The sequence below is a fragment of the Chlorocebus sabaeus genome, chromosome 8 (assembly GCF_047675955.1).
Source record: "Chlorocebus sabaeus isolate Y175 chromosome 8, mChlSab1.0.hap1, whole genome shotgun sequence".
Lineage (NCBI taxonomy): Eukaryota > Metazoa > Chordata > Mammalia > Primates > Cercopithecidae > Chlorocebus > Chlorocebus sabaeus.
This window is the reverse complement of record NC_132911.1, coordinates 61699659-61843837: the sequence shown is the minus strand read 5'-3', so window position 1 is coordinate 61843837 and position 144179 is coordinate 61699659. Positions and strand designations below refer to the sequence as shown.

Genomic DNA, 144179 nt, shown 5'->3' with positions numbered 1-144179 from the left:
TAAAAGTTCCCAGACATTTCTTACAAATAGCCATTTGTTTTCAAAACATTTCTATTTTGTTTTTCTTTCCCAAAATTTCTTTTTAAAAGGTATGTTGTTTTCTGTTCATTTTTTCTTTTAAAAATTTAAATTATTCGCCAGGCGCGGTGGCTCATGCCTGCAGTCCCAGCACTTTGGGAGGCCAAGGCGGGCAGAACACGAGGTCAGGAGATCGAGACCATCCTGGCTGACATGGTGAAACCCCGTCTCTACTAAAAATACAAAAAAATTAGCTGGGCGTGGTGGCGGGCACCTGTAGTCCCAGCTATTCGGGAGGTTGAGGCAGAAGAATGGCATGAACCCTGGAGAGGGAGCTTGCAGGGAGCAGAGTTTGGGCCACTGCACTCCAGCCTAGGCGATAGAGCAAGACTTTGTCTCAAAAAATAAAAAAATAAAAATAATAAAATAAAAATAAACAAATTATTCAATTTATTATTTAAATAAAGAATTAATGCTGCAATATCCAAAAATATTAGAAGAAACAAAATTCACACCCAACATATGAATTTGATCAAAATAGTTTTTTAGGTTTTTTTGTTCTTTTTCTGATTGATGGATTTATTCAACGAATATATTTTTCAGCACTGATTTTTGTGTCAGTCTGTATGCAAGGTCTTAAAATAACAAGATTAATGAAACGCAGTAGCTAATATCACTATGTTCATAGTCTACTAGGGGAAAGCAGCACATTTTAAGATTATTATGATACAGCATGATCTACATAATAAAAAATATGCAAAAGTCAGGCTTTCCTAAATAGTGGTTGACAATTTCCTTAAGGTTTATGAAGTATTTATGGGAGTTAGGGCTATCATGATATTTCTATTTTTGAGAAAGCAAGCAATATAAATATTTGCTTATATTTCTATTTTTGAGAAAGCAAGCAATAAAAATAATATATATAAAAAAATAAATATTTTTAACTTTGAAAAGGTGTTGTTCAACAGTGTCTATGAGGATACAGTCAACTTGGGCAGATATTCATAAAAGTCAACTTGGACAGATATTCATAAAAGGTACATGATGTGCTCTTAATTCAGTCATTCGGTGTTTTTTTTTAAACACTCTGTTTAAGGTAGGTTTTGACCATCATATAATCTTAAGCTGTGTTTCTTCATTGTTAGATGTATTTTAAATGAATATTGAGGTATTACTTAGGTAGAATAAAAGGCATCCATTTTAAATGTATGGTTCATTAAAATTTAACAAACATATGCACTGGCTTCTTTTCTCATAACCACCAAAATAATGGTTATGATAATCTCCTATGTTATTGTATGTATCAGTAATTGCTTTTAATTATTGTGTAGAATTTCATTGTATGACTATAACCTTCATTTCTCATATTTCAAAGGGATGGATCTTATGAAATTGTCAGATGTTACATTTTATAAATGCCAATGAGATCAATCTGTTTTGATAGTGCTGTTCAGGTTCTCCAGATCTTTATTTTTCTTCTATAAATTATTGAGAGAGCGATTTTGAAATATTTATCACTGTTTGTAGATTTCACTGTTTCTCTCATTACATTAGTCAGTTTTGCTTTAGGAATTTTAGATCTTTGTTATTAGTAGCATATATAGATGATTGTTTTATCTTCTTGAAGAATGATCTTCTTATTATTTTGAAATATCTTTCTTTATTCATGGCAGTTCTTTTTTCTCAAAAGACTGTAAAAAATGTTCAATTTTTACATATTTCTTTATCCTTTGTGCTATTGTTCTCATTTTTCTTTAACTTTTACATGCATTGTAACCCCTCTTTAAATGATACTCTCTTTGTTTTAAATGACAATGATACTATAATGAAATTACAAAGAAAAAGTTAACTTTTAATATACCCATTTTTTTTCCATTTCCAGTGCTCTTTGTGAAATCTTGTATATTTAAGTTTTCATCAGTTCTGATTTCCCTTAAGTCTAATCTTTTACATATTGTGTAGTATAGATCATTGTAAGAGATCAAATTCTCTTAGCTTTTGTTCATCTGAAGTTTTAAAAATTTTATCCACATTTTGTAGGATATTTTTATTGGATATAGAATTCTAGACTGACCTTTTTTTTTTTTCTTTCAATACTTTCTACATATTGTTCCATGATTTTCTGGCTCCCATGGTTTCTCATTAGAAATAATTTATAATTTTATTTTTGTTTTTCTGTATGTAATGCATCATCACCTTCATCATCTGACTACTTTCAAGTAATCTTATTTTTTTCTTTTTTCAGTTGTTTGATTATTATGTGCCTAAGTGTAAAATTTTTGATCCCATTTTGGACTAACTAAACTACTTGAATCTATAAGTTGACAATTTTCATCAACTTTGAGAACATTTTGGTAATTATATGCCAAATATATTTTCTGTCTACTTCTCACTCTCTTTTTTGGGGACTCTAGTTATACTTGTGCTAGGTCATTTAATACTGGCATTTATTTCCATGAGGATCTATTCTTTTCCTTTTTTCAGTCTTTTCTTCTCCCTGTTCAGACTTCCTCATTTATATTGATCTTTCTACAGCAAGCTTGTGCTACTTCCAATCTGTCCTGAAGATCGAGAAAATTTTTTGTTTACTGCCACTGTAATTTTAGTCCTAGAGTATATTTATTTCCTTTCTTAGAGTTTCAGTTTCTCTGCTAAATTCTCTATCTATTCACTTGTTAAAACTATAATTTTTGAGGACATTTAAAAATCGTTTGAACACATAATAAGTGCTTAAGACATTATTCTGCCAAATATAGCATTGGTAGAATCTCAGGTTAATTTTCTACTGATTGCTTTTTTCTTGAGTATAGGCCAAGTTTTTCTGTTTCTTTGTATGTCTATTAATTTATTATTGTTTTGAAAACATGATGGGGATGTATTTCAGATATTTTAGTTTCCGTAATTCTTTCCTAAGGAGAGCCAATAATTGTAGTAGTACACAGTTTAATTATTGGCTAATTTCACTGATTTCCTTTAAATTGTTTAATCTTAATTTTATATGTTTTTAGTTTGGTTCTGTGGGAAACCCTAAGAAAGCCTTAAGAAGGCTCAGCTTGCATATATCAAGTCCAGCTCTTGGTCAAGGACTCATGAGAACCCCCTTTAGATGTGCGGAGTTCCTCCTAAATAAGTACCTCTCTGTTTTCCAGTGCCTTCCTCTGCAGATTCAAGGAATGTCAGCTGTCCTGGACTCTGATCTCTGTCTCCTCAGCTCAGTCTACCTTTAGGTTAAGAACAAATTAGTAAAGGCATACTTATTTGAGAGGAACTTTGTCCTGATTCCATAGCTATCCCTGTCCCCCCAGTACATAAACACATAAACACATCTATTTACCCAGAGAACAGTGAAACCAAGAGAAGTAAAGAAAAGGGAAGAATCCATAAATCTTTTAAAATGTATTTTAGACAGGGAGAGTGGAGATGATATGGCACATGGAGAGGAAACCTAGGAACTCAATGGCAGATAATCTGAGAATGGAGATGTCTCTCATGGAATTTCAAGGTGGAAGCCTCTGTGAAGACTAGGATGGCATATTAGAGGCTTGCATCCCTTTGATTTGACACAGGCACTCAACCAAGTGTAAGATAGGGAGCCATTCGTTAATTTGTCTGAGTCTCCTCGCCCACCATTTTTGTATACTAGTCCTCCTATATAGAAAGATGTTTTACATTTTTGCTAAAATTCTTCTTTGTCATCTTATTTGACATTTTATACAGTTAAACGTAAACTATGTCTATGTACTAGGTTCCTGTTGCTGCTGTAACAAATTACCACACACTTAGCAGCTTCTGACAACACAAATATTTTGCAGTTCTGAAAGTCATCAATCCTAATACTAAGGTGTCAGAAAGACTGCATTTCTTCTGGAGTCTTTACAGGAGAATCTGTTTCCTTGCCTTTTCCAGATCCCAGAGGCCACCTGCATTCTTTGGCTCATGGCCCCTTCACATCACTCCTGCCTCTGCTTTCCTCATTGCATCTCTTTGTCTGATTCTGGCCCTCCTGTGATTACTTTGGACTCATCTAGGTAATCCAGGATCACTCCCCATGCCCAGATCCTTAACTTAATCACATCAGCAAAATCTCTTTTACTCTAGCACAAGTTCCAGATATTAAGAAGGACAAGGACATCTCTGGGGATCATTTTTCCACCTACCACAGTATAACTGTGTTATCATTCTCATATACAACACTCAACAAACATAAACAAAATTTCCCATCACTTCTGACCTACAGTTGAAGTAACTAGGAATTGGTAAATTTAGAGAATCAGAGGTTTCAGAACTTTGAGAATTTTCCTTTTAAATGCCCCTTTTACACAATGATATTGATGTATAACATTTAGTGAGGGAGAAAAATATAAAAGGAGATTTGAAAATGTAATTCAAGTTGATATTCACTAGAGTTTTAAGCATCTGTCTTGTCAAATTTTTTTCTGTAGCACATAAAAATGTTTTCATAATTTTTAGCAAGTTAACATTGTAAAACTATACCAAACTAGACTTTTTATCTGTTTTGAATAAGAACTATTCACATTTTCAGTGCCCTATTAAAAGAGAACTGTTTCAAAAAGTATCCTGAAAAAGTCTCTTTGAGATTTTCATTTAGAAACAAATCACAAAAGTTATTTTTAGAACAAAATAAAAATTTCAGCATCAGGGTTTGAATACAGTTAAAATTTTTTACACTAAAATATATATTTCACTTTTAAACCACACACAATATTATATATTTAGATTAGTGACTAAGCATGATTTTTATTCACTAACTTGAAATATATTTTAAAAACTGATAATTTATTAAAAGGGAAAAGTCAATATTTGTGGCCATGTAGTATACATTAAAGATTTTATTCAATGAACTTTGTAATAAATTATTTAAGATCATACTGATCCAAAATAAAAGAAACCTTTTAACATAAAACCCCTTCTTTATCACACACCATATGTTTTCTAAGAGGGAACATAAGATTATGTTATTATCATGCACCAAGCAACATTGGGAATGCTTATGTGGACTTAAGAGAACTCAAAAGTGAGTCCTTAGTTCAACCAGGAAGGACTGGGGTTAAGGAAAGCTTCCTAGAGGAGGTAAGTACTAAGCTAATTGTGGAAGCATAAATAGAATTTAGCCAACACAGGATAAGCAGAAGGGAAGGGGGAGGAGGTCATTTCAAGCAGATAGTATAGCATGAGAGAAATCGACATTGAGGTGATATCCCTGGATCATTAAAAAATTGACAGTGAGTTTAAAAGATGAGACTAGAGAGGTCAATAGGGAAAGATCACGGAGGATGTTATGTGCCACATAAAGAACTTGATCTTGATACCACAGTGAAAGGAGAGGGAAGAGTACCAATTGAGAAAGTGATAGAGGAGCTCTGTGGTTTCGATGGACCATGCAAAAAAAGACAAACATGACCCCTGGCTTCATAAAACTTATGTTTTAGCAGCTGTAACCTGACAATTTGTAATTATCTCATTTATTTGTTTACTGCTTACTGCTCTGGAGGAAATAAATCATTCCATGCTATAGAGAATTATGAGGGCCAGTTGTTTTTCAACATTGTCAAGGAAGGGGACATCTAACCTAAGATCTTAGTGATTAAGAGGAGATTGCCCGTTGAAGAGGTAGCGGGGAAATCTTCCAAAGTGAGTAAAGGCAATGTTCCAAAGTCCTAGACAAGTTTAGCACTTTTAAGAAATAGTAAAAATGCTAGAGTTGATGGATCAGAATGTGACAACAAAAAAGAAAAATACAAGGAGATTGGAAAGCCACATAAGACAGATCATGTCTCATTGCACAATAGGAATGTGCATCTTATTCTAATTGCAACTGGTGGTAATTAAAATGTTTTAGCAGGGGAGTGATATAATTTGGTTTGAACTTTTTAAATATTATTTTGGCTGCTGTATGTGAACTTAATTGAAAGATAAGAGTGAAAATGAGGAGATCAGGTAGCAGAGATTTGACATAATTTGGACCACATGTGGCAATAAAGATGGGGGAAAAATGTATTTGAAGAAGCAAAAGCTAAGATAATAAAGTGGAAAAATATTATGGTAGAAACAAAAGCAAGTGTAGAAATTATTGTGCCAAATATGCATAATATTTATGGACTGAATTATTCTTTCAAAATTAAACAATCTCATATTTGGTTTGGAAGCAAAGTGCAGCTCTATGATGTTCATGAGACACATATAACATAAAGTAAGAAGCACTGGAAATGAAGCGGTGGTCAGAGCAACCAGGGCAATGAAGACCATAAGTGATCTTATGAAATGGTGATGGCAACATCATATAAATGCAATGCAAAGCCAAAGCTGTTAAAGGTGACAGCGAATGGCATAAAACAACAGATGTTATCATCCCCAAAGAAAAGAGAGTTGTCATAATCAGCAACAAAATATTCACCATGCAGACAGCTTTGGAAATACAAGGGAACCCGATAAATGCACAATCCCATTACAAGAGTAATGGGAAATTTTTTCATGTATATTTTCAGAAGTTGACAGATTTTGAAGACAAAAATACATAAGAGCATACAAAATTAGAATCAATAGTTCAATTTTGTTGCCTCAAACTCTGCATCTCTGTATGAAAAGCCCAAAACACAGAGATATAAATCCATGCCAACTGTGTAACAAGGACACAGAGACTATCTCATATGTCAGTTTACATGGAAGTGGGGAAGTGAACAGCCAAGAGCAGTCCAGCTGGCTCAAGAGCCTGTGAAAAGCAGAAAATTGGTGGAGACTTTACAGAGCAGAGCAGAACAGACAGAGGTAGGAGTCCTGGCAAACCAAGTAGAAATTACTCATAGAAAAGACAGGTCTCCCTGCTCCCCATCTCCAGAGGGAAGTAGTGACTACAGTGTGAGACCTGGGGAAGAGAGAATTGCCACTTGGATGGTAGAAAGGAGGAGGCTTGGAGGTGTGCAGACCAGAAGGGCATTATTGGAAAGATGTCCCATAAGAGTAAGATGACCCTCAGACTCATTCATGCAGGGAAAGAAGGAGCAGTCAATGGAAATGAAGAATCCTACTGAAGTTAAAGCATTATCACAGCAAGAAACAACAACAAAAGCTATCTGTCTAAAAAGACTATATATTAAAGAAACGAAGCTCTCCAACAATAAAAACTGGTACTTTTAAATTAAGAAACCTCATAAGTCACCCTAATTCACACTCCCTAAGGAAAAGGACCTTGACGGGTAGGATAATACGCCACTCCAAAATATGCCACTTTGACATAAGAATTATTTTTAGCTGAAGCCAATGAAGAAGAAGAAGATACAATAAAAACTTTCCACCCTCCCCCTATTTGCCTAAAAACAAGACATAACTTTGTAAAGATGTCCTCCTTCCCCTCTGGACTAGGAAGACAGAAATTAATTATTGAAGACAACTATAGACACTTACCAACCTGGAGACAGTACCTGAGGAATCTATACAACAAACCTACTAACTAGCCCTGTCTTCTAGTAGTTTCTCCCCTGTGTTTACATTCTCATAGCTTGTCATTCTTAAAACTCAGTTATTTTTAGAGATAGGTCTTGCTCTGCTTTTCAGACTGGAGTGCTGTGGTATGCTTGTAGCTCACTGCAACCTCTTGAGGCAAACTCTTGGCCTCAAGCAATTCTCCTACCTCTGTCTCCCAAGTAGCTAGGATTACAGGTGTGCACCACCACAACTAGATATTTTTTTATTTTTATTTTGATGTTTTTTAGAGATGAGGTTTTGCTGTAATGCCCAAGTGGGTCTTGAACTTCTGGCCTTAAGTGATCCTTCCACCTTGGCCTCCAAAAGTGTTATTAACAGAATTACAGGCATGAGCCACCTAGCCCAGCCGAATGCGTTGTTCTTTTGTGAAGAAGCTATATAAACCCATGGTCTAACCACCCTTTGAGGCACACGTGTCTCTGAAGGCTCTCAGGCACATGTACCAGGCACATGTTAATGTACCTCTGCTTCTTTTTCTCTTGTTCATCTGTCTTTGGTCAGTCTAACTGGCAGGGCTCCAGCCTGAGAACCCATGAGGAAGGGAAAGAGAAAAATATCTTTTTCCTCTTCTACAACTTAATGCTCTGGCAAAAGCACAAAACTTTTACAAAGGACCAAAATTCAGATATAAAGCATAGGAAAACTGTAACATAACACTCTACCATGAGTTAAGTATCATCAAAAGCAGTATATAAAAAAAGATGATAGTTAAGCCTGGAAAATGTTGAGGAAAAGAACAAAATGTATCAGAAATGAACACTCATTATAAATAACTAAGGAGGAATAGAATCAACTGAAAATGTACTGAGAGACATTGAACAGAGGTATAAAAACAAAAACATGCAAGAAAAGTTCAGATAAAATGATACAGAAATAAATACAGAAAAAGGTCTAACACAGTAATGTCTCTGAAGAAGAAAAACCAAGCAATAGATTGAACTGATGCTTAACATTATTTAAAAAAAAAAAAAAAAAATTCTGGGCCAGAATATTGAATTGTAAAGACTTAAATGTAAATGTTAAAAGACCCACAGTGAATGTGGAGAGAATAAACCCAAAACAATACATTCTGATACACATCCTAAAAACAACTACTAAACTTCAAAGACAGACAAAATTACCCTCTAAATCTTTGGGTAAAATGATGAGGTCACTTTTTGGTAAATTTAAAAATAATCTAAAAAATACACTTCAAAGAGTTTCAGAATCTCCCGCCATACCCTTCAACCCAAATTAAAGAAGTGAGACAAGCATTTGCAAGAACTGTATTTAGTGTTCAATCGAAAATTGAATCAACCCTGAAACCTGAAAAGAAAATCGATTTCAATGCTGATTTTATGCTGAAAGTAAGTCAGCATTGGTCTTGGAGTTTCTAGATCTTTGCTGGAATCCTATCTTACGCAAGTTACATAACCTCTCTGAAGCTGAGCGTCAGTTTTCATATCTTTAAAATAGGAGTGATGAAACTTCAAAAGATAAATGTGAAAATTAAATTAAATTATACATTGAAAATGTCTGGCACGTTACAAATATTCACAAAAAATGAATTTTTAAAAATGTTAATAAATTTTTATAGAGTTTCTTAGGGCTCTTATTTAGAAAAAATATAGTTCTTTAAAAAACATAGCCATAACATGTTTTACCATAAAATGATTTGCTGTAGTTCTTTTAAAATTATTTGTAATACAATGAAGATGGCATCTCCCATTGTTGTCCAGGCTGGTCTCAAACTCCTGGGCACAAGCAATCTCCTTGCTTCAGCCTCCCAAAGTGCTGGGGTTACAGGTGTGAGCCACCATGCCGGCCTGCTGTAGCTCTTAATATTATAAAACAACAAGAAAATGGAAGCTTTTATCATGTTTCTTTTATTTATTTTGTTAATTATCATGAAGATTTCTGCAGTAAAAAATGTTGTCATGAAAGTGTTTATTTTTTATTCTAATATTTCTTTTTATCAGTAAGTCATTTCCTTGCTTTTATTAACTTCTACTGCAGCCTTGTTGCAAGTTAGAAATGTAAATTTACTTGACCATGGTTTTCTTCTTTTTCCTTGAGAACTTTAATGGATTCCCAATATATCACAATATCTAACATGAGCTCAATATCTTACAAATCAAATGTTCAGAATGATTAGATTTTATGGCCTAGCTTTATAATACCACTTGAAATTTATATTTGACAAGAATGTTGCTTTTGATGCTGTGGCTTTACCTGAAGATTTTCAACGGCTTTCTGCTAAAGTGGGGTCATCCATTGTGTCTCAGAAAAAAAATATAGAATGAGTTTCCTTTCATTAGCTTAGTTTCTTTTCTCAATAGCATTTTGTATCTGTATCTTTTCATACATAATTTATAGTTTGAAAATTTTCTTTGAAACAGGCTTTTTGAAGCACCCAGAAATGATCTTAACCTTTCTGACATTTATGCCTTCTGCAAATAGGAGAAGGGATATAAATTCAGGCATTTTTCTCTTGGCAAGTAAACATAGAATGACTATTTGTTTTGAAAAGATAAGTTAAACAGGCCCCAGGAGAACTAGCAGTGTAGTTTAATTTCTTCCACCAAACATCTGTGTGTTTATTTCCAGAAAAATAGAGAGAAGGAGTATATTTTGACTGTTAAGTAAAATACCATGCAACCTGCAGTGGAGCATCACTGTAGAAATCTCAGTCCAGCTCCTCTATGGCCACTATGCTCATGACTATGGTCAGAGGTAAATGAGAAAATAAAAAGCATATAGTACTTTTATGTTCAACATGCATATTTCAGTCTGTGTCCTTGGGAAGGGGACTAGACAGGAGATTATTGTATAGGATGCTCATCAGAAGGTGCTCACGGGATGAACACAGGTGGAACGAAAAGGAAAGAAGCAGGATCAGGCAGAGGCAGGGCTCAAGTAGTGACACCGTCACCTCTGCAAGCCTGAGAGAAGCTTTGAAGATGGATGACCTTATGGAGCTTCCCCAAGGAGGGGTAAGGCCTTTATGGATCTTTGCCAGTGGGTGTAGCCTCGGGTGAGGAAGCTCCCAGCTGTTGAGCTAATCCCTGAAGGGGCTAACAGTTGAGGACTGACTTCTAGCAACTAGGGTGGGAAACCTTGTTTTCCTGAGGAAGATCTAGGTATTACATCATAGTACTAGAAAAGAAGGGAATTTCATTTTGAGAAATACAGACTCATGAGAAATCATCAGAATGGTTTTCTATTTAATTCAACACAATTCAATTTTAATGACTGTGTCCTGTGCATTATGCTGGGAGAGCCCGATTATTCTGAAGTGACTATCTCTTCTCCCTGTCTTTATATAACCAACAACTTGTTGGGGGTTGAGTAAGGAATCAATAACTGCACTGTAAAGCAGACTATGCTACATGGCATAAAGAGGTAGATGTGATCTCAGAAGGTTACAGAGTAGGGGCCCTTAGGGAAGGCTTTAGGATGTGGGAGGCATTTGCAATGGACCTTAAGGAGTTAAATACAATAAAACAAAGACAGAGATAAAGGACTTCCAGGCAGAGGGGACATAGCTGGGTTTCTGGTAGGATCTTAGTAACTGTTCATTGATGAAGACTTAAGAAATCCTTTAAAAAAGTAGACAATGAATGATTTCATTATAGAATCTATGGTCATAGCCATGGAGTTGGAGAGGAATTTTTCTGTTCTTAGAAATATATCATTAGCAAAGTTTGAAAGAAGCACCTGTCCCCACACCACAAATTATTTATCAAGAGTCCATCTCTTCATCTTTCAGAACAGATGAAACACTATCCTAAATGTTCAAAACAGCAGGAGTTTCTGTACAGTATAGATTTACTACAATATGAGTAAATAAACATAGAGTGTATATGTAAACTTGTATCTCCATATGGAGGCAACTGCACCAATATGTATTAGAACCCAAAGAAGAAAAGAATCTATTTTCTCCTGTGGATCTGTTTCTCCCATTCCTAACAGAGCCACAGGCATCAAGGTAGATATCTTTAATAACCCACTTGCTGTGCTCAGAACAGCAAATTTACAGTTGCCTCCAGCTCTCCTCCCTCTGCCTACCCTTGCCTCTGTGGTGCAAGGAAATCACACCTATGACCACATTTATCTGCAGGACAATTGCTCTCAGACAGTATCCTTCAAATAGTTGGCTCTATATGACTATAAGTCACATAGTTGGCTCTATGGGACTGTAAGTCCCTCCCTGGCAATTTCTTATTATGTTTACTGTGCTATTTATTCTCCAATTATTTCTTTTGCACAGTATTGCCTCCTGGCCAGATTATAAATTCCTTTATAGACAAAATATCGCTTTGAATCTCCCACAGCACCATCATAGTGCCATGCCTCAACAGGTTTGGAAAAAATAGCTGATGATTCTGATTGACTGGGCACCGACTACCAAGCTAATGGAACATTGCTAGAAATTGCCATAAGTAGGCATACTACAATGACAAATTTAAGCTGTCAGGATGCAATTCATATTAGGACTCATGTTGCTACACCCTACACCCTTGGTGGTCACTACCATGTTTTAGATGACATGCTGTCCTCGGAGTTTAGGTCTACCCTGAAAATGATTGGGAAAGTCTAGAGCCATTTAGGCTGCTGATGTTGTCCTGGGGGTGAGGATGCTTGAGGTGGCAAGAGTATGTTCTAAGAAGACTTTCTTAAGTTGTGTTTATTGTTACAATGGAACCTTTCTCACTTTCCCCAGATAAATCTTTAGTACAATCTAAACTAATGGTAAGTTAACTGTTGAGTTTGACTGACTTTGGGGGTGAGAAGTGTTAAGTCCTTCAGTGTGAGCACAGGAGAGAATCACTGACTAGGCCGGTGTGATATTTTTCAGAAGAGTTACTTTGTCTCTACACCTGGTAATAAACCATGAAGTTGTTTCTGTCCATATTCTTTAGTCTTATTCCCTGTGAAACCACAAAGATGTATCCTATTCTACCTTGAGGGAGAGAACTAGACTTCAATGTACATACTCTGTACCAACCTCACACTTGGCTTCCTTTCATTTTATTGATCTTTATTTTCATATCTCCAGTTTCCTCAACTTATTTAAAAATGTCTTCTTATATCAGTTGGCTCAGAACCATTTCTAATGAAGTTAAATAGAAAAATTAGAGGAGAAGGAAAGGATGGCAGAATAAAAGATGGCTCTCGAAATAGAGTAAAAAAAGCTGTTAGGTTTACCCTGAAATTGACCAACGACTTTAGATTGTTACATGTTCCTCTTTCAAAATAAACATCACTTCCAAAAGTATCAAAGGTTTAAGTTGTAGAGAAATGGCAGAGCTTTTTCTTGCAGTCATTGCCTTTTTTCCATATTTAATCAGAAAATAAGCAACAAATTTGTTAAGTGCCTGTTTTATAGCTGTCTGTATAAAGAAGAAGGAAGAGGGGAAGAAAAGGGGAAAGGAAAGAAAGAAGAAAAGAAGAAAGGAAGGAAGAAAAGAGGAGAGTAGAGCAGAGGGAAAAAGGGAGGGAAAGGAAGAAAGAAAGAAAACGCAAGAATGACGTCTGTGGGCCCAGTAGATTTCTCCTGATTTAATTTCCACAACTCCTCTGCACATTAAAGATTTAATCAGTGATTCATTAACAGGGAAGATATCAGCATTAGAAGGGTGTGTGTGTGTGTGCGCGCGCGCGCGCGCGCGCACGCGCGCGCGTGTGTTTCAAATTCTTCATTACACCATCCATTCAAGAATGCGTTGTGACTTTATGATATTAAGATTTACCATCTTAGTAGAATTTGCTGAAAGAATCCTGTTGCTTCCCACAAGAGTATTGGGACTTAAAAGTTGAGCACCTTTGGTGCCCATGAAGTCAAATCACTCAATAATAACTTAGAGTAAATGATGTTATTTTTTATGTGTGAAAATCTTATATACTTTGGGTTGCAATTGTTGCTGGAATTGATTTCAGGGATGCCTGTCAGAAGTAAATGCAAAACGTCTTTTTCTAAGGAAATCCCTGAAATCTTACCAGCCAGTGAGAATTTGTGTTCTCAGTTATAGGATTCTTGGACCATAAAGATAAAGTGAAACCCCAGTCAAAATAAAGATAAGCCCATAGATATAAATTATTGCCCAGATTTTCTCTGTTCCCAGGCATATTTGTTCCCAAGACATATAAGCCTTAGTAGGGGTAAAGATGGGAACAGTTCTAACTCCCACCTCCTTCAGGCTGAGGCCTCGCTGTTCATCCTCTTGGTGCCCTTAGACCTAAACCCCTTTGGTTCCCAGGACTGTAGCACCTCAGAAAGTCAGCTTCCATCATTCCCCTGATTTTCACTTTCCTTTTCTTTTCCTTTTGCTTTTCCATTTGACCTATGAGAATTCCTTTTACTTTTCTTAATGATGACTTAGGATTTTAAAGTCTCTTTTATCCCGCAGGATTTCTAAGTGCTGAAGGAGTAGAAGGATTTTTAAATAATCAAAAACATCGTATGTCTGGAAATCTCCCAGTGACACTGTTAAATTATTTCTTTCTGTATCGGTAGGTCAGCAAAATGTGACTGTAGAGCTGGGACTGCCTCTATGCACAGAGCATCTTGGAGCAGCTTTTGCTTCTTAATCAGAAATGAGCCATTCCAGGGATTGTAACTCTGCCTTTCCTCCCGATGACTGTGTCTATATACTGACCTTGTAGTATTAAAGAAAGGTGTGTTGGCTTCTCTTCAATACTTCTAGAAAATACCGTGATGTAAGCATCAGTGATCATTTTACCAAGTCACTATAAATTAGACTGAACCTATCTTTTGCATGTATTATCCAAATGCATGCATTTGGAATTTAAAAAAATTAAAAATATTTGCTTGACTTTTAACCATCCACTTACTAGTTATCTAAATTTAGTTTTAATATAGCAAAATGTATACTGCTAAAAAAAATGGAGATTATGTGATGAAATGTGAGATAAAGTTGCCTCTATTCGATGACAGGTAGAATGAGACTGAAATGTCTGGAGAATTCTAAATACCTGAATGTTGATGGAAAAGCTAATCAGAGCCTCCTGAAAATAATAGACCAAGTCAACAGCTTTAGAAACCATTGCTTTATTTAAAAAAGAAATCAATAATTTGAAAAGTACACAAATAAAAGTGGTATTTCTTTAAATTTGCACTAAATTTCCATTAGTCTTTCTTGCTTACTTTAGTTTGATCAAGAGCGAGAGCCAGTCAAACCTAATGAAAAACCATCTCTTCATTTAAGATGTTAAATATTTGAATATTAGCACCTAGAATAAAATGGCATGAGCAGCAATTTAAACCACTATATAAACTGAATTTCCAGGTGGTTAGAAGAGCTGTCTGCTCGTGTCTTGGCTGAAGAAATGGTATATCCTCTCAAAAGTCTCACGCTGACTCAGGGACAGGTCTAATGAGAGCCAGGCTTATGAAATCCTTCACCACTTGTCTTGATTTTCTGTTTTTCTTTTTTATCAGCAAGTAATATTCTTTCTCCAACTTTCAATCATTACACTCTGTTATTAGAGGCTATTTAAATTTGTTGCCCTGATGTATGCATCCCAACAGAGTGATATTCTTGCATAAATTGGCTGTTGTGATGAATACTGGATAACAGAACATAAAATGATGTCATTAAAACATAACATATTGATGCTTTGTCAGCAAGGTTTACCCGGTCATACTTGAATGAACCATCTTCTGAATTATTTTTAAAGGTGTGAACACATAGCTTAAACTTTTTGATGACTTCACAGAACCATTCAACATATAGAAATCAATATAGTTAGTATATTCCCAGAACATTCATAACTACAGCCAATAACCTTTTCCTTAGACAGCCTGCACATTTTAGCATAACATCACAAACCATTAAAGCATTTAACACTAAGCTGCCACTAAGTGTCTACTATGGATTAGGCTTTACCTAAAATCCTTATAAAATCCTCAAGATTCTTATTATTACCCACAATTTACAGGTGAGAAAATGGAGGTCAGATTGTTCAAGCAATTCACCCAATAAAGTACAGCGATTAAGTGTCAGAGCCATGACTTTCTCCACGGCTGTTTAATTCCAAGAAGTTTTTCATGCTGTTATCCTGCTTGCACGTGACCCTGGGATGAACTAAGGCAGTAACTAAATGATACTCACACTTGGTTTATAGATAAGGAATTTCAGTTGTATCCCCAATAATGCATCAAAACTAGTGTGATCCTAATTTCCTGATTAAAATCTAATTTTCTCTAATGGAGATCCTGGGGAAGGAGCATTGGAAGAAGCAGGAATTATTTGGCTTCATGCTCAGGGAATCTCTCCTGTTTCTCACAGTAGTGTGGATTTGGCTTATCCTAGCTCCCCCTCTCCCCGGCAGAGAGGCAGTTTAGCTCAACAAACTCTGAGTGAATAGGAACTTCCCAAGTAACCTACACCAGTGTTAGGTCTGGAAACAAAAACAAATAAGGCTCATTTTCTGACCCTGAGGAATGGCCAATTTAATCTCTTCTACTTTTATTGTCTTTCCCACTCCAACCAAATGAAGTTGGGAGACACATTACTTACACACACTTCTACTGGAATCTGAGAATTGCAGGTTGCATGTTCCAGGCCCTCCCTGTCAAGAATGGGCTACTGGTCTGGTTCACAGTCTCTAGGTGAGATGGCAATAGGGTAAGTACTTCTCACGCTGTGCAAATATTTTCCACCATTGTTGTGTTAATCAGGAGAATCAGGGCTGTCCTTTGCTGCCAGAAGCACAGGGCTTGTTCCTTGTTCTTGAATGTCTCCTTTGTCTAAGTTACTTTAGTTTCTACTACACTTAGATTTTTAATTTGTTGGTTATCCATTTTAATAAACTGCCTACTTATTACTGGCAATGACAATTTGGGGTTAAATATAAATAATAATAATAATTATTATTATTATTATTTTAGACGGAATCTAACTCTGTCGCCCAGGCTGAAGTGCCGTGAGGCGATCTCGGTTCACTGCAAGCTCCGCCTCCCGGGTTCACGCCATTCTCCTGCCTCAGCCTCCCGAGTAGCTGGGACTACAGGTGCCTGACACCATGCCCAGCTAATTTTTTGTATTTTTAGCGGAGACGGATGTTAGCTAGGATGGTTTCGATATCCTGACCTCGTGATCTGCCCGCCTCGGCCTCCCAAAGTGCTGGGATTACAGGCGTGAGCTACTGTGCCCGGCCCAAATAATTTTTTTTAATATCCTTATTTCAGGCTATACGGGAGCAATAGCACTCATATAGCACCTTTCCAAGGTTTTCTTTCTCTGTTGATGGTGATGTTCTCTTTGTCAAAAGAACAAAAATCATGATTTCCATCATTATTTGTTTTTATTATTCTTGTTTTGGAAATAACTGTTTACAAAAAGTGGAATCACAATGAGAAATTTTATCTTGTTTCCTAAGTAACATGGAAATGAAAAGTGCGAAAACCAGTTGACACTGTAGAAACTCGAATTTGCCGACTCTGATAGGAAACTCTGAGCAGCTCCATTTCTTTTGAATACCTACCCTAAATGGACGACATGTGGGTCCTGAACATTGGACATACATCACCTAGGGTCGTCCTCACCTCATCATTGCTTGAATGAGAGGAAGGATAAGAGGTTAGCTGACATGTCCACTATCACACAGCTTTGTAGGTGACAGAGCTGGAATGTGAACCCAGGGCTCTGACATCAGGGTGCCCCCCTTGTAGCACTGTGATACATCCACTCTTCCAACACCTGACATGAATAATTCTAACTACTGTCCAAACACTCTATGAAGCAACTGAAACCCAAAGAAAAGGATCGCATGCCTATATTCTAAGTCAGTGGTCTTCAAAATTGTGTATTCTATACTCCCTAAAATAAGTTTGAAAAATTATATCTTATTGCATATTTTTAGGTTGGCATCTAAAATTCTTCATCTTAAATTTAAATATCTATGATTGTGCAGTTTCTTGAGTATTATAAATATTGATGATTTTAAATGAAATTTTCACATTACCACTTAAATGTATGCACTGGATTTAATTACCATGGTAATTGGATATCCATCATCATCCATTTAAAATATATGTGACTAAGTTCTTTAGTGTTTGGAAGTTTTACACTGTAACTTTTTCTCTTTGACTTTATATTACCTTTCTATGTATCCCACAGAATTCTACCCTTATAAGATAGTAATCTGCTTGAAGGTCTTTTCCTTAAGTTTTTAATTCTTATGGGCACATAATAAAGGTATATATTTATGGGGCATATGAGGTATTTTGCTTCAGGCATACATAATGTAATAATAACATCAGGGTCAATGGGGTACCCATCACCTTCTTTGTGTTATAAGCATTCCAGTTACACCTTTTTAGTTATTTTTAAATGTACAATACATTTTTTTTTTTTTTACTGTAGTCACCCCATTGTGCTCTCAAGTATAAATGAATGAGAACATGTGAAGTTTGTCTTTTTGTGCCTGATTTATTTAACTTAACATAATGACCAGTTCCATTCATGTTCTTGCAAATGACAGAATCTCATTTTTTTTTTTATGGCTACGTAGAACTCCATTGTGTATCAATACCAAATTTTCTTTATCTGTTCATCTGTTGATGGACACTCAGGTTGCTTCCAAATCTTGGCTATTGTGAATAGTGCTGTAATAAACATGGGAGTGAAGAAATCTCTTCAATATACTGATTTCCTTTCTTTTGGGTATATATCTAGCAGAGAATTGCTGGATCTTATAGTAGTTCTACTTTTAGCTTTTTTAGAAACCTCCAAACTCTTCTTTATAGCCATTGTACTAATTTACATTGCCACCTACAGTGTATGAGAGTTCCTTTTCCTCCCACATCTTCAGCAATGTTTGTTATTGCCCGTCTTCTGGATAAAAGTCATTTTAACTGGAGTAATACAATATCTCCTTGTAGTTTCGATTTGCATTTCCCAAATAATCAGTGATGTTGAGCACCAAACATATGTCTGTTTGCCATTTTTATTTCTGCTTTTGAGAAGGGTCTATTCAGATCTTTTACCTATTTTCTAATCAGATTATTACATTTTTTCTTATTGAGTTGATTGAGCTCCTCATATATTCTAGTTATTAATCTCTTCTCAGATGAATAGTTTGAAAAAAATTTCTCCCATTTTGTAGGTTGTCCCTTTACCTTGTTGATTGCTTCCTTTACTGTGCAGAATCTTTTAAACTTAATGTGATCGCATTTGTCCAGTTTTGCTTTGGTTGCCTGTGTCTGTAGGGTTATTACTCAAGAAATCTTTGCCCAGACCAATGTCCTGGAGAATTTTCTCAACGTTTTCTTTTATGTAATAATAGTTTCATAGTTTGAAAACTTGGATTTCAGTCCTTAATCCATTTTTATTTAATTTTTCTATGGTGAGAGATAGAGGTCTAGTTTCACTCTTCTGTCTCAGGATATTCAGTTTATCTAGCATCATTTATTGAGGAGACTGTTCTTCCCTCAATGTATGTTATTTGTGCCTTTGTCAGAAATGAGTTTATCATAGATGTATGGATTTATTTCTGAGTTATCTATTCTGTTCCATTGGTCTATGTGTCTGTTTTCATTCAAGTACCATGCTGTTTTGCTTACTATAGCTCTGTAGCATAATTTGAAGTCAGGTAATACGATTCTTACAGTTTTTTTCTCAGGATAGCTTTAGCTATTCTGGGTCTTTTGTGGTTCTATATACATTTTAAGATTTTTGTTTCTATTTCTGTGAAGGATATCATTGGTATTTTGATAGGGATTTCACTGAATCTGTAGATTGCACTGAGTAGTATGGACATTTTAACAATATTGATTCTTCCAATTTGTGAACATGGAATACTTTTCCATTTTTGTGTCCTCTTCCATTTCTTCCATCAGTGTTTTATAGTTTTCATTGTAGAGACCTTTCACTTCTTTGGTTAATCTTATTCCTAGGTGTATTATTTTACTTGTAGCTATTGTGAATGTATTACTTTCTTGACTTCTTTTTCAGATTTTTTATTGTTGCCACATGGAAATGCTACTGATTTTTGTATATTGATTCTGTATCCTGGATCTTTACTAAATTGATCAGTTCTAATTTTTTTTGATGAAGTCTTTAAATTTTTCCAATTATAAGATCATATCATCTGCAAATAAGAATAATTTTACTTCTTTCTTTCCAATTTAGATACACTTAATTTCTTTTTCTTAAATGACTGCTGTATCTAGAACTTCTAGTACTATACTGAATAACAGTAATTAAGGTGGACATCCTTGTCTTGTTTCAGACGTTAGAGGAAAGGCTTTCAGTTTTCCCCATTCAGTATACTAGCTGTGTGTCTGTTGTATATGGCTTTTATTGTATTGAGATATGTTCCTTCTATACCCAACTGAGATATGTTTTTTCTATGCCCAGTTTTTTGAGGATTTCTGTCATAAAGGGATGTTGAGTTTCATCAAATGCATTTTAAGCATCAATTGAAGTGATTACATAGTTTTTGTCTTTCATTTTGTTGATTTGATGTATCAAATTGATTGATCTGCATATGTTGAGTCGACATTGCGTCCCTGGGATAAATTCCGCTTGGTGATAATGAATGATCTTTTTAATGTCTTCCTGAATTCAGTTTGCTAGTATTTTGCTGAGGATTTTTGCCTCAGGGATATTGGCCTGTCGTTTTATTTTTTTGATGTGTCTTTGTCTGGTTTTGGTATGAGGGTGATACCAGCCTCATAAAATGAGTTTAGAAGTATTCCCTCCTCCTCCATTTTTGGAATCGTTTGAATAGAACAAATATTAGTTCTCTTTTAAATGTTTGGTAAAATTCAGCAAGGAAACCATCAGGTAGTGGGCTTTTCTTTGCTGGGAGATTTTTATTACGGTTTTGATCTCATTACTCTATATTGTTCTGTTCAGGTTTCAGGTTCCTTCGTGGTTCAATCTTGGTAGGTTGTATGTGTCTAAAATTTATCTATTTCTTTTAGATTTTCCAATTTATTGACATATACATGCTCACAGTAGCCACTAATAATCCTCTGAATTTCTGAGATATCAATTGTAATGTCCCTTTTTTGTCTCTGATTTTTTTGACTTGGGTCTTCTCTCTTTTTTTCTTAGTAAGGAATAAGGTTTGTTGATTTTATTTATCTTTTAAAAAACAACTTTTGTTTCATTGATATTTTGTATCATTTTCTTAATTTCAATTTCATTTATTTCTGCTCTGATCTTTATTATTTCTTCTACTAATTTTGGGTTTGGTTTGCTTTTGCTTTTCTAGTTCTTTAAGATGCATCATTAGGTTTTTTACCTGAAGTTTTTCTGCTTTTTTGATGTCGGTGCTTATTGCTATAAACTTTCCTTTGAATAATGTCTTCACTGTGTCCCACAGGTTTTAATATGTTGTGTTTTAATTTTCATTTGTTCCAAAAAATTTTTAAACTTTCTTCTTAATTTCTTCACTAACCCATTTGTCATTTAGGAGAATACTGTTTAATTTCATATGTTTGTATAGTTTTCAAAATTCCTCTTGTCATTGTTTTCTAGCTTATTCCATTATGGTCAGAGAAGATACTTAACATGATTTCATTTTCTTGAAATTTGTTTGTTTGTTTGAGAGGGAGTCTCGCTTTGTTGCCCAGGCTGGAGTGCAGGGGCGCCATCTCCCCTCACTGCAAGCTCCACCTCCCGGGTTCCCGCCTTTCTCCTACCTCAGCCTCCAGAGTAGCTGGAACTACAGGCGCCCGACACCACGCCGGGATAGTTTTTTTTCATAGTTTTAGTAGAGATGGGGTGTCACCCTGTTAGCCAGGATGGTCTCAATCTCCTAATCTTGTGATCCGCCCACCTCAGTCTCCCAAAGTGTTGGGATTACAGGCGTGAGCCACCGCACGTGGCCTCTTGATTTTTTTTAAGACTGTTTTTGTGGCCAAACATATGGTCTATCCTTGAGAATAATCTATGAGCTGAGGAGAGGAATGCACATTCTGCAGCCATCAGAAAAAAAATGTCCTGTAAATATTTAGTAGGTTCATTTGTTCTATAGTGCAGATTAAATCAAAGTTTCTTTGCTGATTTTCTGTCTTGATGATTTGTCCAGTGCTGAAAGTGGGATGTTGAAGTCTCCAGCTTTTGTCATATTGAGTTCTATCTTTCTCTCGGGCTTTAATAATATTTGCTTTATATAATCTTAGTGCTTCAGTGTCAGGTACACATATATTTAAAATTGTTATATCCTCCTGCTAAATTGGCTCCTTCATCATTATACAGTGACCTTCTTTGTCTTTTTTATAGTTTTTAACTTGAAATCTATTTTGTCTGATATATATTTATAGCCACTCCTGCTCTTTTTTTGGTTTACATTTGCATTGAATATCTGTTTCCATCCTTTTATTTTCAGTCTCTGTGTGTCTTTGTAAGTCAAGTGTGTTTCTTGTAGGGAAAAGAACACTGGGCCTTGTTTTTTTCTCCATTCGGCCACTCTATATCTTTTGATTGGACAGCTTAGTCCATTTACAGTCAATGTTATTATTGATAAGTAAGGAGTTACTCCTACCATTTGTTATTTGTTTTCTGGTTGTTTTGTGTTCTTCTTTTCCTTCCTTCTTTCCTTCTTGTCTTCCTGTCTGTGAAGGTAATTTTCTCTGGTTGCATTTTAATTTCTTTCTTCTTGTATTTTGTGTATCTGTTGTAGGTGTTTTTATTTGAAGTTACCATGAGACTTGCAAATAACATCTTAGAATTATTTTAAACTTGTAACAACTTAATACTGATTGCAAAAGCAAACAAGCAAAGAGAGAACTAATAAAAGCTTTAACTTTACCCCTAACTTTTTAACTTTTTATTGTTTCTCTTTATAGCTGATGATAGTATGTATCGAGAAGTGTTGTAGCTATTATTTTTGATAGGTTCATCATTTTGTCTTTCTACTCAAGATATGAGTAGTTTACATACCACAAATACAGTATTACAATACTCTGTGACTTAAGTGTGTTTGTCTGTGTATTTACTATTACAAGTGAATTTTGTACCTTCAGATGATTTCTTATTGCTTGTTAATGTCCTTTTTTTCCAGAATGAAGATATTCCTTTAGTATTTCTTCTTGTAGGATGGTTCTGGTACTGAGGAAATCCCTCAGCTTTTATTTGTCTGAGAAAGTCTTTATTTCTCCATCATGTTTTAAGGATATTTTTGCTGAATATGCTGTTCTAGGGTAAAAGTGGGTTCTTTTGTGTTTTTTGTTTGTTTGTTTGTTTGTTTTTTATTTCCCTCAGCTCTTTGAATATGTAAGATTTCTGGCCTGTAAGATTTCCACTGAAAATTCTGCTGCCAGATGTATTGGAGTTCTTTTGTATGTTGTTTTGTTTCTTTTGTCTTGCTGCTTTTAGGATCCTTTCTTTATCCTGACCTTTGGGAGTTTGATTATTAAATGCCTTAAGGCAGGTTAAATCTGCTCGGTATTCTATAATCTTCTTATTCTTGAACATTGCTATCTTTCTCTAAGTCTGGGAAGTTCTCTGTTATTAACCCTTTGAATAAACTTTCTACCCTGAGCATTGTCTCAATCTCCGTTTTAAGGCCAGTAACTCTTAGATTTGTCTTTTTGAAGCTATTTTCAAGATTTTATACATGTGTTTCATTTTGTTTTATTCTTTTTTATTTTGTCTTCTCTGACGTGTATTTTCAAATAGCAGCTCACAATTCATTCTTCTGCTTGATCTATTCTGTTGTTTAGAGGCTCTGATGCATTCTTCAGTATGTCAATTGAATTTTTCAGCTCCAGAATTTCTGATGAAATTTCAAAAATTATTTTAATAACTTTGTTAAATTTATCTGATAGGATTCTGAATTCCTTCTCTGTATTGTCTTGTATTTTGCTTAACTTCCACAAAACAGCTATTTTGAATTCTCTTTCTTAAAGGTCACCTATCTCTGTCACTCTGGGATTGCTCACTGCTGCCTTATTTAATTTGTTTGATGAGGTCATGTTTTTCTGGATAGTCTTGATTCTTATGGATGTAAGTGAATGTCTGGGCATGGAATAATTAGGTATAGTGTAGTCTTTGCAGTCTGGGCTTTTTTTGTAACTGCCCTTTTTGGTAAGGCTTTCCAAGTATCTGAAGAAAATTAAGTGCTGTGATCTAAAGCTTTGGCCATTGCAGCTGTATCTGCATTAGAGAGCACTACAAGCCCAGTAACACTATGGCTCTTACAGACTCACAGAGGTACCAGCTTGGTGGTCTTGGATAAGATCTGGAAGAATTCTCTGGATTACCAGGCAGAGATTCTTGTTCTCTTCTCTTACTTCTTTCACCGCCCACCCCTGTACCCCCTCTCCCGCAAAACAAAACAAAAGTCTGTTTCTCCATACTGAACTACCTGGAGCAGGGGGATGGGTGACATAAGCACCCCTGTGTCCTCCACCACTGGGACTATCCTGGGCCAGACCCAAAGCCAGCACAGTACTGGGTCTTGCCCAAGGCCTGTGATGACTACCCCCTGGCTACCACCAATGTTTACTCAAGGCCCAAGAGCTCAGCAGGTGGTGAATCCAGCCAGGCTTGTGTTCTTCCCTTCATAGTAGCAAGCTCCCTACCTGGCCCAGGGTGGGCCCAGAGATGCTGTCCAGGAGCCACAGCCTGGGGACACAGAACTTGGGTATCTACTTAGTACTCTATTCTACTGTGGCTGACCTGGCACCCAAGACACAAGACAAAGTCTTTCTCACTCCTCTTTCTTCTTTCCTCAAACATAAGGAGTCTCTCCCAGTGGCCATCACCATGCCAGGCTGGTGAGTACTGCCTGGACACCACCAATGTTCATGCAAGGGCTATGGACTCTTCAGTCAGTTGGCAGTGAATGCTACCAGGCTAGGACTCTCCTTTCAGGGCAGTAGGCTCTCCTATGCCCCAGGGCAGGTATAATATTTTTATCCAAGAACCAAGGCCTGGAATCGGGGACCCCAGGAGCCTGCTTAGTGCTTTACTCCACTGTGGCTGAGCTAGTACCCAAGCTGCAAGACGAAGTCCCCTTTACTCTTCCCTGTCTTTTTCCTCGAGTATAGGGAGTCTCTCCCATGGCTATCACAGCTGGGAATGTGCTGGTTCGCACTTGAAGCCGGCATGGCCCTGGGTCTCACTTAAGGCCCATAGTGAGTACTGCCTGGTACTGATTATATTTATTCAAGACCCAAGGGCACTTTAGTCAGCAGGTAATGAATCTTTACCAGGACTGGGTCTTTCCCTTCAAAGTAGTGAGTTCCCTCTGACCCAAGGTGTGTCTAGAAATGTAGCCCAGGAGATAGGGCCTGGAATGAGGGTCTCAGGACTCGTCCTGGTGCCCTAAACTACTGTGACTCAGCTGCTTTCCAATTTTCAAGACAGAGTCCTCTTTACTCTCCCTTCTCCTCTCCCCAGAGCAGAAGGAAGGAGTCTTTCCCAAAGCTGTGTGCTGTGTCGGCTGGGGTTGGGAGAAGGGTGATATAAGCATTCCCTTGGCTGCCCCAGCTGGTGTCTCACTAGACTGTATGTCCCCCATATCCACTGGCTCCACCCTGGCACAGTACCAGGACTTCCCCCAGGAATTGCAGTCCTTGTGCCCTAGACTGCCTTTCAAGTCTGTTCAGAACCCCAGTGCACTGTAGCCCATGGTGGTAGGGCTTGCTGGAACTTAGGTTATGACTGCTGGGATAGTCAATTCTCCTCTAGCTAGAGCTGGTCTAAATGCTCCCTCCATGGGTGCTGGCTGAATTCTGTCCCATGTTGCTTTCTGGTCTCACAGGGAAGCATTGAGTTCCAATGCAGAGTCCCCCAGTCGCTGCACTCTGTCTCCCCCAAGCACACAGATTCCCTCTGATTGCCATGGGGTCACTGCCAGAGGTGGGAGGGAGGTATCACTGGCAATGCAAGACTGACTTTCCTACCCTTTTCAGTGTTTCTTTCACTGATATGAAGCTAAAACCAGGTACTCTGATTATTCACCTAGTTTTTGGTTCTCATAAAGGTGTTTTCTTGCATGGATAATTGTTCAATTTGGTGTTCTTACAGGGGAAATAATTGCTGAAGGGTTCTATTTGGCCATTTTGCTCTGCCTCCTCTGCAGTCTTTTTTGGTTACCCTGTCATTCTTATCTGTTTATATATATAAAAACAGATATACATATATAAAATTTCATTTTCTTTTTCCGGTGACCATACATAATGAAAAATTAAATTTACTCCATATTAACATTACCATTATTTTATTATTAATATTAGTGATAATAGTAGAGTGAGTTTAGTATATAACAGTAGCAATTGGTGCTTTTTAAAACTAGCTTATATATCTGTGGATAAAAATTATTTATTGGTGTACCAAGACATGCTTCAGAATCAATTCTAGAAACTGTTTGGAAAAAAAAACAAAAAAACAAAAAACTTCTACACTGGTCCCAAGCTATTTTTCTTGCATGAATACATATGTGGAGAAGTGCACAGAATGTTATTATTACAGTGTCACTCAGTTTGTGAGCTCCTGGGTTATATGCCAAATAAATCCTATGGTGATTACCAATTATTTTAAAATAGTTGTCTCATTTGATGAGTCAATTAGATTTTCCTTTTATTTTCTGAAGGGAAAGAAATGGAATCCATGTCACACAGAAAGCATTTGTTACTAGTCATTAGTAATTCACTCCCTGAGCCTTGCCTCTATACCAAAAGGGTTATACCAAGTCCTGTCAAATCATCACTAATTATGCCTCTTTTTGACTTAGAGGCACGTGTTTAAACTGACTTTTTCCAAAAATAGCTGGAAAATAAACAATATTAACCCCTGTCTTAGTCTGCTCAAGCTGTTAGAAATTATCATAGACTGTGTGACTTAAAAAAAGGACATTTATTTTTCACAATACTAGAGGCTGGAAGCCCAGGATCAAGGGGCTGAAGATTTGGTTCTTGGCAAGGTCTCTCTTCGTTGCTTGCAGACAGCTCTTTTTATGTGTCCGCATATGGTGGAAAAAGAGAGAAAGCTCTCTCTCTTCCTCTTCTTATAAGCCACTCATCTTGGATCTCATCTAATCCTTATTATCTCCCTAGGACTCACCCGTCTCCAAACACCATCACATTGGTGGGCAGGGCTTCAATATATGAATTTGGAGAAAGCCACAAATCTCCAGTCCATAATTACCTCAGTATATAATATATATTTTTATTTACTTTAAAGATACAGAAACATTGTGGCTCCAGTTTATTCAGTTAAAAAAGGTCCACCTGTCCAGAAAATCTGATTTGTCAAACAAATCAAATGAATCCTACCTACTTTCTCTCGAAAAGCCTAACTCATTTTAATTTAAATAAATATGTTGATATGTATTCTTGTGACAATTAAATCACTTCAAAATTTGAATTCCAAGATAAACAGATGATCAGTGGATATAAAGATAGCTGGATCCCAGAGCTTTGCAAGGAGTTTGCCTCCTAGACCTGAGAGCTGGTGGAACCTTCGGTACTGCCCTTCAGTACTGCTAATGCACAGTCTCTTTGCTTGCCCTCACAGCCTCTACATTACAGCCATGTGATCTCTATCAAAGAAGTAATGTTATTAAATAAGACTCTCATCTCTCATTCTTTAATATACACTTATCTGAAATGAAAACATTCCAAAAAGAGTTAAAATGACGCATTTTATAAGTTAAGCTTTCCTTTCCATCAGAAATATGTATCTTAGAAAAAGTCATCAGAGTTAAGGTACTTAACTAAAGTTTCTATGGAGCTAATATTCTGGGTTGTTCCTTGGTATCCAGAGGATTTTATGGCCTGGGGACAGTATACCATGTTAAGTCCAGGGTGACAAATGTGACTCTTTTGTAAGAAAGAAAGGGGGAACTGTGCAAGAGAAGGTGGAAAAGGTGAGTGGCCTCTTACGTTAACTATAGGCAGATGCAATTTAGGAAAGAATACCTATTCAAATTGAAGATATGAAAATTGGTTCTTTGCCCACAAAATTTGTAAAAAGTGTATGTGTACCTCCAAGGGCAAATGTAAACCAGTTGATAATTGTTGTTCAAGGCAAATTCTTGTACAAGGTAAAAAAAAAATAATAATAAGTGCAATTTATCAGAGGAGAACATTTGTAGAATATTGAGATGAATTTAAAAACTTTTGAAATTGACAAAAGGTCTTGCAATTTCACGACATCCTGGAATGGCTTATATTAGATTGTGAAAGATTTCCCACAATAGGCCTACATGCATGAGTGCCTGCGCTTACTAGAAACTAAGATGCAGACATCACGAGCTATAATGCTCTAAGATACGCCCTTCCGTAGACTTGTTTTAAATTCATTTAAACATCCTGAAAACAACAGAAATTTGTTAAAATCAATCACATAACTGTGCAGCTTTCTTTTTGAGGATACTGTAGTGAGAAACAAATTGTTACTGATCTGTAAATAATTCGACCTATCCCTGTTTCTTTGTGCAAATTTATTTATCAAATTCCACTCTGATAAATATAGCTGGAGGTCTGGAAATCCTCATCAGCATAAAGTAATGAGAAAAAAAAGTTGAGTTATTAAACTGTTCTCAATTCCCTAACATGTCTTGTCTAACCTATGAGGGTGGATTTCAAAATATGCTTTGTGGAGATTTATACGAATAAAGTCACATTTGCATAGTATTACTGGCCTCTTCTATCTCTCCATTATCATAAGGAATGCTTTAAAAATTCATTTCTTCCCAATGGACATATTCATACCAATAGGTGCCAAAGTGCTTTCTTTACTAAATTAACATTAAACATGCTTGGGGAAAGAGTTACACACCAAAATATAATTTTGTTCACTAGAGTCAAATTGCATTAAAATTATGCACAAGCACTTCAAATAGAATGTGGAACACAGTATACTATTTCAAGGACACAGAATTTTGATAGCTCAAGTCATTTAACAACTATTTATTGTGCATTTGTACTAAGACACTGCTTTGTACGTGCCGCATGTGTTCTAATTCAGAAGGACTTTTGAGACAATAATCTTCTCCCAAAGACAAGATTCCTCCTAATATACCTAAGAGACAAATACATCATCTTCATTTAGATACTGTGGATGTGGAGCATGCTCTGCCTCACAAAGCAGTCTGCTCAGGTGTAGAATCTCTGAATGATTTCTAATCTATAATTTTCGCTTGCAACAATGTGTTTAGAATTGATGATTTCTTCCACATGTGATCCCACCAGTGAAAAATATGGTAACGTAATTAGTACATCAGAAAATCTAAAATGACATTTATTTCCTCTCTCTCTGTATCTCCTATTTCCCAACCTATGTAATTTATCTTGTGTTCCTATAACTTGGTTGAAATTGTAAGAAAGTCAACAGCGATTTCCTGACTACCACACATTTGATGTCATATTTCTGACAACTCTGTACCAGTACCTTTCCTTAAATTCCAACTGTCTTCATATGAGTCCACACACTACCTATTTTAATCCAATAAGCTATCATCACTATACAAATAAGGGCCAGAAGTTAAAAAAAATTAAGTCTATAACTCCATCATAATAAATAACCCAATTTAAAAATGGGTAAACAATCTGAATAGACATTTCTCCGAAAAAGGTATACAAATTGTCAATAAACACATGAAAAAATGTTTACCTCATTAGTTATCAGGGAAATGCAAATCAAAACTACAATATAATACCACTCCCTAGTCCCCACTAGGGTGGCATAACAAGGATTTTCAAGGATGTGGAGAAATTTATTTATTGTTGGTAGAAATATAAATAAGTAAATTAATTAAATAAATAAGCATTTATTTAATGTTGGGGAAATAAATGGAATCTTCATTTATCGTTGGTGGGAATGTGAAGTGGTTCAGTCACTTTGGAAACAGTTTAGCAATTTTTCAGAAGTTTAAACATTGAGTTACCATATGACACAGCAATTTCACTCCTATGTACATACTTGAGAGAAATGAAGGCATTTGTCCACACTAAAACCTGCGCAGGCATTTTTATAGCAGCATTATTCATAATAGCCAAAAAGTGGCAACAACTCAAATAAAAGTCTATGGATTGTTGAATAGATAGATAAAATGTAATATGTGCACTCATTGGAATATTATTCTGCAATAAAAAGGAATGAAATATTGATACAGGCTTCAATATGGATAACCATGAAACATTATGCTAATTGAAAGGAGCCAGTCACTAAAGATCACATTGTATGATTCTATTTATGTGAAAATTCTAGACTAGGCAAATTTATACAGATAGAAAGTAGATTAGTATTTACCTAGGTCTAGGCTGAGAGTGGCCAGTGACTGCTAATGGCTATATATGGTTTTATTTTGGGATGATAAAAAGGTTTTAAAACTGCGTGGAGCAATTCAATTAATATACTACAAGCCACTGAATTGTATACTTTACATGGGTGAATGATGTGGTATGTGAGTTACATTCCAGTAAAGCCCTAAAAGTTTCTGAATTGTAAAACATATTCAGAAAATACAATTCCATTCTTTCCTAGTACGTGTATTATCTCAAAAACAGTTGGAAAAAGTTGCTTTAAAATATATGAAATTCATTTATAATCAATATACTTATTGAATGTAAATTATTCTGCTGAAAATCTATAAATAATATTTTCCTAAAACAAATAAAAAAACCTTTTAGTCAACCTCCTCCCCATTGCTCCTGTACTTTCCACAGCCATACTTCTTAGATTTTCTTTTCATCCATATAAATTACTTCCAAAACTTACTTGCTTAGTCCAGTTGTGGTGGGTCTGTAGTACCAGCTACTCAGAAGGCTGAGGTGGGAGGGTCCCCTGGGTCCAGAGGTTGAAGGTTACAGCAAGCTGTAATCATACCACTGCAGTCCAACCTGGGCTGCTGTAAAATGAGACCCTGCCTCTAAAAAAAAAAAAAAGAAAGAAAGAAAACAAACAAAAAACCCTTAGTCCCTTGAAACAGTAAACATTAATTGCCTTATCATGTCTGTGTGTCAGGAATTAAAGAGCTGCTACACTGGATGATTCTAGTTCAAGATCTCTCCCAAATGTGTAGTCAAGCCAGGGATGAAATAATCTGAAGACCTGACCGGGACTGGCAGATTCAAGTCCAAGATAACTCACCTACATTCCTAGCAAATTGGTGGTAGTTGTGTGTTGGCTTCACTATGGGGATGCTTGAGTGTCCTCGTGACATGGCAGTTGGCTTCCCTCAGGGCATGAGATTCATGAGAATGATGTCTTTTGTGAGTTCAAGGCCTTTTTATGAGCTTCTTTACATCTTTATATCTTTTTTTTTTTTTTTTTTTTTTTTTTGAGACATAGTCTTACTTGTTGCCCAGGTTGGAGTGCTGTGGCACGATCTTGGCTCACTACAACCTCCACCTCCCAAGTTCAAGCGATTCTCCTGCCTCAGCCTCCCGAGTAGCTAGGACTACAAATGTACACAACCACACCTGTCTAATTTTTTTGTAGTTTTAGTAGAGATGGTGTTTCACCATATTGGTCAGGCTGGTCTCTAACTCCTGACATCAACTGATCTGCCCACCTCGGCCTCCCAAAGTGCTGGGATTACAGGCATGAGCCACCGCGCCCAGCTCCACATCTTTATATCTTATTGTTGGTCATGGCCTCACACAATTTATAGTTTCAAAGATTGAAGCATTTTAATTTGAAACAAAGGAGAAATCTCCACACAACATTTAATGCACCTAGCTTAACATAACTAAGGTGAAAATCCCGTGGGTACAACAGAACTTCCTGAACATTCTTTTGGTCACATAAAGCCTTCGTACCTTGTCCTCTCCCTCTCCTCTCCCTTCACAGTAATATTTCTAAACTGGTTTCTAGATCATCCTGTTTTGTGCAGTTTAATTTTTGGAAATATGTTCAGTCTTACAAATAACTTGTTTAAATTTAGATTATTGGTTGGAGCTTAATCCTGCAATTTTTCAAAAATCATGTGGAATCCGGATTTTTGCCTATAGTGAGGGAAATGTGTTGTCCGTTATTGACCTTATGACCTTATATATGCAGAATAAATATGTGCCTGCCTACATGGTATAACTTCAGAGAAGTCCAGTCTAAAGGATAATCCTAAAATCCTCGTAAAGTGAAACTCCTTTAGAGGCCCTGTCCCTGAAATTCCCATCCTGCTTTTCGGCTCTGAACTTTCTCTGTTAATAGTTGAAGTTGCCTGAAAAGTTACACACAAAGCTTTTCATTTCACCTCTAGTTGACCCCCTGGGTTAGTTGTCACGAATCAACATGCGAAGCTTTTGTTCCACATTAAATGAATAGACAATCATGTTTTGATTAGAGCTGAGGACACTTAAAAAGGCATGGGACTTAAAATGATGCTGAGGCCAAGGTAAACCACTAAACATAAGGCATGAAGAGTCAGGGGATGAAAGAGCATTTTGGCAAGAAGAATGGAGGACCAAGGGAGGGCTGCTGGGGTGCAGAGGGTCCTGGGAACTGTAGGTCACTGACCTTACAAGCACATAAGCAGATGGCCTTCCATTATGGTTTGAGCCCTCCTGGCTCCCCTGATTTTACACTATTGGGGTGGCTTTGCATTGACATCACATCATCACCCACCTCCTTTCAACAACAAGGCTAGTGAACAGTCTGGCTTGTGACTCTGGCTACTGTAGAACAGACCAACTCCAACTAACTCGTATAGCCTCAGAATCCATTCTTAGACCTTGTAATCAAGTAGCTACTCAGCCAACTGACCACATCAGAGCCCTTATATGGCTGGTACAAGGCCAAAAAGCACTCAAGATGAGTTGAACGAGAAACCAGGATGTTGGCCCACACATAACTCTTAATGGTTTGCTTCTGTGCTCTTTTAGATTTTTATGAGATTGTTGTGGAACTGCAGTGATGGGAAATTCAGAATGTATTTGTTCTAGGCAATTGCTTATCATTTTGTATACTGTAATTTAGAAACAGAAGGAGTTGCCATTTTTCAGGAAGAAGGAAATTAAGTGTCAAAAGTTGGTGGTTTTCTCCATATGCAGTAATGCTTTCTTTTCCCTGTCTTTGTTCAGGAAATATAACCTATTATGATTTGAGCACACTATAATTCATATTGGTTTCCATTCTCACAACAGACTCCAAGAAAATACCTTCAATTATTTCTGGAAAACATTGAGCTTTGAAAAGAGGTGATGATAATCTATTCTTCCTGCAGCAGCTAGTAGCTCTTGAATGGCCTCCATCACCAACAGATATGGCAGGTTTAAATCAGCAGCATAAGCCTGTCTCATCCGAAGTACTGTCGAATATAAAATCTATGGCAGAGGGGAACCATGGCAGTCCCAGAAGGATGTTTATTCCAGGGCCACAGGCTGATAATAAATAAACTGTCAAAAAGTCTATTCACATTATATCCACAGGCATTCTACCATTTTGAGCACCCTCAGATACACCCGGGAAGATTTCTTTTTAATACACATTCCAGGGTTCTATCTTAGCAGAATTTTATTATTTTTATTTTTAGTTGACATGTAATAATCATACATATTTCCGGGACCCAGAGTGATATTTTGATATGTGTATATAATGTGTAATGACCAAATCAGGGTAATTAGCATATCTATCACCTCAAACATTTGTCATTTCTTTATGTTGTGAACATTCAAAATCCTCCCTTCTAGCTTTTTGAATATATACAACAAATTATAGTCAACCATATTTACCCTACATTGCTGCAGGCTGCAGAAAACCAAGACTCATTCTTGCTATCTATTAATAGCTATAATTCTGTGTCCATTAACCAATCACTCTTCATCCTTGCCCTGCTCCCAGGCTCTATCTACTAACTACAATTCTACTCTCTACTTCCATGAGCTCTAACATTTTTTAGCTCCTACATATGAATGAGAACATGCAGTATTTGTCTTTCTGTACCTGACCTATTTTACTTTTTCATGTGGCCATAAATGACAGATTTTTTTTTTTACATAACTAAATAGCATTCCCTGGTGTATATATATATACACACACATTTTCTTTATCCACTAGTGTGTTAATGGACATTTAGGTTGATTCCATATTTTAGAAATTTGTGAAAAATCATAGCAGAATTTCTAAAATAAAAAATAATAAATAAAAATTTCTCAGTGGCATAACTAGCTTTCCAAGTCGGTGGAGTCACTGGAGAGTAGTCTATGAAGGTGGTGGAATTTGAGCTAAATTTTAAGCAATGGGAAGGATTTTGGTATGGAAATGAAAGATGAACATGTTGTGGGTAGAAAGGATGATAAGACCCAAACCACAGAGATGGATAAATGTAGAACATGGAGAGATAGCAATATCGCTGCCTGCTAGATAGGAGGGTGGCCAGGTCAAAAATAAGGTTGATGTTGGAAATCTGCCTGAGGAAGAACTTTAGTGAGAGACTAAGGAGTTGGGGTTAGGCTACTGTAAAGTATTATGTGTTTTAGAGCAGTAAAAGACTTAGAGAATTTCATCTGTCGCCCTAAAATGATTGTATTGAAGTGAGAGCCCTTATGTAGGAGACTATTGTGATAAGCCTGGAGCAAGAGTGTCAGTTGGAAGACCATGGTCTAAGGTCATGGTTGTGGGGAGGGTGAGCAAGGGTTTACTACTAACAGATATATTCTAGTCTCTTTACTGCAAAGTTCAAGTCATTAATTTATCTGTGGAAAAGTAATTGGATGTAGCTGTATGGATGGTACAAGGAACTGGAGACTCCATCTGGGCCGGTGCTGCCCCAGGAAAGCCCATCCTCCTGACCTCCTTAGCTCAAAGGTCACCTCCCCAGAGAAACACAGCCCCTTAATCCAAAGAACTAGGGATTTCCACCTCCCTCCAATTCACAACCATGTGGTTTTATCTTAGCGCTAATCTCCATGCTGGTACTTTCAGGTTGTAGGGTTTATTTGCTTAATGCTATTTCTCTCTGATAGAACATAAGATCGAAAGTAATTGGACGTCTTTATTGTCTTGTCCAAGATTTCATTTCAGTGCCTACATCACAGCCTGGCACATAATACATGTTCAATAAATGTTGGTTAAATAAATGGATAAAAGTTTTATAATCTATTTTTCCACAACTTTTAAGCATTTCTTATCTTTGTATACTTCTCGCCCATACAGTGCTAAGAGACTAAGTAATGAATACATGAGTGGAAGGTTAAGTTTTAGAGATTATCTTTCTCTCGTGCTGAATACAATGGCCTGTGCTTTATAGACCGAGCAGAGGGATTAAAATCCTGCCTCAGATTCCACAAAGAAATTAAAATTCCTACCCCCAATAATACTTGTCAAAAATTATCCTTCTCACTAACTATTCAAAAAACTGGTTATACGATCTTGGATAAGCCATTTCTTCTCTTTAAGTTCTGGCTACTTTAATGACAGAAATGCAGTTTTTGTCCTGGATCTTGAATTTTCCTCCTGAGTTTAGTCTCTCTCACTCTATCACAAGCCTTTGGTCATTTCCTGTTGGACAGGATAAGCTCTCTGCAGGGCTGGAAAGGGCAGAGAGCCAAGGTGCGGTGAGAGGCAAGGTGGACACGTGAGTCCCAGCACAGCTGTTCCCAGTCACAGCCTCCTGGTGGACACCTAAGAAAACTTCCACTTTGCATGTTTTGAGGAGTTTAGTTTGGAGGCTTTGAATGAAACCTAGTCATTCCCCAAACAGAATTCTAGCCTATTTTGTTTGAGCTCTTCTTTGTTTGTTTGTTTTTTACCTCTCTGCCGTTCATTTATATAGTACTGGATATTCGTGGGATTCTTTTTCCCACTTTAAAATTGTAATAATATTGTGTCCCCTCCTAGTAGACTCCAAAGGATGGTTTCTTTAAAATATGTTAAAGAATTGCCCTGTGAGCTACATTCCTTCAACGTTTTTTGAAAGCAACAAATTTTGTTTCAGTTGGCAGAAAGAATTCTTAGAACATTCAAGGAATTTATAAAAACTAGCTATTCTATTCAAAAGGCCTGTTAGCAACTTACACATGACCTGTTGTGTCTCTTATCAATGTGTTTTTTAGTCAACACAGAGCTCAATAATAGAGATAAAGCAATCAGTCACCAGAACATATCACAGAGAAAGCAAAGTTGTGAAGACATCACAGTAAGATTCTAGAGCTTCTTCTGAAAGTGTGACATAGTCACCTCCTATATAGTTTTTGAAAAAAAATTCTCTAATCTCTATATTATTTCAAATTTTAAGCTACTGGAGGTCAGGGGCTGTATATTTAAGGAAACAGAGAAGGGAAATGTGACTAATGATGTTTATTTTCAATTATCATGGTATATACTCTGTGACTAAATGAGCTTTGATTTATTTTTGCTTTGTGACAGTTAGGAGATGCTCATATATCCTCTCTTTTCACAGGAAAAAAATGGTTTTCCAAGGTCATTACTTACACAATGTACTGAGAGGGTGTTTAGGAAAAAATAATAGGAAGAAATGCTGGAACATTCCTCTAGATATTGCTACACTAAATTCCTAAGCAGAAATTTATATTCTTTTTTTGCGAACTATGAAACTCTCCAAAATCTATGGAAAGCAATCTCAGAACACAACAGGAGATCTAAATAAATTAGTTTTTTTATTATAGATAGTAGAAATTCTCTCTCCTCTCATGTGCAGATGGTAACTAATAGGTTTGGTTTATTAAGCTCTATCATAGTTTTTCAGTGGGATGTAAAGTCAGGGTTCATAAGATATCTCCTCTGGCAAATCTCATTTCCAGACTTTCCTAATTTTCTCTTAAATTAAGAAAAAAGGAAGTTTTGCCTCTGATATGTTTTCACAACTTTAAATAGCTTCTTTCAGGGCTGTTTACCAAGTAAGGACTGCACAAGGTTAGACTGAAGTTTCAAAGTGCTTGACAAAAACTGTCTTTGTTCCCTTTCAAGAAACAACTCTAAGGAGGCAACACTCACAACTGGGGTATTCTAATACCTAGGCATAAAAACTACCAAAGCCCCAAAGTTACTCTAAAATGCTTATACTAACCAGATAATGGCAAAGAACAGCAATTCCAACTGAAGCAAGTGTTTAGTAATTCTGCAGCTGCAAATGCATGACACATTCATGCATTTGCAGCTGTAGAAAAGGAGGTTTCTTTTAAAATTCTTGATAAAGCCCTCCAAAGCTGCATCTTACACTGAGAATGCACTAAGAAGCAACTTCACCTCAGTTTTAAATCCTACATATCTCCTTATATTTATAGGAATGATAATTTGTATATACCCCATAATGATCTCTTGCTGAGAAAGTAATTACCCTCATTTAAGAGTATGTATCAATGAATAATGATGAGATTGCTTTCAATTAAATGAATGCTGATACAGTAACGCTCCCATATGCACATATATATTTGGTAAGATGATGTTTTTTGACAATCAATAGTTTCAAAGGCAATAATTTGTCTGCTCATGGTAACTCTCAATGTAGGCAGCTCAGTACTAATAGCCTTTTTGTCCTAATTGGTTTTTTAAATGTAATAGGATAACAGATATCTCACATGTAAAAGCATAGTAACCTTTTCCCTATGTTACTGGCAAGTACCCTTATGTCTGCTTTTTCCATAAGTGGCTTTTGCACTACCTCCCAGCCTACCACAGGATTAAAATGAGACTCAATTGCCCAGCAAGTCAACAATTGCTAAATTGCCTTAGCATTGATGTTTCAGCAGGTAAAATTCTGTAGGTGTGCTGTTATTTTTTGGAAACCTGTATCTCTCAAGATGGGAAAGTTTCAATATGATTTTAGAGGCTTTGACTCAGAGAACAGGCAGGGAGAGACAAAAAAAGAAAATGTTTTCATGTAAAACAATTACCAAGCAATAACAAAAAAATGAAATCCTGTGCCACAGACAAACCTCTGTAAGAAACTGGTATCTCTTACACTTGACTTTACACCTAACTTGGAAAGTATTATAAGGAATTGTCAGAGGAGCATCAATGTGGGAATGGGGCAGAATGATTTGAGCCTAAAGGGTTGCAAAGCAGGCAATAGTGAGAAAATTTGGAGCAGACTTCTGCAGACATGTGACTCTAATATAGAAAGAGTACTGTGCCAGGAAGGAAAAGGCCCCTCACCACGGTTTAGTTACTTTGCATAAATAAGTAATGTACTGTTATGCAGCCTCTCCGAACCTCTGGTTTATCTTTATTAGTTGGATTGTGTGTGTGTGCATGTTTCTATGTCCACCACGCTCTGAGATGGAAGGAGTAAGGGAAGTGTATTGAATAGAGTAAGAAACACAGACTAAACCGAAAAGACAATGGTTTAATGGCCAGTGAGATGCCTCAGGATGTTTGCTGGGATGATTTTAGACTCTTGACTTTCTGGAAAAGGAAAAGGCTTTAGAAAAGGCTGAATGATGTTCATGATGTGGGCCACGAGGCGTCAGCCAGGTAACCGTCAGGGCCCTGACCCTTGGTGCTTGATTTGGGGAGGAATATGGACGTGGTCATACTGGGATGATGCTTTTGGGGTGAAGTTATGAGGAAAAAGGTGAGAGGCTGCTTAGTGAAGTCACACTGGCTCCAACCTCTACACACATTGCCCTGTCCTGTGTTCATGATTGCTATGGGATGGAAAATTAGGCACTAAATTAAGATTCCCTTGGTGACAATTCGGGAGCTGTTTTGGAATGACAATTAGCAGGATGGTGCCATGCCATGAAGTGGAGAGACAGGTGAGAGGCCTCACCGGGAGATCATCTGTGGGTAGGGATGTTACCACATGGCATTTGGTAATTTAATGCAGCCAGTCAGAGAGAGGCAGATATCCAGGGTAAGTGGAAAGAGGGTGAAGACTTGAAAGCCTCAGAAGACCCCAAGCAAAAGGTATTGTGCTGAGTGCTATCCACTCAAGATAATGCAAGAGTTTGGAATCATGATAAACTCTCAGAGTAACAGTTGAAGACCACGGATTGCATGAAAATGCTGAAACTAGCTCTCTTTTCTGTCATTTGTCTGAAAACTGCTCGAGATGACTCATGGTGTCGTATTCCTCTTTATGATCGCTATCTTGTCCAGTGGCCTGGCAGAGTCAGTCTTCAGCACATATGTGAGGCTCAGAGAATGAGAGGGGAGCTGGTGGTGGTTTCCTGGGAATGATCACCACTGGCGAAGGCAGGCAGAGAAGCTGTGTAAAAGGAGCTCACAGGCTGCAGACTAGTGGCGGGATAGGCACAAAAAAAGAAAAGAGGGCACCTGGAAGGAAAAGAGGCTCCCAGGGGCACATGCTGAGAGGATGGGAAAAGATGCAAAGATGCTAGTTGTAAAGCAACTATGAGTTTGGATATCTGGACCCTCCCTGGTGAGAGCAATATAGGTAGGATGTGGAATCATACTGAGAGTCATGTGGAAATGGAGGAGAAAACCAGGGTGCAAACCCAATGGGAAGGCTGAGTTTCAGGGACTTGCCTGGGAGAATTTGTCCACATCAGTAAACTCCAGTGGAAAAGTCAAAGGAGAGAAGAGAGAAACTTGTGATCTCCAGGGATAGTAGCTGCAGTCAGCTGAAAGGCCTCTCCTCACAAAGGAATCTATTTATTCATAGAGGTCACAAAATAAGAATAAACACAATGTGTCACATCACAGAAATAGAGTAATGCTAATCTACATATAATGCACTTAAATACTATTATTATATGACTATTTCGCAATAAAAATGTTGTTTTGTACAAACTATGGTACATCCAGACAAAGGAATATTATGTAGCTACAAAAGAAAATGTGCTATCAAGCCATGAAAATATATAGAGCACTTTTAAGTGCATTTTGCCAAGTGAAAAAAAATCTGAAAAAGCAGCATGCTGTGTCACTCCAACTTTAAGATATTCTTTAAAACGTAAAGCTACAGCAACAGTAAAAAGGTCAGTGTTGCCAGCGGTTCATGGCACTGGTGGGCTCAGGGGAGGGATAAATAGGTGGAGCCCAGGGGATTTTTAGGGCAGGGAAACTGTTCTGTGTGGGACTGTTGTGGTGGATACATGGCATTGCAACGTTTGTCAAAACCTACACAATGCGCAACACGGAGAGTGAACCACCACATGAACTGTGGTATGGACTCCATTAATAATCATGTATTGATATTGGTTCATCAATTGCAACAAATGTACTACACTAGTGCAAGATGTTAATAATAGGGAAACCCTGTGTGTGGGTGGGGAGAGTATATAGGAATTCTCTATACTTTCTGCATCATTGTTCTGTAAATCTAAAACTTCTCCAAAATATAAACTCTATTAAGATTTTTTTAAAACAGCTATTTTGTATAAATATAGACTTAAACAGCCATTTTGAAAACAATATAAAAGTAAGAGTTGAATAGCACTTAGGATCTTTTAAAGCAATGTTTAGTTGAGATTTTGTGTATGCTAATGTATTAATAAAGGGAAAATTAAAAATGGCATGCTTTTAAATTCCATTGCTTTTTAAAAATTACATAATTTACTCCAATAAAAACTTTACTCCAATAAAAATCTTTAGTTTTTTGAGTTTTATAATGTATATTTGTTTATTTTCGTGTTATTAATATTTTAATCATTTCCTTCTGAAGAAGAGTAATAAAATCTTGCTTTGCCTATGAAAAAACATATTAGTTCACAGATTTAGGAGCTGACACTAGCTATTTCACCCTTGGCTCATGAGAAGAGATTTCATTTTAATCCTCTTAAGTAAATGAGCTCTGATAAACAGATATGCTTTGTAAGATGTGTGCAGAACCCTTAAATTGAATGATCACTTTACATGAAAATTCATAAAGTGCTACAAACTGGAACCAGTATTTCGTCTAATTCAATGCCATCATCAAAGTGTCTGCCAATGAATAAACACTTATATAAAGGATGTGTTTGTATGGCCAACTTTTATCTCTGATAAGAGGGAGAGTTAAACTCAGCATCCACTCAAAAACCATGTTGTACATCTCTGTCATTCTTTGGTGACAACTAGTAAAAGAAAGGAATGACCAGTCCAGGCAAATAACCCAAAATATGTGTTATATTCCAGTGGAGAGAAACTTATTCTAAAATTCAGGGATTCTCACGGTGCTGTACTTTGTAAATAGTGAGGAAAAAGACAGTACATCATGATTAATCCAATGCAGAACAGTAAGGAGTGTTTATGAATCAACACGCCAATCACTGCCCAGAAATTACATGATGGTGGGAGAAAACAGTGAAATTCAATCATGATATCACAGCAGTGTCAGTGCGTGGGACAGCCTCATCAGCTCCTTCTGGCGTTTCACCATCTTCAACTCGGGAAAGGCCACTGTCTCCCATGAGAGATCAGGCCAAGGGCCCCTTTCTGTCATCTGCTGTTCATTTGGCAGCTGCTGGGTGTGCCTTCTGAGGATCCATCACGCGGTCTCTGATTTTATGAGGTGTGCTTACATTTGGCTCTGAAGCTTGCTGCTGCACAAGCTGATTTAATTCCTTCAGTTTCTTTCTCTGGCACAGAAAGAATTAAAAAAGACATAATTATATTCATTTAAGAAACTCCTTTTCTTATTTTAAATGTGGGCACAACACTAGTGGTTACTTCTCAGAGAAGTGGAGAAATAGAAATAGAAATGACCTATTTGTGTTTGTTTGTAAATCGCCCAATTTTAATGAAAACATATGCAATAAAGCTGCTTGTGTCATCAGTGCGTGCTTTGTGGCTGGAAGTGGAAACCTCCTGGGCTCTGTCTTGGATACCTTCAGCATCTCACTCTAACTGGAGAAAACCCACCCACGTGATTCCTATAAAGCATGCTCTGAATGGAACTTCCCTCTGGGGTTTCTTAAACTAGCTCAGCCCACGACTTGCCAGACTCTCCCCTTTAAATCTTCCAACTTGAGCTGCGGCTGATTTGGGGTGGAACTACAGACGAAAACAGATATATACTTGGGGTGACCTTTTGTCAAGATCTCAAGGCAAGCTGAGTTCAGAAACTCACACACCCTTTTCACATTAAGAAAATTAACTTGGCAGAGGTATATGAAGCATCTCACAAATCCAGGAAGACAGAATTGGCATTTTTAATGAATCACAGTCTGTGAATCAGCAGTCGACTGTAGCTACTTGTGAGCTCCAAATAACAGAATTCTAATTTTGTAGCAGCTGGAGACGCAATTTCAAAGTTTTCTTCTAATTACAGAATGCCCAGAGCTCTCAGGACGGAGTCACCTTTGGTGTCACACACTTACGATATTTGTAGTTCAAGTTAAAACAGGGCCAGTGGTCAACAGCCCTTCAGATCCCTCAAAGCAAAGCAAACAATGCTGTGCTGCATTTATGCAGCTATAGATGAAGACACGCACTGCATAAACCAGAAATTGCTAGACTGCGGTGTAAATACACTAAAATATATGTTGGTCCTGATCAAAGCCACTGTTGATTAATTGGATATACCAATGTTTCCCAGTCTACAAAACCAGTGGCAATCTTGCTTTGCCTGGTGGAGATGATGGGGAGAAGTGGACACTGTATCATAGCAGAAAGAACACCTCCTTGACTTAATTAACCATGGCACAGCTTTTGCCGTGTGCTCTATACTATGGCTCTCGGGGTAGTGTAATTGTTTTCTGTCCTTTACTTCTATCACACTTTGGGTACCTCAAGAGGGGTTACTGACCTAGTAACTGTTATAAATAGTATTTATTGAGTGCAAGTATTTAACAAATGTATCTCATTTGACCCTCAATGTGTTACCCTATTTGCAATTGAAGCAATGGAGACTTAAAGAGGTTAAGTGACTTGCTCAAAGTAACATGGATCAGGTTATTAAACTTTAGCTTGCATCAGAGACCCCAGAATGGCTTATTAAAATTCAGATTTCTGGGCCCCACCTCCAGAGTTTAATTCAGAGATCTGGGCTGGGGCCAGAGAATTTGCATTTTTAACAAGTTCCCCATAAGGCTGATTCTGGACCAGGATCACAGTTTGAGAACCCCTGGCCTAGATGAGTAGGGGCAGACATGGCCCTCTATCCTGCATCTGGGTGACTCTGAGGCCCATGCTTGTTCCAGAGCCCCAAACTCACCCACGGTCTCCATCTCTCTTCCGCAGCCTGAGCGCCCATTACATGAGAGGCTTTCAAGAAATGTGAATTGACCTTCTGTCCCCACCTGTCTCCCCACCTGCAACATCCCCTGTTCTTTTTCGCATTTACTCCTTCAAGTGTCAAGTTTCAAATGTCACTTCCTCAGAAAGGCCTTTAATAAAATAATGTATAAGCGAGCATTCACTCAAGTTTATCTGTTAAATGTAAGTCTTCCTCCTCAAGCCCCAATGCCCACGAGTCTCTCGTCTTCCCTGTTCTTCTCTGAACAGAATCATGTCCCTGTATGTAGCACAGTACTTGGCACTTAGGAGGTACTCAGAAAATTAATCCATGAGTTGAATGACAGAAACTGAGAGATCTGGTCCTAGTTTTGATATCTATGAGTTGTGTGGAATTGAGTCAATGCCTTAATGTTCCCAAATCCTAAATCTCTCACTTAAAACATAGATAACATTGTATGAGGATGATTTTTAACAAGCTCATGAAGTGAAAGTGATGCTTTAGAAATGATCTCAGCTCCCAAACTGATGGGAGCTTACAGTTGACACTCAGTAGTTGCTGGTTAAATTGAATTCGATTTGGCTCATTTAGATAGAGTGATTTTACTCTATCCAAGAAACTGAACTTTAACAGTTATTCATTTGGGGACATCAGACATCTCTGTTGTTGGTTATGTCTTAGGGGGCTTAGAAGTGGTTCCACCACTTTCTGATATCCTTTTCATTGCAAAGAGTAAAACAATGCCAGTCACCTTTAAAGGTGTTAGAGCTACATGTCACGTGCCTTAAAGAATGATGTGATAGGACTTTATTTGCCAACTGAATTCCTTCTCATAAAGCTCTGTTGTGGGTTGAAATGTGACATTAGAGTGTCTTTCTAAGGCTTCCCACACCTATTAGCAATATGTGTAAGCAAGTAACCTATTTATAAAAATCATCTTCTGAAAAATCCACGCAAATACAGCAGAAGCAGATAGAGAACAGAAAGATTAATTAAAATACAGTGGAGCTCTCTTTTTAACAGGAAATGAACCATTTCCTATTTTTAGTTTACAAACACCCACTCTAAATAGCTAGCATATGTCAAATTACATACGTGTCAATGTACACAATTACCAACAATTCATTTTAAGTTCCTCCATATTTATAACCTATGCCATTGCTCATGTTATATTTTACCTACACAGAATGACACAGTTGAAAGCGGAGAAATTTGTGATTCTCCCTTGGCAGAGTTTAAGCCACCCTCAATCTTAATGTTCTCCACTAAACAACTAGCTCAAATGGTGGAAACTCCATTTCTGTAAACATTTTTCCTAATGGGGTGATGGTGTTTACACAACTCAGGGCAGAATCTTTCAACTTTGTCTTTTCAGGACAAACCCATGCTTGGACAACAGCAGGTGGGCTCTGGATAGCACACACCTCAATGCTGCCAAAGGGGAAAGAAGGTTTGTGTTTCCTATTTGAGAATGTGGCCTTAGAGATGATACTGGTGGAAAAGTCCTTTTTCTGGCTTTTCTTTTCTCTTAGAAGCCAAACCTCACAGGTGTGATCACAGGGCAAGGAAATAAATAGGCTCAGGCTAATGTGAATCCAGGCACCTGTTCAATACTTTGGCCCTGGAGAAAGAGAAATATTGAGAGATATATTCACAGACTACGCATGGTATGCTCTTCTCAAGTTTCTGATTTACAAAGTTAGCTGTCAGGAGATTGAGCAGAGAGTGACTGATTGCAAGCTGTGATGACTGCCATATCTCTATGTATTAGAACATGGGTAACTCCTCAACAATAAGTTGTTGTTGTTGGTTCTCAATCAAAGAAGAAATGTAGCTAATATATTTGAAGAAAGATCATCTTGAAAGAGCAGTTTTCAAAAATCCATTTCAATCCATAAAGATAACAAAGTATTGAATTTCTGAATCACCCATGGCTGAGTAGCTTTAACTAACTTTGCAGATGTTGTGAACGAGCTCTCCAAGCATCTGGGAACTGAGATGTACCTTCCATTTTCTGGAGGAATAGGGAAACCAGGCAGGTTAATGCCTTTCCTGACGTCCCAGAGGAGGTCAGTGCCTGAGCCATGATTTACAGCTTGACTTCCTAATTTAGGGGAAATTCTTACAAAATCAGGCCATTCTTATGATATGGAAACCTTGAAGAACGTCAGGAACAGGTGTCCTGCAAGGCAATGAAGAGAACTTGAAGTTAATTCCAGGCTCATTAGTGATATTCTCAGTAAAGAAGGACGCTGAACTTAGCTTTTCCCTGTTGCTGATGCAGAAAAGGAGTGGAAATGCAAACAGTGCCTGCCAACTGTTTCTTGCTGACTCAGGAAGTTCTTAGTGCAACTACTTTCAGTTGCCTTCCTTCAGATCCTCTGTGTTTTGAAACAAGACCTTCAGTGACACTGCTTATACCCAGGAGCAATTTGAGTGCTATCAAATATTCCATTTACAGAGAATGAAGGATGGGGCATCCACACTTGCCCTTCAGTCCCTTTGTCAATATTAGTGCCTCCCCCTGCAGAAGACTGCAATTCCATAGAAGGGGGCCATGGAATCTATTGGCAAGCACACGTTGGCCAGAGAGTGCCAGTGCACGGGCCCCATTTGGAGCTGGTGTAGGGAGCAACATGCTGCCGTGGAGAGTCACAGACCAAGGAGGGGAGCCAGGCCTCAGGCTCCTGCCAGATGGCCATGCACAGAGAGGCCTCTCGTTGGTGTCTGAGTTCCTAGTTCAGTGTGCCCTCCTTTCTGTTGTCCTTGCTAACCTCTTCTCTCCTATTTTCTCCTCCTCATACTCCTTCCTCTCTTCACATTCCCTTTCTACGTCCCCTTCCACTCTGCCTTTAAGGCCACATTTCCCTGGTGCCCCTTTTCCAAGCTAACCTCATCCTGGCTCCCATATGAGCATGCCGCTGGGTGCTTCAGGGTATCCACATGTACTTTTCTCCAACATAGTGCTCTCAAACAGAAACTTGCCTGTAAGATTGAAAATAAATATGAACACACATGCTATGGAGAGAAAAAAGCTTTGAATATGTTTTTTAAGAAATCTTAGTCAAATACAATTTATCAGATTTTATTTAGCAAGGAACAATTCACAAATCAGACAGAACGCAGAACTAGGAGAGGTTCCGAGAGCTCTGCCCAGCAGCATAAGCAGTGACTTTTTATAGGCTGCACACAGAAACAAAGCAGAGAAATCACCTGGTTGGCTATAGCTAGATATTTGCCTTTTTTGTGAATGGTGGGATGAATTTGCTGCCTGTGACTGGCTGAAATCTGGCTATTTGTTCCAAAAAATACACCACTAAGTTAGATTTCTGTTAGCTTATGTCCTAAGTTAGGTCGTAGTTTGTTAAGTAGGAACTCAAAGTATGAAGATAGTCTCAGGCTAATGGCCTCCTGCTTGTTTTTCTTTTAAAAAAATGTATAACATATATCTACGTGTTATCAGTGTTCATCTCTGGATATTTATTCTCCCTTTTATATAATTTTCTATTACATTCAATTAAAAATTTTAAAAAAGCAATGTACTCAGCCATTTCCTTGAAAAATCACAAGGTCAGGAAATCGAGACCACCCTGGCTAACATGGTGAAACCTCGTCTCTACTAAAAATACAAACAAATTAGCCGGGCATGGTAGTGGGCACCTGTAGTCCCAGCTACTTGGGAGTCTGAGGCAGGAGAATGGTGTGAACCTGAGAGGCGGAACTTGCAGTGAGCCGAGATCGCACCACTGCACTCCAGCCTGGGCAACAGACTGAGACTCTGTCTCAAAAAACAAACAAACAAAAAATTACAGAAAGTAAACACCTAACTCTTTCTGAAATTATTTTTACCAAAGTTTTTTGTTTCTTCAGCAAAAAAAGTAACATTTTATTTGAAGGCTATTTTCCATGTAAAGATTTTTGCTAAAATGCAGTCTCCATCATTCCAATTATTGCTTGGTAAACACTAAAAAGAAATATGTATATTGGGTAAATTTCAATTAAACATAGTATTTAGTTTAGTAAATACTAAGTGTGCCTGAGACATACCTGTTTTATTAAAACAGAGATACTGCACACTGTATTATGTAGAGATTTGAGATGAATAGTCATTGAGTTATTTTCCCCTGCCTTTTACTTTGCAAATTTGAAAATACAGAAAAAAAAAAAAAATAGAAGTCTATGAAAATGACCGTATACCAGCTACCCAGAAAACTCTTACATTTTTCTTTATGACATATCTGTAAATTTATATATACCTCTATTTATCCATCAGTCCATCCTTTTTTAAAAAAAATAGTACTATTTTTGAGCTTTTACAACCCTTTCAGAGAGAAGTGAAACCTTAAGTAGCTAGCAAAATGCTTTGGCCAATATGCATACCAAGCAGGATAAGTTGTCTAGAAAATACTACTTGAACCTTTATTTATTTTATTTTATTTTTTTTGAAATGGAGTCTTGCTCTGTCACCCAGGCTAGAGTGCAGTGGCATGATCTCAGCTCACTGCAACTTTTGCCTCCTGGGTTCAAGTGATTTTCCTGCCACAGCCTCCTGAGTAGCTGAGATTACAGGTGCCCGCCACCACACTTGGCTAATTTTTGTGTTTTTAGTAGAGACAGGGTTTCACCATGTTAGCCAGGATGGTCTTGATCTCCTGACCTTGGGATCCGCCCACCTCGGCCTCCCAAAGTGCTGGGATTACAGGTGTGAGCCCGGTCTACTTGAACATCTTAATTCTATCTTTCCACTGTTGAATTTGATTTTAACTGCCCAGTTTTTAATATCTCTTTTTCTATTGGCTCTAATGTGTTTTGTTTGTCCTATTCATCTTGTAATAAACACTCTCCTTTCTTTGAACAAAAAGAAATGATTTATGAAAATATATAATTTGTATAAATTATATTTTCACTTTGGTTTCTCTGATTAAAAATAAGTGGTTTCTGACAAAATAGAGTTTTAATTAATATTAGTAGATAATATTTTATATGTAATTTAAGAAAAAAATATCTTTTTATTAAAACATAGTCATTGCTATCTCCTTAGTACACATCAAGCATTTGCAATCTTTTTATGTATACCAGTACCCTTTATAAAATTATATGCTTGAATTCTACGTAAGAACATGACAATTTTACGCCCAGCTTTTCCTCTTGTCTCTAACCCATTCTCCATTCATTCACTCTTCTTCTTCTTCTTTATATGAGATGGAGTTTTACCCTTATTGCCCAGGCTGGAGTGCAGTGGTGTGATCTCAGCTCACTGCAACCTCCACCTATAGGGTTCAAGTGATTCTCCTGCCTCAGCCTCCCAAGTAGCGGGGATTACAGGCATGTGCCACCACACCTGGCTAATTTTTCTATTTTCAGTAGAGACAGGGTTTCACCATGTTGGTCAGGCTGGTCTCGAACTCCTGACCTCAGGTGATCCACCCACCTCGGCCTCCCAAAGTGCTAGGATTACAGGCATGAGCCACCAGCATTCTTCTTAAAAGTGGTTTGTATTACACCATTTTCAGCTTCAAACTCTCATCAGCATCCTCTCATAGCAATTAGAATAAAATCCTAATCCTTTATCATATCCATAGGTCCTCTGAGATCAGACCATGTTCTCTGCAGCCCAGCCTGGGTACTAGTCCTTTGCTCACTACACTTCACCTCACACTCTCCCTGGGTTTCAACAAACCAAATTTCAAAGACTCAAGTTTCAAAACTCAAATCTTGGTCCAGTCACAGGATTTTGCACACACTGTTTGCACTGTCTGAATAATTATGTGCTTGACTTCTTCACGTCATTTACTTAAATATTAACTCTTAGGTGAGAATTTTTCTCATCATCTCACCCAAAGCACTTCTCTATGCCTTTTGTTACCTTCATAATATAGCCTTTGTGATAACTTGCATCTATTTTAATTATCTCTTCACTTATTTTTGTACGTTTCCCCTGTGAAAAGGCAAAGCTTTTATTTGTTTTGTTTATTACAGTAATCCCCACCTTTAGAAGGATGTTTGGCACATACTGGCACACAGGGAATATTTGTTGGATAAATAAGTTGCAATAGTCATTCACTTTTAGATTTGAGTTGTGCAGCTACTTTAAAACACTTGGTATATGTGTGTTGTTTTCCCAGATATCTCCAAATGCTAGTTTTCATTCAAGTGGTTTGTTTTATAAAGTTCACATAGATAATCCTTGAAAATGCAGATTCCTTGAAATTTTGAAATAGCAGTCTTAAGGAGAGATTCTTGAGTCTGAATTTTTAACAGACTTCCCAAGTAATTCACATAAGAATTAATGTGCAGGCAGTTTGTTGACTACAACCTCTTACAAATTCTTACTATGCGATTTTGAAAAATAAATAATAAGTGATCAATTGCTAGCACCATTTCTGGAAGAAAAGTCAGCACTTTGGACACATTGAGATCTAACTGTGCCTAGCAAGTAATTTTTGCCCTGAATGTAGAAAATGGAAGGAGCTACACAGAAAGTGTGCTTTCATGTTATCTACCTTGCCCATGATGACTCAACTCACTCCAAGTCCTCAGTGAAGTTAAGATGAGTTGGAATCTTTATATTTTAATCCCTTTCAATTCAGAAATAATGCTGCTGGTGAAAAGAGAAAAACTCGCTCCTGCAAGAACTAGTGTTATGTAATAAGTGTAGTCGGTTGTATTATGTAAGAGCTAATTTTTTTTATTTTCCACATAGTCAAAAGGATGTCATGATCCTCATTCTCCAAAAACTGTTCTCATGCATTAGAAATAATTTAAAGGTTAGAGTATTTGCATTCTGAATACAATTGCTTGATTTTGTATGCAGATGAGTTTAACATAATAATAGCACACAACAAAATGTAGTATATATTTTATACACAATGCATATTAAATGTATGTTGGGTTGTACTAAAATCTGTTTCTACCCACAGAATACTTCTGATACCAAATGAGTGGGAATTTTGGGGTTTGGAGTGCAGTGGCATAATCTTGGCTCACTAAAATCTCCGTCTCCTGGGTACAAGCCATTCTTGTGCCTCAATCTTCTGAGTAGCTGGGATTACAGGCACCCACCACCATGCCCAGCTAGTTTTTCTACTTTTTTTAGAGGCAGGGTTTCGCCATATTGGCCAGGCTGGTCTTGAACTCCTGGCCTCAAGTGATCCACCTGCTTTGGCCTTTCAAAGTGCTGGAATTACTGGTGTGAGCCACTGCACCCAGCACAGTGGGTTTCCCCCCTCATCCCACTCACACCAACAACCAATTCACAAACTGTCTGGACACCAACTGGTGTTCTATAATTTAATTCAATTCTGACACCACCTGGAGTTAGCACCAGAACCCAGAAAGCCAGAGCTGAGTCCTACAAGGCTGCCCCCACTTCAGATGCCTGTTGCAAGTCCCAGACCAAGATCAGATCAGCTGGACTGATCAACCAGCTGTAAACTCAGGCGGTTCCCACAATTCCTTCCTCAGTTTTAATAATTAGCCTTGATAGCTCACAGAACTCAGGAAAACACTTTCCGTATATTGGCATATTGGAAAGGATGTTATGAAAGATACTGCTGAATAGTTGGATGAAGAGTTTCATACAGTGAGTTCTGGAGTGTCTGTCTTGTGGTTAAGGTACATCACCCTCTCGGCATGGTGGCAGCATTAACTTGCCCAGTAGCTCTCTGTCATCATTAAGGGGCTTTTATGGAGATTTCATCACCTATGTATGGTTTATTATTAACTAAATCTCCATCCTCTCTCCCCTACCCAGAGTTTGGGGAGAGTGGGGCTGGAAGTTCTAGGTTTCTAACCAAGGTTTGGTCTTTCTAGTAACCAGCTTTCATTCTAAAGCTATCCGGAAGCCCACCAAGAGTCACCTCATTAAAACAAAGGATGCTCCTATCACCCAGGAAATTCCAAGGGGTTTAGGAGCTCTGTGTAGGATTCCCCTGTCACTCCCATTGCTTAGGAGATTACAGGGTCTCTTTGTCAGGAAATGGGGACAAAGATTAAATAAATATTTATTATTATGCCACAGGTTGCCAGAAGACCACTCTAGATCCCAAAGGGAAGTAATACTGGATTAAAAATTAACAATCAGGCCGGGGCAGTGGCTCACGCCTGTAATCCCAGCACTTTGGGAGGCCAAGGCGGGCGGATCACGAGGTGAGGAGTTTGAGACCAGTCTAGCCAACATAGTGAAACCCCGTCTCTACTAAAAATACAAAATAGCTGGGTATGATGTTGTGCTCCTGTAATCCCAGCTACTCGGAAGGCTGAGAATCATGTGAACCCGGGAGGTGGAGGTTGCAGGGAGCCAAGATGGCGCCATTGCACCCCAGTTGGGGCAACAGTGTGAAACTCTGTGTCAAAAAATAAATAAATAAATAACAAAAAACCATTAACTCTAGACGAATCCTTAGGGCTAATTCTTGTCAATCTAATTCTCTCATTTTACAGACGAGGAACTGAGACTAAGGATCATGTCGTGATTTTCCAAGGAAATGCCACAGAGAATTGGCCACATGCCTGTAAGGAGGGAAGCACAGGCTTCAATACCCAAGCCAGGTGCAGTCCATGCGCGCTGATACGGAGGCTTCAGGGTTTAAAGGGAGACTTCACATTTTAATTTGTCTAGCTGAGCTCCGGGCTGGCAAGTTGGCATTTCAGTTTAACCCAAGGCCTTCTTGTTTCTGAAGCCGTAATATTGCTAGACTATTTTTCTGAATGCTGTATAAATTGTTTTCTTTGGCTCTATCTCAAACCCAGTAGTTGGAAAAAAATGTTTTCCCACTCATTTAATTAGAAAGGTCCAGAACATGTACCCAAAGAGATTGGATTTCATCCTAGGTTAAAATCTCACTGAATGCTGCTTGCCTTTTTGAACACGTGAGTAACTTAGCTCTTTATTAAACAGAAACAATTATATCAACTCCTTTCTTCTACTTCCCCATCCCACTCCCTTTCACCTGAGCTTAAAACCATTTTATGTATAATAGCCCAAAAAGATCTGTGTTTAAAGGAAAGCAACAAAACAAAACTTCACAAACAGTGTGATAGTGGTAAGAATGTAAAATAATTGCAGCAATATTATGGTTATTATCATTCTGACTTACTAAGTACCCAAGTGCTTACTCGGTGTGCTGGGAACATCCACCATGTCCCCCACACATGAGATCGTCAATGACAGTTTGAGTCATAAAGTGTGGTTTTATTTTCCAGCCTGTTTGAGGATGTGAATATATAATTCCAGTGCAAACATTCTCAACCTCATACCTGTTTATTTTAGGAAATAGCATGACAGGCTACAACTCAGAGTTAATTGCAACAAACAAATGACAGATTGTTCAAAAGTAGGATACATGCCAGAAATACAGATGACTAGGTCTTATATGTCTCTATGTTAGATTTTCTGTAGCCTTTGATTTTGCCTTCACCCTTTAATGATTTCTTTCACAGATCACCAGATGCTGCTCTTACAGATTCTAGTGAGAAGACAAAGTATATCTCAGCAGTGGAGGCTGTGAAGTTAGACACATCTGGGCTTCGATCTCAGCTTCATCAAGCCTTGGTTTTCACCCCAAGCAAATTATTTAATTTATCTAAATCTCAATTTTCTAATCCGTAAAACAATATTATGCATCTTGTAAATTGCTATTAGGATTAACTAAAATAAAGTATGGAAAGGACTTATCTTTGAACTTTGCAAGGAATAAGCCTCAATAAAATTATAATATTTCGAAAGTCTCTGAGGCAGTGACTTTTCTTGTTGTAACAACATCTGATGTCAAAGAACAAGTGGGTTTGTAATTATATCAGATTATCCTGGTCAAAGTACTCAGTCATCAAAGCATTTATATTTCCATTAGGTGAAATCCACTGAGAAATGACTTTACAAGTCAGATTATCACCAACTATAGAAATTTCTAAAATAATAAGCAAAATTTTCTTGTGGCTTCAAAGAACTTATTTGACAAATAGCTAAGTTTTATCCTTTCATTGAAAACAGGCTTACCAAGCATTTTGGTGTTACAGAACATTTTATGGTTTCAAAATAGGCATTGTATTTGGGCATTTTGCTAGGTCATTGAGCAGTAAACATTATCCATAATTTTCTGAAGACAATAGTCAAAATTTGGCTCACTCTGGGTTCTCTTTTCCAGACATCTTGGCAAACCTAAACTTTCTCTAGAGATCCTGGTTGGAGGGAAACATGAAAATGGCATTACTTCTATTGTAAAGGGCAATTGCTCTCCAGGCTTTTTTGTGTGTGTAATGGAGACACAGTCAATATGAATAAGGGAAAATTGGTAAGGCAAACTTGGTGGTTAATTGCCAGTAGTATTCCAGAATGATGGTCTTAGGTTTGAATTTGTTTGTGAAAGTAGAGGGAGAGCATGTTGTTGAAGAAAGAAGGTGGGAGATACTTGGTTCAGAAAGCAAAACCTTAGTCTTAGGTGGCTTGCAGGTGGCCTGGGCTAGAAATGTGTGTAAACAACTCAAAGAGGTTCCAGGATGCCTGCCACAGTAGTTCCAGGACGCCTGTCCCAGCGGCTGGCCCTGCTTCACTCCCACCTGCTCTTCTTCTCTCAGGTCAGATACCATCCCTTGGAGGCTTTTCCAGAATACCCGCCCCACTCCTCATAGCTGTGTGTTTGGTTGCTCTCAAAACTTGTTATTAACACTCCATTACTGTTGCACTTAATTGCGTTTACTGTAGTAACTTGTTGACCTGTTGGCCTCTCTGCCCAGACTGTAAGGCAATGAAGAGTAAGAGCATGTACTTGGCATATTTTATGTTCATTAGAGGTAGAAGGGAGCGAGCTGAGGGCAATGACAGGAGACAGGGAAGGAATAGAGGAAAATAAGAAAACAGGGAGGTCTCAGGTAAGTGATGACTGATTTCCATGAAAGGCCAAACCTCCTGGTTTCCATTATGCAAGTCTCTATATGAGTGAGACAGACGCAGGAATGTGGAAAAAGAAGTGTCACACTTTCAGGTCACCTCTAATTGATCAGATGATTTCTTTCCCGCTAGTGTCAAAATAAGAAATTTTTTTTCAAATCAAGATAATTTTTTCAAAGAAAGCATGTATAATTTCACATTTTAAAAAAGTGTTACTATATCTATTCATTGCTAACACATAGAAGTCTGTCTGTATTTAATGAATCTTCTATTTTCCCCTGCCTCATTCAATGTGTAGCTGTCCTGGTTTGTTTTTTATTTGCTATGCTCATTTAAGGAGATTAAAATACTTCTGTATAAATACCCACTGGCTGTAAATATCTTGAAGCTTCTGTACTTGACTCAGGGAATGTCTGAAATTTATTTGTAAATGGGAGCTATGGAAGATCATATCAAGGGGCCTCCAAGCTACCAGAAAGGCTGCCTTCCCTCTGAAATGAGAGCTGGAGGTCCAGTCACCAGGATAGAAACCACCGCAAGGTCCTGGGAGTGGGGTGGCACTTCTAGAAAATTTGACAAGTTTCATCACATGGGGCCATTAGGATTTTCCCATTTTATTGCTCTTGACATATGTCACTCACAGGTGTCCCCTCCCCCAACTGCAGGACAATTGACCTGGCTCCACCTGCTTCCCATCTTACTGGCCCATATCTCACTACAGATCTCCATGCAAATGGGATACTTTCTGCCTTTGAAATTCTTGTCTGTTATTTAGAGAGACTGCACTTTTCACGTTGAACTTCTAATGCCTCCTGACATTCTGTTATTCCTTCAAGGTACAGATCAAATGCCCTTTCATGGAGCCTTCTGACCCCCCAGTCTGGAATTTGGCCCCATTTTCTGCAGAATGGTTGTTACTCCCATTGGTTGTGTTGGCTCACAGGCCAGACTTCTCATGAGGGAGAGCAGGTGTACCCCAAGCTGGGTTTATCCAATCTCTGCACAGGTCTAGATTGTTTGAAAAGTCCCACAACTTGCTTGTGCTTGCTCATCACACTTACCTGACTTAAATGAAAATAATGAATTTTCTTTTGTGCCCCAATAAAATATGTTTGTATCTTCAGGGAAAGCAGCAATTTTTTTCCATTTATTGATATTCATTGTAAAAGTACAATTGCCATGACAATATTACATAAAATTTAGAAAATAAGGAATAGAGAAATTACCCATAATACCTTCACCCAAACATAATACTTGCTGTCTTTTTTCTTGCAGTCATTCTCTAAATGTTCTTTTCCATAGTTATGTACATAGTGCACACACCATGCTGGGGTCTGCATTTCTTTCCTTTTTTGTTTTTCAACACAGTATAATATGCAGTAGTTAATCATTTTTGAAATAATGAAACATGTTTTTAAAATAAGGCTTTTTTATATGATATATTTTTACTGGTTCCTTAAAGTTGAGTGGAGTAGTATAACAATAAGATGTTTCTCCCATTGTATCCTGGCCAATGGAAATAAATCTGGCATGTCAGGCCATCGTAGGGTTTAGGAGGAGCAGGTGCAGTGGGCCAGCTGCTGGCCAATGCTTGCCTGGCTGCCCTACTTCTGGTTCTGAAAGGGCCACTAGTGCTTTCTAGGTCCCTAATCGATCTCTCCCACGGAGTCTTCTCAATTTTTCTTTTTCAACACTAGCATCAGGAAGATCACATTTGGATAGCTTTTTTTCCTCCTATATCTTACTCTGAAGCTTTCAAAAATACATATTAATGTCAAAAGATTTTACAGTGAGTGCCATCACCTGATTCCTTCACTAACATCTCACTTCACCGGGTTTATCATACCTCTCTTCGTGCTTGCGAGCCTGTGATGGTATTTCTCGTGAAGGTGAATTTCCCCAGGATCTCAGACTTGGTTTTCTGCCTGGATCCTTCCAGGATCCATTGCAGCATGACTTGGGCCCTCAGGCTAGGCCATGAGGACAGTGTTGGAACGTAAAACACTTCTACTTCCTTTGATATATATTGCCAAATTAGTTCTTCCAAAAAAGTATGCATCATTTGTAATGCCACCAACAACATATGAGTGCTATATTAATTCCACTGAGTGTTATCTTTAAGTTTGGAGGAGGAATTTAAATTCACAGCATTCTTAGAGCCCTTACTGCACTCTGACTTGTTATATAGCTCTTTGTGCACATATTTCATTTTTCTTTAAACCCTTGCATTCCTTGAGGCAGAAGCACATTAGCTGATAATCATTGTTTTCAACAGCCCCCAGCACAGAGCTTTGCACATACAAGGTGCTTCATAAATGTGTGCTGGAAAATAAAATAATAATCTGTATATATAACTTTTGATAGGTAAGTAAATTAGCAAGGAAACAACTACTTTCAAGCTATTTAGAAGAATTAAAGCAAGGGGAAGGACCTTATGTTGCATAGTTAACTAAATTATATTGCCTGTGGTTTTGATTTCTTCTGCATTGAAAGGCCTACTGACTGTTCAGGTTTGCTTTATGTGCATGACAAGACTAAATAGGCACATTAACAATGAACTTCACAAGTAAGTCTGGGATTCTGTATATTCATGTTTATCTTGGGGGTATCAAGAAGATGATTCTGTACCTATCACAATGACTAGAACCTCTTTACAGACACACTGTCACCTTGACAAAAGTGCTTTTAACAAAAATCTGGAATGAACATTTAAAAATACAGTTGTCCGAACTGGGCATGGTGGCTCACGCCTGTAATTCCAGCACTTTGAGAGGCTGAGGCGGATGGATCCCTTGAGGTCAGGAGTTCAAGACCAGTCTGGCCAACATGGTGAAACCCCATCTTTACTGAAAATACAAAAACTAACCGGGCATGGTGGCATGCACTTTTAATCCCAGCTACTTGGGAGGCTGAGGCAGGAGAATCGCTAGAACCTGGGAGGCAGAGGTTACAGTGTGCTGAGACTGAACCACTGCACTCCAGCTTGGGAGACAGAGTGAGACTCTGTCTCAAAATAAAATAAAATAAAATAAAAATACAGCTGTCAGGACAAAATCTTCAGGCAACTTGATTCTGGTTAGCAAGAGCACCACACAAGGGCCATCTAGAAAAGTTGTGTACATTCTGTGGGGTAGCCTTTGCAGTGAGATATTTGACCATTTTTCTGGTAATAAGTTCAGTGTTTAGAAAACCTGTCCAAAGTCATTTCACATCTGCAGCTCAAGCGTGTTGCTTTCTCACGATGCCCCCTACTCATCCTTTGCCATGGTCACTGCCTGCGTCTTCTTTCACCAAATTGCTCCATCTCTGTTATTTTACATTGTATATACCAGTCACTGAATATGATTATCTAGAATCTTCTAGATCCCTGGCTTCCTTTGTCCACAGTAGCAGATGCTAGGCTAGACTTTGGGGACACAGCGGCAGGGTTCTGCCCTCACTGCCTACCAGCCCGCAAGAGGTTTGCCTGCCACACTGGGCTAATGGTGCCACCTTATGGCCGACATGGGCCAGGCCTTGTGCTTTTGCATTACTGCTCAATTTTGCCTTCCACCCTGGCTTCCTTTTACCTGCTTTTCTTCCCTTACCACCTCAATACATTGTATCTTCCTGATTTCCTTTCCTCTTCTATCCAGCCTCTTCCCAAACACCAAGCTGCTTTCATTATCGATATTCTTACTTCCTTGTCTGTCCACCACATCTTCCCTGAAACTCCCCAATCTTGGATTTACCTAATCATTGATTTTCTCCACCATTACCACCCTGGGCTTCTGAATGCTGCTGGAGGAGCACACGATGGCCATGACTGTAGGAACTCACCAGGGCTCCTGGCTGAGCTCCACATTCTTTGCATGAGCTTCCCTGTGTCTCCACCAGCCAAGTCCTCTGCAATTGCTACTGTCTCACTACTTTCAGAAGATTACCTTGTCCTTATTCACAGAGAAACATGAAGCCATTAGGCATGAATTCCTGTTTCTCAATCTCCTGTCCTTCATATGGACAAAACCAGCTATATTTGCATCTTTCTTTATCTTTTTCTTGATTCAGATTTGACTCATCTATTGTTTCTAACCTTGATGAAGTCCCTTCTAACATCTTTTATTTTCTGTATCCTCTGCATGTATCCTATAATGTGGTCATTTCTTTCATCATAAAGAGAGTTCCTTGCCTCAACCTGGACATCTCTCTGGCTACCCCTCTTTCTCTTACCTGTCACTTTTTTTTTTAAATTAAATTCATTTTTAATGCTTTAAAATTTTTTCATAAAACATTTCACACACGCTACAAGGTTTAAGAATAATGTAATAAGCAGCCATATTCTCAGAACTAGCCTAGAGGAACAGAAGAACACAGTGCACCTGAAGCTGTGTATTCTCCAGCCATGTCTTTCCCTGTCCCCATCTGAGAATCAACACCATCCTGAGTTTTGTGCTTAAAATTTCCCTTTAGTATAAGAAGATCATGTTCATGGCCTAGGGTTTCATTTCAATCTCTCAGTCTCTGTTGTGTAGGCCAATGAGTTTTGGTCCATCTGGACACCCTAAAGACGATCATACTCATCCATTGTATCTTTGACTTTATGCTTATTGGACTAGGGGAGTAGGTAGCAGCAAGGTTTATGGAGGTCTTAGTCAGAAACATGTAGGATATAAAGCCTACAATGACTTAGGGCTGGCTACATTACAATATTTTGGACATTTAGTGGTTCATGTTTAAAAGAACACCTCTACCCAAGTAAAAAGAAATACTATGTCTCACACCTCCAGCTTCAAAGAAGGAAGCACAACTCCTAATAGGCTCCATTGGCATACATGCCATACCTAGGACTATTTCTCCAGACCATGCATCAAGTGCTATGAAAGGCTGCCAGATTTACATGGGACCCACTATAGGAGAGCTCTCTATAATGCACCTAGGCTATGCAAGAGGCCCTGCTGCTTGGGCTGTAGGACCTGGAAAACTGAGATGCTAGAGGTATAGATGATAGGAAAAGATGGTTGTGGGGTTTATGGCAGACCCCAAAAGGAAAATAAAGACATAAACTTCCTTGGACTCGGTAACAAAGCCATGTCATTTGCATCTGCAATTCAACAGCTTTTGAAACACAACTACAGGCATGCCACTGGGCTCTGGTGATCATGGATTATCAAGTGACCATACAACCGGAAATGTCCATCATGAGCTTGATCTGACACTAGTCAGAAAGTCAGGTGAACCACCTGCACTCTGTCATAAGGACAGAGTGCACAAGGCCCCAGTGTGGTGCCATCCCACAAAGAGATGAAAAGCTATTTGGTAGCAAATAGACTACAGTGAACCCCACTCGCTCTTCTTGTGAAAGGTACTCAAATGTGTCATTTTTAATAAGTTTCTCCATACATGCATTTATTTGTTGCTGAAAATTAAAATAGCACATAATAATTTTCTTTTATTGTAAGTCAAATTTTTGAAAACCATAAAATTTAGTTATCAAATTTTTATGCTTTAGTCAAACTACCCAATGTTTCCTTTATAATCTTTCCCCTACAAGTTACCTTGCCTCAAATTCTTTATATTGGGTATAAAGAGCTCAGCATTCCTTGCACGAGCTTCCCTGTGTCCCCACCAGCCATGTCCTCTACAATTACTACTGTCTCAATGCTCTTTATGTTCCGTATATTTCATCTCAGTGACTTCAGGTTTCTAAAACACATGGAAATACTTAACATCTACTGGTGCTTCTTTGGGTCAAATAAAAAAGTAGAACTAAAGTATATTAGAGTCATTCAAATACATTCAAACTACACAGATTCCTTTAAAATTACTGGTATCAAAGGAAGCTTCCTTACTTACAAAGAAGGAAAGAAGAAGACAAGAAAAACAAAACACAAAGCAGAACTCATCATGGGTTATCAAAATTATTGGTATACAGTTTATTCTAGCATGGAGTAGCTTTCTCAACCTGCTGCATAAAATCACCAGTAAAAGAGAAAAGTACAAGAATAAGGTTTATAGCTGAATCAGCTCTGTGTCATAATTCCCCATTCTAGCATTCCCAGAAGGATCCTGTCTACAATAAACGCAATAACTACAGCCACATTTGAATGGTTCATTTCTTGATTCATTCTGAACTCCTTTGAGCCCAGTGTCTCTTAATTCTCTTTCAAGCCAAAAAAAAAAAAAAAAAAAAAAAATTGAGTAAAAGGTATCTCAGTTTTACCATCCTTTAGTTCCTCACAAATAAAATGTCCTTACTCCTCCCCTCTTGTAAGGCAAGCCACCTCTGATCTCCTGAAGATCTTTGGTCTTCGGTCCTGTTGCTGGGGTAGACCTTCTGGTAATGGGGAAAAGAACTTGATACTAGGGTTGAGAATCAGTTTACTAAGATTCTTTATTAATGTTTCTGAGCAGATGGGATGAGAGGCCTCTAGATTTCCTGGGACTTTTCTTCAGTGGGCATCGGAGAAACCTCTGGGATCAAGGTTGAGTTAAGCTTTTACAATGGCTCCGTTGACGGTCTGGTCAAAGCTCTAAGTTCCTCCAGGATATTTGGGTCCTGGAAGAAAGATTTGCTGGACTCTCACATGGCAACAAGGTAGCCTGAAAACAACTCTATATCCCAGAACAAGCCTGAAAACCCAAACTCCAACAAATGGTGGTGAAAGAGCCAGCTCTACACCCATTATTGAATGGGCAACAATTCATTTTTGACAAGAATAGGTACCTATTTTGGCTATGTGTTTTCATTTCTTGTCCACAGGACCTCAGCCAGTCCCACTATCTGAGTGTCAAGTACTAAAACAGATGCTGGGAATACTAAAACTAACAGATAGGATAGAGTTCTTTCTCCTGGATAGTTATGGCAGACACTGGCTTGCTGCTTACTTAATACTTCCATTTCCTTTTCCTAGGCAGAAAGGAGGACCCCCTTTCCAGCTTTCCACGATGTCTGGCTAGCACCTGTTAAGAGATTTGGTCAATGAAATCTGGACAGAAGGATGTCAAGGCTTGTCCACAGGCACAGCTGTGAGGCCCTCGTAGCCTCTCTTTCCTCTCTGTGGAAGTCAGGCAGCCCATATATCTAAAATGGCAGCATCATGAAGCAGAGGGAAGCTGAGTTTTTAAATCACCACTTGGACTCAAGCTGTTGTGGAGAACCACAGACCTTCATTGTGTCAAACCATTAAAATTTGGAAGTTACCTATTGTAGCCACCATCAATTATGCAAATAGTATGATGCTCGGTCTGGTAAGGGAAAGCAGATATGCAGGGAACAGTGTACTGTCGTGTAACAGGTGCTGTGACAGAAATATGCACAGGGATATGGAAGCCAAAAGGTAGGACACGTGGGTTACTCTGCGAGTAGGAAGAGAAACATAGGAATATCTTTGCTGAGGAGGCAGTGTTGATTTGAGACTTAAAAGATGAGAAGGCGGGTGTTTTCCAGGTGGACAGCAGCAATGGGGATGACACGCTGGCTGAGGACAGGGTGCATGTGAAGTCTGCAGGCCTCACTGCTGGTGTGTAAATGAAACTGAGCAGTCTGGAAACTGCAGCTAAGTGGTAAGTGAGACTGGGTTGGGAGATGACGGAGACAAGGACCTGACCGTCAGATCATCTATGCCTAAAAATCTGGTAACAGTCAATGGCAAAACGGTGAAGAGTTTGAAGACATGTATGATAACATTTGAATTTTAGAAAAATCACTCATTGTTGAAGTGTAAGGTAGAGTGAAATTACTTCGGATCTAGGGAGACCAATGTGAAAGAATGTGGAATTGTCCAGTCAGCAGATGTTCAGAGCATGAATGAAGTCAGTGGCAGTGGGGTGGAGAGGAGAGGAGGGAGCAGAGTCTGCAGAACATGAGGACTGGGTAAACAGGAAAGAGTTTAGAATTATTCTTGGGCCCCAGGCTTGGGTGAGTAGGTATGTGGAGATTCAAATTAGAAATGTATAATGGAAAAAAAAAAAAAAAAAAAAGACCAATTCATAATAGCCCCAAGGAATTAAAGTACACTTAGAAATAAATATACAGAACCCAAAAAAAGAAAACAAATTACAAAGAGCCAAAAGAAGACTTGAACCAATAAACAGATTATACTGCTGAGTGGAAACCAACTTTATCATAAGGATAGTACTCTCTCTAAATCAATTTACAAGATTATTGCAGATCTAACAGAAATACAGCAGGACAAGAAATTTTAAAACTATCCTAAATTTAATTTGTAACACAAATTAGGAAAATGTCAAAAAATAAAAAAGAGGATTTACACTCCTATATATTAAAAGCCATCATAATATTATTTTAATTGAAATTCCATCATGCTGGTAAAATAGTTGGCACCAAGATTAATGCAATAGGATAAAATATACCAAAATACACTCTAGTATTTAGAAGAATTGAGTGTGTAATTAAGATGGTGTTTCACACAAAATAGTTCTTAAACAAATAGCTATTTGAAAACTAAATACATATAATTAATTCCTAATTTAATTTTAAATTTCAGGTGGAGTAAAAATTTTTTAAAAATTAACATAGCCTTGAAGACACAGTTAAGAAAGTTCTTTTGTTGAATAAGGAAAAATGCAAAATTGTAAAATGTTATTTACTGGAAACTTTAAAACCAGTTTTTTAAATTAAAATAAAAGCCCATCAATTATATGTAAAGGAAACAACAAACAAAAGGAGCATTAACCACAAACATCAAGGAAATTTTAGTCTCAATATGTATAAAATCTCCCATCAATCAATAGGAAAAAATGAACACTACCAATAAGAACAATTATTTTTTAAAAAAAGAGAAAATTCACCAAAGAAGAAATTAAATAGCTGATAAGCATGAAAAAATTAATCATTGATGGAGAACACAAATTAAACAAAAAAATAAATGATGATGGATTCAGGAGGTGGTGAACATGTGGAGAAGTAGTCACTCTCTCTTTTTTTTTTTTTTTTTTTGAGACAGAGTCTCGCTCTGTCACCCAGGCTGGAGTGCAGTGGCCGGATCTCAGCTCACTGCAAGCTCCGCCTCCCGGGTTCATGCCATTCTCCTGCCTCAGCCTCCCGAGTAGCTGGGACCACAGGCGCCCGCCACCTCGCCCGGCTAGTTTTTTGTATTTTTTAGTAGAGACGGGGTTTCACCGTTTTAGCCAGGATGGTCTCGATCTCCTGACCTCGTGATCCGCCCGTCTCGGTCACTCTCATAGACTTGGGTAGAATGTAAGCTTTCTATGGGACAATTCAGCAATTGTCCTTTTCGTGGGACAATTTCCTCCCTAGATGTGCCGGTCTTTCAGGCTCTGCCTTAGAGTGCGTTTCTCAGCCTGTGGGATTGCCGCCTTGCAGGCTGTAACCCTTTATAAGAAATAAAGTCTCCTTTCTAAATGTATAGATCTCATGATTTTCCAGTTGACACAGAAAGTCTGTATGAAAGCCTGAAATATTTAGTATCTGGCCCTTTATAGAAAAAGTATGTCGATCCCTGCCCTATGCAGACACAAATACAGAAAGCCTACAAATAATATCTAAAATACAAGGAATTATCTCTGGTATAGAAAATTTAAAATGATTTTTGTTTTTCTTTATTATAGTTCTCATATTCTGCAAGGGAATATTTTCAAATTAATGAATTTTTAAATTAACAAATAAAAATCATACATATTTATTGTGTACAACTTCATGTTAAAAATATGTATATGTACATGTGGAATAGCTAAATTGAGCTAATTAACATGCATTACCTCACATATTTATCCTTTTTTACACTATATCAGCATTAGCAATTTATTGTATGTTTGTAAAAAGGACAGACATACTTTAAAATATAAGTAATCATTTTCACTGGAGAGAGAAAATTATGGTTAGTCTGCATGGTTTTTTTTAACTTTTTTCTGTATAGTTTTTGTATCTTTAATATGATGACTATGTTACTTACATGATCAGAAAATACTTTTACATGTATCTCAATCAGAGTCCTGAAATTTCTAATTTTTATTTTTTTAATTTCTTGGGGTCTTTGTATTACATTTAGCATCATTTTACTTTTTCCAAATATAGGACCAAACTTGCTGAGAGACTTTGACAATCAGAGTTTTTAATGTTACCTACTTTGAAGTTTAAGTCAATTCACAAATTATAGCAGCCATCTGGTCTTAGTTATCTGTAGTTAAATCATGATATTTCAAAAGAAATAAATCCAGATATGCAAAATATACAAAAAGAAAGACCAGTGGTCACTTTCCTTGTTTGCTGTGTTTTGCTTTTTTGGATCTGGATAAATTTACTCAAGTACTTTCAAACTCTCTGGAAAATGCCTGTTCCTGTGTAACATACTCCTATTTTACAGATTATCAAATTTTAGAATTAGTTGAAAAGTATCCTGTGTGATCTCAAAAAGCTTTCCAATCATGATTTCACAATTTAGCAAAAAGTAGCTCAAAACCAAAAATGCCAGCCCATCTTGAACATAGATGTGAAAGATAGCCTTTCATGAATGACTAGATAATTGATTTCATCAATACTTTAAAAGTTAGATAGTTTCAGAGAGAGAGAACCAAACAAAACCCAAGGAACCACAGGAAGATGGAACGTCCACACCAAGGACATCTGTCCTCTCTCCAGTCACCGTCTCTGGTGCAGAGCTCGCTGTGTGGCTCTGTCTCTCAAAAGGGCTGTGAGCCACAGCCCGGGCCATCCCCCTCCCCTGGTTACACCCAGCTCCGCCAAATGCACTGCCATGCCCAGCCCTGGACACCTCTTTCTGAGGCCTTCCCCAGACTTCAGAATTTGCATGGGTGGGTTTCATGGATGAATGACTAGCTTGCATTCCTGTTGTCTCTGCAACAGGCTTCTCCTATACTAAAGGTCAAATGTCCCTTCCAGCTCATGTTTTCCCAGACAGAAACCAGCATGAATGCTTGCTCGGGAGGCAGGCTCACCTGCACCACCAGAAGGCCATCATGACAGGCACATTTTTATCTACCTTTGCCTTGTTCCCTTGTAGTTCTTTGGTGGGGATATACTATAAGACCTTAATTTCTAAACTATATTGATTTAGACCCTACTTTTCAGGAAAAAAAAGTAAGAAACATATGGACAGCTAATGTTTATATCAACTGAAATGTATTTCTTGGAGATCAAGGAGATCAGGTGAATGTGATTTTGGCATCAAATTTCCTCCAGTTTAAATCAGAGAGAGGTACCAGTAGATGTTGGGCATGGATTTCAGCCACCATCAAGCAGTTTCTTCAGCACATCTGGCCTGGCATTTCTAATGCCACTGACATTTCTATCTCATCACTGCTATTTTCTTCTATGACCTAGTAATAGGCCAAGGACCAAGGATTCTTGGGGTCTAATTGGTCTTTAAATTGCTAGTCATTCTCTCTGGGACAGCAGGAAGAGCGTGTCCAGCTGGCAATCTTTAAGGAATCCTGGGAGTGAGGAGGCCAGTTTTCATTCTCCAGGACTGGCATCCTGCCTTGCCAGGCCTCCTCCTGCTTCTTAGTCCCAGAGCGCTGCACTCCAAAGGCCTCCCTGCTGGTTCTTGAACAAACTCTGAGGGCCTCTCAGCCGACAGATGAGGCCAGAGGGAGCAGGCTGAGAAGAAAGAAACCCAGGCTCAGGCCATTCCCCCAACCCCACATCTGAAAGTGGAGAATACATCACGAGAACCTTCCCATTCCAAGCCTCTGGGCCAGTGAGAAAGTCCTGGCCTTGCTCAGTGCCCAGTTACTTTCTGCCTTCTTAAATCTTGGAGGGGCAGAGCTGTTCTCAACTCTCTGTGGCAATCTGGACTTCATCTGTTTGTCTGGAAGACTGGAGTGCTCTACATTGACAATTCTGAAGGAGACTATTTCAAAGGCAAAAGAAATGCAAAATACAAAGGGCTTAATTCCTGGCATACATACATTCCCTCACTTATAAATCATCTTATGAATGCATTGAAAGCGTGAGTCATAAAGGGAGAGATGCATGATCAAAGAGTTCATCCCTGCATTTCAAAATGAGGTCACCTCGAATTCTGTGTGAAGGTGAACGGGGGTACTGGCAAGCTCAGTTAATAATTATTCAGATTCTAGTCGTTAATCCTGTATGTCTTTGTCTTGCTGGATAGAGATAAACAAAAGAGCAAGAATTTCCAGATCAAAAGAGCGTTCTCAGCGGGACTATTAATACTTTTCATTATACAAGCCATTCATTTAATGAAACTATTTTCAATTTCTTAAACTGAAATACATACAATGCAATCTGAAGTATGACTTGTTTTTTACCTTCTGATGTAGGATGAGTTTGCAAAGCAAAATGTAGCAATTTGTTTTATGAAATCAGAGATCAAACAGGCTTCTAAGGTTGCAGGATGATAGAGGAGTTTGTCAACAATTTTATTTTTCTAACTCTTTCCTAGGTGTTTTGATATCCTTTTTGTCACCAGTCTGCTCTTATTTCTCAAACTTGCTTGAAATATTTGATTTTCACATCCCACTGCAGTAGCCTTCACTGGGAGAAAAAGAGAGAGAGGGAGAGAAGAGAAAAAGAGGATGAGAAGGAGGAGGAGGTGAGGAGGAAAGGATGGGAGGGATGCCTGAAATATTTTTAAAGAGAATGACTATTCTTTTCAATGCTACCCCTACCCTGTTAAGTGCAGGGTAATGTCCAAAAATAATAGGAATAGAAAAGACATTCTGCATTCGATCTATAAACAGATCTAACACAGTCTCAGCTACCTCTAACTTACAGGTGATCTAAAACCAATATTTTAAATTGGCACCTTAGAAATACTGTGAAAAATAAAAATTTCTTTATCTTTGGGAGTGGATGAAATCTTGGCCTGCCTGCCTGCCCTCTCTTCCCTCCCTTCCTCCCTTCCTCCCTCCCTTCCTTCCTTTTTTCCTTCCTTCCTCCATGTTCTCTACCCTTTATTTTCTGATGATAGTGCAATGTATTAGAGAAAATCCTCACCTCTCTAAATATCCACTCTTCTATCAGTGAAATTGGACTGAAACCTGATTCCCCAGAACTGGGGTGGACCTGGGGTGTACTCAGACATTACTACAGGACCATGATGATTGCTTTTCCTTGCTATATCAAATATTTTTTCCATCACCTATAATCTTGCCTGTATTCAATACTTTGGCCAGTCGTGGTGGCTCACATCTATAGTCCTAGCACTTTGGGAGGCCGAGGTAGGTAGATCACCTGAGATCAGGAGCTTGAGAACACCCTGGCAAACATGGTGAGACCTCGCCTCTACTAAAAATACAAAAATTAGCCAGATATGGTGGCACATGCCTGTAATCCCACCTACTCGGGAGACTGAGGTACAGGAATCGCTTGAACCCAGGAGGCGGAGGTTGCAGTGAGCCAAAATCGTGCCACTGAACTCCAACCTGGGTCTCAGAGAGAGACTCTGTTTCAAAAAAATGAATCTATATAAATAAACTATTCATTGAACTGAATCCCTGCACAAATAAGTAAATTAGAAATTATTAGTTCCTAAAATTTGATTGTCAATATTCAAGGCACCTGCTTAAAAAAAATTCTCTATAGATCCAAATAAAAATTAAACAGTTATTTCTGGTCACTCTTTCTTTTTTTTTTCCATTATTGTTTATATGACCTTATAATGTTACAAAGAATCATTATTATTTGTAAGTATGTTCTTTACTATCAGATCTAGTGGAAATAAGAAAAACTCTATATATTAAACTCCTACAATTTTCTCTGAAATCTGTGAAGAACATAAAAGAAATATGATTAATATCTAATGCCTCATAGTCTAAATATCTTAGAAGTTAGAAATGCTCTATTATGAGACGGCAACTAGAAAAAAAATTACCTCTGATGTCTCTTATCAAAGTAAAATCCTTTTCAGTATAGGTTTTTTGAGAATTGATGTGTTTTAACTATTTTGAGATGCTTATTTTGTTGTTTAAAGCATATTAGTTCTTTCAAAATAGAAATGAAATATAGGAAGTGTTTACCAAACCTTTCAATTAAATATAAAGGAGCTCTCCTTTTGAAAACATTTCTTGTCAAGTTATATATTTTTATAACTAATGAATTCTTAGACTAAGATTTTCAAAAACAAATAGTTATGCATCTTTTGATGAGTTTAATACCATCATGGAGAAAAGTCTTTCTTACTATTTGGAAAAAAAAAAAAAAAATTCTAAGATGGTAAAATAGCATGTTTTAATTTTTTTTCTTTAACAAAGGCCACAAAATTGTAGATTATTGTTAACATTTTATTTCTAAAAGATATAGTATGTACAGTCATATTACATATGTTTAGACTTTTAATTTAAAGAAGAGTTATTGAGGGGCTTCTTTTTTTTAATAACAAATCTACTGTGAGTTCATACAACGTTTTCTTGCTGTTTTCATTTAATCACAGATGCAGTGCACATTAACAGTTCCCAGTAACTACTGACTTAGTAGAGTTCCTCCCAGATACAGGTGTGTAGTCAATTTTGTGGAAGAAAGCCTCTGCTAACTCAAAGAGCCAAGTAAGAGCACCTTTCAACCAAGGCGAGGGGCTTTTAATGAATTCATTCCTAGAATTGCTGTCTCTGCTGCCCTGTACTGCCTGGGGGATCCCTGACCTGTTGGAATCAATTGAGTTGTCACACCTCAGAGGGGAACCTATATGGCCTAAAGGGCATCTTGGTCAGAGCTCCACCTGTCAGCCTAAAATGAGACTTCTAGAGAAAACAGCTTTTAACCATTCAAAAGTATATATTTAGAACGACTTTAGGGCACAGAGATGTTAAAGGTTTAGATGGGTCGTGTGTACACTTTTGAAGCCCCTCCCCAATTGCACCACAGGCAGGATTAAAAATACCCTGAGCTCCTATTGTGTTTCTGGGCGCTGTGCTGGGAGACTGTGCTGCTCAAGGAAATTAAATTTTGAAAGTTTGACAGCTATAAGGCTAGCTGGAAAAATTTCAGACTGTGCTTTAATAAAACAACAATGGGAATCTATGGGACCACAGAGAAAGTCATCCTGACTACAGGAAAACTGGGGATGTGCTGAGGGCCCTGGGCCTGGCCTGGGGCTGGTTCTGGAGGAGGGTGTGATGGATGAGCACCTCCAGGAACTGGCAGAGCCCCACAGACGGCACAGCATGGGGCCTGTTCAGACACTGGAGTGTTTACCCTGCAAGTCAGGGTAAGACAGAGATAAGAGAGAGAAGGATGGATTGGAGCCACATTGCATTTTGTCATTCTGAGCCTAACTTAGTGAAAAATGATAGGACACCTAGTTTGCTCTGCAGAAAAGACAGAATAAAATAAGATAGAATGGAGTAAATAAACTAATGCCTGAACCCCTTCGATGGGTCAGACACTATGCAAGGCATCTCACATACAGCATTTATTTTATCCTCACAAAAATCCAGTGACATAGGAACATATTTTATTAACAAGAATTCTGAGGCTCAGACTCAATATCATATCTGGGACAGAGACTGCTAACTACCTGTTCCCATATTTATCCCCAGCCTCTTCTCCCTGGTCACCTCTATGGCAGAGCCTTCAGAATCTAAAAATTCTCTGCCTCAGCCTCCCTTGCAGGGTAGAAGTGTCCCAGTGACATAATTCTAGCTGGTGAACTATCAGTCTGTTGGGAAGCTTTTTGTAAAGTTTAGAATGCTTATTAAAAGACAATGAAGCCCGGGTCCCCGGCACTGCCTGCACTCTGTGTTCCTACCGGCAGCGTGGAGGTAGTGATACCAGCTGGGAAAACCTTGGCATGCCACAGTAGCCCCTGACTGCACTGCCAGAAAGGTTGTCCCTGAGGTCATGGAGCAGAAAGAGTCACACACCAAACTAAGATGTTGAACTTCAGAGACTTGAGTCCATCTAAAGCCTTTAGTGAGAAGCAAGGAGAAAGAGAAGGGAGGAGGAAGAAAGACTCGCTGAGTCCTGTTATGACACTTGCTCACCCAGCCCCCTCTTCACCACAGCAGGCTTCTTGCTGAACCAGTGTGTCAAGCGCCAGAGCTGATGATGAGCCAGGGGTGTCCACAGGCAGACAGTGCCTGAAGCCAACACGTGCTGTTCTGTTGCAGTCATGCTGTGGTCCCCCTCACCACAACATCACTCCCTAGCCACCTGAAGAGCAGGCAGGCCTCTCATATGCATACCTTTGGCAGACAACATGTGGGGCCATATGGGTGTCACCCGGAGAGGCTGATGTAGAAGGGCATAGCTTTCAAATCACAGGTGACATCATCTGAACCTTGTGCATATTTAAGGTCTATGTGGCTTTTCTATCACTATCTGTAGATAATAGTCTTCTTTATTCTGTCTCAACACATAAATATCCCCTTTGTCCTATATCTGATGTGTCTTTATGGGTTACTAATTTATAATCTATACATCTTACGATCTTCCTATGATTCACAAGCCATTTGCTTAAAATCTATACTTAATACAACTTATGAGTTACATCATCCATTTTCCTTTCTTGTTCTGTATCAAAAAATTGAATATACTCAAATAACACAGCACACATGCTTTATAGATACCACCAAAGAAGACATATTTCCATTAACCACGTAGCTAGAAGCCTAAAGAGCAAATAAAAACCTGTAAGGATGGGGTGGCACGACAGAGACTGTGTCTTCATGGAAGCACCGCAGTTGAGCCAGAGCCAGGAACCGCCCTCCCCATCACTTCTTGCAATGTGCAGAGCTGAAGCACCTATTGAGTAAACCATTATTCATGGAAATTTCTTTCATGTGCACCCACATGCCTCCTGACTAGATTCCTTGTCACCATTCATTCAACAATAATTTCTTGAGGACCAGTTGTATACCATACGCTTACTTTAGGAACTAGAGGTATAAGAGTAAAAGTAATCTCTGTTGCTGTGAGACTTACTTTCTAGTGAAAAGAGAAAGAATATTTCTTAAAATATTAACTTTTGAATTTCTGCATGTAGCCATGATGAGGTAACTGGTACTAAATTTGCCCTGCTCCTGTAGTCAACAAGAAAACTCAAGATTCTTGCTGCAGGCAGGCAAGGTGATAAGATATGGAGGGTGGGGAACGAAGAATTTGATTTTATATTGAGGTCGGGGAGTTTTCTAAACTGACTCAGCAGGATTCTTGCTAAAACCTGGCCAAGTAGGCCACGAACAGAGTCCAAGGTCAGAGTTTTGAGGACTTAAAGAAATTTCACTAAAGCTAGGTCAAGGAGAACATCTTTGTCAACTCCCAGGGAAAGAATAACTACAGGATGACATAAGTTGAAAAATCACCAGAGCCTGCACAGGGCTGGAAGGTGCAGTTCCAGGTAACAAGAGAGGACTCCGTTGAATAGCCAGAGCATTCAACAGAGACCCCAGGAGGGTCTTAGCAGTAAGCATCAACCAGCGCTAGACGAATCTGTTCCAAACTCACCCAAACAAAGTTAAAATCAATTTTTAAAAATGTCAATCTATTTGGCATGTAAATAACTGCCTATGAGAACAAATTGCAACACTCATTAAAGGAAAACAGTATAATCTTGACACTTAACAATTTAATATTTACAATATTCAGCAACCAATCAAATATTAGTATATATGCAAAGATGCAGAAAAATGTGACCCATTATTATCAACTGAAAAAAATGTGAATAGACATTGTTTAGAAATGTCTAGAAATTATAGAAATGATGAAATTTGCAGATAGTTTAAAACAGTCATTATAAATTGTTCAAGCACTTAAATGAAACGCAAGCACAATGAAAAGAGAAATACAAAATATAAAAAGAATCAGATGGAACTTTTAAAGCTAAAAATTGTAATGTCTGAATGTAAAAATTTATTAAATAGGTTGAACAAGATATTTGATACAATGTTTGGTAAATTTATAGGCAATGAAACATTTTTTTTAGTGAAAACATTCTTTATTAGTAAGCAGACATTTCAAACTTTTTGATTACATACATTATGCAAAATGACTGACCTCACACATGGTTATCTAACTGTTCATTGTGACATCTGTTTTGAGATGATTATAAATTTAAGAAGAATGACTGCAGTAGTAAAAATAATTCTTGAAAATGACTCTCGATGAAGCAAAACACTACATAGCACACATGAAATACTGTTCATCCCTCCTGGATGTTTAATTCTCTCCTAATGTAAATCTATATACAAAAATGGCAGTTGTTTTTGTATGTGCATCTATAGGCACTCAACTGATAAAAACAAGAAAATTTCAAATAATTTTACAAGGTTTGGTTATTTTTCCTGTTTTGTTAATCCAAAACAGGACAATGCCCTTTGATTTAAAATGTTCGTTTCTTTTAAGAAATCATTTTCTTCAGAAGATGATTTTGACCGATGAAAAGGTTGTTTTATCCCTGGTAATCTTTTTGAAATGGGGCTGGCTGTTATACATTATCCAAGTTGTTTTCAATGAGTGAAAACGAGTAGAGCTTATTTTGAGAAGAATTCCTCTCAATTATGGCTCTGAGAAAACTTCTCTGCAGTGGTGGGCTCACCGCTTTCATCCTGTGGTAGTTCTGGTAGCACTCCCAGTATGAAAACCCTAGCACAGGTAAATTCACCTCTTTAAAATTAGTAATGACCCTGGAGAAAGGTGAATTCCAAATCTAGTAGCATATTCAAGTCATCTGGCAGAGAAGCAGGCATAAAAGACTTCTCTAGGTACTTGGGGTGCTGCTGTAACAAATACCTAAAAATGGAAAAGTGGTTCTGGAATTGGGCAGTAGGTAGAGGCTGGAAGAATTCTGAGGAGCATGCCAGAAAGAAGTAAAATTTAGGCAATGAAACATTTTGATCTGAAGAACAAAGAGAAAAAATCTGAACAAAGTTATACGTATCTCAATGATACGTGGACAATATCAATACATAAAATGTGCATACAATAGACTTCCAGAAATGGAAGGGAGCAAAAAAAATATTAAAAGAAATGTTGGAGGATGATTTTCCACATTTGGCTTAAAAAGCAATCCACAAAAATAATAAACAATATTATACAGAACAATTTAATAGAAAATAGAAAATTAAAGCATACCAAGGCACATCATAATCAATTTGCTTAAAATTAATGATAAAAAAAATCTTTAAAAAGCCAGAAAAAAGGACAATTTTGTATAGATATACAAAAATTAAAATTATTACTGACTTTTCAGCAAAAGCAGTCCAATTCAGAATGTGATTAAACAACTTTGAAACACTGAAAGATGGAGGGGTGGCGGTGGGGGGACATCCCTGTTATCCCAGGATTCTACATGCACAGAAAACACTCTTCAAAAATATAGGTGAAGTAAATATAGTTTTGACAAATAGAAACTGAAATAATTTATTGCTAGCATACTTGTTCTACAAAAAATGTCAAAGGAAGCTCTTTCGTTGAAGAAAAATGACACTAGATGGAAACTTAAATCTATACAAAGGAATGGACATACAAGTGGTAAATGTGTGAGTAATTTTTTTTCTCTTCCTAAAGTTTCTTCAAAAGATGGTTGACTATTTAAAGTCAAATAACAATATATTTTAAGGTCTATAATCTATGTATAAGTAGAATGTATGACAATTAAAATACAGAGGTTGCAATGTTCTGTTTTACATGCAGTGGTAGAATACTAATTGATAGTATACCATGGTAAGTCAAAGATACAGAGAGCAACCATAAAAAGAAAGTAAAACCAAAAGATACAAGAAATGTTCAATTAATCCAAAAAGAAGGTGGTATACACAACAAAGCTAGGAATTAACTCTTAATCAGTAAATTATTCGTTGCAGTAAGATATTTATGTATTTATTTAGTATCACCAGAAATACTGCTATAAATATTCTCAAAGAGCAGAAATACAGTGTAAGATACTTAAATTGATTCACCATGTTATCTTCCATAGACAGGTATTTCCCAGATTAAATAGTTAAGTACTTTTTAACATAGGGGCATGGAAATACGTTCACTCCAAGTATTGTTTCACACGCAGGGACAAGGAATTATACTGCTTTTATTTTTTCCTGATTCAGATCCAACTCTCTGACAATTATACATCCCAAACTTCCTACTACGTCATGTTGTCATTTGATGGTGTTGTCATAGATTGGGTTTTTATTTTGGAATAAATTGCCTGAGAGAGAGTTTATTGACAGTAAGAAGTTTATATCTGCTATTTTCACTTTCAAATTACATGGATTTAGAAGCCAACCTTTATGCCCAGCTTAACTGTTTCTTTGGTGTTCTGGAGAAGTGTGAGATTCACAGGTGATTAAGGTGACCCACATGCTAAAATCACATTTATCACTTATTTCACTTCTGGGACCACACTATTGTGATCATGCAAAGGCAATGATGCGCACAGAATCTTAGACTCAGTCTTGAGGATTTCTGATACTATACAACTTATCTTTGTGTTCCCTGTTTATAATTATCAGAGAGGAAGAATTATATTTTATTCATCTCTGTATTCATTGCATTTAGCACATATTTTTCCCCTTTGGGAGAGCTCAATAACTTCCACTTTAAATTTAATGTATAAGGAGGGATTAATTGGAATATTGGAATTGAAATTAAGTGAACATTTCATCATCACTCAATGGCAACATTTTCCAGTGCAGCAAAAATTTCTAGTGCCAGAACTTTCCGTTAAGTGCTAATACAAAGTGGCTGTTCTGACACTTAGAACCGATAGAAGGCCTGTGTTCATTAGGGATATTCACTTGACTACATACTCACTGTAACTGTCAGGAGGTGATAATCCACCTCATCATAAAAATGACCATATTATTTATATCATCCATACAAATTCATAACGTGCCATTTGCCTAGCAGTCTAGCTGTCTGGCTGGTCAATAACTTACAAGTGTAATAATTGGGGAGAGGATGGGGCAGCAGGAAGAAACATGGAGCAAAGGTACCTGATTCCTGTGCTAACTTTTGTGTTTTAACCTGTTTTCCCTTGTGTTAAACAGTATTTTTCACTGGTATCAAATCCAATTCAAAGGATACTTTCCAGCCCTCCAAATTATGATATTCACCTCTTTTCCCCTCAAGTGACTGCTAATTCCGAGAAAATTATTTGTCTCAAATTACGTCAGGTCATGTTTCCTCATTGCAGTATTTCGAGTCAGAAATTTGTTGGGTTCCAATTTACCATGCAAAAAGCATCTGAATATGCTTCACTGGTGCAAATTAGCTATTAGAACAGCTTTCTCTCTTCATTACCTGTTAACTGGATTAAAAAGAACAAAATGCCATATACTGGCATAATTCCTTAAACCAACTTTGGTATTTTTGCTTCTGAATTAGAAGCCCCTAACTCAGCAGCAGACTTATACTCAAATGGCCAGAAAAAGCAATGGAAACTTCTGAAAAAAATTTTAATCATTAGTAAATAAACACGGTCTCCGAAAAATGATGTTCTATGGATTCCATTAATATTGATCTTCTAAGGGAAGACTTCTCTGTCAGAAAGATCTGTGAAATTGAAGATTGATATGATGTCTTTACCAATGCCCACACATGTAAAACAAAAATAGAAAACTATTTTCAGAATAAGGTTTAAGCTTAAGCATTTTGTTTTTAGCAAAGACACTTTCTTACCAGAAAAAAAAAATTCTATTCAGATAAAAAGAAAAATAGACTTCAAGATGAAACTTTTCAGTTGTTAATTGAGAACAGTACAGTCTAGATGAATTATGCGTCCTCTGCACTTCAATACATAATGAGTGTTCTGTTGTTTATTCCAGAGCAAGTGTTTATACTACAAGAAGTATATCTCTAGAGTTGATGTAAAAGGTTCAGTAATGTCTCTTTCATTCTTAGAATATGATTAGAGTGCTGATTTTTAACAGGAAATACTGAATTTAATTTGAACATACTATTCTTTTTAAGAGTGTTTCCCTGCCTTAGGAGAAAACATGTCAGGAAAACAGGATCCTGTTTTCTATTTACTGTACCTTGTCTTCTTTCATTTGAAATAACCAGAAGGAGGAGAATGGAAAGACGCAGAGACCACAGAGTGCAAATTTTTGAAAATAGCTCTGACATGGTGTGGCTTATTTCAGAGCCTTCATTTCACCTGGAAAGCCTTCTTAGTGTACTATAAAAATATCAGTTCTGGAAAAATCTCTAAACTTCAGCTAAACATTTTTCCAAACTTCAGATTCACTCTGTTAATTCCCTTTTTCTTTAACCTTTACCTATCCTTATAATTTCTTTAAAAGGTGAACCAATAGAAAGACAGAAGTACTATTTCAGCATGGAAGCAGGCAGAAAATCAACAGCTAGAGTAGCTGAGTGTCCAGGGATTGCTGTCTTTCAGAAAGACTTCTATTATGGCATTTCTAGTTGTAGGGGAAAAGAAAAAGGTAACTATGAAGGAAAGGAGTTTCAGCCTCGTAATTCTGGGATTGGGAAACTGTTTTTCTTTCACAGTTGAAATCCCCTAGTCAGCAAGAAAGTCCTGTGGGAGGAAAGTTTAATTCTTTAAGCCATTTGCTCCTACAGTTCTCAATTTTAGCAGCAAAAACAATATAATGGAGTTTTAAAATCCAGTTAGTAGATTTAAAATCAAAAATTAAGAAATGAATGATTTTTTTGCCTTTGATATAATCCTAAAATCACTAAAAGAAAAAAAAACCTTTTTTTTTTAAACTTTTATTTATAAATTTTTCCAAAAATGCAGTTTAAAAGTCAATAAACTCAGCTACTCAGGAAGCTGAGGCAGGAGGATAACTTAAGTCCAGAAGTTCAAGCCCAACTTTGCAACACAGCGATATCCAGTCTCTATTTAAAAATAAAAATAAAAAACAAATTTTAAGTTCATAAATCCATAAAATTAAATCCATCATTTTATAAAAAAAAAAAAGAGTTCCAGGTATTTTGGTGTGTAAATATATAATTATTTATATAAATAAAAATAACTTTTCAATTTGTGCTTTTTCAAACTGAAATTGAAAGAAAACTTTTACACAAGGTAGCTCAGAAATAATTAGGAAAAGATATTTTAATCTATGAAAGGAAATAGGAAGTGTTTTCTGTGACTTTGACACTTTAGCTATGTCCCTAAACCAAGATGGGTGAAAGGGATTTCTTCCAGTGCCCTGGCTTTATGATTCATGGCACTGAGTTCATTAAGTATTAGTTGAGTACAGACTAAATGTCTTGTCATCGGGCTGGGTGCTGAATGGTTGCTGGCTTCAACTGTGGCTACACCATTTCCTAAACAGGTAACCGTAGGGAAGTCCATTAACTTTCTCAAGCCCTAATATCCTCCTCTGTAAAAAATAGGTTTGTTAAAATGAGTGTCTCCCTGATAAGGTTGTCACTATAATGATATACTCACATCATGAAATAATGCACATTCTCAGGGACATAAGAAGTGCTCACTAAATACTATCCACTAGTATGGATTCACAAGTGTATACATACAAGTGTACTTGTAGGTGTTGCTTGTTAATGAATTAATGGATAGAACAAAGAAGTGGAAAAAAGGAGGAAAAAATATTAGCCAACTTTCTGTGAGCCTATGGAAGATTCCTTCCCACGTTGACCACAGTTTATCTCAAGGCCTGGACAGAGAATAGAAGCTATCTGGTGTCAGATGCAGACAAAAGTAAACACCTTTAAATGTTCACCACAATCATAGAAACTACGAACAGCCCTTCCTTTCCAACTTTTGCAAATCTCCTCCTCTTCTGTTAGTTTTTGCTTATGCCACAGAAAACATATAAAAGAACTCATAACTCATTAACTAGCAACACCTACAAGTACACTTGTGTGTATACACTTGTGAATCCATACATGTCCTCAAGATATGATTATCCGAGGTACTGACAGCCTCGTTCAGTTATGAGGATGCAGCTCAGGGTCACAGCAATGCAGGTCACGTCCACACATTCTAGGGAGGCCCTGACCCTGCTCTGCACTGCTGCTGAAGAACCCACTGTTCTATTCAACCAAGTTCCTGTGAGCCATTTCACCGGTCTTCAAATATCTTCTTATTCATTGCAGTAAGTTCCCTTACATATAAGAATCAAAGAAAAATGTCGCTGCCTAACCAAAAATGGAATAATCATTTGAGAAGTTCTGTCCAAATGTGTGCAGATTTGTATATGCATTTAAACTGACAACTACTAAGTACCCAGGATCTACCTGGAATTCTGGATTTGAACACAAAAGAAAACTTCGAAAATGCCATACTGCGCCACCCTATAAGGGTCCGAGCCTGTCGGCAGTTGAATGATACCTGAGATCTTTAAAGAATCCATTATCAAGAAAACAATAGCATATTTCAATTCACTTTGATGACCTGCTGCTGTTTAGGTTCTATAATGTGTGTATCCAAGTGAGGGTGAGTCAGCAGCAGGAAGAAAGCTCATTAAACACTTTTCAGATTACATTATCGAAAATGAGGCTATCTGGTTGATTGTCACAGTGGGCATTACAGAGTGCTAAAGCTTCTCTGAAAACATAGGGCTGCCAGTGAGAAAAACATAGGATTAAAAATGCCACAGTTGACATCCAAACACCAGTTTTTCCATGTGACATCTGAGAAGAACGTTTCTCACTTGACCTTAACATCATTTTAAAAAGAATAACCCATCGTTTTGAAAAATCTGTCATGAAAAACCAAGGTCAAGTTTGAAAACAATGAGACATTTTCACATAATGTCTTTTTCACATAAGACATTGTTCGTTGAAAGAGACTTGAGCAGAACCTTCAAAACAGCAGAACGTTCCTTTTCCATGTGGATCCTGAGGTTAAAAATATTCTATGAACTCAAATTTTCAAGTTTACCCATGTCTTAGTCAAGGTCCTTAGTTGTAAGCAATAGAAATTGACTGACAAATTAAGCAGAAGAAAAATACCCAGGAGTTTATTAAAATACATTGAATAGTGTACAGAATGGTTGGAAAGGCTGGAGAACATCTCTGAGGCTAAGCTGGCAAGAATATGTTTAAATCCTTCAGTGCAGAACCGGCTTGTGAGGAAACTTTGCCTGCTGCAGTTGCCACAATCCCATGATGTCACTTTGCACCCCTGCCCTTGGAAAGCCAGTTCTCTGGCTGCAAAAGGATTCCTCAGGGCGTCACTTTCATCCCATTGTTTACTTTAAAACAGCAGTCTCTGGAAAGAACTGTGATTGACCAAACCCAGCTTACCATCTGCACAGGAGATGGTAATTATACATTTTTGGATTATACCTGGGAGGTGTGGTAAGTCTCTTTCCTCCAGAATTTTTCTACAAATAGCCCAAAATATCCTCCTGACAGAAAATATAATCCTGTATTTTGAGCGATCGTCTAATTTATCCAGCAGATCAGAACACTTTTGAGAGTGAAAAACAACATGCTATCAAATAATTACTCCAGGAAAAGGGGTATAAACTACATCACTTCAAGTAGAAATTATCACCTGGTTACAGTGACAAAGTTTTCATGCCTGGGACACATTCTCAGTGCTGCCACAAGTTTTTTACTGTCTACCAGCTTGGTTGCACTGCTCCCAGGTACAGGGCTGTAGCTCTACAAGTATCTGCTAGAAGCTGGGCAAAAACACCAGGTACAGGACCAGAAGGGGTCATACTGCCCTAGGGCCCTTCTGACATGATCCAGGCTCTCACTGGAGGAGAGTTGGTCCTATGTTACTCACCACGATTTTCAGCTGAGCTCTCCAAATTATGCACAGCAAAAGCGTACTAACTTCACACCAGTATATTTCAAGTGATCTTGCAAAGACATTGAAAACACTTCCACAGATGCCCAGATAAGGCTATTTTTTTCTGTTTAAACTGGAAGGTTAATCCAATGGGGAACTCATGTGAAGGTGGAGGTAGAAATGGGTTTCTTTTAACCCTTCCCATTTCTATATTAATTGGTTAGTTTCTATCGACATAAGTAAAGTGGCTACAAATGGAACTGATTTGGGAATAACTGGTCAGTAGCTGACACATTGCTGAGACCAGGAACAGCAGGACTGGATGGGTGAGCGAGCAAGGTCACCACAAGAAGTGGTCAGAAAAGGCTGCAAAGTTCTCGGGTTAATGTGGATGATTTAAATGCTTAGTACAAAATCTATCTTTAAAAATTGATTTCCTGAACTTTACATAAACTGATCTTATTTTCTTAGTTATTCTGCTTCAAAAATTACTATGAAGACTTCCACAGAATCTTATTTTTTTCTGTCAAATTTTACTACAGTCACGTGTTGCTTAATGACAAGGATATATTCTGAGAAATGCGTCATTAGGCAATTTCCTTATTGTGCCGACATCATAGAGTATGCTTACATACACCTAAATGATCACAACCTATATAAACTACTGCCTACCTAGGTTATGTGGCTCCTGGGCTGCAAACTTGTACAGCATGTTACTTTACTGAATACTGAGGCAATTGTAATACAATTGTAAGTATTTGTGTATCTAAACATAGAAAAGGCAATGCTTTGCATTACTACATTATGATGGCTAAAATGTTGCTAGGCAATAGGAACTTTTCAGCTCTATAATAATTTTATGGGAACATGGTCGCATATGCAGTCCATTGTTGACTGAAATGTCTTTAGTGGCGCATGACTATTCCATTTTTATATTAAGAAACATTTATTGGTTACCTGCTCTTTCCGACAGTCATGGAGGTTAAAGTAATGAATATTACAGTGTCCTTGCTCCTGAGATGTTCTCTGTCTAATGGGACAATGGATATGTCAACAAGTGTGCATCATGACGTTATAGGTGACTTGACTTTGAGCTGAGTATTATTCAACACACTCAAAACAACAGACTATTAGAGAAAAATCACATATACGTTGAACTATATAGACAAAGGATGGAAAATACTGATACATTCAATCCTAATACCTGCAAGTAAGAACTTAAAATAAAGAAATATAGAGAAATGATTATAATTTTGGGTTAGTTTTTAAAACAAAATAACTAAAAAACTCCCACTGCTTTTCTAAAACACAGATGTGGCCATTCCTGCAATAGATTTATGGTCCTTTTACAACCCATTAAAGTCACTGTATATGACTATTCACAGACCCAGAAACCCAGGCAATGAGGGCCAAGAATTAGTCCTCCCCAGGGTCCGTTATTCTGCTTAACTGAACTGCTGTGAAAACAAGTTGCATTATCAGGGTTTTTTTCAGCTGATTCTAAAAATAGTTTGAAGGCAGAAAGAAAAAGAAAGATATTGAATGGTTAGATTTGAAGGCTTGACTGATAAAATGAAATTTTTTTCTAAAAATCTTAAAAGTAAGTATTACTGTAGTTTCTCTTCAACTGAAGTAGCTGACACTGCCCTACGTGCTCACTTTTATGAAGAATAACTTTGTCCATTGACAGATGAGAAAACGAAGATCCAAAAGCGTTCAGGGCTTTACCTAAGGTCACAGAATTTAGTAAAATAACTGGGCAACAGAATAGAGACAACCAATCCTCAGATAACCCAGAGTACCTTTGAACTAAACAAAAATCGATCTTAAAAACTTTAAATAAGCACAATAAATGGCCAGTGGCCTCTAACTTGCCTTTATGGAATAGGAGCGCCCATCCTGATGTTTTTTTGTTTTGTCTTGTTTTTGTTTTTATTTGAATATGGTGCTCTCAAATTTGGTTCTACACCTTGCCATACAATGATATTTAGACTTCAAAGAGGATCCTCTAAAGAATAGCGATTTGTCCTAGAATATTCAAATCTTAGACAAGGTCACACAGAATCAGGCATAGCCCAGCCATCCCACCCACTCATCCATTCAATAATGTTTACTTAGAATTTGTGTGTCAGGTGCTGTGCCTGATAAAGGGAATGCATGACAATGTGAGTGATTTATAAAGTGTGTTTTGTGACAATTCACAGATAGAAATTAACACTTAAGGAAATCATGAAACTAAACACTGATCCTCTTCTCTTAGGACCATAGAGATATTTAGCAAGGTGTGGCAATATGCCTGCTTCTTATTTTAGGTATTGATTCACATATTCATCTAACAAATATTTACTCAACACCCGAACCAGGCCATGCATTGGCTAAACCAAGCATGCTGAGAAGTTGAAGGGCCTAACAAATGAGATGTGCAGTTCAGCTCTCACTCTTTATTTAAAGAACAAACCTTACTCTTTCGTCAAATGCAAAATTAACTTTAAGATAACCATTCAAGGGTTACTTTGTGAGAATAAGAGGCAAAACAACTAGGGTGTCTACTTGCACGGTGGAGTGGTAGAGTCGGTTACTGAGGTGAGCTCAAGGAATGCACTGACTATGGACATTGCAATTGTTGTTTTGCTTTGCTTGTGAAAGAAGAGGTTGAGAACTACCTTGAGATTACCTACTAATCTTTCATCAGAAATGGTCACCATGGTATTGGTATAGCAATAAAGTCAGCATCAACTACTTAAGGTATAAGAGGCCTGGGTCTCTTTTTGGGGTTCAAAAGGCTGAATAGCAGCTTATCTCTGCTGTTGAAGGTCAACACAAACATGACTATGAAAGCCCTTAAACTTTCCCAAAAAGTAGAAATATATTACATTTACCAAAGTGTTTAAAGCAAAGAAAAATGAGATCCTTTCCAGTCTGTTGCATACCTCTTCAAGAATAAAGGATTCTTGATGGCTTCGTTGCTATTGGACATGTGCCTCCCCTCTCGCAGCAGCTCCATCTTCAGGTCCATTTTGCTCATGCAAATGGGATGTGCAAATGTGGACTAGCACCTCCTCTTTGCTGTGTAGTTTCAAGTCAATCCTCTCAGGCAGACCCTCTCACAAAATTGAGATGTGCTGACATTTAAAATGCCAGGTTGTGTTTATTGAGCAAGAGGGTTCATAAAAGTTTATTTTGTCATCACCATTTAAGAGCCCAAACATCCCTTTGGAAGCATTGCTTGGATGTCTAAAGAGCCTCACATAGAGTGTGAACTGATGAAAATTCCTGACAAAATGTTTATGGAAGCAGCAGGGCTGGTAAGGAGGCAAGTGCTCTAATCAAAATGACCACCCTGCCTGTGAAACATTCTACATTCAAGTTCCTTTCATAGGGCCAGGGCATAAAACCTGATCATAAGGTGCATAGCTAATGAAAGAAACATGACTTTTAATAGGCACAGTTGACCCAGCAAACTGCATGGGGTTGGTTCATAATCTTTCACACCCATTACATCTTGCATTCATTTCCTCTCCGTGGCTCTCATTGCTGCATGTTCTATGCCTTCATGATCCTGCTCAAATTCCTCTGTGAGTGGGTTCTATCCCCCCATAGAACTCACCTCCCTGTGAGCTTTTGGAACAGAGTATTTGCCCTGTGGCATCATGGACTACTGTTTTTATTGTGGTGTTCTCTACCTTCAAGTAGCCTTCACACTTCCTAAAAGTAGAAATTGTGGCTTAGAAAACTGTGAATTATCTACTCTTATGTTCAGTTCATATTAATTTACTGAATACAAGTAAATCATTTCTATGGGAATTGTTAAAAAATCATTAACAAATAAAATCATGAGGTGCCACCAATCCACACCCCATGCTCGTGGAACACGGCATGATCTGGGCAGGTAGGAATAAGGGTGGTGCAGGTCATGGTGACATGAAATGGGAAAAAAATGTAAGAAAGCATGGGTGGAAAACCCCAGATTCTTGGAAAACTATGGCCATTCTTGTCATTGAAAGACTTGAACACAAATAATAAATACTTGAATGTAGCAGAGATGGGGCTGTTCACTTTGTGTGAGACAAGAGGACAGAGATCATTGGCTAAGCAATGGCTCTGGAGTGACTGCATTAGAAAAAGACGGAGTGTGAAAAGTTGGCACCTCACCAACATAGGACCACTGGTGTCCTCAGTGACAAAGGATGCTGGTCAAGACATAGTTCTGCCCGATGAGCTCTAAAGCCAATCTTGATCTGCTACCAAGAGACAGAATGGCCTTTTCTCTCCCATCATAAGCAAAGACAGACATTTTTCTGTACATTCTATGTGCAGACATCTCCTAGAATATGAGAGGCACAGAGAGTGAATAAGTCCAGGTTTTTCAAGTGGACTTCTGCAGGTGGTTTTTGTTTTTGTTTTTGTTTTTTTTTCAAATGCATTGTATATTTGCAGTGAATTTTCCCCAGAATTCAACCTGGCTGGGCTTTTCCTGGCCTTCTTTGGAACATGTTTGCCTCACAAACGCTGCAAGTAGAGAGAAAACAATGCAGAAATAAGTTAACTATGGTAATTTAAGGTGCATATTGAATACAAGAAATGGATATGAACATTTACTATTCCAACTGATGTTTTCTGTGAACCAGTCAGGGAATGACAACGTGTGTTTGCATAAAATTTTGCAATTTAATCAAGTGCCTTCTTTACTCAACCAATCATAAAACATTTATTGGTAGTGCCTTGTCCCTGCTTTATTTTGTGACTTTCAAGCTGTATTTCTAAGCTGTCTTCTTCCCTCCATCTGCACTGCCTCCATCTTTCATTTGGTCACAGTTTTGTGATGTCCTATGTTTCTTCTTGGCCCCCACAATTCTGTTCTCCACACAGCACCCAGAGTACACTTTTTAAACATACATTAAATCATGTCACTCTTTGCTAAAATCATTTCATGAATTTCTGTTGCATTTTTTAAAAATTCAAAGTTCATAGGATGGTGTACCATGTCATGTTAGTAAAATAAAACAGTAAATATTATTATTTAAGAAATGTAGTTATTGTGGCAATTATGAGGATGGGTTGAGGAAGGAGGGGACCAGAGCAGGTTTTGAAATGAACTGATGAGCCCTGAGGAGGATGTGAACTGGAGCTAAATGTATGCTGGAAAAAAAAAAAAAAAAAAAAAAGATAGGTTGCATTAGGAGTCAGAATTGGTAGACCAAGTGGGCAATGAAAATAATAAAATGGGAAAATTAGAGAATGACTTTTAGGGTTTTGATTTTAAATAATTCATCAATTGCAAAATGCAAGAGAAGGAACACATGGCACATAGCACAGAGGAAGAAAGGAGAGAAAAAGGAGAGTGAGAAGGGTTGCAGGGACGTGGAAGTTATTTATTAACAAACATTCAGGGAGCACTTACTGTGTGCCAGGCCCTTCTCCAAGGATTAACAAATGTTAACTCATTAAAGCTCCTAACAGCCTTCCAAGGCAGTTGCTATTACTACTAGCCTATTTACAGATGAGCGAAATGAAGCATAGAGATGATACCTAATTTCTCCAAGATCCTACAGCTTGTAACTGCTGGAGCGGAGATTGAAACCCAGCTGGGCTGGCTCCAGAGTTTATGCTGGAATCACTCTGTGGCATGATCTCTCTGAGAGGTCCCCAGGTGGGAGAGGCTCAGGTTGTGCTCAAGGATAAGCAGAGCCAGGTCACTACAGAGGCCTGGATAGGTGTGAGTCATGCCCAAGGTGAATGGGGAGAAAGCCCCGGAGTTCAGACTACGGTCCCCTTCCAGAGTCCTTTCTGATATACCATGCTGCTGTGCGGAATCAAAATAAAAATAAATAAATAAATAAAAATAGATAATAGTTGTGAATGCCAGATATCATTTCAGAGTATTATAGATAATAGAGAACATTCACGTTGTTCAAGGAAAAAAATCGGCAATGAACTGGCAGAAAATCTTCACTGAGATCTAGTTCCCTTCCACAGAGCACTGCAGCGTGTCCGTTTAGCGAGTAGATGGGTGTAGCAGCCACATGTCTCACATGATCACAGATAGGTTTTAGATTTCGGAATCAGGTACGTTCAAAGTTTGCAGCCAATGGGCATCAGGATATGTGATTTTTATTTATTTATTTTTAAGTGTGGCAAAATACATGAGATAAAATTTACCATCTTAACCATTTTCAAGTGCCTAGTTCACTATCAGTAACTACATTCACATTGTGTACAGCCATCTCCACCCTCCAGCTCCGGAACTGGTCATCGTCCCAAACTGACTCTCTCTACCTCTTACCCCTGCTCCTCCATTACCCTCTTCATCCCAAGTTTCTGGCAACCACTATTCTACTTTTCATCTCTAAGGATTGGGTGGTTTTTCTATTTAATCAGGTGTCTTCTTTGTGAGTCTCCCGGAGTATAAGGTGCTGAACTTGAGGGTAGAACTGAATCCTTCCTAAGGAAAACAAAAATGAATTTCACCCCATAGCAAAACAAAACAAGACACAACAAAACAGAAAACCCTTTACGGCTTCTTTCTGATAGTCTGTACCTCTCCCCCATCTACCCTTTGCCCACTCCAGTAATGGTTCTGGGGCAGAAACTATGGCTAATGAGAGACTCATTAACTCATTAACATTAATTAATAATATTAAATTCCTATATACTAAGGAATTGAGAAATAAAGAACTTTTTAATATGATTTCTCTATGAAAACCTTTCACTCATGTAATCCAGAGATGCCCTTATTAATACTGGCTCTGAACTTAGAAACCTTTGAGCTTCCCTAGGTACCAGGAAACTAAAGATCTTTAATTTAATAGGAGAAACCACCCTTTCTCTGAAACATCTCAGTGAGAGCAAATCTATGCTAGTCACATCGAAGAAAAGATGCGTGTTGGAGACGTGAATGTTCAAAATTTGCATACTTGATAATGAAATATGCTTAAAGAAAACAGAGAACTTAGGCTTTAGAATGAGTCAGGTGTGAGTTCAAATCACAGGTCTGCCATTGAGCCATACGGTGGAGTTAGCAAGCAAGTTTATTCTTCGGAGTCTTAATTTTCTCAGCTGAAAATGGGAATAATAGACTGTCCTCACAGGCCCAGGTAGAGAACAAATAGGGCAGTGTGTAGAAATGCCTTGAAACTCGGTGGGCATTCCCTAAGTGCCATTTTTCTCTAAGTGCCATTTTCCCCCAGGTTGTATTTCTAGTATGACACATTTTTGCTGCAGATTTTTATTTCTTTTCTGAGGTTACATAGAAATGCTCCAAAATGAGATGATATCTTGTAATATAATTATTTTACAATGCTAACTGAACTAAGTCCAAAGAATTTTTTTATTTTACTCTGAAATTTCATAAGAAAGAAACATATATACACACACATATATATGTATATAATGTTACCCCATATTGAGAACTTGCCACAAAGGAACAATGTTTGCCAAGCAGCTTGTGGCAATGCACCTGCTCTAAAGACAGTATGTGTCATGTTGAAATTAGTGACACCTCAATAGGCAAGAAGAGCTTCCAAGCCCTGCTGGACCCTCAACACAGGCAGGTCTGTGGGGCCAATGCTACATTTCAGATCCCCTATAGGTTTTCCCTAATAAGCTGAAACTTCCTTTAGTATCAGAAAAGCATGTGAAAAACCCTTAACATCGTTTCAAGAAATAAATTAGAGTTTAAGCGATTATAAAGGAGACTCAAGTGTCTTCTAATTTCTACTTGGTTTTAATTCCACATATTGAATTTATACCAACTTGAGTTAATTTAACGAAGGTGTAAGTTCTGAACAAATATTAACCAGGCTGAGGCTCTCGCATACCAAAAACATTGCTACAAACCACTCGCTTCCCATGGATTCTTGTTTCCTCTTATGAACTCACGTAGGAATGGCAGACTCGTGTGGTTGTTCTGGCTTAATGAGAGCAAAGAAGCTCTTCTGTGGAAGAAATGCTGGCAATACAGTCAACAAGTTGCATTTTAGGAAAAATTCATATGGGGTTGAAAATGATTTAAAACGAAGAACAAGAAATCAATCACTAAAGTTATTTTAATTTGACATAATAATAAGTCTAATGTTTCGATCTTTTGTAGTTTACATTTCCATGAACCAAATCAGGCCTACAATGGCAAAAGGGCAATGAAACTAGCTCAGATGTCAGTGTTAACCAAAGTTTCCCATTCCCGGGTGTGTGCACCAACCCCTGCTGGTCTGGATTCCTTTCCCGCTTCTTCACTTTCCAAGTTTCCCTTCTTTAAGTCTTAGAGATCTGACTTACTCTGCTGTCAGGAAACCATTTTTATAAAAAATTTCGCAAAAGGGCTGCTAATGGTAGAATGATTTATCAATTTTCACAAATACAGTACCCTTTCTTCCCCAACTTGCCCCTACCATACATATATAAAATGTTAGCGAAAGGAATAAAAAACTTTTAAAATTATCAAGTCTTTCAAATATATATGTGTGTGAGAGTATGTGTGTGTGTTTCGTATGTGCATATAGTACATGTATATACACAAACATAAGTGTGTATATGTATATATACTTATATGTAAATACACTTATATTTGTGTATATACATGTACTATATGTATATATGTGTATATGTATATACACATATACACACTTATATTTAATACACATATGTATATTATTATATATACACATATATAATACATAATATATATATAATTCAACTTTGTATCTATACAATCCTGAATTTCCTGGACTTTATTCTTTTATGTTCTTCTGTTCATTAAGAAGTTAGTGTTCTCCCCATACCCCTTCTTCCTTTGTCCTTCCATGGTATCTGGGCTAAACTTACCCTACACTATCCACACACATCCCACACTTCCAGGTTTGAGGAGGAGGAAAGTTACCACGCTTTGATGTTGTATTTAGTTATAATAACAGAATTCAGGCAGGCCAAAAATTGATCCAAAGAAAATTACCTTTTTTTTTTTCATCCTAGTTCTTCAGCAACCAGGTTGCTGTGTCTGATGGTGTCTTTCTGGCAATGGCACTGTTATAGTCGGTAGCTCTGCAGATGTGAGCAGGGCAGGAGAGCACCCCACCTCCCTCGTTAGGAATGTCAGGATACCATCAGCTGATGGTCAAGTGGTTGTTAAGCTGGCTCTCTAAAATAATTGGTCACAGCTGCTGCCAGGGAAAGGCCGGCTCCTGCTAGATAGAAAACACCTGGAGCCAATGGTAATCAACAGCTTCCTAATAAGATCTCAGGATTTGGACAAGTAGGCCCAGGCATGCACACTAAAAGGCCAAAATGGTGGAATTTAACTGCTCTATGACCTTTCTCTAGGAACATTCAATTGGCAAGGGAAAAACACCTCAAATGAGCATGTGCACAACTTTGGTAAACATAATACACATGCGACCACTCCCAAGTGCTGGTAGACCACTGCTCATGTGGACGGCCCACCCCAAGGAAAAATCAAGGGAGGAGAGATACAAAACCCCAGAAGCATGCCAATGTCTAAAAGTCCCACTCAAAGGTCAAACAGGACACTTGAATCTCTCAAGTCACCCACTTGGCCCTCTTTCAAGTGTAATTTACTTCCTTTCGTTCCTGCTCTAAAACTTTTTAATAAACTTTCACTGCTGCTATAAAACTTGTCCCAGTCTCTCACTCTGTCTTATGCCCCTTGGACAGATTATTTTCTTGGAGGCAAGAATCAAGTTGCTGCAGATCTGCTCAGATTCACTGCTGCTAACAGCACCAGCTCATCTGAGTGACAACCGTGGAATATTTTAGCTCACACCAATAAGCAAGTGAGACCGGGCTCCTGATCCCACCATAACTTCTGAAAACAAGAATGAGAGCCATCCTCTGTATGCCAAAGATCAGGATTGCAGTAGTTTCCAGTGCAGAATTTTTTCAAGGTTGATGATTTTCTTTTATTAAAATCTTTTTTGGAAGTCATCAAATTCAACTCCATAAAGAATATCAGAGATGGCTGGCATGATTGGCTAAATGGAATATTCAGAAGGGTCTAGAGTAGACCCCTGGGGAGGGTATTAGCATCACAACTGTCTTTGTCAAGTCTTCACAAGAACTACAAGGAACTGGCCAAAACTCAAAGTGAATGCTCTGAATAACATCCTATTATCTACTCTGAGGTTAAAGAGGGAACTTCATACAGAATTTCTTTATAAAAGAATATTTATTTATTTTTTTGAACTGAATGATCATTTCACTAGCACCAGCTGTAAGGTAAATATGCATTTTAGGAAATTTTGTATTTTTAATCCATCTGCCACAGTCATTGGGGATATTGCATTTCTTTACTGAGGCTGGATTTTTGAGAATACACAAATTTTTTTTTTTTTGTCAAAGAACTCATTTAATTTACGTATTAAAAGCACAACTCATACTTAAGGCCTGCAATATTTTCTTTCTGAGTGACTTTTGAAAGCAGAGATAAGCATTACTCTACACATCAATAGCTTGTTATTTTCTTATCCAGTTTAAACTGAAAATCGTTAATCCACTCTTGAGAGAAACACACATTTCCTGCTGAGATCTTCCAAGTCTAATTTTTATTCCAAGGGAAATGCACAGAACTCCTCTGATTCCAAGCCAATGCCCAGCGGTCCTGTTCTCTCCCAGTGTTAGCATGGTTGCTCATGCTACTGTGCCTTCCCCACATTAGGGTGCCTCTCCCACCAATGTTGCTGCATTGCCTGGCTTCACATCTTCTCAATAGCACACAGCATTCGTGAGTGTCCTGATCTACATGTAACTCCAAAGTATATGTCAGTCTATCAGTTAACAGCAGCTGAGTTAGTAATTTTTTTCTTATTCTCATATTCAAGATTCTGTGATCAGATCACAGGTGACTTCTTTATCTGGATTGAGAATCAGTATTTAATCCTGATTTTATTACTTATTAGCTCCATAAACTTGCACATTCCTTAACCTCTCCAAGCCTCAGTTTTTGCATTTGTAAAATGAGTAAATTAGATTATATCTATTGTGCCACCCAGCTCTAAAATGTTATGTTTCTAATTATTTAATATCTGCAATGTGCATAGTAGCATTAACTATTACGTCATGCTCCCTCAGCTAGGTGGCCTAATTTTGCCCCACACTTCTCATTAAGTCATCATCCTACAGTTGCACACTGGAGTTTTCTTCCAATCATTTTCCTTTCTCTCTCAAAGGCAAATTTGACTGACTTTGGAAATCTGTCAATTCTCCTTAGTTTACTAACTTTATGGGATCCAAATTATACTGTTAAACGGTAAACTCAAACAAAAGAATAAACATACATAGCCAGAGAATTTTGAAAAACAAAAGTAATAAAGGAGATCAGCCCAAATAAATAATAGGGGATCAATTCAAGCTATACAATTAAAGAAATTTAGAACTGATGCAAAAATATAATGTATGGGGCCAAAACAAGGCTGGAAAGAAGACCAAAAACGTATGCAAACTTATACTATAATATTGAAACTTCAAATCAGCAGGTAAATTATGGATCAACTGTCTACTCAATTAGAATAAATTAAAGTTGAAATACTTATACCTTATAGCAAGATAAATTCCAAATGGTACAAAGATGTAAATATTGTTAAAAATCATAACCATCTTACAGGATGTAAATATATTTTAAAATATAATACTAAGTATAATTTCTAAGCATTCTATGAAACTTAGAAACCATAAAAAATTAGACAAATTTGACTACAAGAATTTTAAAACATTTATGAAAAAACAAATTGAAAATGAAGTTAAAAAAAGAAGGAAAAACAACTACATCACATATGACAAAGGCTAGTTTTATTAACAAAGATCTCTTACAAATAAATGTGAGAAAACCTAACCCTCAGAAAAATGGGCAAAGATTGATCACAGGAAAAAATTATGTAGATGGCCAATAAACAGATGGGCACAGATAAGCCTGACTGATGCCTTCAGCCTCAATCAGCAACTCTATGTGTGGTGTGAGAGGGATGAACAGGGACCCTGGTGCCTAATGGCTTACATTTTAACCTCCTGTCTTCAATTTTCAGCTGTATGGCTTTGGACAGCCGACTAACCAGTTCTGCGCCTTGGTTTGAAGGGAGTAATAACAGTATGTACTTCTTATGATGGTTTGAGAATTAAATGAATCAATATTTGTTTGGGATTGAGTCAATATTTGTATGAGATTTATAGTATTCCAAATAACATAGAAGGTAATTTTTGTAGGACAATTTGTAAACGTCAATATTATAAATACCCCTACTCTGGCAATTTTCCAGTTTTAGAAACTCGTTCTACACATTTACTCTGTAGAATCATATATACAAGGTTGTTGTATGGTTTTAAAAATAAAAATTAAGGAAAGTATCAAAATGCTCGTGAGAGACTGGCAAAAACTAAATTTTGGTTATATTAAGGAAGGCTACGTAGTCATTGAAAAGAATGAAGCAGCTCTATATCTATTAAAACAATAAAATATCAGTTTATATTGTTTAGGGAAAAAGAAAGTTGCAGAATAAAAATGTGTTGTGTGTGTGTGAAAGAGAGTAGGCTATCGGGCTAATGTTTGTGTCTCCCCAAATTCATTTGTTGAAGCCCTAATCCCCAATGTGAGGATGTTTGGAGATGGAGCATTTGAGAGGTGATTAGATCATGAGGACAAAGTCCCCATCATGGGATTAGTGCCCTTATAAGAAGAGATGACAGAGATGACCTCTTTGCCACATGAGGACACAGCTCTGCAAACCAGAAAGAGGGCCCTCCCTAGGAACCAAATTGGCTGGTACCTTTATCTTTCTTTGCCCAGCCTTCAGAACTGTGAGGGAAAAATTGCTGTTAAGCCACTCAAAGTCCATGGTATCTTATTATAGCAGCCTGAGCTGACTAAGATGTGTTGTGTGTATGTGTTGTGGCATCAGAGAGGATCTTCACCAGCACTGAGGGCATTTACCTCTGAGGGTGAAACCGGCAGGGAGGAAGCAGAAATGAGGGGGCTGGGGATGCAGAGAAGGTGCAGCAGGCACGGAAGACTGATAGAACTAGCAAGGAAATACACATGCCACACTGAATAGGCCCTTTCTCCTCCAGGAAGCTTTCATTGACTACTATTTATTAACACTCACAATAATTGCAAATCTTTCTATAGCAGCCACAATCTGCCTGGAATAAGTATTTCACATATATTAACTTACTTGTCAGTACATCCCTATAAAAGAGATTCTTTGATTACTCTTCTTTTACATATAAAGAAACCAAGGGAAAGAAAGATTGAGGAAGTTGCCCAAATAACAGAGCAAGGAGAAGTGCTGAGATTTCACTTGGGTGAGCTGGCACCAGCATCGGCAGGACAACCCCCACAAGATAAAGTGGCCAAAGACATGGGCCCAAATCTCACCTCAACTGAAGATTCATTTTGCAGCAGTCTGCATAACAATATACCAACCACAAGTGAAAAAAAAAATGATATAAGGCGTGTGTTACTGGATTTTATTTCTTCATATTCAACACACATTAGTACTTTCCTAGGAAATTATTCTGGGAATTAAAATTTTTGGTTTCTGCCAGGTACAGTGGCTCACACCTGTAATCCCAACACTTTGGTAGGCTGCGGCAGGCAGATCACCTGAGGTCAGGAGTTCGAGACCAGCCTGGCCAACATGGCAAAACCCTCTCTCTACTAAAAATACAAAAATTAGCCTGCTGTCATGGCGGGCACCTGTAATCCCAGCTACTTGGGAGGCTGAGGCAGGAGAATCGCTTGAACCCTGGAGACGGAGGTTGCAGTGAGCTGAGATTGCACCACTGCATTCTAGCTTGGGGGATAGAGCGTGACTCTGTCTCCAAAAGAAAAAAAAAAAAAAAAGGTTTCATGCCCAATTTGATCCTTAGGAGAGTCTTTAATAAGCCGGACGCCTCTTCTCCTTCCCTGGGATTGCTGTAGAGGGTCCACCAGGACTGGGTGTCTCTGTTTTTGCGGGTCCTGGGAAAACAGTAGCTTTCTATCAGACTTCTCTGCTCCAGGGCAGGCCCAGTCATCCCAGCAGGGCCATGGCGCTGGCTCCATAGGGTGGTGCTGCAAGAACCATACACGACAGAGTCCTCATTTTCCCTGAGCCTCCCTGGGACTGCTGCTTTCAGAGCACACACCCTGACCCGGGCTGGCTTTCCTAAAGCTCATGCGGCTTCAGCCAAAAGCACTCCAACTAGAACCCATTCTGAACAGTTCAGCACCTACTAGATTCTATCCGTAGTCTGGAATTTATCATTTTTAAAAGTAGTAATATCATAAATCAAGCATTGACAATGACTGATAGTCCTCCTTGGTTCCAACTTCCTACTCTTTATAGTAAATTAGAGGCTTATCAGGGCACCTTCATTTTTTTTTTCAGATTCCTAATTTAATGCTGAGGCTATCATTACTTCACCTCCCTAAAGCATCCATCACTCAGAAGCAACTCAGATTCTGGGAAATCTTTATGTAGCTCAAACAAGTTACAAAACAATGTTTTTTTAAATTTTTCGTCTTCAGTAGAAATTTCTAAACATATATTGATGAAAAAAATAGGTGGTGGGAACTTGGAGGACTGATCCAAATGTCATACATTTCATATCAAGCCAGATCAGTAACAGTTGGTACCAAGCTGCCAGTTTGATTGAGGACATAAGTTATATTCAGCCCAGCATTTGGTTTCCAGAACTCCAGTCTCCAAGTTACTCTTATGCAGTTCAAAGAGAAACTTGTTCAGAAGAGCTGTTATGGTGCTTAAAGAGACTCACTGTAAGGAAAGCCAAGAGATGGCTGGCCAGAATTGTAAATGGAAAAAAAATGGGTAAATGTGGCTTGGCAGGAAATGCCTGGAAAATGTGAAGTGAGGAGGGAGTGAGGAGGCAGTGTCAAAGCAAAGGCAGTATTTGTCAAAAGAAGTGAAAATTATGGCATTGCCAAGCTACTTCCAAACCAAATGGACAATGAGTAGAGAATAAAACTGGCTTCTGAGGGCTTTAAATAAATTTTCTGTTTTCACAACAGCCGCCTCTTCCAAACCATTGGCTATCTTTAGTTGTAGGATCACCTGCAGTCTTATTTGCACATCTGTATTATGATTTAGGTTTATGGTTTATATTCACAGATTCACTGCAACCTTCTATGTTTGCTGTAAAAATGAACTGAAATGAGCCTGTATTTAACTATAAGAAAATGAAATTTGGAGGACATAAATAACAATAAAGAGCATATGACAGTGTCTGTATTTATAACCAAACACTTTATTTTGGATGGGGCAGGAGGAGGAGGAAAGGAAAATTTAGAAATATCAATAAAGCTTTTTCCTATGACATGTTTTTAAAATTGTAAAAAGCTATATTTATGTGCTTCTGGAGGTGTTATATAATTATATGGCTCTCCTAGCATTTTTGACCACAGAAAACCTAACTGTTGTCTGGGAGATCAGAAGGATAGAATCCACCCACCTCTTCAGTGAAAATTATCATCCAATATCACAGAGTTCTTCTTCCCCTGAAAGGTTTCCTCAGGTTCCCTACCATCTACAAACCCAAGTCCAGCAGCTCACAGACCTCACCCAGCCCTTCATTCACCCAGCCTAGCTCTGCAGTCTTGCCTCGGCCTCTGGTCCTTCCAGCACATTCTGCTTGATCAAATCGTCTCCATCACCTGAGTGTGGCACGTGCAGATGCTGTTGTTCCCTGTGCCCACCTGGTAAATTCTCAAACAAAACATTTGCCTTCATTTTCCCATCGAGGAGTGAGCTCGCGCTTCTCCTTGCTCCCTGGGGCCTCTGCTCCTCGCTCTATTACACTCTTCTAATGTTGTAATCATCCACATATTTTTCCTTTATCCCTATTAGGCCCTGAGCTTCTCAAGTGCAGGTGCTACGTCTTATTTTGAGGATAATTCAAAATACCAGAGGGGCCTGGATAAGCTTGATTTGCTTGATTCCTAGCCATGATCTAATGATGGTACTTTGTAGCATAGCAGAGTGTTATTATCTTCACCCAATGAAAACATTCTTGATTTGAGAATTTCGTCCAGTCCTCAGAGCAGGATTAGACTGAAGCCTATTTTGAATTTGTAACACCAGAGTGATTTTTTAAAATTGTAAGCCCTGTGCCAGCTGCCTGTGTATAACAACCTTCCCTGCCTTGCTAAACCTTCCCAGGAACCCTGAGCTCTTCGCTATACCTGAGGAAACTGCACCTCAGAGCAGATCACTGAGCTGACTCAAGGCTCCTGGGTGGAACTCAGGGTGCCGAGGTGGGTGCTCAGTTGTGTTTGATGCCAAAACCAGAGCTCTCCCAAGTGTTCTTGGAGATTGAGTCAAACTCCTCTGCTGGGTTTATAAGGGACATTCATCACTGGCCCCGGCTTATTTCCCCAGCACAGTTTTGCATCCAGCCCTCTGAGCACCAGGTCTGCTTGGCCACCCTGAGCCAGTTTCCATTTCTGCTGTACATCAGGCTCCCCTCCTTCCCCAGGACTCAGCGCAGTGTTCTCCTAGACCGGAGCACCCCCTCCCTGCATGCCATCCTGAAAACCCGAAAGGTAGAGAAAACATTGGATTTTCTCTGTCATATTGGATTTTTGTGTGCATTGAGGTTGAAGATTTTCAATATTGGAAGTGTATAATTATCCAAAAAATCTTGAGTTTTTGGTGAATCTAGTTCATTAAATTGCATTATATATTAACAAGTGTTAGATGGATAAGTCTTCAACTTTGAAATAAGATTAAACAAGCTTTATCTACGTGACAGAAAAACAGCATTACTTCATTTAATTCATGCAAAAAAAAGTCATCATCTTGATATTTAACCAGTGACACAACAAATATCATAATTGTCTGAAATACTAAGTAAGGTCATTGGATTATTTGTCAGTTCCTTATTTTATTGAATAGATCGTTAAAAGTTTTCTCAGGCAAAAGAGCACAGGGACTTGCCAGTTAAGGGTGATTGTTATGGTAGTAGCATAGGTACCAAATGATGTTTTTGTATATATAAATCATATATCTGGCCGGACGCGGTGGCTCACACCTGTAATCCCAGCACTTTGGGAGGCTGAGGCGGGCGGATCACCAGGTCAGGAGATCAAGACCATTCTGGCTAACACGGTGAAATCCCATCTCTACTGAAAAATACAAAAAAAAGTTAGCCAGGCGCAGTGGCGGGCGCCTGTAGTACCAGCTACTCTGGAGGCTGAGGCAGGAGAATGGCGCGAACCCGGAAGGTGGAGCTTGCAATGAGCTGAGATCGCATCACTGCACTCCAGCCTGGATGACAGAGCAAGACTCCGTCTCCAAAAAATAATAATGATAATAAAACATATATCTATCTCTCTATGCATGTAATTTTATACAAGGTAGTGATTTAAATAGTGAAAAGAATCTGACTTGTTAGTAAATACACTGCAACACTTCCTATTGAAATTCAGATGATATCAAACTTTAGGTCATTTTGGTTTGGTGTCTTTAACTCCATAGCCAACTTCCCCCACTCAGTGTCACTATCTATTCAATGTAGAAACAAATATTATTTGTAGGTAGTATTGTAAGTACACATAGTATTTGCAGGTAGAAACAAATACTATTTAACTGGTTGGGCCAGTCATCCTTATTTCTCCTGGATAAGACATGAGACATCCTGTATCCCACTGGTAATTTAAATGATCTCTCGCTTTCCACTAGGGAGCCATGAAATTCTATCCAGAGTGAAATACTGTCCTATCACTGCACGTGATCGCAGAAGGCAGAATTGATAGCATTCACACTCATAACCCAACATTTTCAAAGTTATATCTTCACCAAAACTTCAATTCTGGCCTTAACTTTTGACCTGATTATATAATCTCTTGATACAATTTGTAACTTTCTTTCTAGTGGTTTGGCAAAGAGAAAGTAAATGTGTTCTTGGGTCCAAAATCCACTTTTTACAGGATTCTTACAAGAAGGATCTTAAAAATCTGTTATATTTGGAGATAGACCTAAACATTTTATATCACATCTCTAAAATGCCTTACAGGTTTTTTTCAGCATTTTCCACTTTTTTCTTCTCTTATGCAACCCTATGAGGCAGGGCCAGTTGAATTAAGATAATTCAACAGATTTTACAGATAATTAAGTAAGCTTGGAGAGACTGATGTATTAGCCCCGGCTAGTGAGTGGTAGAGCTAGGATGGGATTTAGATGTTTTGAGTCTTAGCCCTCAAACTCTGCCTGAACTGGGAGGCAGGTTGTGAGCTGCTTTATGTAATGAATCTGTAAGCACACTAAGCTACTAGGCAGAGTCTCTAATTTATCCTGCTAAGGTTTTCATGAGTCACGAAAGTGTCAGATAACACAGTTCTCCAACGCAAGCAATACTAGATCAGTTGCCTCAATCTGCTGTGCTCAAGAGATATTCTGAAAGGTCTCTGTCTCCTGGGACTGCTAGCTTTGGAAAAAAGGATGAGAAGCAAAGAGATGAAGAACAGAGGAGGAAAAGGCCTTGAAGACTGACTCCATCAGTCTTAGTTTTGTTGCAGCTGGCTCTAGGCGAACTAAATCATCACTACCCACCTACCTCAAAGGAACTAGAACAACAAATATTTAAATATTTACAGGAATCTACAAATTGCATCCATATAGGAATGCACTGTGACTATGTGGCTTTATTTAAAAAGACCAACAAAGCAGGATGAGGACAATTTTGCCAACAGGACTACATCTATTGCTAGTAAAAAGGTTATAAAAATTAACAAGAAAAGTCATATGTGTTTAATACAATACAAGCACATTCAGGCAGCGAATTGATCCAATTATCCTGAGGACTGAAACCAACCATCCTTCCCCACTACACCCCACACTCACTCAATGAGTACCGCCATCATTCTTCCTTCGCCTCCAGACACACCAAAGAAAAAATAAAATTACTTTTAACATAATTATCTTCCTAAGTAAGACATAAAACATTTGAAGGTCTGAATTATTTGGCATGCCTAACTTTGATTCCTATACTCTGATTTTGTTAGTCTCTCTAACATTTGTCAGAATTTTAGAGTTGACTGTATTGAGTTATAATAAAAACATTATGTAAAAAGTAAACCCAACAGACACCCTTAGCAGCATTACCTCATTTAATTCATCTGCTTTCTTGCCTTATTGTTCTGACATGGTTGATGATGACAGACAGCTCCTTTTGGTGCATATCAGAGATGAATATGCAAAGAGGGCTGTAGCATTTACATATTTACCCATTTACGGCACATATTATCATACTTATGCTGCCAGTTAATGTCTGCAAGACAGGAATGAAAGAATTTTCAACTGTTTTACTGCCTGAAAATCACATTTGCCTCTGCAGGCTGCTACTTAAATCCTTTCAAGAGCTTCATCTTCTTATCCAGGCCCTTAAGCCCCAGGCCACGGGCTGCTGCCAACTCCCAATGCCTGAACACAAGGTCTGTGACCCACTTAAGCTGAATTTCTATTCCAATCCTTTGCTTCCTCCACTCTACGGTAGAGTTTGTTCAGATCCAGCAGTACCAGGCATTACCTCTCAAGACCCTGAGGGTCAATGACAGAGGGTGTCATTTATTTGTCTGGTGTTGGGGAAATAAAAGATGGAGAAGATGCTGAAAACTTAACAGTGTTGTAGTTTGAGGTATTTTAGCAAATGTCCTCTGGCAACATTAAGAAGAGGTGCGTGGTGTCTCACACCTGTAATCCCAGCATTTGAGGAGGCCCAGGTGGGTGGATCACCTGAGGTCAGGAGTTTGAGACCAGCCCATCCAACATGGTGAAACCCCATCTCTACTAAAAATACAAAAAATAAGCTAGGCATCGTGGCACACGCCTGTCATTCTAGCTACTCAGGAGGCTGAAGCAGGAAAATCGTTTGAACTCGGGAGGCAGAGGTTGCAGTGAGCCAAGACTGCGCCATTGCACTCCAGCCTAGGCAACGAAGACAATAAGAAGGAAACTCTATCTCAGAAAAAAAAGAAAGAAAGAAGGAAGGAAAGAAAAAGAAAAGAAAGAAAGAAAGAAAGAAAGAAAGAAAGAAAGAAAGAAAGAAAGAAAGAAAGAAAGAAAGAAAGAAAGAAAGAAAGAAAGAAAGAAAGAAAGAAAGAAAGAAAGAAATTCCACCAGCTGGAAATCTGTATTACGATTTTGTTCCACTGTTGAGTGGGAAAGCTAGCACAGTAATGAGCACAGAGAAACTGCTCAAATATATATAATAAAAAAGCAAGATTCAAAGATTTATAGATTCTGATTCACATACTGGTCAACATCAATAACCAAATTGAGCAGAAAATGTCCAAGTCCTCCCCTCACTTATGGCCACATGGTCAAGTGAATAGTGACACATGAAAAGTCAAACCAAGTAACTGAGTAATTCAGGCCATAAGATCTTCTACTATAAGATTTATGAACTTTGGTGCACAATTTGCAACATTATATTGCAGATACATATACAAAGATTTCTAAGTATTGCCAACCTTTTTATAAAATATACAACACACACATTATTATTTGAGTAGCAATTCGGATTATATTTTATGGGAACACATTTACTTAAAATAGCAAAATAGGATAGTAATTATCCTTGCCTGATGTTTCTTATTAACTGCAGGTGAAGTTAATATCTGTTCGGAGTCAGCTTCTAGAGACGCAAAAGCCAAAGTAAACAAGGGCCAAGGACAATGATGTGTCTTTCTTTATATCTGGAAATAGATCAGAGCAGGAGACCACAGCAGAACGCACAGTCTACTCTGCAGAGATCGTCTGGAAAAGCCTCAGGCTCTCTGGGGCAGAGAGAGGCATGGCCATCAAGCCAAACAGAGCAGCAGAGGTGTACATTTACATATGTACATTATTTGTTAAGGTTGATATGCTACTTTCTCCACATATGGCCAGAAAATTGAGTTACAATGTGGTGTTAGAGATGTTAATAATTCTCTCAATAACCAAGGGGAGAAGGTATATATCCCCATAGGCCATATATATGCCATATATGTGAGAGATTCTTGTTCTTGAATATGTGAACCCCGAAGATTTGAGACAGGTCTCAGTTAGTTTAGAAAGTTTATTTTGCCAAGGTTGAGGACACATGCCCATGACACAGCCTCAGGAGGTCTTGATTGACATGTGCTCAAGGTGGTCAGAGCACAGCTTGGTTTTATACATTTTAGGGAAACATGAGACATCAATCAACACATGTATAATGAACATTGGTTCGGTCCAAAAAGGTGGGACAACTCGAAGCAAAAGCAGGACAACTCAAAGGAGGGGAGGGGGCTTCTAGGTCACAGGTAAGTGGAAGACAAACGATTGCATTCTTTTGAGTTTCCGATCAACCTTTCCAAAGGAGGCAATCAGATATGCATTTATTTCAGTGAGCAGAGGGATGACTTTGAATAGAATGGGAGGCACGTTTGACCTAAGCAGTTCCCAGCTTGAATTTTGCCTTTAGCTTAGTGATTTGGGGGTCCCCAAGGTTTATTTTCCTTTCACACCTATTGTATTAGTCAGCTCAGGCTGCATAACAAAATACCACAAACTGGGTGGCTTCCACAACAGAATTTATTCCTCGAAGTTCTGAAGGAACCAAGATTAGAGTGTTGGCAGGTTAGTTTCCCTTGCCTCTCTCTTTGGCTTATAGATAGTCATCTTCTCCTTGTGTTCCACATGGCCTTTTGTCTGTGCTTGTGTCCCCCTGGTGTCTCTCTCTTATAAGCACATCAGTCCTGTTGGATTAGGTCCCACCCTTAGGACTCCATTTAACCTAAATTGTCTCCTTAGAGGTCCTGTTTCTAAATGCAATCAAATTGTGGTTTAAGGCTTCAGTGTGTGATTTTTTGGGGGGTACGCAAGTCAGTCCATAACACCTATTGTAGGACAAAGCTGAACTGATCTAAATTAAACTCCTGCAGCTTCCTGTTTAGCATGTTTGGGTATGTTGAATTCACATTTGAATATCTCCCTCTATGAGTTTGGAGGTTGTGACCAGCTGTGATATTATCAATACCTGGGATTTTGGAAATATTTTGTCACTTAAAAGGCACTTTTGCACATATAGGGTATATTCAGCAGCTGTTATAACCTTCACATAATAAAGAAACAGGTGGGTGGATCATCTGAGGTCAGGAGTTTAAGACCAGCCTGGCCAACATGGTGAAACCCCATCTCTACTAAAAATACAAAAAATTAGCTGGGTGTGGTGGCGCACACCTATAATTCCAGCTACTTGGGAGGCTGAGAGAGGAGAATTGCTTGAACCCGAGAGGCAGAGGTTTCAGTGAGCCAAGATTGCACCACTGCACTCCAGCCTGGGTGACAGAGACTATGTCTCAAAAAAAAAAGAAAGAAAAAAAAGAAACAGATTCAGTGAAACTGAAATGCTTGGTTCATATCTCCTAATTAGGGAGTGCCAGGCCTGGTGATAATTTAACTTGGTACCACCTTTACATATGAAAGGTGCCTGGTTAAAGTGATGACTTTTCACCATGTGACTCAGAACAATGCCAGGCTTTTATCTTTTTTCCATCATCTAATTCAACAGGTTGGAGACTGGTTCTCCATGCATTGCTGTGCCCCTGAATTCAGGAGTGGGAACAGAGACAGGGGAGTACATTCAGGTGAGAAAGTGAAAGGCTGAGAAATGTTTCAATAATCATGCACCTACCATATGGCCATAGAGTCTGATACTCTCAGCAATGAGAGGTCCAGCAGCACCTTATTCTGAGCATCAGAAAGCACACACAGAGAACACGCAACGTTGAGCTAGCCAGCTCTCCTCTTGAGCCTCAGCCTTTGCGTCTGTGAAATAGATTCCTTCTTCTTCCCATTTGCCAGGGTCACAGTGAGGACCAGGCAATACATAAAATCTCATACATGGGAAATGGTGCGATCTTGGCTCACTGCAACCTCCGCCTCCCGGGTTCAAGCAATTCTGCTGCCTCAGTTTCCCAAGTCACTGGGATTACAGGCACTTGCCGCCACAACTGGCTAATTTTTGTATTTGTAGTAGAGATGGGATTTCACTTTGCTGGCCAGGCTGGTCTCAAACTCCCTACCTCAGGTGATCTGCCCACCTGGGCCTCCCAAAATGCTGGGATTACAGGTGTGTGCCACCACACCCAGCCTCCACCAGCCATTCTTTCTCTTTTCCACTTCTTCAATAAGTATTCCCAACATGCTTCTGAAGAAAATCTACATTAAATTAATTCTGTACCCTTCGACCAAAAATAGTAAAAAATTTTAAGAATGTAAAGTACAAATTGCAATTGTGCAAAAAAAATGGGAAAATTCTCTGAAGGTAGCACGAAATATTTGTCTATTTTCCTTTGAGCTCAAAGAACTGCCTCTATTTTATTATTAGCGCATGGCTTGCTGGCTTGAATATACACAGCGAAATGTTCCCACTTTACTTATGAAGGGAGAGATGAGGAAATAGAAACATTAAGTAACTTCAAGGGGCATTGTAGACTTGTGCCAAGAGCATAGACCCTGGAATCAAACCATCTGGGTTCTACCCCTTGCTAGCTATGTCACCTTAGACTGTCTGTGTAGCTGTTTCAATGTTCTCACCTTTAAAATAAAGATAATAATGAAAGCAAATAAAAAAGCTGTTACAAGGATTAAAGAAGACACATGTGCAGAGCCCAGAACGTATTATTGTCATTTATTTCAAAGAGCTAAGCGATAGCAGAACTGGCACTGGACCCTTTTCCCACTTAGCTGAGATGAACAATTATCACTGGTTGTATTATTGCTTGTCTATAGAGGATAAAGCCAAGAGGTTGCAAATAACTAGGGGATTTGACCTGTGAGTATGATTGCCCAGGGAGAGTTCCTTAATTTAAATGATACAGCTGCTGCATTCTTTGCAGAGTGAAGGGATGGGGGTGGTCAGATTTCCCAGGAAAGTTACAGGCATGAATCAGCCTCATCCTGGATTTCTGTCTAATCCACATGGTAAATCTCTGCTCTGTCCATAGGTTTGCTGAAGGTCAGCTCCCCTCCTCCAATACTGCCTCTAACAAGTGCCATGCTGCTCCGAAAATTCTATTATTAGAAATACAACCCTTTTAGATTCGCGTATATTTTAAGCATTTTTCTGAGCCCCTTTTCCAAAGATAAATACACCCGTGAATGTTTAGCAAGACACATTTAAAAGAGCCTCAAAAAGCAACATTGTACTTCACATCTAGGACACTTGCAAAATTTATTTAAAAACTTATCATCACTCACATTTTCCTTCTGAATTTTTTTCCTTAGCGTTTACCAATCTCTGGCTCTGTGTTTGAACATGACATGTCTTAATCCATATACTTGGTCCAAATCATTATTTACTCCAAGGCTCATTTCCTTTACACACAAAAAAAATTATCTCCAGGGCCAGGCAGGGTGGTTCACACCTATAATCCCAGCACTTTGTGAGGTCAAGGCAGGAGGATTGCTTGAGACCAAGAGTTTAAGACCGGTCTGAACAACATAGCGAGACTTTGTCTCTACAAATAATAATAATAATAATAATAATCTCTAGTTGGCCCTGTCTCAAACAGCCTTTCTGTGCCCTTGAATTCTTGCGCATTTGAATTATCCAACACTATTTTTACTTGAAATTTCTGTGCCTGTGTGTGTGTGTGTGTGTGTGAGATCAGTTTTCCTAGCTAGATGTATTTCTCAAGGGCAGAAACAGCTGCTTTTTAGTTCCACGTGTAATGCCTAATATATTACTCAAGCTGTAAAACCTGAATGGCAGTACAAACTCAGCAGTGAAATGAATATATCCTTTTAATATTTGATCTTTAAAAAAACTAACATACTCTTCAGACAGACTATACAAAAAGGGAAAGATGTTTATGCAATACAGTTGATATGAATACATGTTTTAGTATTCAAATTTAGATTCGATCTGTATTATTTATAAAACTCTCCTCCCTGAACCTTGAAAAATGTTTTTGAAAAATAAATGTCCTTGTCAGTTAGCGGTCTACCTGAGGCATTACAGATAGTAGTTCAGAATTTACTTTCAAATATGCCAGCGAAACAGAAAAAGAAAAATGGAGGGAGGATTACTGAAGCTGCGAGCTGAGAACTTGGAGATACACTCTACTTTTCTATATGTTTGAAAATTTGCTATGTAAAAAGAGAAGAAAAAGAAAAAGAAAGAAAATCTGAGACAATAGTGCAATGCTGTTTTAATTCACTTAGGATCTAAGTGATGGTGGAGCAGGTGAACATGTTTCTACTTTTTCCAAAGCAGGAGCCAGAAGTTGACTGGCTTCATGGTGCAGTCGCAAAACTGGGACAAAACTGCATCCTGGGCTTTTAGCTCTGTTTATGGATTGTTTGACGAATTTCTCTCATGACTGGTTTTATTGGCACAGAAGAGGATATTATTATATATGGGGAAAAGTCATCAGTGCAAACGTTGGCAGAGTCAGACCTTTAGTTGGAAAAAGCAATTTATTGTGATATATAGATAGATAGAGAGAGAGAGAGAGAGAGAGAGAGACTCACTCTAACCCAGGCTAGAGTGCAGTGTTATGATCTCGGATCACTGCAACCTCTGCCTCCCAGGTTCAAGGGATTCTCGTGCCTCAGCCTCTCAAGTAGCTGGGATTACAGGCGTGCACTACCACACCTAGCCAGTTTTTGTATTTTTAGTAAAAACGGGGTTTCACCATGTTGGCCAGGGTGGTCTCAAACTCCTGACCTCAAGTGATCCTCCCACCTTGGCCTCCCAAAGTTCTGGGATTACAGGCATGAGCCACCAGGCCCAGCCTATTTTGTTTATATTTCATTTGCATTTATATACATGAACAATATATCTTTTTTATATAAAAACTAAGTCTAATTAACCTAAAATATCTTCTTCTATCAGTATAACATAAATTCTAAATGATTAAAAAGAATAGTAATAAATAAACAAAATAGTGAATACTCAAATACGTGTTGAGTGCTACTGTGTGCCACACATTCTGTCGGGGCTGTGGACACATTGAGAAAAGATCTTGCCCTCTGGGACCCTGCATTCCAGTGGGTTGGAGGCAGACTTTTAAAAATAATGATTATATGGTATTTGAGAAGTATGTTTGAGTTATGGAAAAAGAATATGAAGGTAAGGGAATTACCAGTGAAAGAGGCAGAGGAGGATGCCTTCCATTTCAAATATGGAAGTCAGGGCAAAGGCTTATAGGAGGTGGGAGATGAGCCTGGGGTGTACTTGGTTTGCGGAGAGGCTAGACATGACCTATAGTGACAGCACCTTCTGTGTTTCAGGGGCAGTGTGGACACCTGAGTGGCTAGAGCTGAGTGAGAACAGAAGAGAGGCACAAGGCAGAATTTTCTTAATTTTGATGGATAGAGCCTTAAAGTCACAAAAAAATATGTATCAATTACATCAAGCATAGAATGCTTGTTCAACATAGATCTTTCAACAATGGAAAATGTTAATTCTAAAAATATGTATCAGCTGAGTGTGGTGGCTCCTGCCCATAATGCCAGCTACTAAGGGGGCTGAGACTGGAGGATCCTTGAGACCAGGAGTTCAAGATCAGCCTGGGCAACATAGCAAGACCCTATCTTTTAGGAAATGTAAATTTAAAACATTAATTAATTAATTAATTTAAAAAACAGAATCCAAAATTCTGATTTAATTAAATATATATATATATATATATATAAAAACTGCAGCCATTGGGCCACTCTAGTGGGGGATTTTGATGATGGGGGAGGCTGGCATGTGCAGGGATGCCTGGGAGGAATTGCTCAACCTTCTGCTTAGTTTTGCTATGAACTTTAGTTTTGCTCTTAAAAAGTAAATTTATTAAAAATATATATAATCCTAGTTTTATATAATATATTCACATATATGTAGGGGTGTATATGCTTGTATGTATATATATCTGATATATATGTACATATATGTGTGTGTGTATATACATATATATATATATATAATAATATCCAGAGAAAATTTCAGGACTTTTGACAGTGCCAAAAATTCACGCAAGTGAAAAGATTTTGAAGAATTCATTTTATGGAAAATACTACTTATATAATTACTTTCAATTAACTGTACTATGTTTTAAGTAGCAGCTTTCTTTTTTTTAAGCTTGTTGTGTTACTTTGAGGAACTATTTCATCATCTTTCAATATCTATTATTTTATATGTTTACATTTATTATGTAAATAACATGCTACACATACTTCAAAATTAATTATTGACTGATCCTTAATAGTAAATGTTTACATTTCATGGCTTTATAAAAGTAACATATATAGAAAAATTTGAGATGCAATCTGTGTAGTTTTTTAAAACATAATTATTTCAACCTTTTAAAATTGTGAATATTATATACTTTAGTGGTAATGTTTTGGATTCTGTTTTAATTAAGTTTTTAGTCTTTTAATTGTAATAATTACATATGTGAACAGGGACTGTTTGTTTAATCTTTGTTCTCTTTCTTTTTAAAACCTATTTTTTCTTCATCTGTTAATTAAAATAACAATACCTGGCTGATATGTTTCATAGAATCTAGTGAGAATCTACAAACACTGTGCTGTTGAATGATTCTTTGACAACTAGAAAACGCAAGACTAAGGTTGTGTTTTGTTAACAATAGTTACCTAATCCATTTGGTGCCATATGCAAATACTATTTAAAATGTAGCTGAATCTCCTTCGTAAATTACTGGCATGTTTGTACTCACAGACCTGTCTTCTCTTGGTCTGCCCTTAAAGACTGAAGATGTCATTGAATATGCACAGTCCACTTAGCATGTCCACTCACCCCAGGTCGAGGTTCAAGATGATGACTCAGCCACCTTACATTTCCTCACACATACCTCACGTGCTATAAACTGCTGGCCAGGGCCACTGTAGAATGTAATCTTTAGGCTGGACAGCTCTACTTGAGAGGACTGTTGGAGGGAAGATATGCCCTAAATTATTCAACAACTCTAAGGTTTACCCCAAATCTATAAAACCCTAAGGGTTTTCATCAACACCTAAGGGATGCTTTCAGATCATTTGTTGGGTTCCTGAATTACACGTAATTTTCAAATAACTGTTTTGACACACAAATTTTCCATTCACAAAATGATGTTAAAATGTGTCAACAATTGAAATGAGACTCAATGATAAGGCTGTCTTTAGGATTTAAACATAGCCCAGTGCTCCAAATGACCAGACAAGGTCCATTTGCTTGAACCATGTAGCACTAATTATATCTTTAATCATCACATCCATGCCATGAGGCACATCTCCAAGTCACGACGTGGGCCAGAGTCACATAAGAATTGAGGTCATACAACAAAAGCTGGAGAAGATTGTCAAATCCTTGATTTATTTCTGTTATTACATGTAGCCTGGAAACAGTGAAAACTCTGTAATCATACTGCCAGGCAAGAACTGGTCATAAGCAACGAATCTTTTCCTTCTTGGTAAAATGGAGGCAGAAATCTTCTGGGAGAAGTAGGAAATCAATCATATTTTCAATGCTCTTGAATAGAGGTTTCAGAAGGGATTCCTTCATTTCAGGAAAATGCCTTTAAAAGTGAACAACCCTGCACTCTGCGTAAAATCTACCTGGTGGGGCTGGTTGGAGACATGTTGGTCAAAGGATACAAAATTTCAGTTTACAGGAGGAAGGAGTTCAAGAGATCTATTGTATAACATGGTGATGATAGTTTTGTTTTTGTTTTTTTTTAAATATATATTTGAGACAGGGTATTGCTCTGTCTCCCAGGCTGGAGTGCAGTGGCATGATCTCCACTCACTGCAACCTCCGCTTCCTGGGCTCAAGCGATTCTCTCACCTCAGCCTCCCAAGTAGGTGGGACTATAGGCACGTATTCTTGAAAACCACTAAAAGATTAGATGTTAAGTGTTCTCACCACCAAGAAATAAGTATGTGAGGTAATGCATATGTTAATTAGATTGATTTAGCCATTCCACATGTATGCATATTTTAAAACAACATATTGCACACAATAAATACACATACTTTTTATTTGTCAATCAAAAACTTTAGGAGAGCTCCTTCCTCTCCCAAAATTTGACACTGTTAATAAGAACCAATCCACAGGGCAGTTATGCCAAAGCTTTCGTTCTACTAGAACAGGATGCCAGCTCATGTTTTCAGAACCCCCACATTAAAGGTAGGAAGTCGCATGGAGCTTGTTACATGTTAAGTCATTCACAGTTGTTCACATTTTCTGGGCATTACTAGTCAGTCTCACTAATCTGCCTCAGGAAAAGCATGAGTAACTTTCTCTGACCTCCTGTGGCATTTTCTTTTCCTCTCTACCATGTACAATGTCTGGTCTCATTGTGACTCCTCTCCAAAGTGACAGTGAACCTCACATATGACCAAAACCCTTGCCTTCCAACACTTGACCAATCAATCATGCCTTACTGAAATGGAAAAAGTGTTTCAGGTATTTCATTCCAATAATCCACTGTTTGTATTTTTTAAACCGCTGAATAGATACGAGAGGAATAGATATTTCCTGAAATAAACCATACAGTTGACCCTTGAACAATATGAGTTTGAATTGTGCAGATGCACTTATACACAGATTTTCTTCAGCCTTTGTCACACCTAAGACATCAATGTCAACTCTCCTCTTCCTCTTCCTCCTCAGCCTATTCAACGTAAAGACCATGAGGCTGGAGATCTTTATGATGATCTGTTTCCATCAAATGCATAGTAAACATACAGTATTTTTCCTATGGTTTTCCTAATAACACTTTCTTTTCTCCAGCTTACTTTATTGTAAGAATACAGTACATAATACATACAATATACAAAATATCTGGTAAGTGGTAAGGCTTCTAGTCAACAGCAGGCTATTTAGTAGCTACGTTTTTGGAGAGTCAAAAGTTATACATGGATTTTTGACTGCCAGAGGTAGAAGGTCAGCACCCTTATAGCCCTTTCATTGTTCAAGGGTCATCTGTATATATAATACATACATACATACATACGTACATATATATACACACACACACTCACACACACACATATATAAACACAGATACATGCATACATACACACCTTAGTGTTATAGACTATTTCCTTGCTGTGGATAAATAGATACATATTGCTATGGGAATATCTATACACGTATACATGTTATATATATAATATATAAAGTCCTTGTTGTAGAGATCATGTGTGTATTTTATATATAAATTTAATGAAACATAAATATATAATATATAAATATATATATTTCATATATATTAAATTATATATATAATCTTCATAACAAGGCAGTACTCTTGAATACCAGTAATATCTAAATTTCAAAGCCTTTCCTTTTGCCAAGCAATGCTTAAAATTCTAAGTATAGTTTTATCAGGAGTTAGGATGTATGGTTTAACCATTAGAGCAGCTTTCTCACAACTAGGCAGGAACAATGGCACTATCTTGTTATGAACCATGGAAGGCACTCTTATGGGATGAATTGCAACCCCTCCAAATTCATATGTTGAAGTTCTAACCTACCAGTACCTCAGAATGTGACCTTATTTGAGATAGGGTCTTTACAGAGGTAATATAATTAAAATGAGGTCGTTAGTGTGGGCCCTGACTCGATATAACTGGTGTCCTTACAAGAAGAGAGCTGGAGGCACACACGCACACAAGGGGAACACAAAGACAGTGTCTACAAGTAAAAGAGCAAGGATTAGAACAGCACCTCCCCTAAATGTGAGTTTGTTCAAAAAAGACAAGTCCTACCAATACTTTCATTTTGAATTCCAGGCTCCAGAACTGTAAGACAATACATCCCTGTTGCTTAAGCCACCCAGTTTATAGTACGTTGTTAAGGCAGCCCTGGTAAACTAATACAGACACTTAGATTCATTCAACAAACCTGAATTAAAGGGCCTATTATGCACAAAATCCAAGCTGGGCTCTGGGGTTAGAGATATAAATGTGTTTTCTACCCTCATAGAACTTACACTTAGTGGAGAAGACACCAAGCAAACAATCTTATAAGTAATTGGGGTTATGATTTCTTTCTAGCTACAAAGAAGTATAAAAACCACTGTGATGGCATGAAGGGTTTTTTCCCCTTTCTTTTTTAAAACATCAGTCTTCTCAGGGAGAAATGTCATGCTTTGCCCACTTATATCTGCTGTACCTTTGACCTGCATGGCACTCAGTGCATCTGTGACCACGTGGGGCTCCTTAGGGCTCTGGGGCCAGGGAAAGCCGGTTAAGCTGAGATTTGAAGGATGAGAATGATATCTAGATAAAGAGTAAGGAGAGTACTCTGAAAAAGAGATTATTTGTTCATACTCCTGCAGCTCTCCAAAGTTTGCCCAGGAAATTCAGCCCAAGTGCATGTGGCTAAGAGTTTCAGAGCTGAGGTGCAAAGCCTCGTCTTGCTCCTAGGCCATTGGCTTAGCCCTTACTGTACATCGTGTGCCAAGTTTATAGGATAGTGTCCTCAGGAGGAGATCTGAACGAGGGGAGCTGGCACACTGCACTTGTGTCTTCATGAAGCGGTGTCTGGTGAGTTCAGCATCAGGGACAGGCAACCGTAAAGCAGCCATTTATTGAGTGCAAATTACATGCACGACACTCTGCTGAAAGCCATCAGGAACATAAAGATGAATGAGATATTCTCTTCCCTCATTCAAAATCTGCTTGATTCTGACTAAGATGAGGACACTTCTTAGTCATTGACTTGGGGCTGATTCAACTCCCCACACTCCCAACATGATCTTGCTTAGTGTAAGCATTCCCTTGAGCCATGTGCATCATATATGATAAGCCAGCGTCTATTTGAGCAGCAGCTTTGGTAGTAAGATGCTCAGAGGAGAAATTTCAACATAGCTGGTGGGCCTCAAGCCTGGTCCAATCTCACTGAACCACATAAGCAACTGAAGTGGCTAGATGGGCCTCTGCATTTTTGGTATAGTTAAGCATCCCTCATCATTCCAGGCTTGGAATTTGTCTAGATGATCAGCATCACAGATAATAAGATCTCATTTCATAACCAAAGACATGATTTCAGCATTTAATTAGATACTACTCTAGTGAGTATTCAGGTACCAATAATAATGAATTGGAAATATATAAAATACTTTACAAAAAAATGTTGTCTCTCTAGGATATGTATGCTAATGGTGATATTACAAGTAATTCAAAAATAAACTATGCAGAGGAAACATTTCTCAAGCTTCATCTAAATTAACATTTGTTTATAGTCAGGAGTGCACTTTCTCCACTTCCCCAGCTCAAAGTGAGCACTAAGGACTTTCGATATATCCCCCAGTGATTTAATTAAAAGATAAATGGAAGCTAGGAAATAGAAAGAAAAACACTTCGCTGGAAAGAAAATGCAGAAATGAGAAGGGAGGATAGGCAAGAAGCAGGGGACAGAAATACAGAGCAACAGCTTCAGTAGAGAGGAATTAACTAACAGAAAGTAACATAAATACATGAGTGGAGAAACATCACTTAAGACCTACCCAGATGGATGACCAATGCCTCTTGAAACAAAGATTAGGAAAACTTATTGCTTTTAAAACATCAAAATTATGTCAATCTTTTTCATCTTTAACGATGTGGTATGCTTATTCAGCTTCTGTTATTTTGCTTTCTGTTTCCTTACCTGCTTTGCAGATAAAGGGTAGCCAATGCGTAAACTCTACGAAGTGATTCTGTGACCTTGCATGCACACATCCATGGGCTGAGCTGGGTGTGAGGCCTCAGCATGCACTTGCTTTGAGGTGGAGACATGAGGTGGAGATGTGAGGCAGAGCAAGGCCCAGGATGGCAGCCCCTTCAGGGCTGGGCTCCCTCCTTTTTAGGCCATTTGCTAAGTTAAATGCCCCTCACACCCTGGGGCCACTTTGATTTCTGTAATTCCCTCACTCTCCAGCAGAGATCATAGGGCTGCCCTTGACAGTGAGGGACAATCTAAGCTGAAGCCACAGTGGGCCTTCTCGGAGTGTCACAGGCCACCTTCCAGTCACGTGCAAAGCTAAGGAAAATAATCAACCATACATTTCTCCAGGTGCCAAATTAAATCCACTTTACATGGGAATGAATGAAAACATGGATGACTGTACATATTTCTCAGTTTTGTTCAGTTTATTGTAAGTGACCCTCGAGGTAACTTAGGAACACTTTGAGAACATAATTATGCCCTGGAATTGTGCTTAAGTCACAAAGGGCAACACTTAGATGATATTTATATCTAAGTAGCTCACATTAAAATTGTACCAAGACCATGTCATAAACTTTAAATTATAGGGAGGTTTGTCGATTCATTGAAATGAACTCTATGCAACTTATTAATTTTTCTGACATTATTCAACATCCCATTACTGGTACATTTGTGATTATAATAACTATCAAAGCAGCATTGTTCTAATTCTATAATATTTCAACTAGATTTCGCAAACTAGTCCACTCTGCTGGGAATATTCAATATTGTAATATTGGACATAAATAATTGTAGAGTTGGGATATGCATTAAAGGAAATAGGTAAAGGAAAACATCACTCAGGATTACAAATAAGTATACGAATTCATAGAAAACAAACAAAATGCCTCTCTAATGTCTCACAGTACAAAGTATTGCCACACTCTCAATCCATAACTCCTAAAGAAGAATTTATGATAGAAAATAGCGAAGCAAACAAAAAATTTCCAGAATCATCTACATGATTGCTTTTAAACAAGATTAGCCTGGGAATTCCAGCATTCTTGAACCTCCTGACTGTCAGCTCCATCCCCTGAACTCTATCTCATCTGTCTGGGTTCCTCCTTCCTGAGCAGTGACCTGGGAAACTTTCTAAGGCGGTAAGCCAAGGCAACTGTAGGGCTCACCTCATTTGCTTCCCATCTCTCAGGAATCAGTGTTGTTATTACCTGATGCAGAGTACCTTAAAAATTTATTGTTTCACATACACTTTGCCTGGTTATTTTGTGGTTTCAGGAGGAAAGGTAAATCCAGCCTCTGTTACCCCATCTTGGCCAGAGGTGAAAGTCAGAGAAGAGATGAAAACATGTATGGAGAAAATATTTACAAGAGTATAAACAAATGTAATTTCCTTTTGAAAACTGTTAATCTTTTACAGATAAAACAGGTTTTAAGGCTTTTAATCATTGTCATACTTCTAAGACCAGAGGCATCTTTTTCATTTTTTTTTCAATGCGTTTTCAGAGATGGGTCTTGCTTAGTCACCTAGGTTAGAGTGCTGTTGGCTTGAACATACTTTGCTGCAGCCTAGAACCCTGAACTCAAGCAATCTTCCCACCTTAGCCTCCTGAGTAGCTGGGATCACAGGCACATACTACTATGCCTTGCTAAATTTTGTGTTTTTGTGGAGATAAGGTGTTGCTATGTTGCTCAAGCTGGTCTCGGATTACTGACCTCAAGTGATCCTCCCACCTTGGCCTCCCAAAGCTCTGGGATTACAGGCATGAGCCACCATGCTCAGCCAGTTTTTTTCTTTCTTTGTGGAATGGAATGAAAGAGGAAATCAGATGCCTTGTAGAAAATCAGGACATTTGGCCTGAGAGACCAAATGGTTGCTCACTATGACTGTCTACATGTAAGCCTTAGTAATGAGACAGAAGCATTTGAAAAATGTCACTAATGAAATTGATACTTGAAAGATGCTGATCATCAACAAAATTTATTCAATATATACTGTCAGGCCTCTGAGGCCAAGCCAAGCCATCGCATCCCCTGTGACTTGCACATATACGCCCAGACGGCCTGAAGTAACTGAAGAATCACAAAAGAAGTGAAAAAGGCCCTGCTCCGTCTTAACTGATGACACTCCACCACAAAAGAAGTGAAAATGGCCAGTCTTTGCCTTAAGCGATGACATTACCTTGTGAAATTCCTTTTCCTGGCTCAAAAAGCTCCCCCACTGAGCACCTTGTAACCCCCACTCCTGCCCGCCAGAGAACAACCCCCTTTTGACTGTAATTTTCCTTTTCCTACCCAAATCCTATAAAACGGCCCCACCTCTATCTCCCTTCACTGACTCTCTTTTCGGACTCAGCCCGCCTGCACCCAGGTGATTAAAAAGTTTTATTGCTCACACAAAGCCTGTTTGGTGGTCTCTTCACACCGACGCGCATGACATATACTTTTTGCGTTTTGCTTTAAATGAAGAATACATTTAGGAAACCATTTAAGAAGTCCAATGCAACTCTCCTGGGAGCTCTGAGATCTGCCCACAATTAAGAAGGATGTGGACAAAATATGCCATGAGCACTGTCAAGCTAAGTTTGATTGGTTAATTTTATGACAACTTGACAGGGTCACAGGATACCCAGATATGTGGTTAAACATTATCTCTGGGTATGTCTGTAAGGTTGCCTCTGGATGGGATTAGCGTGTGAATTGGTGAACTGAGGGAAGCAGATGGCTCTCCCTGGTGTGCGTAGGCATTCTCCAATCAATTGAGGGTCCGAATAGACCAAAAAAAGCAGACTAGGTTCGGATTTGTCCTCTGTCTGACAGCTTGAGCTAGGGCATTGGTCTTCTCTTCCCATCAAACTCCTGGTTCTCAGGCCTGAAGACTCAGGAATTTACACAATTATAGGAATTTACTACTTTAATTTACAATCAGCCCTTCAGCTCTCAGGCCTTTGCAATACACCACCAGCTTCCCTGTGTTTGCAACTTGCAGACAGCAAACTATGAGACTTCTCTGCCTCTATAGTTGTGGGAATCAATACCTCATAAATCTCTCTCTCTTTCCATATATGTATACGTATATGTATATGTGTGTGTGTGTGTGTATTTCTATAGGTTCCATTTCTCTGGAGGAGCCTAAGTTAAAAATAAATACTAAAATGTCGATCCAAATAGTAGTCTCAGACAGGGTGAGGTCATTGAAAAAGATAAGGAGAAAAAGTATTCTCAACACTTCTGCCCCTACTTTTCTATTTGGAACAAAATGTATCAGGAAAATCTAGGCCCATCAACTTGGAAAGAGATGGAATAAAACCATAGTAGAAAAGCCTCATTCCCTCCAGAATACCAAGGGCCGCTCACAGGGGAGTCTGTTTCCAGTATTGCACCCCACGAAGTTATACAGGGCCACTTGGCATTTTTAACATTCTGTCTGCTCTGAAGCTGGTGTGCAGGAGTGAATGGTTTTGTTAGTGAGCACATTTAGCCTTTCACTCATTCAGTAAATATTTATAGAGTGACGACTCAGTGCAACCGTGGGGTTCTCTACTCCTTATGTCGAACACAGTTACCTGATGACATTTTTTAAAAAACCGATTTCTGGCCGGGCGCGGTGGCTCAAGCCTGTAATCCCAGCATTTTGGGAGGCCGAGACGGGCGGATCACGAGGTCAGGAGATCGAGACCATCCTGGCTAACACGGTGAAACCCCGTCTCTACTAAAAAATACAAAAAACTAGCCGGGCGAGGTGGCGGGCGCCTGTAGTCCCAGCTACTCGGGAGGCTGAGGCAGGAGAATGACGTAAACCCGGGAGGCGGAGCTTGCAGTGAGCCGAGATCGCGCCACTGTACTCCAGCCTGGGCGACAGAGCCAGACTCCGTCTCAAAAAAACAAAAAAAAAAACGATTTCTTTGTGAAAAACAAAAACTGGCTGGGAAAAGAAGGCTTTATTGGTGCTCATGAACTAATGAGGAGAAAAAGAAGTTAAAACGTCTAAAAATGTGTTATGATAAGCCAGAAATTTATATTTTTAGATAAACTGAAGGAAGAATTCTAAATGGAATATTCCTCACATCTGTGGCATTAATCATCTACTTTTTATATCGATTTTTGTATCTGTTTCACTAGATATTTCTACCAGTACAAAATGTCTCCTCTACTGAGACATCTGTAGCAAAGGGGAAATGAGTGAGGACATTTTATTCCCCAGGCTCCCTCTGAGGAAAAGATTCATGTGTCGACCTAGAAGAAGGTCTTGGTGTGTCTCCGGTGTAGGATGGGAGAGGTAGGCCCATTCAGTTCAAAGGCCAAGACTTCAGAGGAGGGGAGAATTTCTCTTCATGAGACAAAGAAAGGCATTTTGTGGTTTTTCTCCTGAGTATGAAGATGGAGAGAAGAGAAAGGGGTAAGATAAGAGACAAAGAGGTGGCTGAGATGAATTGAGTGGCCAGTGAGGCATATTATGTTTTTATATGAATACTCACAATGTTAGTGAGCTTCATTTCTATTATTTGGCATAAGCCATTGCTTAATTCCCACATGAAATCTTCAGGGCAGTCTACTCTGCTCACAAATGGTTTATGTAAATGAATTCTTTCACTCAAAGTTTGAGTTTCATATTTAGATCCAAGTAGTGCAGCCCGAAGACAGCGTACACAGAACAAACAGCTCAGGAGGCCGGGAAGGCCATAAAAAGTAAACTTTTATTATTTGGAGAAATATAAAGGAAAGATTTTGTATTCCCATATGCTATGAGATTGACAGGTTTCTGAGGAAACTAATCTAGTTTTCTGAATAATCAGAAAATTGCTCAGAAAATTCCAACTAGTATCAGAATTGCTTGTAAATAAATGTGATTCTAAAGAAAACTAGAAATTTGTAAAATATTTCTTTCATTTTTAACTGGATGTTCGAAAAGTGTTTATTTCCAATGAATGCCAATAATGCCTTATACTTAAATTGTATTTTGGTTTCATTTTCTCAGTAATAAAATTGGAAACAGACATGATTAAGAAATTCAGAATAGAAAAGGGTATAATAAAAAGTCACTACCTTTATCGAATCACCAAGACCTAAGCAAACACATCTAACAAATTTAAAACATAAACAAATGACTTTGTGGAAAAGTAATTTATAGTTTTTGAAAGATTATGGGAAAGAATCTCACAAAACATTGAATCTGGAAAACTTGAGACCACAGTTTGAAGTCCATCCTCCTCCAGAAAACTGTTAGAAAGTGTTATCAGACCAACGATTTGAGAAGACATGAAGAAAAAAATAATTACTAGGAATCTCTAAAAATGAACACTTTGGAAGATGAAAGAGGATTAGCATTCTGGGACTCTTTTCTGACATTAATGTTTAAACAGAAAAATGAAAATCAGCCAAAAAAGATATATTTATTCACTTTATGCAATCACAATCTACCCTTAGATTGCAAAGGACTCAACTTTCTTTCTTTTTTTTTTTTTTTAATTATTATTATACTTTAAGTTCTAGGGTACATGTGCATAACGTGCAGGTTTGTTACATATGTATACTTGTACCATGTTGGTGTGCTGCACCCATCAACTCGTCATTTACATCAGGTATAACTCCCAATGCAATCCCTCTCCCCTCCCCTCAGGACTCAACTTTCTAATGGGAGATGAGGTCAGAGAACAAAGCTGAAATGTATACATGTGGATCTCCTCCCACCTTTCCCCTTTCATGCAACTGCTCCTCAGTGTCTTGTCTGTCACTCTTACACCTGAAGACCTGGATCTTCTGAAGCTCCTGCTGCTCTGAATGGATGACTATAACTCTTCTTGGAAAAATCTCTCGTGGGTTTGGAAATGTTAGCTTCGCAGAGAGGCCATGTATGGCTTCAGCCACTGCCTCTGTCAGAAGGGTCCTGCTGGTGACTGAGAAATCTTTTAATGACCTTCAAGATTCTTTGTTTGCCCCAAACAGTCCACTTGGTCCTCACCTCCTATCTCACTTGCTACCCAGTGTGAGAGCACTTCGCCTGCCCTGAGGTCTGTCTGCCACGACTCCAGGCCTAGCCTCCCATGAATGGCCAGTCTGTTATATCCTGAAGCCCCCAGGTTGATTCCTTCTCATTCATGACCACTTCTTGTACTCTGGATGATTAACTTAGGTGCTTCCCAGCATTGATCCAGGCCAGGTGTCCTCTGCTATGCCTCTTTTCACACAAACATATTGCTAGATCCATTTTGCCTAAGTCAAACACTCCCAATATCCTGGCCCTTGCCAGGAAACTGGGATACTTAAATCCATCTACCTCCAGTCCTGATAGGGAAGTATTTTATTTCCAACAAAAATAGAAAATGTAAATCATGTAATATAATCATATGTGGCAGTGAAAAATGGCTGTGACTTCAAGTCCCCTCTACTTTCCTGCATGGAACAAACTATATGGCAAATAATTTTCTAGAAATGCATCCCATACTCTTGAGGTTGAAAACTATTAGGCAAAATTTCAATATATGATTTGTGTTCTGTTAGAAAAAAAGGCATATTTTAAGCTTCATGTTTTGGGATGCTGCAGCTTAATGTAAATGCCCAAAGATCCTTTCGGATAAACACACATTCCTACTTAGAAGTCAACTGTATTTCACATTTATTTTTTTAGAAAGTGACAAAGGAAGGAAAAACAAAGCACTCTAAATATTCATTCAGTTGCCTATCTCAAATACCACTTCTACACCATTGTGTTTGAGTCAGTACATTGTTCAGCATAGTAAGTTTAAATGCAGCATTCCCAAAATGGAATAAAATAAGGATGCTATTTTCATGGACTAATGGTAGGACACAGAACTATTTAACTTATCTTTTAAAAAAATAATAGTATATAGGGCTGGGTGCAGTGGCTCACGCCTGTAATCCTAGTACTTTGGGAGGCTGAGATGGGTGGATCACCTGAGCTCAGGAGTTCGAGACCAACCTGGGCAACACGATGGAACCCCATCTCTACTAAAATACAAAAAAATTAGCTGGGCATGGTGGCGTGCGCCTGTAATCCCAGCTACTTGGGAGGCTGAGGCAGGAGAATTGCTTGAACCTGGGAGGCAGAATTTGCAATGAGCTGAGATCGCGCCATTGCGCTTCAGCCTGGACGTCACAGCAAGGCTCTGTCTCAATAACAATAAAAATAATAAATAAATAATAGTATATAATACTGGAAACAAGTGAACCAGGTTTACTGTAGCTATGAATAAACACAAAACACCTATGAAATAAAATTAGAATAGGTTGTTACAGACATAGATGCCTTTTGTTCAAAACAAAAGCCGAGCTTTAATTTCAAACACATGTGTACACATAAAACACATGCATGTGCATGTATGTTCACACATATATGTATTTAATGCCCCAATTTACTAGACTTGTAAGCTTGATTAGTAACATAGCATGAGGATTCTCCCAGGTTGGCATACATCGCTCATGAGCAGGGAGACATCATAATTGACAGATAGAGTGAAAAGAAAGAGCCCTGATGACAGAATTGAAGAGCAAAATGTTCTCCCATCTCCATGTATCCCATCTCAGCACTTGGCTCTATTCAAATGAATATAAAAAGGTAAGCAAATTGTGTTTTTGTTTGCTTGTTTTTGAGACAGAATGTTGCTTTTGTTACCCAGGCTGGAGTGCAGTGGCACGTCTCGGCTCACTGCAACCTCCGCCTTCCGGATTCAAGCTATTCTCCTGCCTCAGCCTCCTGAATAGCTGGGATTACAGGTGCCCGCCAACATGCTCGCCTATTTTTTGTACTTTTAGTAGAGATGGGGTTTAGCCATTTAGCCCAGGAAAATTGTTTTAAAACTATGTGGGATTAGGTATCACCTCTAGCAAGGTTCTTACCACTGGCTTCACTTTAGAATCAACTAGGATGCTCCGAAAAATTACCTGACTCAATATGTCAGTTAATTCAGACATGTTTTTAAGGTCAGCCTAGGGATCAGTATTTTTAAGTTTCCAAATGATTCTATGTAGTGATGGCTGAAAGCTACACTAAATTTATCAGGCGCATTTAATTTGCAAAGCAACAGCCAGGCTATGCCTTCCTCATATCCTCCCACTCAATTAAGAATGTCAGAAAAATGCTTGTTTCATAAGCAATAACAAAACAAACAAAAGACCTATCCACAAAAGAGTACAGCCATGGCTGGGCGCGGTGTCTCACGCCTGTAATCCCAGCACTTTGGGAGGCCGAGACTGGCGGATCACGAGGTCAGGAGATTAAGACCATCCTGGCTAACACGGCGAAACCCCGTCTCTACTAAAATACAAAAAAAATTAGCCGGGCGAGGTGGCGGGCGCCTGTAGTCCCAGCTACTCGGGAGGCTGAGGCAGGAGAATGGCGTGAACCCGGGAGGCGGAGCTTGCAGTGAGCTGAGATCGCGCCACTGCACTCCAGGCTGGGCGACAGAGCGAGACTCCATCTCAAAAAAAAAGAGTACAGCCATGTATATATATGTAATAAAATTATCTAGAGTTAAATGTGGAGGGAGATTTAGAAACTATGTGCCCACTCTTACAAGGTACAGATGAGAAAACTGAAGTTCTAAGCTGGAATGCCTTGGATCAGGTCCCACAACAAATGAGTGACAGAACCAGTGCCAGAAAAGAATTCCTAAGCCCCAGTGCAAAGTCCCTAACATCTTGTAACCTTTATCTTTTCAACAGATATTTACTATCTACCTATATCGTATGTCAGACTCTACCCTAGGCACCAGGGTTAGAAAAGTGAACCAACTACAGCACTTATCCAAAAGAATTTATTGGTAGCGGGGAAAACAGTTTGAAAAGAGATTTTTTTAAAATTACCAATGAAATAGTAGAGGAGACACCAAACATGAAACAGCTAAACTTAATTCATAGCTTTCTATGTTCCAAGCACTGTTCTAAGCAGCTTAGATGGAGTCTCTCATTTAATCCTCACAATGATCTTTAGACCAATGTTTCTTAAGTTTTCACATGCATGAAAATTTCCTTGGGACTTGACTAGAATGCGGGTTCTGATTCAGTAGTTCTGGTGTGGAGCCTGAGAGTCGACTTTTCTAAAAAGTTCCCAGGTGATGGTGATGCTGCTTCTTGACCACTCCTTGAGTAGTTGGTTCAAGGGCTGTCTCAAGTTTAGCTGCACGTTACATTCCCCTGCAGATGGGGAGAGTGAAACACACTGGTTTCTGGACCCCATCCCAAAATAAGAAAGTCCCAACCTTTGGAAGGAGAGCCCACGCATCTGTATTCTTTAAAGTGATGATTTGTAAGGAAAGCCAGGAGTGGGAACCACTTCCTCTCAAGTAGGAACTTCCCTGTTTTACAGGTAAGAAAACTGAAGTTTCTTAAAGGTCAGTACATTGCCTGAGGTCACACAGGACTTGGAAGTGCTAGGCTTGGGATTCAAATCTAGACAATTGATTTGCTAGGCCCCTGCTCTTAGCTACTGTACTAATGCCTTCCTTTTTATATTCTATGATACTAGAGCATTGGGTTTTGAATAAGAAAATGCAGCATCATCACTTTTGACTAGTGTTGATTTGCTGTATTTTTATATTTGAGTAGCAAAACTAGTGATTTTATTACAAATGGGATTATAATAATGTATCATCTTCCTCAACCCCTGAAAAAATAAGAAAATGTTCCCATAACATACATGTGGGTTTTCAGCCTCTCTGTGTGAGATGAGGCTGGGAGACACCTGAAGATGATGATGATTTGAGGAATAAAGGGAGGACTCGAGAAAGACCTTTTGGGCAATGTCCCCTTTTGCCTTAATCATTTTACAGAAAACCACCAATTACTTTACTGGTCAATCACATTTTAAAACCAATTTTCTTATAAATTTACTGATTTATAGACTAATTGTCACAAAAGACCACTAATGACAATTAAGTTGACCCAACTGTGAATAGCCATTACACACTGCATGTGAGACCTTCAACTTCAATAGCCTTTAAGCTTTTGCATTACAGCATCACAAAAAAACAAACATCAAAATGAATGTTTTTGTCCTAAGAAAAGCTAATATGTGTTGCTTATAGTAGTCTATTTTATCTCATGATGTGCTAAAACAGACCTATCTCTATCACAGAAGCCTAAAGAATTCTCTCTTCCAGATAAAATTTGATGTTCTTCAAGACTTTTAAAATCTGAAAGCCAAACAATGTAAGGTTCTAATTTCAAAATGAGATAGGTCACTCCTAAAGTAAAAAAGGAAAGCATTATCAATATTATAAAAATAATGTTTCTATTTTGTTAGCACCAGGGTCTTATCTATCAGCTTCCAATGAGTACAGAATGAAATTTCAAATGTCCCTCCCAGCCAGAATTCTTTTGAGACCTGATTTCCATGAAACTCTAAAGCAGCCAACATTCCCAGTTGGCATGAAGAGAAACTTCTGGAATCCACTGTGGCATACCCTAAATTTAACTTGGCTCTGTGATTATCATCTGAATGATGAAATTCTGTTTTAGCTGTCAAGATAACATTTTGAACTTAAATAAAATTATACCTATATTTTTACCATCTTTCATTTATTCAGGCATGGAATGTCCAAAAATATTATTTTCACAGATATACAATTTTCTATCTTCCCCCATGATTATTAGTTTGATGAAAACATTGTTGAAGAACAATGGATTAAAAAATAGTGTCTTAGTTGCTCCTCCAAAAATATTTTCTGTTCCATTTTTTAGCTAGTTCAGATAAAATAAGTTGAAGACATTGATGTTTTGAATTTTAGACAAAAATTCTTTCAGCAACAGAAATGACTAAAGAAAGGAGTGATACGAGGTCAGGAGATCGAGACCATCCTGGCTAACACGGTGAAACCCCGTCTCTACTAAATATTACAAAAAACTAGCCGGGCGAGGTGGCGGGTGCCTGTAGTCCCAGCTACTCGGGAGGCTGAGGCAGGAGAATGGCGTGAACCCGGGAGGCGGAGCTTGCAGTGAGCCGAGATCTGGCCACTGCACTCCAGCCTGGGCGACAGAGCAAGACTCCGTCTCAAAAAAAAAAAAAAAAAAAAAAAAGAAAGGAGTGATAATCAAAGAGAATCACTGTGAAGTGCCGGCAAATAAGCCAGTTAGAGAAATGGAAGATACCTTCAAAAAAGATACACATGCATGCTGGAAATTCCTCTCCATGTGTCATCACCTTCCTACAACCTTAGTGCATTTTTTTTTAACATCCAAAGACTATAGAAATTTCCTGTTCTGCCACGATACAGTAGCCCTCTTCCTCCCCTGTGCTCCCTCATACAATGAGAAAACCTAGATAACATAACAACAAGGCTTTTGAAGATAGAAAAAAGGAAAGCAGGCTGCTTAGGGTCATTGGGACACAAATAATAACCTGGTATTGAATCTCCTGTCCTCCTTATCACCTCCCATATATCTCCAAGAGGGTGTTACAGAATTGCCAATCCAGAACTACTAGCAGTACACACAGAAAAGCACAATGAAAAGCAAAAAGCTCCAAGAAAACCTAACAACCAACAATATTTGGCCATATGTATTGGGAAGGCCCAGCCCAGGCAACTCTGGGTGATAGCAGCCTGCCTGTTGAAACCAAGGTGGTGATTTCACCCTTTGAAAGCAAGACAGAAGTGCCTTGCTCCCCAGGCCTGGGCACTCTGGGCCTATGGTGAGAGTGGCATTTCCTGTGATCTCTGAATTGTCTTCATGGCCTTTCTTCCCTTTCTTTGAAAAACAGTGCTTATTCATGGCCAAATAGCTGTCTTGGTCCCATTCTGTAAAATCCAAGATGTTTGGTAGGTTTCTCATTTATCCCCTTTAGTTCCCGTTAGCCTCCCATGCCCATCATCTTTAGTTCAAACTGGCAATGTTTCTGCTTGTCTAATTTCATAATCTCTTTATCAGGTAATAGTCTAACCCCACCCTTGGTGTAATCTCTTCAGAACACTTTCTCATTTTTACAATATGGGCAGACTGAGAATTTTACAGATCTTTAAATTATGGTTCCTTTTTGCTTAACAAAGCCTTTTTCAATTCACCTCTCTCTTTTGGCATTTCACTATGAGCAGTCAAAAGGACCCAAACCACACCTTCAATACTTTGTTTAGAGATTTCCTCTGCTAAATATTCAGTGTCATTACTTGCAAATTTCGCCTTCTACAAAACACTGTAACACAATTCAGCCACGTCCTTTGCCATTTTACAATAAGAATTCCATTTCCTTCAGTTTCATATAATCAGTTTCTCATTTCCATCTGAAACATCTCCAGAATTGCTCTAATGTACATGTTTCTACCAACAGTGTGTTCATTATTATTTACATATTATCTAAGATAGACGCTTTCTCTTCAGCTTTCTTCTTTCCTTTCTAAGCCCTTGCCAGAGTTAACTTCAATTTCCATATTTCCACCAACTACCCTTCATGGCAATCTAGGCTTTTTTAAGCACGTACCTCAAAACTCTTCCAGCCTTTATCCATTACCCAGTTCCAAAGATGCTTCCACATTTTTAGGTATTTGGTACAGCAGCACCCAACTTCACAGAACCAAAATCTTTACTACTATGCTCAGGCTACCATAAGAAAATGCTACAGCCTGCATAGCTTAAACAACAGAAATTAATTATCTCACTGTTCTGGAAGCTGGATAGTCAAAGATCAAGGTTCAAATAGAATTTGGTTTCTGGTGAGTACTCTCTTTGCTTGCAGACAGACACCTTTTTGTTGTTGTACATGGCCTCTCTCTCTGTATGTGCACAGAAGACAGTTCATGTGAAGATATAGTGAAAAGGTAGCTGTTTACACCATACCCTGACTGAACATTGATCTTGAACTCTCCAGCACCCAGAACAGTGAGAAAATTAATTTCTGCTGTTGAGTCCATGAGATCTGTGGTATTTTGTTATGGCAGCCCAAGCAGACTAACATACTTACCCTACTCCAGCTAAACACCAATAGAAACACACCCCTCTTCTTAGGAGTGCCTACTAAGAAGCTGATCTTCCACATACATCTTCAATTCCATGGAAGGGGTGGTACATTCCAGTCCCCTCACTTGGTGGTATCCGTTAGGCTTAGGTGGGAGCTGATCTTCCATACCCACATAGTGATAATAGATGACAGCAATCTGATTTCCCAACTGGGGAAGTATCTCTGTAGGAGACCAGCAGCTCTTTTATCCCTCCTCTGGCAAAAGCCAATCATGTTCTGATTTTCCCACCAAGTTAGTGTCAGTGGGGTCCACCAGCAAGCTGAGACTCAAGAAGACTAAACCAGGTGGCTTAAGTGAGAGCTGGTCAGCACTACCTTTCCAAACTGCCCAACTTGTGTCCAGCAGGGCCTGTGGGGAGCTGGGCCTCACCCCAACCTGGCACTGCAGTAGAAGGAGGTTGTGGGGGACAGGGCTAGCTGGCACTCTGATGCTTTCTCCACTCCCCTCCACTGGTGTCAGTGGGGCAAAGAGGGGAAAACTAGACTCTTACTCTACTTGTTGCAATTAGGCAATGTGTGAGCCCCACTTTTGCTAATGTGGTGTCAGCAGGGCCCAGCAGGAAGCTGAACATGTACTCCTACTTTGCCTTTGGGATTTAATTCAACTGCTTGCTGAAAAAGATTAAGTAGAATCCAGATTATCATAAAATAATATCCAGAATGCCTAGGATACAATGGGAAATTACATCATACCAACAACCAGGAAAATCACAGCCTGAATGAGAAAAGGCAATCAGCAGACACTAAAGCTGAGATGAATCAGAGGTTGGAATTAGGTGGCAAGGTGTTTAAAGCAGTTGTCATAAAAATGCTTCGAAAAACAGTTATACACTCTATTGAAATGAATAAAAATAGCAAACCTCTGCTAAAATATTGGAATTACAAAGAAGAACCAAATGGAAATTATAGAACTGAAAAAATTTAATAACCAAACGTTTTCAAAAAACTTTCTAGATGAACTCATTAGTAGAGTGAATATAACAGAGAATAGAATTAGTAAATTTGAATACTGATCAATAGACTTTACCCAATGTACACAACAGAGAACACAGGCAACAAAAATAAATAGTCTCAGGGACCAGTGGTAAAATAATAAAAGAGTTAACATTGGTATTTTCAGAGTCCCACAGGAAGAGGAGAAAGAGATCAAGACTGAAAAAAAATGTTTACCGAAGAATCGATACAAACTTCCCAAATTGGGTGAAAGATATTAAATCTACACATTCAAGAAACAGAAAATTCCAAATAGGATAAATCCAAAGAAATCCATACCAAGAAACATCATAATTAAACCTCTGTAAGCTAATGACAAATTAAAAATTTTGAAATCCACCCGGGAGAAACAACACATTATTCACAGGACACCAATTCAAATGGCAGTGAATTTCTCATCAGAAACCACAGAGGCCAAAAGGAAGTGGCACAGCAGTTTTCAAATACTGAAGAAAAGAACTGTCAGCTGCAAGTACTATATCTGGTGAAAATATCCCTCAGGAATGACAGAGAAATAAAAACATTCTCAGATGTAGAAAATCTAAGAGAATTCAATTCATTGCTAGTAAATAACTGTAGATGAAGTTTTCCCCTGCCTTTCTCTGCTTTTTAAGATTAACTTTATGCTTGCTATTGCCTTCTCTTCCGAACTGGCTCTTTACTAAGAAGTCGGAGAGCTGCAAGGGAGTTATGCAGGTCTTTCTATATTTGTGCAATAAACATCTGTTTAGCTTCCAGAATTACCATGGGACAAAAATGATGCCTAAGCGAAGTATTTGCTTGACTGCCTTTTGGCTTTTTATACCTTCTCTTTGGAAGCACATTTGTAGCTATTGAAGTCAAATCTTTGGTAGGTAGATTAGAAACTTTGTAATCTAAAAGTTAATCTATAAAGAATGTTTAAGATTATGAAACATACCACCTGTGTTTTGATTTTTGTTTTAACACCACTCTAGCCATTATTTAAAAATAAAGACTTGGGTTTAGCAAGGAAAAGGTGCAGAGTAACAACTGAGAGAGAGGGTGAGGTTCCCACACCTGTGGTTAGTGGTAACGATAGACAAATACTCAGATGAAAGTAACCTAAATCAGAAAAAGACATGTATAGGCAAACTTAATCATGGATGAAAGAGAAGGCTGAGAAGAAAGAGGAAGGCTTAGAAGAAAGGTGTAGCCAAAGGCTACTAAGGTCTGGCTTGGCCAGTCAGGTTGGCATCACCTTGCCATCCTCACACATGGGAAAGCACACACTGCACTTCCTGCGTGCCCCCAACCCCACACACAGAAACCACATGCACACAGAACCACACACACAGACACACAAGGCTTACCTGCATGACATTTGCCACCTTTCCTTTAGGAGATATATCTGAAGAGGAAGGCTCATTTTATACCTTTCTATGTCCTCTGTGGAAAAAAAAAAAAAAAAAAAAAAAAAGTTATTTGGACCAAAAAGTATATTCCTCATATTCCCCTCAGCCCCATCCCGAAAACAAAAGTAAGTGCCTGATGCTGCCTGCAACCTAAGCTTCTCTAGATTCTGGTTTAAGAACTTATGAGGCCGTCCACGTCCTTTGGGACTGTTGTTGCCCTTCTTTTATTCTGTCTTCACCAAAGTATGACAATCGACTCACCTTTGTCCTTAAAATATTCATTTTTTCTGATATGTTGTGGGGTTTAGATGAGAGCTGGCCCTTTCCTTGGGGTTATCTTTACCCTCTGGGGCATCATGACTTCAGGTCCCAGGCTGGGATCTACCCTATGAAAAGCATCACAATCTCTGTTTATGGAAGGTTTTGAAGGATTTGGGATAGAGAGCAGCATAAGCCAAACAAAATCCTAAGCCCCTCAACCAACTGAACAGACACCTTCTGGGCCAAGGGAATCCTGAAACACTGAGTTCCAACCATGATGGGAAGGGAAGTTTGACATGCCTCTTTATACCCTCTCCCTGTTGGGGTTTAGGCTCAACTAACCATCATTAACATTAAAATAGAGATCATAAGACTGACAAAACACAAGGTTCTTTGTGGCAATAAGATACCAAATTTCAACCTGACTCTGGTATAGCATCACTTGCTCTCTGAAAGCTACTACATATGAGACTTCATCTATGTAATGAAGGCCTTGGCTTACGCAACCCCGTTATCGTAGCTGAAGCTAGTGACTTCTTAAGTCTTTAGATAAAGCTTAACCCTTTCAACCAATTGCCAGTCAGAAAATCTTTGAATCTGCCTATGAACTGTAAGTGTCCCCTCAAGATATCCCAACTCTTTAAACTGAACCAGTGTACATATTCCAAGTATTGATTTATGTCTTTGGTTTTAACTCCTGCCTCCCTAAAATGTATAAAACCAAACTGTAACCTGAGCACTTTGGGCACACTTTCTCAAGACCTCTTGAGACTATACCCTGATAATAGTCACTCATATTGGCTCAGACTAAACTTCTTTAAATATTTTACAGATTTTAGCTTTTTCATCAACAGCAACATGACCAGAGAGGAATCATATGCTTCCTAGGCATGCAGCCACCTGAGCCGTGTGAATTGTAACAGCAGACACCACAATAAGGCTCTGAAACCCAGTGGTTCTCAATGTGTGTTTCCTGCTCCAGGATCTCTAGTGTCTCCTGGGAACTTACTAGAAATGCAAATTCTCATACCACTTTCCAAATGCCTCAATAAGAAACCAGGCATGGGACCCAGTTTAATAAGCCCTCCAACTGTTTCTGCTTCTTTTGTTGTTGTTTTTTGTTTGTTTGTTTTTGGTTTTTGTTTGTTTGTTTTTTGAGATGAAGTCTCGCTCTATTGCTCAGGCTGGAGTTCAGTGGCATGATCTCGGCTCACTGCAACCTCTGCCTCCCAAGTTCAAAAGATTCTCTTGCTTCAGCCTCCTGAATAGCTGGAATTACAGGCACATGTCACCACGCCTGACTAATTTTTGTATTTTCGGTACAGATGGGGTTTCACCACATTGACCAGGCTGGTCTCAAACTCCTGACCTCAAGGGATCCTCCTGCCTTGGCCTCCCAAAGTGCTCGGATCACAGGGGTGAGCCACCACACCTGGCGCCGACTGTTTCTGATCACCTCCAGTGGTTTCCCTGAGAACCGCTGCCTAATGCATGTTTCCCCTGTGCTTGTGGTGGGTCTTTATCATACAGACTGTCAGAGCCCTTGGCAGAATATCTTGATTTAGTAGGCCTGGGTAGGGTATAAGAATGTGCATTTTTCACATGTGTCTTGGGTGATCTTTACCATTAGGCACAATTTGAGGACATTGCCCTTTCCCTTTCTTGAGAGCTGTGTGCATCTACATCACCCACTCAGTCATAGTTAACAAGTATTTATCGGTTATTTTTATGTAAAATAAATGTTTTAAATCAAAGTGCTAAAGGTTGCTTTATTTTGTTACTAAATAATATTGGTCATCATTACTGTGCTCTCATTTTCTTCTTCATTGGTTGTGGAGAAGGAAAGATTCATGGTATCCACTTTCTCAAAGTTCTTATGGGTGAGAAGGAGGTCTACAGACAGCTCAAGCATGTGTCTCTTTGAAACATCAGTCTGATAGGACTTACAGCAAAAAGAAAAGCTGATTTTGTAAACATCCAGTTTTAAAGTTACATATATTTTTAAACCTAGACCATTTTCACACAATGAAAAGATGATAGGATATACAATTACAGAAAGCTTACCTACCATTCTTGCATCAATTTGGGCCAAAATCATTTTCTAGCCAAAACAACAGTTCAGTGTCTATTATCTAAACTCCTTCTGTTTCAGTATCAATGAAAATTCAGTAAATATCTCAACTACAGAAAAGCTCACATCTCTTTGCTATACCATCTAAAGGTCCATATTCCAACTGCATCTCTATTGCTACCAGATAGGTACAAATTCAGAGAAAAAGCAATTTTCAGTATAGTATGCTAATGAATCCGTGCCAGAAATCTAATTATCCTCTAGTGAACTAGCTTAAATACTTTTCTAGAAGGATACAATCAAACTTAAATAAACATTTGTTGACCACATCTGTCAACTTTATCTGTCTTAACATCAGCAATTACTTATAATCCCTGAACCACGTTATCATAATACTGACCTGGCTCTGCAAAGGGATGATTTATTTCATATATTCTAATATATGAGCCTGAAGCATGGAGGCACCTGACTAAAGTTTGTAGTGATGTTTGCTGCATTTTTGAGTTAGAAGACTTTCCCTAAGAGTAATCATTCCTGTGCAAGCAGGGTTAATCCCTGGGAGTCCTATGTAGGGGTTCTGTCAGACAAGAAAGCAGCAAGCAGAAAGCAGGCAACAAAGGATATTGTGAGTTAATGTAAAAAAATATCAGAGACTCTTCTGCATCTATAATGGCCTATAGAGAATGCCATGACTTGGGAGAAGGAAGATGGGCTGTCTCTCTCTCCAGTCCACTGACACTTCTACAGCAATAAGCTACCATCCACAACGTCTTTTTTCTATTAATGCTAACTGACATTGTTTTTGATTTTAGACATGTTTCACCCAAGAGAAAATGCTTAGTAAGGATTCACAAGCGGGACCAGCTACACAATTTGCAGGACCCACAGCAAAATAAAACTGTGTGAGCCTTGTTCAAACATTAAGAATTTCGAGATGGCAGCAGTTGAGCATTGAAACAAGTACAAGGTCATTCTTTTTTTTTTTGGGGGGGGTAAAATATTTTTATTTTTGTTTTCTTCCTCATCTTGTAATGTTATGTCAGAGTCACGTTGGAAAGTAAGTCACGGTATATAGGGTTACATAAAATCAACCTAATGAGAATTTATGATTTGTAGGACATGACTCTCCAGACCCCTTAGGTAGGAATTCGGGAAAGATACAAATCAGAGCTTAGTCCTCATAAACTATACTACCCAAAATATTTTTCTTTTTTATTTTATTTTATTTTATTTATTTTTTTATTTTTTTTATTATTATTATACTTTAAGTTCTAGGGTACATGTGCATAACGTGCAGGTTTGTTACATATGTATACTAGTACAAGGTCATTCTGAGGGTAGGGCCCTGGTGCCAGCCCAGGTCACAGGCCCAGGAAGCCAGCTTTAGTCAGTGCGTGTTACTAGAACACAACACTTCCAATGGATAACTGTATTGTAACAATAAGTCCCTGTCTTTTTGGATGTCTTTGAGCATAACCACATCAAACTAATTTATTAAGACTTAGATTGTTATGTATTTTGTCACTTTCTACTACCAACGACAGGAAAAGGATTGGAAAGACAGCACAGACTATAACTGGCAGTTGGTATGACAGCTGATGAACTGATACTGAAGGCTTGGAGAAGCATATGTTTTCAGAGATGGCTATGGCGTTTCTTGGAGAAAAACAGTGCAAAAGTCAAGTCTGGAACATGGTGTTTGTATCACACAATAATTGACCATTCAGGAAATCACGTTATTCTCCTCTATTCTTTGTTTCTATGTGTTTGTTTTTACTAGATAACTGTGGAAAAGTGACTTACTTTCAACTTTTTAAATACTCAATTTTTTGTTTTTATTTTGTAAAGCTTAAAACATAGCAGGAAATAGCAGTTACATAAAAAGCAAAAAAGGCTTACAAACTAAAAATAGGAGAGATACTCATTACCCCATTTCTCCTAATTATTGTGTCTTGCCATTGGTATCATTAAGTTCATATTTTTATTATGAATATTTGTATTAAAGTTTTTTCTTTTGTGCTTCCAAAATATCATTTGCAAAAGGAGGAAATATTTATCCACGATGTTTTCTAAGTTGTATATTTCATGTCGGTTTTCAAAGAATGATTTCAAGATTAACTTAATAGAACTACACAGTTGGATAAATAATTCAAACTTTTAATCTTACTGAGAATCAGTTATTTTTAAAGACACCTTACATCTCTCTGTAAGTGTTGGGGCACTTGGACTTTCTGTGCCAAATATTTCCCCCCCTATCGTCTCCTGACCCAGAAGTTGTCCAACCCTTTTGTTAGCAGGTGGTTGCTTATAACATCCAGCTGTTGGGATAGATCCCTGATGGTATGAGAGCCCTTGCTAAATTTCTGGTTACTGAAAATGGTGTACAGAGTGATCCTCAAATGTCATGAAGGTTGGTGTCACCACCTGGATTGTGTTTCCAGGTGCTCCACTTGTCAGATGACCAAGGAAGAAGCATGAGGAAGGGAAGAACACCCTGGCAGCTGCAGGAAAGCTCTTTGGCTCTGTGATCTTCCTCTTTCCTGGAATAAATACATTTGATCAAGCCCTTTCTGAACGTTGCTTCAAAGCAAAAATTTTTAAGCATAATATTCTTTTATTCATTTATTCATCAAACATTGAACATGCAAGTGTGCTCAAATCACTCTGCATTCTGGGTAGAGAAATAAAAAAGCAAATACTCTACCCTGAAATAAATTCTTATGTACCACGAGATTAACCAATAAAAAGATACACATGGGGTAAGAGCTATGATCAACAAAACACACTTTAAGTGAGAGCAGAAAGGGTTAGAGAAATGTCCCAGCTGAGTCTGGAAGAACAAGAGGGAATTAAGCAGGTGAAGGGGGCAGTTTCCGGTGGAGGAACTGAGCAGGACTGGGGAGTGGTGTGAGATGAAGCTTAGTAGGTGAAAAGAGCCCAGACCATGGGAGTTCTTAATGTCCTGGTGACGTATTTTTATTTTATCCTGAAATAATGAGGTACAACTGAGGAATTTCAAGAAGGAGTAATGAGCATATATCACAGACATGATTACTTTTTGACAAGGTACAGGCCTAGCATATTCAGTGTCATCTAATCTGGAGTTAATTAAGAGGAAAGGAAGCACTCTAAGGCAGTGGTTTCACAAATGTGTCTTCACATTGAAATCTGGGAGAATTTCAAACTGATGTCTACATCCCATTCCCAGAGGCTAAGCTGCACTGTATCCTGGGCTTTAGAATTGTAAGATACTCAAGTGATTTTACCGTGCAAGCAGCTTTGACAACCATTGTCTTAAAAGGTATGTAGAATTAGAAGAGAAAATGGGCAAGGAGAGAACTATAGTAAAAGTGTTGGCTGAACAGGAGGAGCCTGCCAAGGAGAATAAGAGGAAACATTATGGTGGAAGAGAACTGGGGAAGTGTAGTTTCCTGGAAAGTGGAGAAGGGAGACGCTGGATGAAAGGGTAATCAAAACAAGAAGATGGACAAGTGACCACTGGATTTGGCATACAGAAGGAGTTGGATGGCTTCACAAGGGCAGTTCCAAGCAAAGAATGCAGATTGCAATGGGTTTTGGAGTGAATGAAAAATGAGAAGATTTTCAACAACTTGCCTACAAAGAAAAAATTTCCAGTGGTAGAGGAAAGATGGATCTTCTCTCCCTCAATATTACTAATATCCTTCAGGATTAGCCATAACGTATCTTCTCTATACTTAACCCTCTACCCAAATGACCCCTATCAACCCCTCTCTAAAAACTGTTAAATAAAATTTTCCTCGTAATAGCACCAATGTATGCTGACACATTTAAAAGTGGCCTCTACTATTAGAACTTCATTCTTAGCCTTGCCTTCCTGGTGGGAAATATAACTATTACGGCTGGAGAAGGTGGTTAGATTTTGGCATGTAGAAACGGAAATCAACTTGTGTGAGCTTTCATTTTTATATGAGTTTTCTGTTTCCTTGGAAACCATGGTCTTTGTGGAAAAAGCAATGTATTTTGTGGGTAGATGATCAAGAATTCAGGTATGCTCTGTATAAACATTGTGCATCTGTGCGAAGAAGCATTGGCCACGCTTTGTTGGCAAGAGGGCCAGAATTTGGTTTTGGTATATGTCACATGTCTCCTAAAGTATATTTGCAAAATGTTTCTTGGGCAGAACAAATATTATAAGGAACATAACTTCATGAGTTTTCCTTTGAACATATGCCTCACAGAAAGGAGAGCCAAAAGTGGAAAAGTGACCCAAAACTTAAGCCACATACACCGTCTTTCATTCATTATCTCTGAGTATTCTAAGATGTGTGAATATTGTATTTGTTCTGTCTTCATTACTATTAAACTAATAGGTTCATGTCATAGAGACACAGCTACCAGCCAATAAGAACCTGATGATTTTATGCCTAAGGGAAACAGACCATTTGGGCGCTTTGAGGAAAGATGGAAAAATCATAAACCACAGTGGCCATTATGCACTTCAGAAGTCAAAAGGCTTTTCCTGTAAATTACTTTGAAGAATTTTGGGAAATAATGATTAAAAAACAGCATTCTTAAAGGCCCCAACCAGCACTAGAGTCAAGTTAGTCCTAGACTTTAATTTACAACTTTCCCTTTTGAAGAAACGAATATTCTTCATAAATAAATTTAAGATACTTTTTGGGACACTTCTCCAGCATTTGCACAACAAAGATTTGTTAAGTGATCATTTTGTTCTTGGTCTACAAATACAGAAATCATAAGACATCATTCTTTCCCTTGATAGGCTTACAGTCTAGCAGGGGAGAGATAATTGTAAGTTAGTAAATCTAGTTAAGTATAGATAGGCTACATAGTGATCCATAGGCAACAGTGGTCAGTTCAACATGGGGAAATATAAAATAATAATTTTGATAGCAACAGCAATAAACTTAAAACAAGAGATGTTCCTTAAAGTGAATTTCTGAACTTGTAAAGTCTTCACCTGTGGGCAATGGACAAATGGACCAAGGATTTCTGCCTCAAACTGTGCTACCAGCTGTCCATCTCTCAGGCATTGAGCATTCTAAGATCTCGGTACCTAATACCACTCAGACTATGATAGAAACATTTCATCATTAGGTCAGTCTTTTATTAACAGGCTTCCTGGTAGCCTGAAGTACTTAAAGTATTATATCTCTTTAAATGCCGGTGATCTAGGGCAGTTTCTTGGAACTGCCCTTGTGAGGCCATCCAAATCCTTCTGTATGCCAAATTCAGTGGTCACCTGTTCATCTTCTTTTTTTGATTACCCTTTCATTCTGCATCCCTCTTCTCCTCTTTCCAGGAAATTATAATTCCCCAGATCTCTTCCACCATAAAGTTTCCTCATATTCTTCTTGGCAGGCTCCTCTTATTCAGCCAACAGTTTTACTATGGTTCTCTCCTCACACGTTTTCTCCTCTAATTCTACATACCTTTTTATACAATGGTTGCCAAAGCTGTGTGCACAGTAAAATCACTTGAGAATCTTACAATAATTCCAAAGCCCAGGACACACTGCAGCTCGATCTCTGGGGATGGGGATACAGAAGAGAAGTTTATTCAACTGATGGCATCTAACCAGTTAAAAACATCTGGTGACAATTTGTATTATACATCCATCTCAGCTGTGTAAACTCCCTATCATCTTTTTTTCCAAAAGAAGTGCATTTCCTATTTTTTATTTGCTCTATTATATTTGTTTTATTCACTTCTAAAGAATGATTATGCATATACATTTTCTCAAGATTTGTCAAACAAGGAAGTATTTCCACTGGGAAAAATAACATACATAGGAAGAAGTCAGGTTACTACAAATAAGTAGAAAGATTTTTTTTTCTAAAAATCACTTTCACTTTATTGCCCTAACGTCTTTCTCTTTTGGATAACTACACATAAGGTCCTCTGTATGCAGATACATTTGTGTTGTTTTGTTTATTGTTTAATTTGTTTTGGTTTGTTTCTACTATCAAGGAGCTTAAAATAAATCAAATTATAAATAGACAACTCCAGAAAGAGAGATAAGTAGCATATAGAATATGGAAGCGTTGAGAAGATATGAGCCATTCAAGAAAGCTCCTAGCTCCTTGGAGGAAAAGTATGTTGATTAGAATTCAAATAAAATAGAAGAAAAAGACTTCTGGTTTTAAAGTAACACAAAAGCACAGATTTTGCACCCTCCTATCTTAAAATTATCTCAATGCAGTAAGTACACAGAACAGGATATCCACCTTCAGTAAGACTGGAGATATTTGTTACTTCAAACTATAATGTGTAAAGCAAATAAAGAAGTAGAAACTGACTTAGCAGTGTGCAAAAAAAATAAAAGGAAATATAAGTCTTGCAGAGAGGAAGACTGTTATAAAACAAATAATTAAACTCTTGAAATCTGCTTAGTCTTAGGAACTGGAACCACATATACCGTGGAAGGTGGAGTGAAGCAAGGGCTGGAAACAGGGCAGTTGGTTGAAATTCTGTGTGAGGGTTGATTTTGTTCCCACCCCAGTCTGCACAGTCAGCAAGGAGAACCAAATGATACATGGCCAATGGGAGGAAAGAAAATCAATAAAAATTTAAACAATATTCAATCCAAAGGTATTATAGCAGAATAAAGAGAATACAGAACATTGGATAAAAAATTTCCAATGGAATAATTAGAGAAAGTTACCAACACTGAAAGGCACAAGGTATGACTGACTCATGAAATTTTAGAACATTGGGGATAAAGAAAACTCAGAGTGTTCATAGACAGAATAAATAAATACCACAAAATGAGCTTTGGAAATAAGAAAGACATTTAACTTCTTAGTAGAATATTGGATGCTAGTAGATGATTGAGTCATATCATTAAATTCTTAGTGAAAATAATTTGCAAACTAAAATTGCTACTCACCTGTGAATGAAGCTGAGATATCAGACCAGCAATGTGTAAAACATTGAGCCTGTCATCCTCCTGTTCCTTTTCTCAGGAAGCTACCAGGGCATATGCTCTCCCACTGACTTGATCAAATAAAAACAAGGTAAAATGAGAACAGCCTGGTGTGCAGGAGCTGGGGAATAAACATGGAGTGGAAAGCGAGGGGGCCCGCAGGGCACTGGAAAGACAGACTCTAGCATCACAGTGCGGTGGCCCAGAGCACTGACACTCAGGCTTTCTGTGGAGAAGAACCCATTTTTGTTTTGTTTTATTTTCCATCCCACCAGAGGCAGATACTTTTGTAACACAATAAAAATAAATTTTAAGAAAATGATCTTGATTTAGGATAATGCGACAATGTCAATTGCTCTGAAAATTTCTAAAACTTAATTTCTGTACTGATTTTATTATGGTTAGGGGCAAACAGTCCTCTCACTGGAACTGGCATAAACGTATTACTGAAAATATGAAAGTCAGTGCCAGACACCCATAGGTAAAGCGTTGCCACTGGGGATAGGATGGACAGTAAGAAAGGGCAGGCAGGGGTGAGGCAAGGGACACATGTATTTTTCATATATGACATTTGTCCCATTAAATGTCAACTATGAATATCCCATTGAATGTCAACTATGAATGTATGTATTTTGCCAAAATTAAAATTAAAAAAGAGAAAGATGACAAATAGGAGGGAATTATGCTGGGGTAGTGGGAAATAGGTCAAGCTGCTTGAACGGCAAGGCAAGATGTAGAAACTGGTGAAAGTCAGAGAGAGCTACAACTTGGAGGAAGGCCTATGGGTGGCGGGTTGTGTGTGACTAGGGTTGAAAATCCAGGGAGATAAGAGAAAAAATTTAATCACTCATTTTTTCAACAACGATTTAGGGAATGTCTACTACAAGCTAGGCACTAGGAAACAGAATGGGAGAAAATATTCTTGCTCTTTGGGATTTGTCTCTTTTGGAGATATTTCCATTTATGTCCATTGCTTTTTTTGCTCATTTTTTCCATCAGGTTACAATTTCATCAGGTTGTAATTCTGGAGATTACAACCCAGTTGTGGGAGTCTGACTATAAGCAGGTAAGTAAGTAAATGATGTCTATGTTAAGTGCTACTAAAAGAAGATGGGGTAGAACCATGATTCTGTACACAAGTGATGCTATAGCTTTGCACCCACAGCCAGAGAATTTTACCTCTCTTTCTATGAAGTCTAAGAAGGAAAGAGGCTCTGGGAAGGTATAGGAAACATGTTTTTATGCAATGGGCATGCTTGGTGTAGTACTTCAGCTGCAGCACCTCAGCTGCAACTGATATCATAAATTGAAGTCAAGGGAATCTTAAAAGTTTAGCCTCTTATAATCCAGCAGGACAGAGTTCCTGTATCACACACACAAAATCAATATTTTCAGTGTAAAATCAATATTTTCAGTGTAAAATCTGATGAGAATATCATCACTGAGCATAGATGAGAAAGGAACTGAAGATGACCCTAGATGGCAGGCTTGCCTAGAAAACCAAGAAAAAAAAGGTAGCCATGACATCTGGAGGGACCCGTGGGAGCCAGATCAGTGCTTTATCCCCCTTTCTCTTCCAGCAGTTTTGGAAAGGAAGAGATGGAGACTGTGCAGAAGAGAGGGGAAGAGATTATTTTTTGATCACCCAATTTGTGACAGCCACTGTCGGGCACTCTGCATAGATTTCTCATTTAATCTCGCAGCCCTTTAGATTGATATTTCCTTCAGTTCAGAAGTAAACTAACAATAAAATAGTAAGTGACTAGATAAGGAAAAATATCCAATATCTGAAAACAAGAACTCAAACCCAGGCCTGTATGTATCTGACTTGGGAACAGAGGAGGTGAGACTTCCTTGATCAGGAAGCAGGCAGAGGCTCTGGGATGAGAAAGATGAAGAACTTGAAGGGAGAAAGGTCATGAATCTCTGAAAGGTGCACTGAGATCTGAACTCACTCATTATTTTTTATCCATAAAGTCTTGTAACATGAGTTCTAGCAGCTTATATGACAGTGTTGGTGAACGAAGACAGTAGAAGGGCAGGGATATTCATTTGCTGGGACTGCCATAGCAAAGTGTCACAGACTAAGTGGCTTAAACTAGAGATTTATTTTATCATAGTTCTGCAGGTTAAACATCCAAGATGAAAGCATTGGCAGGGGTGGTTCTTTCTGAGGCCTTTCTCCTTGGCTTCTAGATGTCCGTTTTCTCCCTTGCATCTTCACATGGTCTTCCCTCTGAAGGTCTATGTCTGTTCCCTGATCTCCCCTTGTTATAAGGGCACTAATTATATTGGATTAGGCCCCAACCTAATTACCTTATTATAACTTAATTATCTCTTTAAGGACCTCATCTCCAAATACAGTCACATTCTGATATGCTGGGGTTTAGGACTTCAACATATAAATTTTGAGGGAACACAATTCGGCCCATAATAAAGAAGCTTTCAAGGTGTCAACCGGAAAAATCACCAAATCTATCCACTTGGAAAGGAGACTTTATTCCTTATAAAGGCTGCCCATTCCACAGGCTGAGAAGTGCAGCCTCCAGCAGAGACTTTTAGCCGGCACTTTAAAGGAGGAAGGAATTATTATTATTTTTTTTTTTTTTTTTTTTTTTTTTTTTAATTTATTTATTATTATTAAACTTCAAGTTGTAGGGTACATGTGCACAACGTGCAGGTTTGCTACATATGTATACTTGTGCCATGTTGGTGTGCTGCACCCATCAATTCGTCATTTACATCAGGTATAACTCCCAATGCAATCCCTCCCCCCTCCCCCCTCCCCATGATAGGCCCCGGTGTGTGATGTTCCCCTTCCCGAGTCCAAGTGATCTCATTGTTCAGTTCCCACCTACGAGTGAGAACATGCGGTGTTTGGTTTTCTGTTCTTGTGATAGTTTGCTAAGAATGATGGTTTCCAGCTGCATCCATGTCCCTACAAAGGACACAAACTCATCCTTTTTTTATGGCTGCATAGTATTCCATGGTGTATATGTGCCACATTTTCTTAATCCAATCTGTCACTGATGGACATTTGGGTTGATTCCAAGTCTTTGCTATTGTGAATAGTGCTGCAATAAACATACGTGTGCATGTGTCCTTATAGCAGCATAATTTATAATCCTTTGGGTATATACCCAGTAATGGGATGGCTGGGTCATATGGTACATCTAGTTCTAGATCCTTGAGGAATCGCCATACTGTTTTCCATAATGGTTGAACTAGTTTACAATCCCACCAACAGTGTAAAAGTGTTCCTATTTCTCCACATCCTCTCCAGCACCTGTTGTTTCCTGACTTTTGAATGATCGCCATTCTAACTGGTGTGAGATGGTATCTCATTGTGGTTTTGATTTGCATTTCTCTGATGGCCAGTGATGATGAGCATTTTTTCATGTGTCTGTTGGCTGTATGAATGTCTTCTTTTGAGAAATGTCTGTTCATATCCTTTGCCCACTTTTGGATGGGGTTGTTTGTTTTTTTCTTGTAAATTTGTTTGAGTTCTTTGTAGGTTCTGGATATTAGCCCTTTGTCAGATGAGTAGATTGCAAAAATTTTCTCCCATTCTGTAGGTTGCCTGCTCACTCTGATGGTAGTCTCTTTTGCTGTGCAGAAGCTCTTTAGTTTGATGAGATCCCATTTGTCAATTTTGGCTTTTGTTGCCGTTGCTTTTGGTGTTTTAGACATGAAGTCTTTGCCCATGCCTATGTCCTGAATGGTACTACCTAGGTTTTCCTCTAGGATTTTTATGGTATTAGGTCTAACATTTAAGTCTCTAATCCATCTTGAATTAATTTTCGTATAAGGAGTAAGGAAAGGATCCAGTTTCAGCTTTCTACTTATGGCTAGCCAGTTTTCCCAGCACCATTTATTAAATAGGGAATCCTTTCCCCATTTCTTGTTTCTCTCAGGTTTGTCAAAGATCAGATGGCTGTAGATGTGTGGTATTATTTCTGAGGACTCTGTTCTGTTCCATTGGTCTATATCTCTGTTTTGGTACCAGTACCATGCTGTTTTGGTTACTGTAGCCTTGTAGTATAGTTTGAAGTCAGGTAGCGTGATGCCTCCAGCTTTGTTCTTTTGACTTAGGATTGTCTTGGAGATGCGGGCTCTTTTTTGGTTCCATATGAACTTTAAAGCAGTTTTTTCCAATTCTGTGAAGAAGCTCATTGGTAGCTTGATGGGGATGGCACTGAATCTATAAATTACCTTGGGCAGTATGGCCATTTTCACGATATTGATTCTTCCTATCCATGAGCATGGTATGTTCTTCCATTTGTTTGTGTCCTCTTTGATTTCACTGAGCAGTGGTTTGTAGTTCTCCTTGAAGAGGTCCTTTACATCCCTTGTAAGTTGGATTCCTAGGTATTTTATTCTCTTTGAAGCAATTGTGAATGGAAGTTCATTCCTGATTTGGCTCTCTGTTTGACTGTCACTGGTGTATAAGAATGCTTGTGATTTTTGCACATTAATTTTGTATCCTGAGACTTTGCTGAAGTTGCTGATCAGCTTAAGGAGATTTTGGGCTGAGACAATGGGGTTTTCTAAATATACAATCATGTCGTCTGCAAACAGGGACAATTTGACTTCTTCTTTTCCTAACTGAATCCCCTTGATTTCTTTCTCTTGCCTGATTGCCCTAGCCAGAACTTCCAACACCATGTTGAATAGGAGTGGTGAGAGAGGGCATCCCTGTCTTGTGCCAGTTTTCAAAGGGAATTTTTCCAGTTTTTGCCCATTCAGTATGATATTGGCTGTGGGTTTGTCATAAATAGCTCTTATTATTTTGAGGTACGTTCCATCTATACCGAATTTATTGAGCGTTTTTAGCATGAAGGGCTGTTGAATTTTGTCAAAAGCCTTTTCTGCATCTATTGAGATAATGATGTGGTTCTTGTCTTTGGTTCTGTTTATATGCTGGATTATGTTTATTGATTTGCGAATGTTGAACCAGCCTTGCATCCCAGGGATGAAGCCCACTTGATCATGGTGGATAAGCTTTTTGATGTGTTGCTGAATCCGGTTTGCCAGTATTTTATTGAGGATTTTTGCATCGATGTTCATCAGGGATATTGGTCTAAAATTCTCTTTTTTTGTTGTGTCTCTGCCAGGCTTTGGTATCAGGATGATGTTGGCCTCATAAAATGAGTTAGGGAGGATTCCCTCTTTTTCTATTGATTGGAATAGTTTCAGAAGGAATGGTACCAGCTCCTCCTTGTACCTCTGGTAGAATTCGGCTGTGAATCCATCTGGTCCTGGACTTTTTTTGGTTGGTAGGCTATTAATTATTGCCTCAATTTCAGAGCCTACTATTGGTCTATTCAGGGATTCAACTTCTTCCTGGTTTAGTCTTGGAAGAGTGTAAGTGTCCAGGAAATTATCCATTTCTTCTAGATTTTCCAGTTTATTTGCGTAGAGGTGTTTATAGTATTCTCTGATGGTAGTTTGTATTTCTGTGGGGTCGGTGGTGATATCCCCTTTATCATTTTTAATTGTGTCGATTTGATTCTTCTCTCTTTTCTTCTTTATTAGTCTTGCTAGTGGTCTGTCAATTTTGTTGATCTTTTCAAAAAACCAACTCCTGGATTCATTGATTTTTTGGAGGGTTTTTTGTGTCTCTATCTCCTTCAGTTCTGCTCTGATCTTAGTTATTTCTTGCCTTCTGCTAGCTTTCGAATGTGTTTGCTCTTGCTTCTCTAGTTCTTTTAATTGCGATGTTAGAGTGTCAATTTTAGATCTTTCCTGCTTTCTCTTGTGGGCATTTAGTGCTATAAATTTCCCTCTACACACTGCTTTAAATGTGTCCCAGAGATTCTGGTATGTTGTATCTTTGTTCTCATTGGTTTCAAAGAACATCTTTATTTCTGCCTTCATTTCGTTATGTACCCAGTAGTCATTCAGGAGCAGGTTGTTCATTTTCCATGTAGTTGAGCGGTTTTGATTGAGTTTCTTAGTCCTGAGTTCTAATTTGATTGCACTGTGGTCTGAGAGACAGTTTGTTATAATTTCTGTTCTTGTACATTTGCTGAGGAGTGCTTTACTTCCGATTACGTGGTCAATTTTGGAGTAAGTACGATGTGGTGCTGAGAAGAATGTATATTCTGTTGATTTGGGGTGGAGAGTTCTATAGATGTCTATTAGGTCTGCTTGCTGCAGAGATGAGTTCAATTCCTGGATATCCTTGTTAACTTTCTGTCTCGTTGATCTGTCTAATGTTGACAGTGGAGTGTTGAAGTCTCCCATTATTATTGTATGGGAGTCTAAGTCTCTTTGTAAGTCTCTAAGGACTTGCTTTATGAATCTGGGTGCTCCTGTATTGGGTGCATATATATTTAGGATAGTTAGCTCTTCCTGTTGAATTGATCCCTTTACCATTATGTAATGGCCTTCTTTGTCTCTTTTGATCTTTGATGGTTTAAAGTCTGTTTTATCAGAGACTAGTATTGCAACCCCCGCTTTTTTGTGTTCTCCATTTGCTTGGTAAATCTTCCTCCATCCCTTTATTTTGAGCCTATGTATGTCTCTGCGTGTGAGATGGGTCTCCTGAATACAGCAGACTGATGGGTCTTGACTCTTTACCCAGTTTGCCAGTCTGTGTCTTTTAATTGGAGCATTTAGTCCATTTACATTTAAGGTTAAGATTGTTATGTGTGAACTTGATCCTGCCATTATGATATTAACTGGTTATTTTGCTCGTTAGTTGATGCAGTTTCTTCCTAGCCTTGATGGTCTTTACATTTTGGCATGTTTTTGCAATGACTGGTACCGGTTGTTCCTTTCCATGTTTAGTGCTTCCTTCAGGGTCTCTTGTAAGGCAGGCCTAGTGGTGACAAAATCTCTAAGCATTTGCTTATCTGTAAAGGATTTTATTTCTCCTTCACTTATGAAACTTAGTTTGGCTGGATATAAAATTCTGGGTTTAAAATTCTTTTCTTTAAGAATGTTGAATATTGGCCCCCACTCTCTTCTGGCTTGAAGAGTTTCTGCCGAGAGATCTGCTGTTAGTCTGATGGGCTTCCCTTTGTGGGTAACCCGACCTTTCTCTCTGGCTGCCCTTAAGATTTTTTCCTTCATTTCAATTTGGTGAATCTGGCAATTATGTGTCTTGGAGTTGCTCTTCTCGAGGAGTATCTTTGTGGCGTTCTCTGTATTTCCTGGATTTGAATGTTGGCCTGCCCTACTAGGTTGGGGAAGTTCTCCTGGATGATATCCTGAAGAGTGTTTTCCAACTTGGTTCCATTTTCCCCCTCACTTTCAGGCACCCCAATCAGACGTAGATTTGGTCTTTTTACATAATCCCATACTTCTTGCAGGCTTTGTTCATTTCTTTTTCTTCTTTTTTCTTTTGGTTTCTCTTCTCGCTTCATTTCATTCATTTGATCCTCCATCGCTGACATTCTTTCTTCCAGTTGATCGAGACGGTTACTGAAGCTTGTGCATTTGTCACGTATTTCTCGTGCCATGGTTTTCGTCTCTTTCATTTCGTTTGTGAGCTTCTCTGCATTAATTACTCTAGCCATCAATTCTTCCACTTTTTTTTCAAGATTTTTAGTTTCTTTGCGCTGGGTACATAATTCCTCCTTTAGCTCTGAGAAATTTGATGGACTGAAGCCTTCTTCTCTCATCTCGTCGAAGTCATTCTCCGTCCAGCTTTGATCCGTTGCTGGCGATGAGCTGCGCTCCTTTGCCGGGGGAGATGCACTCTTATTTTTTGAATTTCCAGCTTTTCTGCCCTGCTTTTTCCCCATCTTTGTGGTTTTATCTGCCTCTGGTCTTTGATGATGGTGATGTACTGATGGGGTTTTGGTGTAGGTGTCCTTCCTGTTTGATAGCTTTCCTTCTAACAGTCAGGATCCTCAGCTGTAGGTTGTAGCTGTAGGAGATTGCTTGAGGTCCACTCCA

General features: G+C 38.4%; 2 long non-coding RNA genes across 2 annotated transcripts; both read right to left on the bottom strand.

Annotated features, from left to right (window-relative positions):
- Window positions 1-36706: 36706 nt before the first annotated feature.
- Window positions 36707-136506, bottom strand: LOC140712196 (uncharacterized). The gene is made up of 3 exons (XR_012093690.1): window positions 136239-136506; window positions 126973-127048; window positions 36707-40915 (listed from the first exon to the last, which is right to left on the bottom strand). It is a non-coding gene; the product is annotated as an uncharacterized lncRNA (long non-coding RNA).
- LOC140712195 (uncharacterized) lies at window positions 78209-89168 on the bottom strand. Its single transcript, XR_012093689.1, has 2 exons — window positions 86896-89168; window positions 78209-85459 (listed from the first exon to the last, which is right to left on the bottom strand). It is a non-coding gene; the product is annotated as an uncharacterized lncRNA (long non-coding RNA).
- Window positions 136507-144179: the final 7673 nt, after the last annotated feature.